We start from the raw sequence: 144,179 nt of genomic DNA on the forward strand, positions 1-144,179 counted from the left end.
ATTAATAGATGGTGGAAACTGCGTCTTTTTGATTACTGAATCTGTAAATGCCAGTGATAACAGTGACTGTCTACTGGCTAACGTGTTATCTGAACAGGGCCGAGTGGATAAATGAGGGGTATATGGGCTTGCTGTGAATCTGGAATCTTCTTGGATGACCGTTTTTGTAAATCTGTTACTATTACAGATCATCCTGTCTGCAGTGTTGGCTGTTGTAGCTACTACTTCTAGATGAAAATACTCTCCTGATGAACTCTATCTACTTTGGATAAATTATGTTCTGCCGTCTGATCTTCTGCGGTACCACAGCATTCTCTGATGGCCAAAATATATTCATCTGGGATTTTGTCATTGTTTTCATTTCAGCAGTCCTGGCAGTGGGTCTGTTTATACACTTTGGTCTGATAGATGTCCCAGTTATTATCCTTATCTACGTACTTCAGGACGACGCATAATTACAAGGCGCTGAGACCACTGGTAAAGTCACCAGATTATATGTCTATTGATACTTTAAAGTTTGGATTTTTCAGTTCTCAATCTATTTACAAAAAAGCTTTGCAGATCGGTAACATTATTACAGACACTAAATTGGACTGTTTATGTCTTATAGAAACTTGGCAGAAACCAGGCAATTATTTTCACTTAAACCAAGCACTCCCACTAGGGTTTGTCTAGATTTCTAAATCCCATTCCTTGGGGAGAGGAGGCAGCATTTTGATAATTTATTGGGAAAAACAATCACTGGTGCATCTTCCTGATTTTTCTTCTTTTGAACTGCTGGCTGGCAAAATCCATGGACCATCACCTACTATATTTGCTGTCTTATATAGATCTCCCAAGTTTTCAAGTACTTTTATTGCAGAAGTTTCAACTGCTTTAATGACTCCGTGTGCCATGTCTCCAAATGTCATCCGTATGGGTGATTTTGATATACACTTTGATAATTCAATTGATACACTTACAATGGATTTTAATGAAATACTTGACTATTTTAATATAACTCAGTATGTAAATTTTTCAACTCATAACAAAGGTCATATTTTAGATTTAGTCTGCTGCTCTGGTATTATATCCCGTAGTCTCCACTCTTATGAATTACCTATTTTGGATCATAAAATGATTATGTTTTATATTAGCCCTGCTCTTAGTAAATCAAAGGTTCAGGGTGTTATTATATTTCTTAATGTTAAGCATGTAGCTTCTGAGAATTATATTGGTTTACTTAATCTACAGCCTGTTTTTCCACTTATTGCCACTCCATCATAATTAATAGATCATTATAATGCTATTCTATCTTCTGCTTTCAATACGTTGGCTCCCTAAAAATCAAGGACTGTTTCATTTACTCATACTGCTTCCTGGTTTGCATCTGAATTATGTCAAGTCAAAACTATGGGCTGGTGGCTGGAGCATCTATTTAAGAAAACTGGTCACGTTATACATAGTAGAATGGACTTAGATAATATGTTACACTACAAAAATGTGCTTGCTACTGCAAAAATTGTATATTATTCTAAAATTATTAGTACAGGAGGGAATAATGCTAGAGCTCTTTTTTCTACAATGAATAGGCTAATTGCACCACCAGAAAATGTTGTTCACTATAATGTCATTGCTAAACATTTTTGTGACTTGGACTTTTTCATTTCTAAGATTTGGGAGATTCACTAGCAACTTGTGTCTCTTATCCTTGCAGAAAATGACATGCTTTCCACTATTATCCATATTCCCTTACCAAATACCTTATTTTTAGAATTCAGTCTACCAACTAAAAATTATACTTCTGAGCTTATAAAAACTACTTGTTAGCTGGATCCAGAATCTACTAGTCTTGTTAAGGTCAGCTTGCTATATATTTCTCCTTTAATTACCTCGATAATTAACTCTTCCCTTGCCACTGCCATTGTTCCTCTTTCATCAAAAATGGCTCCAATTACACCAATTTTAACATTTTTTTTAATTACCAACCTATTTCTAATCTTCCATTTATAACAAAAATTCTTGACAAGATAGTTGCTTCTCAATTTCAGTCTCATCTTTCAAAAGAATAATCTGTTTGAACATTTTTAATCTGGCTTTCATCTGACCTCCTCTATGTTACAGACATAGGACTCAATTCTTGTATTTTTGGATCTCAGTTGTGCATTTGATACTATATCCCATCAGATACTTTTGGAACGTTTAACTACTTTTAGGAGTTTGTGGCCTTTTATATGAGTGTTTTTTCTCTTATCGGAGAGTACAGTGGTTACACAGGGACTTCCACATGGCTCAGTGCTGGGGCCAATTCTTCTCCTTATTTATATTTTTCCAATACTGTATGTAATACAGTACATTTCAGCATCATGGTATTCAATTTTACTGTTATGCTGTTGATATGTAGCTTTATTTATCCATTGAATCTACCACTGTTCTTCCTTCTAATATTCTTGCTACTTGTCTCCAGGACATAACGTTATGGATGAGCATAATTTTCTTCAGTTAATTCAATTCAATTCAATTTTTTCTTGGCATGTATATAAGTACAAGTACCATGTACAATGAAATATTTAATAGCATGTGCCTCCACAGACAGGAAACAAACATCAGAGACAAAATAAATACAGAATAAATACAAAAAAGTGACATAAAATAAATATAGAAAATGACACCAAGTGCATGTGCAAGGTAACAGTAGTAGTAGCAGTGGAGGTGACAAGATTACTGATTGCTCATGAGTCTAATTGCAGTTGGATAACTGCATATGGAGGTGCATGTTTGGTGCATGTTTGGATGGACTTTAGATGCTTCCCAGATGGGAGGAGGTTGAAAGGTGGCAGTGCAAGATGACTGGAGTCCCACCTGACACAGTTTAACTTCATAAGACAGCATGTAGTGTGGATATGTTGAATCGCAGGGAGAAGAGTGCCTGTGATCTACTATGCTGTTTTCACTACATGCTGCAGAGCTCTGCGACATTCGGCCCTTCCTCAGTTTCCTGAAGAAGTAAAGGCGCTGGTGGGCTTACTTAACTACTGCTGCAGTGTGGTCATCAGTGAGGGTCTCCCCAAGGTATCTGAAGCTGCTAACCTGCTCCACAACCTCCACTCTGATTTAGATGGGATGATGCTCTCTCACCTGCTTGCTGAAATCAACGATCAGTTCCTTAGTTTTGCTATCATTGAAGATGAGGTTATTTTCTTCACACCATTCTGCCAGGAATTTGACCTCTTCTCTGTAAGCCGTGTCGTCGTCCTTGCTGATCAGACCAATTACGGTGGTGTCTTCAGTATACTTAAGGATGGAATTAGAGTTATACTTAGCCATGCAGTCATAAGTAAAGAGAGAGTAAAGCAGGGAACTCATCACACTGCCCTGCAGGGTGCCAGTGTTGATGGTGATGGTGGATGAGGTATTTCCATCAATACACACATGCTGAGGTCTGCCAGTGAGGAAGTGCAGGACCCAATTACACAGTTAAGAGCTGAGCCCCAGATCCAGAAGTTTACTAATGAGCTAGGATAGGTTGACGGTGTTAAATGCAAATTGGTAGTCCACAAACAGCAGCCTGGCATAATGGTTCTTGTTCTCTAGGTGTGACAGAGTAGTGTGAAGTGCTATGGAAATGGCATCCTCAGTGGACTGTTGCAATGGTAGTTAAACTGGAGTGGGTCATAAACTGTCAGAGATGATGTCTTTAAGCCTCTCAAAGCACTTCATTGCTATGGCAGTAAATGCTACTCAGCAGTAATCATTAAGGTAATCCACTTTATTTTTCTTTGGTACAGGAATGATGGCTGCCATCTTGAAGCAGGTGGGGACAGATGAAACTCTTACAGATGTGTTAAAGACAGCAGCTACTTGGATGCATTAAGTTTTTAAAATGTGACCTGAAACTCCATCTGGGACAGCTCACATCATCCTTAGAGATCCTCAAGCTGGAGTCCTGTGGTGCTGTGGGAAGTCACACAAGCCTGTCCGAGTTACTAAACTTGAAGTGGGCAAAAAACACCTTCAGCTTATCCGGGAGTAAAGCAGTGGTAGTTGCAGGCGTCTGTGTCCAGAGTTTGTAATCTGTAATTACTGGAGGGGCTGCTACATTTAATGAGCTTCTGCTGTGTTGTTTAAGTGAGAGTCCAGTTTGTTAGCATACTGGTGCTCTGCATTTTTAATGGCTTTCCGGAGATCATACCTGCTGTTTTTGTATGCCTGCATATCTTTGGAATGAAACGCACTGCTTTGCTCACAGATCCGCTGTCAGACTACAGCCCACACCCAGGACTCCTAGTTGGGAAATACACGTACAGACTTTGTGAGCTATCACACTCCCCATCTTGGGTTCCTCCCTACACCATGCCAGGACCTTTCATCATAATAATATCAGTCCAGTTTCATCAAGGAGAATCTACTTATATGCATTCAAAAAATAAACAATCAGACACCCCAGCTACCTCCCCGCAACTGATACTAGCAAAATCAAAAGGAACAGGGTTGAATTAAGGAAAAAAAACATGTTTACAAACAAGAAAATGTCTTTTTCTTTCCGTTCTTTTACTTTGTTCTTCCTCAAATGTCTGTACTTCTTATTTTTCAAAAGGGATTCATCCAGGGATGCTGTTGCACCTGTGGTGCATTTCCTTCAGCAGCTGCAAAAAACCTATTGCATGGCACCCATATAACAGTTTGTATGGGGAAAATCCTGTTGAAGACAGACAGAAACCACTGGTCCCACTCTTTTCCTATTTCACTCAAAAAAACCCTGAAACAGTCAATGTGAGTTATGTTCTTCAGGCCCGTTTGACTGTGAGTGACAGGGTGTAGTCTTAACACCCACTTGTCCCAAAATCTAAAACACTTGCTGAGATAACTGGGTGCTAAGCCAAAGTTTGCCATTCAACATAATTTCTTTAGGGACAAGTTTCTCAGCACCATGGCCTGCCCTAAGGTTTTGCAGAGGAACTGCCTCCAACCACCCTGTAGATAGATAGATAGATAGATAGATAGATAGATAGATAGATAGATAGATAGATAGATAGATAGATAGATAGATAGATAGATAGATAGATAGATAGATAGATAGATGTTGCTCAATATTAGGATATATTGTTGCCTAGAATCTTCAAAACTGTACCCACAATATCCACTTCCATTCTCTTAAATGGTTCTTGAACCACTGGTTTGGGACCCAAGGACATCCTATCCCCCTGTTTCACTGGTTCTTCCTTTTTGCATTTTGCACAATCCTTGACCCAATCAGCCCCATCCCTTGTCCACCCCGGCTAGTAAAGGTATTTGGCTAACCTAGCCATTGTCCTCATTTGTCCTGAATGACCTACCCCAGGGGTACAATGAATCATCTGAAGCACCCACTGTTGTAGACAGCTCGGCAGCACCAACCTCATCCCAGACTTGTACCGGTGGTATAACTTTTTGTTTACAACCGCAAAGTCCTCTCCTGACTTAGCCTGGGGCACTGAGAAGCTTTGTCAAAGCATGCACGGAGGCTCAAGTAACCATATTGAGCAGAAGCCACATCACACAGCAGGTCAGTCATTTTCTCTGTAAGGACAGAGAGAGTTATGCCAACACCCTCAACCAGGGGTGAGTTCCATAGCCTCTCCAGCCTCTTCTGTCTACAGGACTTAGGGAATGTGCCTTGACTCTCTTCCTTCCAGCAAAGAATGCATCATTACAACCCTCTCTCAGAGCTATGGTAGCTGCTAGTGTCTCTGCTCCTAGCTTTTTCTGCAGCCGCTGCTCCTCACTCAGTACTTCTAGCCCTAACAGTGCTGGAACTGGCATTCTGCCAACTACACCCACAGATCGTCCTCCACTGTCCTCCCATCTCTGCACTCATCCTGGCCCGAGGAATGGTGAACTCATTAACTTGGTTGCCCTGCACCTTCACACCTGACCTCAACTCAGCTAAATGAGAAACCTGGTTCCCCATCTGGCCACATGACATAGAACTCTCTGTCTTCCAGTGCTTTCTATGTTGCCTTCTGCCTGCTGCTTCACCCCTGCTACCTTGACCAGCCTACCTCTGGTGACTCTGTTCCAGGTAATAATTCAAACTCTAACCATGTCTTTGTCTCTTTTTGCCAATTGGGTCAAAACTTCTTTTTGTGGACTTCCCAGTTACAAACCCAGCACTCCCTCTTTTTCCTATACTCAAGGGACCTATCCACATGGTTAAAACCACAACCTATGTACACTGAAGAAGCACCTTCTTGCATACCTGTTGGTCTGGGTTCTTTACTGACTTTACTTTTTTCTTGTCTTTGCAGCTTCCTTCTCTGCTGGTCCTTCACGAACCACTCTATCAGGTCCGCTGCTTCCTGAGCTGATGCTGGCTGGCTGACATGCCTCCACGTATTACTACAGCTTGCTGTCAAAACTCTGCAAAAACTGATCTAAAATAACAAAGTCAGTAATTTGGTTTACTGTGTGCTTCTTTGGTTTCAACCATCTCTCACACAGGTCATCTAAGTGTGCCAAAAACTGTTCAGGAGACTGTTCATTGATCCTCCTGGCAGGTCAGAATTCCAGCCTGTTGTCTTTGGTGTCATCCTCTTCTTGCACCTGAACCATCTCTAGAACCACTCCCCAAGCTTGCAGGTTTAATAGGGGTTACTTTCCTCGGTTTATCTCTCCTTCCAGCTGGGTAAACTGATGCTGCAGACTCTTGAACTGATGCTCCATCTGCAATTGCTCAGCCTCTTGGCTGGCGACTCATTGCCTCAGCAGTCCCTCCAATGCATGTACCTCCCTTGTACAGCACCTGGATACACTCTATTCAGTTGGACTGGACCTCTCCACACAGGATACTCCCTACAAGACATGGTGTGTCCGTCAAAAAAAAAAGCCTTTATCTGTGCTCTGCTCAAAAACAAAACTTGTCTCTCAGCATCAACAGATCCCACCACTGTCACTCTTTGTGAGACAATGTGTAGTGGAAATTGGCACCAAAGTACACTTTCTGCTCTTGTAGTTCATGTACCAAGTGTATTGATGATTAGATCAGAGAAACACAGGCACAAAAGTATAAAAGTGAAGAAAAAGAAGTGCTGTTTATTAACAGGTGCTGCAAACAAAAATGGTGAAAAAACAAAAATCCAAATAAAAAAAATATTGCGGTGTCATTAACTAAAACCCTGGTCCTAATGACACACTCTTAACAAAAATTATGAAAAACAACAAAAAGCAAGCATTTACAAAAATACTGTCCTTTCATCTTATGCCACTCACAAATCAGGAAAAGAAAAAAAAATGTTTAAGCTCTGATTCAAAAATAAAAAGAAATATATCTTCTTCCTACTACCAACACACTACAAGGAAGAAAAACTTTAAACAAAAACAAATGTCCTTCCTTCACCTCTGTTGAACAATCAGGAAAAAGAAATCATACACTATTTTTCTGCCTCACTCTGCACCATTTATGTAGCGCGACCACAGTAAAACAACTCAGCACATCTGCATAAAAACAACATGGGTGAGCTTTCTTGAAGGCTTTTACTGGATGTTCCTCTTTGTAAACTGGAATATATACAAAAACATACAGGTACAAGTATTTGCAGGTGTACAACAATTATTTACAAAGCAATACATAGCAGACAGTATACATCTATACTAATAAAAGGCAAAGCCCTCACTCACTGACTGACTGACTGATTCACTCACTCACTTACTGACTCATCACTAATTCTCCAACTTCCCGTGAAGGTAGAAGGCTGAAATTTGGCAGGCTCATTCCTTACAACTTACTTACAACAGTTAGGCAGGTTTCATTTAGAAATTCTACACGTAACGGTCATAACTGGAACCTACTAATGTACATACAGTGGTGTGAAAAACTATTTGCCCCCTTCCTGATTTCTTATTCTTTTGCATGTTTGTGACACAAAATGTTTCTGATCATCAAACACATTTAACCATTAGTCAAATATAACACAAGTAAACACAAAATGCAGTTTTTAAATGATGGTTTTTATTATTTAGAGAGAAAAAAAATCCAAAACTACCTGGCCCTGTGTGAAAAAGTAATTGCCCCCTGAACCTAATAACTGGTTGGGCCACCCTTAGCAGCAATAACTGCAATCAAGCGTTTGCGATAACTTGCAGTGAGTCTTTCACAGCACTCTGGAGGAATTTTGGCCCGCTCATCTTTGCAGAATTGTTGTAATTCAGCTTTATTTGAGGGTTTTCTAGCATGAACCGCCTTTTTAAGGTCATGCCATAGCATCTCAATTGGATTCAGGTCAGGACTTTGACTAGGCCACTCCAAAGTCTTCATTTTGTTTTTCTTCAGCCATTCAGAGGTGGATTTGCTGGTGTGTTTTGGGTCATTGTCCTGTTGCAGCACCCAAGATCGCTTCAGCTTGAGTTGACAAACAGATGGCCGGACATTCTCCTTCAGGATTTTTTGGTAGACAGTAGAATTCATGGTTCCATATATCACAGCAAGTCTTCCAGTGAAACTCAGCGAAACTGCAAGAGAAACTTTTAAGTGCTGAGTTGTGGCTAACATTAAATAAAACCATGGACATCGCACGAGATGGCACAAGCAGAGCTGGAAACTTTCGATGCATGTACGCCGAGCGGCTCACGTGAACTGACGCAGTACACAGACAAAAAGCAACAGTTCCAAAGAATGCTGAACAAAAACCGAATTACACAATTGAGAAGGCAGCAAAAAAATATGAAGTGTATGACATATACAAGCATAATCATAAGTGCAGCTACTGCCTCTTCCATTGCGCCACGGCGTGTGGTTTGTCTATATATATATATAAAATATATATATATATATATATATATATATATATATATATATATATATATATATATATATACCCACACTTCTCAGCGGAGAAGTAGTATTTAAAGAAGTTATGAAAAAGAAAAGGGAACATTTTAAAAATAACGTAACATGATTGTCAATATACAGTAATTGTTTTGTGAGTGTTATGAGTGTTGCTGTCATCAAGGATTTGATTATCGTTATTTCTTTCAATCAGGTTCGTATTTGTAGGATGTGTTGTGTTCAAGTTACATTTCGTGTTTGTCAATCGTTGTAAAGATAACATGTTTCATTCATCGATTCGTTTCTTACTGCATCAATAAACAGCTCGTCTTCCTCTTTATCTGAGACGTGACACACTGCATGGACGGGTTTTTTTTTACACTGTCTTCCTTTAGCGGGACATTAACTTTTTCCACCCCACGTCTGTATTTAATGTTAGCTAAGACCCGGCACTTAAAAGTTTCTCTCGCAGTTTCTCTGAGTTTGTGCCAAACACCACCCTGACCATCTCATCTTCTTCTGCATAAGCACAGTAATTCACCCGTGAATATTTAGCGGCAGTGTTTCTATTGGATTGCCGCTGACGGACGGCCTTATATGGTCAGGCACTAAATTACGTGGGAGGTGTAACTCCGCCTCCCACGGCCATCGAGCAGAAGTCTATTATAGTATATGGACGAAAAAATAGGTTCCAGTTATGACTATTACGCATAGAATTTCGAAATGAAGCCTGCCCAACTTTTGTAAGTAAGCTGTAAGGAATGAGCCTGCCAAATTTCAGCCTTCTACCTACACGGGAAGTTGGAGAATTAGTGATGAGTAAGTGAGGGCTTTGCCTTTTATTAGTATAGATGTGTATATATATGTGTGTACATATGTATACTGTTTATATATAGATATGTATATATATATACGTATATGTGTGTGTGTATATGTGTATATATATATAAAATATGTGTGTGTGTATATGTATATATATATATAAAATATGTGTGTGTGTATGTAGATGTGTGTGTGTGTATGTATGTATGTATATACTGTATATATATGTGTGTGTATGTATGTATATATGTATGTATATGTACGCGTGTGTGTGTGTATATATATATATATATATGATAGCAACACTCATAACAGTGACAGAACAATTACATTCACAATCATGTTACGTTATTTTTAAATTGTTTCCTTTTCTTTTTCATAACTTCTTTAAGACACTACTTCTCCGCTGCAAAGTGCCGGTATTTTGCTAGTTAAACAATAAAGCTTTAAAAGACACTTACAAGGAAAATGATTTCCATGTTCATATCGTGACAAGAGATGCATGTAGACAGAGCTCTCCAACTAAAAAAAACCTAGTATGCTACATCATTCAAATTTTTGGCAAATTGAGAAAATGATGTCTCCCCTATAATTAATGATCTCTAGATTAAATTTTTCCTGAGCTTTGCATAGACAATATTGTTTTTTTCATGAATCAACTACACCTGCCATTTAAATGCACAGGGTTTAACTCATGCTCACCACTCCATCTTCACTAATTTTGATGTTCTAAAGGTTCGTCAGACAACCAGCCCAACCAAAAGATGACCTCTTATGTCCATTCTCAGATTTTGTAGGTCGAAGGGGGATTGTGGCACGCAATCCTCACTTACATCCTCTTGTTTGCCAATATGAGAGCAGGCAGTGATGCTGCTCACACTGTGCTGACCCCTCCTCCAGGAACTCTCCTATTTCTTGAGGCAATCGCTGGCGAGCGCTCCGTAAGGAGCTACCCCTCTCTTCCACACCCCTGCATCCCACTGCACTCTGTCGGGTAAATACTTGTCTCTTTCATTGTAAACGTTTGCTCAGGAATTTGCTAAACTTGCATGATCGGCTTCCTTTTAACAAGGCATTGCCATCTTTCCCTTTTCCAGCAGCAGCAAAGTGCAACAGGTGACAAATATCATCCAAACAGATGCCACCCAATTCCCACCCGCAACGCGACATAAATCAGGTTTGATACGACATACTTCCCCCTCCCTTAAGGTTAGTGTGCAAATGATCTCGATAGCTATTAAAAAAAAAAAACACAGATAAGGATTTAAATAGCTATACTGCTCTAGAGTCACAACCGTTGCTTTCACTTTCAGTGGCCCTCTGCACCACAACGATGTGTCAAATTTATAGTCTGTTAGTATAAAATCTGTGGAGGGTTTATAAAGTGAATTTTAAAGAATTCACCCTATGTTTATGTAAACTTCGGATTTATCTTATATTTTAAAGCACCCCAAGCATACAGCCTTATCAGCACATGGATGGCTGTTTCAAGCAAAGAGACTCACTAGCTCAGCACATGCAGATCAAACGATTGTCTTCAAATAAAAGCTACACCTGAGACAATCACCAAAGCAGTGCCTGCTCACCACACTGATTTCTATTGAAGGCATCTCTTATCAGCTGCTTACCCCTGTGGGAATATAGCATTCACGAACACTAGATGCCCATTAAACAACATACTGTACTTTGACCCAATCAAACAATATAAAATCAATATTATATACCAAGCTAAATTAATAAAATACATTAAAATCAATGGTAGCAAAAGTAGGTATTAAGTGAGTTTTAAAGAAGTCGCCCAAGTGCAGTGTGTTGCAAGTTCACACCTTACAAGAACTAGCTCAAAGTTCAGTTCACACAGATTAAAATGAATAAATTCACATTCATAGTTTACCCTTTCAATTTTTAACTAGTTCATGTTCAGTTTATTTCGTAGTTTTTAAGGAGTGAGAATAAATGACGCATGAGTTTACTTTTTTTCAGTTTTGCGTGCCTAACATTAGGCTATTACAGTGTTCTTACAATGTATATATTTTTATAATTGTGAAGACATTTCTATCTAAGTATACTTGAGTTATACCCAGCAAGAAACATATATAACCATATATGCTAATATTCCTCTGGTCAAAAAATAAATTAAATAGATGCTAATATACATATAAATTACCACTCTATTTCCAACCATGTGACACAAATGGTGACTGTGCAACCAGCGTGTAGGTGAACTAACCTATTACACTGCCGGTCAAAAATCACGTAACATATTGCATGTCCAATGGGGAAAAATATAAAGTGGCCTCGCAAAGTACAACGCTTTCCTAAAAACGAAAGCGGAGCTTCACTACGTACTCATGTCATCAAGGGTCTAATTTAAGCACAAGCAGGCAGACACAGACAGTGCCTATTCGATTTTACATTATTTTTTACGAATACAAATAAAAGTAAAAAAATTTGTACAAAATAACTATTTGTAAAAATCCACTATTTGTGCTTATTCGAATACCGTATACAGATTCGGCTCCACCCCTACATTACAGGGTAAGGCAGAACGTTTAATCTGGGCCTAAATCAGATCCAGAATGTCACATAACACTGAATGCTAGTCACGTTTAAGTTCTTCATTTACAAATATGTTACGTTAAGTTCACCGTTCTTTGAAAAATGAGCTTGTTCAATGAACGCACTCTTTTGAATTAGTTCATGCACAAAACTGCCAAAGTGTATGTAAACTTCTGACATCAACTGTATCTAACACCGATGCAAACAACTTAGCAAGCAGAAATTATAACATAGGTGAACCTAAATAACAAATATAGAATCTTCCATGATAATATACTCAAGTTATAGTGATAAGAGCACCTGGTGTGGGTGATTACCATATTCTCACAGGGGTTAGTGGTTGAACAAAGATGTTTTCGGTAGGAAGTAGCATGGTGAGTGAGCAATTGCTTTAGGGATTGGCACAGGTGTAGCTTTTGTTTGAAGACAACCATTTGGTCTGCTTGTGCTGAGCTAGTAAATCTGATTACTGAAAGCAGCTGTCCACATGCAGATAAGACTGTACAAATGAGTGCTGTAAAGCAGCTACTGTATATTAAAGGTCAGATAAATTTCCAAAATAATGCACAAGGCAAAAATATAAAAGTAAAATGTTTTTAATAATCAAGAAAAATAAAGGAAAAAGATCATTTTGAAAAAATACTGAAAAAAATACAATATATATAAAAAGAATTTCCAAAAAAAAGGATTTCAAAATAGAAAGTGAAAAAAGAGATCAGAAAAGTCACAACAAAACAATTAAAAACCTTAATGACAGCTTTCAAATTAACATGGGCCTCATGTATAACGCCGTGCGTATAATTTGCACTATAACATGGCGTAAGCTTACGCACAGAAAAATCCAGATGCAAGAATCTGTGCGTACTCCAACTTCCATGTTCTTCCGCTACATAAATCCTGGTCAGCGTGAAAAGTAACGCTCGTGCACGCGCTTTATGTAACGCCCCAACTCCTCCCAGAATTATGCCTCTTTGAATATGCAAATCAATATAAATCATACTTAAGCTCAGACTTCTGTGAAAACACAACGCGAAAAGGAAGAGGGAAAATGGAAGAATTTCAGCGAATACCAAGTGGAGGCAAAGGTGCCGTGAAAAGGCAAGACGTAGCCCACCATCTGAGTGTCATATGAAAGCTTATTAGGGTACTGAGAAAAAAAGGCACACATTGGGGAAAAAGCATGAAATGTCAACTTCAGTCTCCAAATTTCCACTTTAATCACATAGTTTATTTTGTCATTAAAATAGAACATCATAAACTTCATCTTAAAATCGTTTAATTAACCAGTTTCTCAAATTACATCGTAATTAAAGTATCACGTTAAATGCTTTGTTTTGTATGAGATCTTCTATGTGCTCTATGTGTGTGAATCACTACTTGCTTCTTAAACTGTCTCTCTTCCTCCGACTGGACACAGAATCCATTACATTTATGGTATTACAGCTCTCTGAATAACTAAAATACTGAGATGTATATGTGATATCATTTTCATGATGATAGTTAAAGCACGTTATTAAACATGGGTTTCATGGCGCAGTGATTGTGTGTGACTTTCGATGAAATTATTTATTGCAGCAGTACTCATGAGCGGCTCTATGTCCAATAGAGAAAGTCCAATGTCAATATGTTATCTTATGCATGGTGGATCGCCACACAATCAGCTCTGATTTTGTTAAGCCATCTGTAAGCTTAGAAGAATATAGATTATTTAAATTAAGTTAAAGTTTTATCTGTATAATAAACATATTTTGCTGAATTTCATCTTAAAAATGATATCGTCATCATATGTAAATACCTGCTTTATAAATTGGTGCAGGTTGTGTAATATTATAACTGTAGTGCAAGTTTACAGTGAAGTAACTGTAGTTATAAGTACAAACAGTTCTACAAGGAGCACTTGATTGAGTGCGTTTAAAGTTCTTGGGATGAAATTGTTTCTGAACCGTGAGGTCCGTACAGGAAAGGCTTTGAAAAGCTTTGCCGTGGCTAAGACAGTGTGTTCTTGAAGCTGTATACCGATAATTATCTTTCTGATCAGCTGCTTCTGTGATTCACACTCAGATACAGTGATATAAATACTCCGAGTGGTGCAGTGAGAGTAATATGGAAAAAGATGATCCGCTGTGGCGACCCCTAACGAGAGCAGCAGAAAGAAGAAGAAGGTGCAGTTAGAGTAACAACGCTAAAGCAGTTTTGGTATTTGGAATACTATGGCTATTCCCTGGACCATTATATTGTTACAAGTTCATTACAATCAGATGCATTACACTAATAAACAATATGCGGTTAGTTTCAGTGTATTTATAAAGCCGCGTCAGGAAAATAAGGAGTAACCACACAGGAACAGTAGCATTGCTTTGACGCTGTGTGCTGCCAGTTTGCAAAACCGAGCAGAGAACTTGCGTTCGACAAGGTATGAGGTACAGTGGAAAAGTGCGTGGCTTTACGCCAAGTGTAGGTTTTATACATCGCGATTTGAACGTGGAAAAGATCTTATGCAACATTTCTGTGTGTACGCACCGTTTATACATGAGGCCCCAGGTGCTTTTAGCAAAGGCTAAGAACAAAGTGAAAGTCAAAAAGCCAAACAAAGCAAAATAATAATAATAATAATAAATAATAATAATAAAAAAACAGCAAAATCTAAAAGTATCCAGAGACTGCAGGGGATGAGAAGAACTTCTCCAGAAGGTTAACACCAGTGTGTCTAGGCAGTGGCAACAGATGCTTAATATAACCCTTGGGTACTACAACAAAAAAAACTACATCAGAACACCCAAGGGCAATTAACTAATCAGAAATCTCACCCTAGAATACAACAAAAATCAACAAGGAGACTCAATTATATATAAATAGACATGCTCTTTCAGTACCCAATTAGAAACAGAGAAGTACAGGATAAGAAAGGTGAGAAAAGAAAGGCAGCTTTTTGTTGCTGTTCTGAATCAGTAAGAAAGGGCAAAATATGCAAACATTGTCCAAATAGTACAAAAGAAAATCAGAAAATTTAAACCCCGCACTTATGGCCAATTTGCTTCCTGGACAGTAGTAATAAAATAAATGAAGAGGTGGCGGTACACAAACATTGTGTTTGGATCACGTTTGAGGTACTTTGAAGGTAGAGGCAGAGAGTCCTAGCGCTACATGTTTTGTTTATCTGATGAAAAGACATAACGTTTAAAATTTGACATTGACAAATCGTAAAATATAATAATAATTAAAATAATTCTTTTAATTTATATAGCACTTTTCTCATTACTCAAAGCACTTTCCAACCTCTATGCGGGGAGGATCTGGGATGCAAACCCATAAACTCTTACTGTGTGGCAGCAGTTGTTATGCAGTCCCACAAAGTAATCAGTAGTTACTTTGATTGAGTTTTAAAGAAAATTCCAAACTTTTTGCATATTTTCATCAAATACAGTCTTCCTAATTCTTTCTTTGCTTTGACTATCAATGGCTGATTATCGTTCTAGTAACAGTCTTGAATTAACATATCTTGTGGGATGAAACTGTGTGAGTGCATGGCCAACAAATCGAATGAAGAGAAGTGTGGAGACAGTGCTTGCAAGTAAGGAGGGTCTCTTTGGAGTAACAATTAGATTAATTTGCGAAAGCCCACATTTGCACTCTCTTGATGAAACTGGAATACAACTATGACTCAGTACACAATTGATTATAGAATCATTTATTATGTAGTCAATACCATGACCAGCTGTCACGGCTGAAGTACCACCATCCCAAAAAAAGCCCTGGTTTGTGCAATGTTATAAATGGGGTATTGTTACTACTATCCATTTTATTGTGAGAAAACAACTAAATTTATAGTTAATCAGAAGTACTTCCTCAACTGATATTTTACCTTGTACACTACAAAAAATACATACACTGTGATACTCCATTGAAGATACTCTATAAATACAGGAAATCAGCGGTCTTCTTGTAAACTGAAGATGTAGAATTTCAACTATCAGTTTATTGAACCTATTTAATTTATATTAGAGTTGTGAGTTTCCGTATCAATCCTAGTAGTAGAGGTAAGAAGAAACTGAGGAAGTGATGCCAGACCCTCACTCAATCACACTATGAAAACACTTTTCAATGTAGCGTTTTATGACCTTAATTTGCATATTTATTTTATAATGTGTTTATTGACACATTATTCCTTCATTACTAATTCCACAGCCAGCTTGTGGTGTCTAAGATCTGAAAGCTGCCTATAAATACATAATTATGTAGGGGAAAAATGTCAAAATATCATATCTGAAAAAAACAAACATACGGTGTAAAAATGTGTTGTTCCTTATTATGCCGAAAAAAGATGAAAATACACTAATTACCAGTTTAACCTCTTTGCTTGATTCATTAAGTTATTTTTATGCAGCTATTTCCAAATTGTCAAAACTGTGACAAGTACAGTAAACATGTCTATCTCTCAACTTCTGAAAACACTTTTCCATTGGATTGAAAAATGGCAGTGTCTAATCCAGTAGCACTGGTCGTAGAGCAGGAATAAACCATGGATGGAGTGCTAGTCCATCAGTGGTTACACTCACACTTAGTTACTATTTAGGATTTCTCAACATACACATCTTTAGGATATGGAAGCAAAACACAGGTATCTAAAGACATTTCACACAGACACAGGGGGAATCTGTATCTGCAGCTTTCTTCTCACTGACACTTACCATCAAAAGTACATTCAGATAAGGTGCAAGTTTCACAGATCCTGCATTGGGCCTTTCTTTGGACTGAACTCTCTAGTTGAACCATATGGTCCAACTTGATGAATCACAGTGAAATGACTTTGGTAGTAGCTCAGATATGTCTCATTGTTGCACACTGGTCAGTAAACAAAAGCCATAACTCACCCATTGCTAACTTTGATGGAGAAAACTTTGCATCTTATCAACCAAGAGACTGGGCTTATGGACACTCAAAAAAACAATGGCCAACTGTCCACATCTTCCATTAACCCCAGTGTTAAGCACTAGTTAAACTACTCTCTACTCGCTACCTTCCTGGCTTTAACTTCTATAATACAGCAAGGTCTCTATAATCTTATGTGTGGCCATAACAAAAGCTGGAAAGACCCTACTATTCTAAATGATAACCCATGGTGAACCTTGCAAGCAGAAAATCTTCCAAACTATAGTTAGACATGAGTAGTGCATTTTGTCCAGCATTGCTAAATAACTGTGAGGTGCACAGGTAAGAGAAAAATCTATGTGAAAACAGTGAGTCTATCTTGCTGAAGAAATAAGTTGACTGATAACTGACTCCCCATTAGACATATTGCGTATGCTATTTTTTATTTGTGTGAAACATCAGCAACTGAAACTACAGTACATCCAGCAACTACAAGGTGCAACTAAAACCAACAGCGAAAGAGAAAAACATCTAGAGAAAGTGTGCTTAACCCTTATCTTATGTTTGGGTCTGTAGGACCAATTTTCAGGATTTACAAAATGAAAAATACAACCCCACTCTTGCTCATTGTACACACCGCTTCATATTTATATTACATCAAAAGTAAGTACTGTTTTGGCCTATGTGACCTAGGAGTAATTAAAATTGGGTAATTGCAGGTAAAAACAGATAAAACAGCAAAAATGAATGATCACTATATACCTTCCTTCTCTCTCTTTGTTTGTGTGAGTGTATGTTTTTCTAAAATCTAGCCACATTACCATAGCCTCTAACTTCTAACAGTTCTCATACTCTTGTGACGGACAGCCGGGTCCCATGCCCGGCCGGGACGCCTCTGATGCATACGTCCCGGGGGAGCCATCATGGACTTTGCAGTACCTCCCCCGGGGCGCTTGGGGGCAGTCTCCCTGGCAGTGGATTCCTCCTCAATCTCCCCCGTGGCTCCATGGGACATGGAGTCCACCACAGCAGCCCGGTTGGGAGATGGGGTGGCCGCTAGGGGGTGCTGCAGAGATCCAGCCACCACACTGGACGGTTTATCAGCCCCACCCGGAGGTGCAATTAAGACCAGCTGGTCAGGCACCTGGATCACTCCCGGGTGGGGCATAAAAGGGCCTGCCTCCCAGCAATCGAGGCCAGAATCGGGAGGAAGAGGACGAGGTTGCCTGGGAGGAGTGGTGGAGCAGGAAAGTGTTTGGTTTCTTTGTGTGTTTGTGTTTTGGACTGTGTTTGGGCTGTGTGGCACGGGGAAGACGTGTCACACAGCTGAAGAAAAATAAAGACCTTGAGTGTGAACACGTGCCTCTGCGTATTCTATGCAGGGGCCAGCGTTTACACTCTTTACCATTCTTGAGAACTTGTCTGCTAACATATTTTTGTGCTCTTTTCCCTTTCAACAGGTTCTCACATTCTCATCCAAGAATTGTGGGGCAGCACATCTTATAAATAGTTATGCATCACAGTGTATGTCCCCTCACTCCAGCTAGATGGCAAAAGGATTTTCTGTCCCGAGGGCTTTAAAAAAGGATTTTTGGGGAGAGAGAAGTTGCATTTCAATTTCAAGTTCAGAAGATGAATCTTGAGAATATGAAGATCCTGGTGGATCAAAACCTTTTGCAGGCATACTTTGGTATTCTTGTTCATGCTAGTTATAATCCATAGAATCTGCAGGATGCAGAAACCAGCAAAGACAATAATGTCTTGGAAAAACTTTCTTGTGTCATGGATGGACAGGGTCCTTGCCTGGTTGAGACACCTTTGCTGTGGAAGGACCAGGGGAGCCAGTGTGGACAGAACATTACCTCCCCCGAAACAATAGATGGCAGCCCCCCTAGGTGACAGCCATACCTCAGACTACCACAGGGCTTCATGGGAGATGGAGTCCGGCACAGCTCTGTTGGGATCCGGGGACGCCGCCAGGGGTGCTGCAGCTGTTATTGAGCCTGTGTGGGCAGTTCATCCGCCACACCCTGAACTGCTACCAGAAGTAGGGCAACGAGCATCTGAAACACTTCCGGGTGATTTATATAAAGGACCAGCAGACAGTTCTCAGGGAGCCAGAGTCGGCTGGAAGGTAGACAAAGCTTTCCAAGGAGGGGGAGTGGTGGATTAGTAAAGAGAGAGAAGAAAAGATTTATAAGTATTGTGCTTTTGTGCTTGTGGGACTGTGTTGGGCCTGTGGGAAATGGGGAAGTCGTTTCCCATGTGGTGAAGAAAATAAAATGTCTTTGTTTTTATTAGTGTGCCTCTAGCATCTGTCTGTGTCAGGCTGGGTGGCTGGCATGCCCCCTAGAGTTGTTACACTTGCTATTGTGAAGGTTATATGCTTCAATAACTGACACACCAGACTAGTTTGGTGGCTATGAGAAACACTGACTGCAAGTAGGACAGTGTGGGAAAAATAGGTGGAGCACCTTCCCTGGTTTGAAAACCCTAGGGCTTATGTTATACTTCTGGCATTGAGGGGCCATTTTCTATTCAGGTTATACATGCTATGTAAACCTGCAAAATAAGGCTTCAGGCTCTGGGTTGCCAGTGATGCTGCTTCATCAAATTCCCAGAAAATGCAGATCTACATGGGGAATGCAGATGGAGGAACACCTGAGGTAAATCAATGCATTTTAGCAAAGGACCACTTTATCTTTAATATGTTTAGGACTTATAGTGTTCACTCCGGAGTGTCGATCAGGACACTGGCAAACAATGCAGAGAATTCCACACAGCAGCTTAGATTGAAATTGAACTCATTTATTTGGAGATATACACATGTATTCGAATAGGTATAGGTGTATTTGTATGTGTGGTCTACAATAAAAAAGAATACATAAAACTTATTGATAAAGTACCCAAAGTCCACTAGATGGCAGTATTACTGAAATTAAGCACTAGCTTACCGGCAGTATAGAATCCAAATCAATAACGTAATCAGTACATGTAAACGACTAACACATAAAAACATAAAATACAAGTAAAATGCAAACGAACCCACCTCTGGTCATCAACGCACACTTATCTTAACTCGGTACACTGCTGATTCTTACTTATATCAAACAAATGCGGAATTGACTATTGCGGCACTCGTGCACCTTCTTCGCTTTTTTAACATCCCATAATAGACACTCTCGTGCATGCTGGGAGGTGCACTTTTAAATGTGATCCGTGTCTCTTTATAATTGATATCTCTCTAACATTGTCGCCCCCAAATATGCTATGCATATTTGCTATTTATTTCAAACAGAAAAAAAAATTTATATTAAACTTATGATTTATTAGTATCAGAGTCCTGATGTTGAATGTCCGAAAGGGGAATAAGACGAGCAACAGGCCTAGTATAGAGTCTATCCTTCACCTTCACCTCTACAGCTCTTACATGACCATCTGGGCTGGGGAAGGTTCTAACAATTCGGCCTATTAACCAAAGTGCTCGAGGAAGCTGAGGATCAACGAGCATGACCACCATTCCTTCTCGTAGGTTTTGAGGCTCCTTATGCCACTTCTGTCTGGCCTGTAAACTGGGTAGATAGTATTTGACAAAACTTGACCAGAATTGTTCAGTAAGCACTTGACTCTGTCTCCATCTCCGCCGGCCCATCAGCTCATTTACGGGATAGACAACCTGTGGTAGAGAACTATCAGGCCGCCCCATCAGCAGGAAATTAGGTGTAACTGGGTCCAAGTCGGTAATGTTTGATGACACATACCCCAGAGGCTTACTGTTCAAGATTCCCTCTATTTCGATGAGAACGGTTTTAAGTACTTCTTCAGACACCGACTGTGAACCTATTGTAGTGTAAAGGGCCTGCTTCACAGACCGAATTTCTCTCTCCCATGCACCACCAAAATGTGGTGCTCCTGGTGGGTTAAAGCAGAAATTGATTTTTTGCTTTGCAAGCAATTTCTGAAGCTCTGAACTAATGGTGGAAAATGTTTCTCTTAACTTCCTCTCTCCACCATGGAAATTTGTGCCTTGGTCAGACCTTGGTGTGCCCCTTCGAGCTATGAACCTTCGGAGTGCCGTTAGGAAGGAATCTGTGTCAATACTAGTAAGAACATCCAAATGCACACATCGGGTAGTGAGACACTTAAAGATAATGCCCCATCTCTTCTCACAACGCCTACCTATCTTAACCTGAAACGGTCCAAAGCAGTCCATGCCAGTGCTGAAAAAGGCAGGTTTTTGAAGCCTCAATCTTGCTAGGGGTAGGTCTGCCATCTTAGGGATAAGGGGCTTTGCCTTCTGTTTACGGCAATCGGTGCAAGTATATTGGAATTTGCAAACTGCTTCTCTGCCTCTTAGAATCCAGACATTTCTCCTTAATTCAGCAAACACTCTCTTGGGACCTGGATGATGAAGTTTGGTATCATATTCTTGAATAATTAATTTAGTTACTGGATGGTGAGGGTCTAAAACAATAGGATGAATTGATGACTGCTCATTCTCTTCAATATGGCGCAATCACCCTCCAACTCGGATAAGCTGACATGATGTGTCAAACTCTGGTGCTAAAGTAAGAAGTCGGCTGGTGGCAGGAACAGGCTTTCCATTCTTCAGCAACATATATTCCTCAGGAAAACTGTCTAACTGTGAATTTTGAAAGATAAGAAATTCTGACATTCGATAGTCTTCAGCGATAGGACTGGTTTGATCACCCCTTCTTTGAACTACAGCTTCTACTAGTTCCCTCCAAGTATGGTATTCCTTAGGGTTAGGAATTAGAGGAGACGTCACCGTACTACCACAGAAGACACTCTTCCGTTGCTCTGCTTCAATTTCTGGAACTGTAATATTCGGCCTTACTGGCCATTCTGACTCAGGTTCATAAAGGAATAATGGGCCTTGATTCCATCTGTGTGGTACAGACAATTCAGCTAGTGTTCGACCCCGTGTGATATCATCTGCTGGATTCCTGTTGGAGTCCACATACCTCCAAGAATGGCGATCTGTTAATTCTTGGATTTCGGCTATTCTGGTTCCCACAAATACTTTAAAGCGGCAGGATTTAGACTGAAGCCAGGATAACACAGTTGTGGAATCAGACCACAGAACCACTTGGTTTATTGTTAAAGTAAGCTCATTTTCTAAGAGTTTAGCTACCTGTGCTCCATTTAAGGCAGCACACAGCTCTAGTCTTGGTATGGTTTGTCGACACTTTGGTGCAACTCTGGCCATAATTAAGGTAAGATGAATATTACCATCTTTATCTTCGGTTCTTAGGTAAGAAACTGACCCATAAGCTTGTTCTGAGGCATCACAGAATATGTGAATCTGTCTGGTAATAGGGAATAAGTCCATATCAACAGGCGTATAACATCTTGGGATACTAATATTATTCAGAGCGTGAAGTTCTCCTTCCCATTCATTCCAGGCTCTTAATAGATCTTCAGGCAACATAGGGTCATCCCAATCTCTTTGTTTATCCCACAATTTCTGGACCAGGACTTTGGCACGTGTGGTGAATGGAAGAATATACCCCAAAGGATCATACTGACTGGCGAGTACTCTGTATATGTGGCGCATAGTAACCGTTGTCTTCTGCACTGGATGAGACTTGTACTTGAACGTGTCTGAGGAACAATGCCACTTCAAGCCTAAAGTGGATTCTGTGGAATCTGATCGATCCTGAGACAACCAGAGTTCTGTACTGATTGAACGAGCTTCTTGTGGCAGATGTTCTAGTATCTTGGGAAAATTGCTAGTCCATTGATGAAGATCAAATCCACCATTTGACAAAAGATCTCTTAGTTTGTCTATCAGTTGCTTTGCCCTATGGGTTGATCGTAGACTCTGCAAATAGTTGTCTACATAGAAGTTCCTTTCAACTAAGGATCGGATCTCATCCCCTGATTCAGTGTTGTCCATTACATGTCGTTGAAGAGCAAAAATGGCACAACAAGGACTACAGGTGGTGCCAAAGGGAAGTACTTGCCATTCATAGATAAGGGGGGAAATGCTACTTTCCAAATTACGCCATACAAAACGGAGAAGAGGTTTATCTGCAGGTAAAAGGCGGATTTGGTGAAACATTCCTTTAATGTCGCTACCTACTGCTACAGGATGTTCCCTAAAACGTAAGAGCACTCCTAATAGGGACGGACTGAGGGCTGGCCCAGGGAGCAAGTATTCATTCAGGCTATGTCCATGATATTTAAAGGAGCAATTGAATACAACCCGGTTCTTACCATTATGCTGAACCAGATGGTGAGGAATAAACCAAGATTCTTCAGAGGAGGTGATTGTTTCTGCTGGTAACTTAATAACATATCCAGCCTCCTCCAATTTTTTAATTTCTTCATTGTATGCAGCTGCCTTTGTAGAGTCCTTTGACAGACATCTTTCAATGCTTCTAAACTCGGCATAACAGCTTCTTGGTATGCTTGTAGACAAGGCATATCTTTCTTGCGTAACAGTGGTGTGGCATAGTGGTTTACACCATCTACCATTACCTTTATCGTTTTCAAATGCAGTAGATCTATGGCATCTTGATCTTGTTTAGACCTTGTTAGGAGTCTCTCATTTCTGTAAGGTATGATGTCTGTTTGCCAGAGTCTTTCAACATTTCTGAAAAGTTCAGACATTGAAGGGGTGAGGGTAATATGAAGGCATTGCTGTGGTTGCAGGTTCTCCTTAAGTAGTTGCGCTGGACCTTGTAATGTCCACCCAATCTGGTCTTAACTGCTGCAGGACCCCTGGTGGTCCAAGGGCACAGGTGCAATAGGGGTGATCAAGTGTGGATGATCAGCTCCAATCAACAAGAGAGGGAATGCTTTATGAACAGGTTGTAGTGGAAGACCCTTTAAGTGGTTGTATCGTTGCTGTAGGTCTGCTATTGGGTATGAGTGTTCTGCCAGACTCAGTTGATCAGCTGTAAAGGCTCTCGTGATAAGATAATTCTTGTTAGGTTGAAACTGAAGCTATTCTGAAGGATACTGAAGCACCATGCAGTGTCTTCACATCTTGTCTAATGGTCCTTAGTATTAGATCCTCTGGTTCTCCCTTCAGACCTAGTTTCTGGGTAGCATCAGATAACAGGATTGTTCTCTCTGATCCATCATCAAGAATAGCATAAGTGTCTAAAACTTCATCTTGGTGTTGTAGACGAACTTTGATTATTTTAAGGAGGACACGGCTGGAGCCTCGGGTTTATCTAGGTACAGAGTTTCACTTGTAGAACTCACTAAACAAATTTCTTCCTTTGGTGATCTATCATTTACTTCATGCAGGATTTGAAGATGCTTCCTGTTACAGAGATGACATGGTTTCTTCAGTGTGCACTGAGCAGCTTGATGGGCTCGTCCACACCTCCAGCATCTATTTTAGTTTTAATCCAGTTGATTATCTGCTCCTTATTAAGCTGTTGAAATTGAGAGCATTGACTCAGGTAATGCTCAGTGCTATCACAGTATGGGCAGAAAACTTTGCTCTTCTCAGGCTTCTTACTTGTAGAATGTGACACGGATGCTGATGATGTCAAAGTAGGTGACACTGAAGACTGCTCTGTGCCATGAAAGATAGTGGTCTGTCGGGTTTTAGCTCCTATATCTTTTCTGTTGTCTGGTCTGTGCATCGCTCGATCCTTGTGTCCTTTGCCTCTGGTTTGGCCTTCATAGTTTTGGCACCAAGATTCAAATTTAAGCCATTTTGCTAGATCCAGAAGGGTATAAATAGTGCCCGGTTGGTAGCACATTTGTCTTCTAAAGGATGATCACAGCTCCGAAGGTAATTTGGTTAGTAAACGAGCGACATGTGAGCCACAACGTAATTCGATATCACCTTCTGGACCTAAAGTTTGGAGTAGGCCCACTAAGGCTTGTATCTGAAGGGCAAACTTTTCAAATCCTGCTGCATCACCAGGTTGAATATCAGGCGAGTCCATAACTGTGGCTATTTTACTCAAAGCTAGGTGATGAGGTTGTCCAAATCTTTCTGTTAATGCTGCCATTGTGTCTGTATAGGGAGTAACCGAGTTCAGAAATGAGTCAGCTATTAGACGTGCCTCTTCTAGCTTCAGATGATCCAACACCTGATATTTAAAGAGCTTGGTGGCATCTTCTGGCAGTAGGTTCACCAGAGCTAATCTGAGACGGGCAAACTCACTGGGATTCCTATCACTGAAATGTGGAATTGTTGGTTTTGGACCTCTATACGTCATTTCTTGCTTAATAACCCTGTGCTGCTGTCCTGTTTGAGCAGAGTGCAACATGGAAGGATAAGAACAGTGCTATTCGTGTGGTATTGAATAGGTTTGAGTCAGTTCTAGTTGCTCTGACTTCCGAAGATCTTGATATTGTCTAATAGGAGTATGCAACAAATAACTTGGTTGTGGAACAATGGTTTACAGATCCATACATAGGAGAAGATTCTTCACATACGTATTGAATGCCTGGGGGTTCTGGAACCATAAGAGCTTGCTGCTCTCCTGATGGTCTATGATGAATGAAGTTTCGGCCCGTACTAGGTTCACTGTCATCAAGAGAGGTGCTTTCTTGTTTATCTGCCACTTGTCTATGCCACGGAGCGGGTAGTGGTGGAGTATTTATCAAAGTTAAAGGCAATCTTCTCTGCTGATCTAATACGAGTTCTGGGTGCAGGCACGGGGGGAACTTGATTTGGGTCAGTTGCCTGTGGGTTGAGGGCAGTTGTTGATTTATTTTTAACTGCTCTTGAATGCCTACTTGCATCTCCCATAAGCGCCTGATCTCCTCTCTCATGGACTGTGTAGTCTGTCTTAAATGTTGATTCTCATGTTCAAGGTCATAAATAACTAAGTTGTATCTCAGTGGTAAGAAATCAGCATCTTCATTTGAAGTAAAGGTGTTTTCACATCTTGTACATCCCACCGATCCACTGTAGTGTGCAATCTATTCTCTCCTCCATAGGAACTGTACTGACTGGTAGGAGATGAGGCTGCAAAGTGATTTGTTGACTTCATTGGGATGTAGTATTTATTGGTATACTCTTGATACCTTTCCTTATCAGGTGATGGGCGTGCTGTATGGGCCACAGATGGTAAAGGAACTTGACCAGAATACTGAACTTCAAATTCTTTAAGATAGGCTGGTGGACGGGTCAAGCGTCGAGGATGGTCACTGTAGGACTGATACTCTGACATCTTTCTTCCATTGTAAACACACTATCCCGCTCGAAGGACCAAATTTTGTAGCAAAGGACCACTTTATCTTTAGTATGTTCAGGACTTATAGTGTTCACTCCGGAGTGTCGATCAGGACACTGGCAAATGATGCAGAGAATTCCACACAGCTGCTTAGATTGAAATTGAGCTAATTCATTTGGAGATATACACCTGTATTCGAATGGGTATAGGTGTATTTGTATGTGTGGTCTACAATAAAAAAGAATACATAAAACTTATTGATAAAGTACCCAAAGTCCACTAGATGGCAGTATTACTGAAATTAAGCACTAGCTCACCGGCAGTATAGAATCCAAATCAATAACGTAATCAGTACATGTAAACGACTTTACATCTTAACATATAAAAACATAAAATACAAGTAAAATGCAAACGAACCCACCTCTGGTACACTGCTGATTCTTACTTATATCAAACAAATGCAGAATTGACTATTGCGGCACTCGTGCACCTTCTTCGCTTTTTTAACATCCCATAATAGACACTCTCATGCATGCTGGGAGGTGCACCTTTAAATGTGATCCGTGTCTCTTTATAATTGATATCTCTCTAACATGCATGCAGGTTACCATAGGCATAGTACAAGGACTATGTTGCCACAATGTGTGACTTTTTTACTTCACAGAAGCTGGGACAGAATCTCCTCAACAAGAAGCTAACAATGCTTGGGACTACAAGGAAAAAATAAGCTGAAGCTTCTACCTCACTTTTTGGCCATACAGAATAGGCCAGGAAATTCATCAATATTTGTCTATACAGCTGACACATTCTTGGTGTTCTTTGTGCCAAAGATAGACAAAAATATGATCTTGATTAGTACACTGCATAGGGATGTGAGAATCTGGGGCCAAGAACATCAAAGACCAGAAGTGATAATGAACTACAATGAAACAAAATGAGGAGTGGAGAATTTGGATAAGTGGGTGACTTACTACAGCTACTACTATGCTGGTCACTGCTGCTTTTTGTTTAACATATTGGGCATCTAGGAATACATTGCTTTTGTCATCTGAACTACCTTGAACCCAGCCTGGAACAGTGAGAGCGTCACAGGATACAGGCTTTATTTGAGAAGCTGGGCAAAACATTAGTAAGGTATTACATACAACTGAGACAGCATGTGCTAAAGAACCTAACATCTGCAGCCATTGAGAGGATAGCTTCAACAGGAATATGCTTGTGTCCCACCAGCCCAGTCCACAGAAGAACCAATGCCAGCAGCACAACTAAGTGTTCTTGTCTCTTTGTGTGTGTGTGTCATTGTCTTATCTTGGCCTGCTGTAACTACTGTATGAAGCTATGTATACTTGTAGTTACTGTATAGAGCTGTGTAGAAAATGAAAATGTTCTGATCTGAATGAAAAGAGAATAACATGGTTCCAACCAGAAAGTAAATGACAACTATGTTATTTACATTGCATGTTTTTGAAATAAAATAAACATGTGGACTTTTTTATATTAATTCTTATTTAATGGTTTGGTGACATTTCTAAATTCAAATATTGGATCTATCAGACTCTCAGTAATGCAAATTTAGCAAAAATGTGAACCTAAATTGAAAGTTAACATCCGTCCATTTGTGCCAGAAAAGAATTCTTTGAGGAATAAGAATAAAAGAGATAAGTGCACTTTATGCCGTGTTTCTGAGACTGGGATTTCCTTAACCTCATTTGTTAGGGTAAAGCCAGAAAATGTATCAACCTATGTATTTCTGGTTATTAATATTATTTTAACTCAAAGTAATAACCTATCATTTATGTTTCTCATCCTAAATTCAATAGGCAAAAAAGCTGCCCTCTCATTATTTCTGTCACACAGCAGTTTCAAACAGCATGCACACACATACACATATCCTCACAGAATAGCTATGTAAGTGAATATAGGTGAGCTGTGAAGAAAGTCAAAGCTAGTATCAAAGCACAGGCGCTGAGAAACTTATAATGATAAAAACTGATCCATCTTAATGGATGAAAGACCAGAACCCTGACAAGAACACGTAAAAGCTGGATCTGAATGAATAATAGCATCCTTGGGTATTTCTTATGATAAGGATTCATGAAACAAAATTCACAAGTTGTGTGTGTTCTTCTATAGGAGAGAAAACATTCAAAGCAAGTAAACGTACAATAAGTTTATGTTTAATGCTTTATGTTATTGTCCTTGTCTTTATATATAGTACTTGCATCAATCCACACTCCATTACTCTTCTGTTATGAAAAATCTGTATTAATTTGTTTACTGTAGCAAGCATGTTTGGGATAGTTATTGATAAACAGTCATATTAAGTCTGAACCACAAAGTGAAAGTGAGGATTAATTTGTGTAGAGTGTCACACACGTGCACTTGGGAGACAGTTTACGGGCTCAAATAGATGTAGTTACCCAAGGAACAGGGGGTTGGCACTGCCCTCTAGCTCTTATTTCCTTTCTCCTAGCAGAAGTGAAGAAACCACCCAATAACATCACTTCCGGTTCCAACCCTCAAGATAACGCCTTTTCCTACACGTCATTTCCTGCAGAACCACCTATATATACCACCCTTATTTTCTGTTGGGACAGTTCATTTTTGAACTCAATCTGTGTGTAACGGTATATGGGGAATTTCACCAAAACTTTGACAGCGTCCCTGTGTTTATTTTACAAGAGATAAACTGAAACGTATTTGTTCATAATTCTGGTATCCTGGTTTTATATTCTGCTTTGTGCATAAAACAGCTACCAGGCAATGTAATGTACTAGAAAGTAATCCTCAGAGTGAGCCAGAGACAGATCTGAAACTGGGGAGGACTAACAAGGGTCAGGTCCAACTACTCCAAGCCAAGTGCCTGTATATGGTTGCCATTTGGGACAGGTTGGATGAATGCCTATGTTAGATGTGTTCTATGCATGATGCTGCAATTCTAAAAACTTGTGGTAAATGGTGCTTATAAAAGACATATTCACCCTTGACAGTGTCCTCACAAAACAGACTAACTTTTATGCAACAGTGCTGCTATATATTGCAGTATTTTGTCCCATTTCTCAAATCAATGTTAGAAAAAGAAAAAGTAATTGTCTTCAAGTAAAGTTTCCAACTGAGTAGATGTAAGGCTGACAAAAAGCTCCACAGTTGTGTTCCATGGAAAAACACACTGACACCCTTCACCTGTTTGAAAAGTCACTAGGAAGCAGTAGATCCTATCCTGTAAGATGCCTCAGATATGCAATATTCAGGAATGCTCTAAGGAGAATTGATGGGTTTAGAGGAAGCTGGTACTTTCCCATTCCCTATGACTAGGGTTGTGGTAAGGGTAATTCATCCTCCACTCACTAAATTGAGGCCATGCAGAACTGGTGAGGAACTAGTCCAGTTTCTCCATACTGACAGTTATCAGCATTGGGTTCTTAGCTGGAATGGCTGACATCAAAGAGGACTGTAGAAGGCCTGTACTTTCCTACCTGGTTCTTTCAAGGATTACACAAGGATCTACGAGAGTGTGAACACCAAGGATGACTAGAGACAGGCTATTGCCTAATGTCCATGTATCCAAAGCAAACTGCCCCCAGGAATACAAGGACTTTAAATCTACCTCAGGTCATAGGTACAGTTGAGCCTGGAGTGAAGAGTATAAGATGAAGGCTCATTGGTGGGTGGAAGAGGGAGACAGAGAACTAAAGAGAGATGTGAAGTAGAGATGTGAAGGAGGTGCAATTGAAGGGTATTTGGGAAGCAGGTAAGTGGGAAAGCCACACCACCACTTAGATATGTATGAGCTTTTTGAGGAAGAACCAGAGGAGCAGCAGGCTTTCTTCCAGTTGGGCATTCATTTAAAATTTTTTGTACAATTTATTCCTTATTATGTATTTTACTTCATAAAATAAAGCACATCTTTTAGATAGACCCTATCATTTGGCATTTTTCCAGGGGTGAAAGTGTGTTGTGGGAGATAAATTCAAAACGTATGTAATGACATAGTTAATGTTTTTATTTATGATCACCTGAAATGTTTTGTGAAAGTGCTAAAAAATGGTACCACTCCACTGGAAAGAAATGCTTCATTGATACATTTACTTGGTGAATTTATCAACGTCTCTTGTTTGGTTGTATCAACCACAAATCATTTGACACAATGAAGGCAAGTCTAAATGATGTGTGCAATGCAAATTCAAAAATTTATGTACTTAGAGGAAAAGAAGAACAGAAACAAACACAACATGGAGATTATTGCACACAGCAAAGACAAACCAACAACACTGTGTATTAATATACCTGCATTAATCAATGAATTAACCTAATTAAAGTGTAATCTACTTTAGAACCACCCAACACTACATAATAAAACAACAGAAATGTTTCAAATAAAATCAAAGTAAGCTGAAGTGTTAGTTAATTATTTAATATCATGGCATTCTTCATAATAATTAAAGACAAACCACTTGAGACCATATGCTGTTGAGAAAACCAGCTGAGTTTTGGGAATTGATAGTAATGCATGGCTAGTCAAGCTAATGTGACAGATAAAAATTTAGTAGGCATCTCAAAAACAATGAACAATGGACTTGGGGCTAATTTCACAAAAGGATAAGGATGACTACTACATCATCAATGCACACAAAGAGTACTGCAAATATTTTAAGTAGGCATTTAAATACCCACATTACAGAATTAAATTCAAAATTATTTTATGGTAAATGATGAAGTTCAGTTGTTGAACTAAAGTATTACACTAGCTTCTTTTTAATAGTTTATATAATCGCAGCCCCAAGTAAGACCTGGTCAGGAACATCAAATATAACAATACTGCATATGCCAAAACCACAACAAATACTATATGTCACTTGTAGTATATTTTGGATTGTTATATGTATACATTTCTTGTTTTAAAACTGTGAACACAGATAACTTGTTCTTTGTTCAGTTTGCATATGTGTCTATTTGTGGCTTAGCTGTTACATAAAAAAACCCTGCAACTGGCAGTTATCCTATCATAAAAGCAGTCTGTTTCCACTAATCATTTGTCTTTTAGGTTGGCAACACAACTGAAGAAACACAGAACGTGCTGGCATTTACTCGTCTGATTTGGCTGGGACTGGCCTCTGTCACAATTTGGACTATTTTATTACAACAAGACTAGGAAATTTAGATTGTTTATAATGTAAAATGTTTTAGAACATATGCATGATAAAGACTAGGTCTGCCGTCACATAAACATGCCAGTATATCTGTGCATTCCAAAAAAAGATCAGCCTATATGAAAAATCTGTTATTTGTAAAAGATACATTTGCCTAAAGGTTAATGAAACAAAAGCTGATTTATTTATAGTCAACAAGAATACCTAGTACAGGAAAAGAAGGTAAAACATTTCTTGTATTCCTATTAAATTTATACTATGCTCTGTTACTTTAATGATTATTGTAAGCAAACATTTATAACCTACGTGACAGCAGGGGTCGCTGCAGACAACACGTCCAGACACCAGGTAAAAGTATAAGAAATAATTTTAATTTCTGCAATACTGTGCACAAAGCACCTCCACCTCCACAATACACAATAAATCACCAATAATCAATACAATTAATCCTCCTCTCCACCCAGCAGCCCTGTCACCCTTCCTCCCACCTCCGGCTCAGTCTGCTGGGTTTCCCACAGTCCTTTATATAGTTCGTGACCCGGAAGCGCATCTGTCCTTCAGTCCATGATTCCATAGCACTTCCGGGTCAGATGAAAACTTCTTCTTCTCTTTAGCCCGGAAGTACTTAATTTCTTCCATCCCCGTGACTAGGGAGTACTTCCAGGGTATAATAGAAACATTCGTGCCTCCCTGCAGCATTCCCTGGTGGCCCCCACGGTATCCAGCAGGGCTGTAAAGTTAAACTCCAATGTCCATGATGCCAGGCAGGAAATTGGGGCACCTCCATGTTGCAGGGAGCACTCCATCTAGTGGCCTGGGGGTGTTTGCCGGGATAAACTGCTGGCCATCTCTTACAGTCCCCCCCCCTCATTGAAGCACAGTGGGGCATAGCGTCCAACCCGCGAGGGTCGTCTTCCTCCAGGAGGAACCACTGGCTGTGGCTGGACCTTGACTCTGCCCTGAAAAATAACCATGGGAGAACTGAGGGGGAACATTATATAAATATCTCACTTTTTCCCCGGTTCTCCGTGGACAATTTCACCATATATGGCCCGGCCGACGGCATTCATAGCATAGCCGCCATCCTCCTGCTAGTTTTCCCTGTAAGACTGAAAACAGTTCAGAAACCCTTGCTCCTCCCCTTTATCCACCGCCACACATGAGCTCACAGCTCTACACTCTATTTTATCAGGAGACTTCCATTTCTCTTTTGGGATCTCCTTTTTAATCTGGGGTTTGTCCACAGTCTGAGTCTCTCTATGAGTAAAAGAGAGACCTTTGGCTGTTTGAACCCCTTTTGATTTACGAATGACCGGTGTCGATCTCTTTAGGATCACCTAGTTCTGGGTGGCAGCACTATCCCGCTGCTCTGGTTCATTCGCTCCTTTAATCAAGCACTCGGTCATCGTTCCAAACTCTTTTGTAGGGCTCGAGGTTACTTGGAACCCGCTCCTAATTAATTGCGGGCCCGTTTCACTCTGCGTCCCTGTTTTATTTACAGTACCGGTAACTCTTACCTGTACCACCGCATTAATCATTACAGGAGGCTCCCGACCAGATCACCGCAGGTACTCATCCACCTTTTTAAAAGGCGCTTCAGCCACTGCTCCCAATCCTTGACGACCTTCTTAATTGTCGTCACAATCTGCACGTCCATATTATTATTAGTTGAGTCGGCCGGAGGTGGGCTCAAGCCATCATCAGCCCTACCTCCCGGCCGTGAGCCAATGAGCATGCCCACTTCTGGCAAATGCTCAGTTGGGTTTCACAAAGGCAGCTGGGATTTGGAGTTTTCTTTGGTGGCCCGTGGTGCCGTCTTCAGCTGCCTGTGATTTGCCTGTTTCAATTTATCAGTGGACCAATCAGTCACTTCTCTGACCCCCTTACCTTTATGTAGGGTGAGCGATGCCTCACTCACCTCCCCCTTCCCCTTTGGAAAGTCCAAGTCCATTCTTTCTTGAGAAAAGAATAATGCAGCAGGACGCGGACCTTCTCCTTCCAAGAATCCCTCGGGTAGGGATGATCTCCTGCCTCCCGCAGAACCTCCAGATGATCTTCTATGAAGTATGAGCATGGGACAAAATGTGTTATTTTAAAAATGTTCTCAATCTCATCCCCGGCACATACCTCATTGTAGTCGATATCATCCAGAAGCTTCTCTCGATATGCGTGGCTGCTCCGAGTCTCATCCAGTACAGGCAACGTTGAGCGCTTGACCTCCACTTGTGCTGCCGCTCTGTTTTGTTTTCTTCTTCCGCATGATGGTCTGGTGAATGGGTATGGTGGTTTCCTGTGTGTTGTGATGTTGTCTTTGGGTTCTGTGCACAGAAATTTTTCTTTCAGGTTCTCTGCCAAACAGATGGCCAGAGAATCCTGCCGACTACACCACTGTGACAGCAGGGGTCGCTGTTGACCCATGAACCTGCAGATAACACATTAAGACAAAGGGTAAAAGTATAAGAAATAATTAAAATTTCTGCAATACTGTGCACAAAGCACCTCCACCTCCACAATACATAATAAATCACCAATAATCAGTATAATTAATCCTCCTCTCCACCTGGTGTCCCCCATAGTATTCAGCAGGGCTGTGAAGTTAAACTCCAATGTCCATGATGCCCTGCGGGAATTCGGGGCACATCCATCTTGCAGGGAGGACTTCATCTTGCGGCCTGGGGTTGTTGGCCGGAATAAACTGCCAGCCATCTGTCACACCTAATATAGTTAACAAAGGTACCTCTTTACTGCGCATATTAAATCAAGTCACATGATGCCCTTTAATTTTCATAATTTCATTTTCAAATGTAACCAAGTGCAGAATGGCACTGGAAAACGACAGACAACTCAAAAATCATTGTAATTTAAAATTTAAACAAGATATTCACACTATTGACTAAACTCGGTCTACCCAGTGCCAACAGGTGCCAACCGGGAAAACCCTAATTAACTCCAGATGCTTTTTGTTAGGGACAATTCATTTGAATCAGTGCTGTTTTCAGGTTGCACTGATCTTGCCTGAAGAAGGAGCCTGAGTTGCCTCGAAAAACTTGCATATTGTAATCTTTTTAGTTAGCCAATAAAAGGGGTCATTTTCTTGACTTGACATCACTCTGGAATTCAGAACTCAAGAGATAATAGCCACACTTGGTATAGATGGTAATCCATCTATGACTTCAGCTACCAGACTTGTTTTCAAAACTTATCCTGCACTGCACAAAATTTGCAGATAGGTCACATTGCTTTGTATCTTAACATAATGAAAAGAAGAGAATGAAAGGAAGTGGCATTTCAGCCACTATATCACTAAGTAAAATATTTTGGTATATATATGGTATATGTAAAACTGGATTGGCAAATATATATGCAAAGATGAATCTATTTTGTGACCAATGTAAGCACCATCACCTGTGACTGACACCCTTCTTTTTTCCTAACATCTTTAATTTTGATACTCCCCATCTCTCACAACAAGATTGCTATTTTCTAACTGTCAATTAGACCTTTGTATCTTTCCTGACTCAAAACATATTTTAACAAATTGAAAAGTACTCTTGCTTGCTCACTGTATCAAATACCTACTCTTAGACTTTTATTAAAATGGAAAAACAAAACAAGAAAAAAGAACAGGCACCGATTGGTTCTGTTGAGATATTTTACTGATCATATCAGCTACTTTCATTTTAACAGCAACCTGAAATGAGTCTTTTTGATTTTACAAGGCAGATATTTATAGTCATTAAGGGTCAACTTAGGACAGTTTTCAGTCTGGTGGCTCTGAAATCTTACTGTTCAGAAGTTACACTGCCTATAAAAAGTACTCAATGCCTTGGAAGTTTTTGCATTTTATTATTATACAGTACAACATTGAATCACAGTGGATTTATTTTGGCTTTCTTGACCCTGATCAACAGAAAAAGACTCTTTAATGTCAACGTGTATCATGGGATATGATAACATGGTGTGCAAGCACCACCCTGGTCTTTGGCAAATTCATGGTCTGTGTCATAAAACAAGGTCATTCCAGTGATTTTATTAGGGTTTTTCAGAAAAAAAAGAATGGAAGGATAATGGAGGGAAAACAAGCAAATGTATCTAAAGACAAAACAAAAAAATCAAATCAAATAACAGTACATATAAAAAAACAAATATATCTAGCAATTCAGAGCCACTTCACTTGATATGACTATGAAACCCATAAACATTTGCATAAACAATACTGTTGAATCGAACTACAAAAGAGCAAACTCATGAAACAGCTCAGAGTGTGCACTCTCATAAAGTGCCTCACAGGTGGGTTTAAACTGGGTTAATGTACTGTATACATACCTAAAGTATATAAGTATATAAGTTTACACAACATCAGTATAGAATTGTTTATCACATTATCTTCCCACTCTCTCGGACTGACCATGAGCAGAAATTTAGATAGGTAGTCTGCAATGATGTTGATTTTTTTATGCCAAATATTGCATGTATAAGGTTGAAATGCATTTCTTACCTTCATCATTTGAAGCCAGGTCAGGGCTCTGTGGTCTGTGTCCAAGTCAAATTCTCAGCTTTGGACATAATAGATATAGACAAACCAAAACCTGCTTTATCACTGAGCATTCCTCTTATGTGATGCAATACCTAATTTTATGTAGCAAGATACTTTAATTTAAATATAATAATGGATGTGCTAAAAATTTATTTCACTGATTGAGTACTGTTCTAATGTCCACAGCTGATGCATCCACCTGAACCGGAAAGTTTGCGAGCATGTGTTGGTAGCTCTCTTAAAAACTGTTAAGGGTGTTTTCACACTAGGCATGCTTGTTCCATACCATGCCTGATAACTATTGTCTTCCCTCCCTACTCCACTCGCTGGCCTTGACTCACCCTGTGATTTAATGTTCTTGGCCTGAATGTGCTTTTGTCATCACCATGCGACTTTTTGACTTTGAGGCCAAAACAAACACAGAGTGACAGCATGCATGTCAAAATGATTTTCCTTATTTTGTGTTTTTTTTGGAGTTATGTAGAATAGGATAATACTCTATCCTCTTACAGATTTGAGTGTGCAGCGCAGTATTTTGCTGTTAATCATGCTGCATGTACGAGAAAATTTATACAGAGACAAATGATACTAAGGGAGGAATTTGCTGCTTTTCTTGCCAACTACAATTCACATTCATCGGTAAGGTGAGAATAAAAACCTGTTTTAAGTAAACACTGCACTTGTGCAAAAGACTAAAGAGAGATCCCATTGCCGCCATGCTTGTTAACTGACTTTCGCATCATTGACGTCATGTCTGTGTTCCGTGCTCAGGCACGTTTAGCAATCTTATTGTTCCTGAATCCTACCAAAAACCTTCTAAGCTGGCCAGGACACAGTATGGTTGGCCCGGCACGGAGTGATCACACTAGTCAAACGAACTAGACTTTGTAGACAAGTGTGTTTGGGCCATGGAACAAATTGCTAGTATGAATTCGCCCTATGAGTAATGCAATAAAAACAAATCATGGTTTGAATCTCTTCTATCATGCAACTAGTCCCAAAAATGATCTTATATGATTTTTGCTCTGCAGTCTAGAACCATTCAGTATGTCCTTTACTTTAACTACCTGAAACCATACCTTCCATTTTTCCAGCTGATTATCCAGGTATTTGGCTTCTTCTTTAACCTTTTGGCTGTTAACTACTGTGATAGCATTACCACTTATCTCAGTCTCTCCCTATGTCTAAAACAAATTTTCGTGACATGTTCTTCAGTGATTGTTTAAACAGTTCCGTAACTTTATGGATAGTAAGAAATTTCATTTGTTAGTTTACATGTAAAATTAGATCTTTGATTAATTGTAATCTCTTCTGGGAATCACACTCTGGGTATAAATGAACCAAGGCAATTATAATGTTAGCTATCATATTAGACCATAGCATAGTCACATATGACTAATATATACTGATAACTCCCATTGCTATTTTTCAAAGATCTTACTATATCTATTGCAATGGTGTGGAATGGAGTTAATATAACTGGTAATAGATATAATGGAGCCTATTCAGACATTCATACTACGCTAATTTTTAACAAAATGAACAGGTACTATGGTATGTTTGAACAAAATGATACATAGGAGGACAGTAGAACTATGAACTACCACGTATATAGATCTTCTTTTTTTGCCTCAGATGACCTGCCCATTGAATTGTATGAGCAATATGAAGCCCCAATGGTCTAAAAATATTTGGCACAACTAAATGTCAACTCTCTTCCCTTTCAATATGCACACCCTTCTCAACAATGGAAATCCATTTTCAGTTTTTTTTCTCTTTTTCTTATTTTTTTATTCCTACTTTATCAAACAATTGCTTTAACACTAGAATTACCAGAGCCTACGAAAAAACTCGTAATTCCGTCCCACCTTAAACTGCTTCTTAAATCCCTTCACACCTCTCCGCCAGCGCCCTTTGTTTTCTAAATGTGCTGATAAAGAGAAGCTAGGAGCAGCCGGCTATTACATCCCCCCACCAATTTAGAACGTGCACAAACTTCTCTCAGCTCAGGCCTTGATTGAGTATCTGGGAGTGAAGTGGAGTTTTAGAGTGGAAATAATAGATCGTTGTTTGGAACACACGCATTTCATGTCTGTTCCGTTTCTACAGTAATCTGTGTCAACACATTGTTAAAACAGAAACGTTTTTTATATTCTAGTAGTAGATGACAAAATGTAGGCATAAACTATATAATGTATGAAGCCTGAAGTCCAAATAGCAAAGAAACATTTTCACAAGAATAACACAATTGCGCTTTTATTCAAAAATATAACTGCAGAAACAAAAAGCCGCCTTAACATGCGACATTGACACCAGATTACTGTATCTGCCGCTGTGGTTCAATAGACTCAGCCCTCGCTTGGGAAACAAGGGGTCTCGAGTTCGATCCTGCGCTCCTCCGTTTTGAGAAGTAAACTGCTCTTAGTCTTACTGTTTTAGAATAAAAGCATACATTTGATTTCAGTCTGTAACAGCCGGTGCAATTTATGATCCTTGTAAAGGTTAGCTTTTTTTTATTCACTTTTCATTCTCTCAGTCGCGTTCAGAATCAATCCATACAACCCCATCTGACACGGCTGTTTTCACTAAAGACGCGCTATAGCTCTGCAGTGTACCACGATGCATACTAACGCCAAACACCCCGCCTCCAGCCACAGACCCAACCCGGGTTCTGACACACAAACGCTGGCGAAGCTGCCTTCTTCGTATCTCACCGTCACTTGATTTTCTTTTTATTCAGTTTTATTGAGTGTTCCTGCCAGTCCCGCATGTTGCTGTATGCTGTTTCTTTTGTACTCCAGGACATGCAGAGGAAAGAATGGTAAAGACCAGTAACTTCGCCGCTATATGCAATCATCAGACACTCCCCATCTGCCCGTGTCGTTCAAACACAGGAACATATATTGGTGTAAAAGTATAACAAAAGTGCACTTTTATTCAAGTGCACTTTTTCCATCGCCTTTTCCTGTAAGAAGCAATGTACACACTTCTCTCTATGCTGTGGTTTCTATTACAGACCTGAAAGAAAGAGACAATATATGTGAAAAATATAATCGCACTAATGCAATATTATTTGAAAACGAACAGCGTCAGATCGGGTGTGAATTTATGCAGGAACTGGAAATTCTCTGATGTGGGACCTTCCCCCAGGGAAGAAAGTACAGTGTCAGGTGCTCATTCAGTGTAATAGAAAGCATAGCACAGAGAGGTGTGTACACAGCAACAAGTACACGTGTCGTAAATGTAGGAAGGACGGTCCTTGGGTGTGTGGGAACTGTTAATATTTGAATGTGATGATTTTATATAGCACGGAATGAAAATCTGCACTTCTTAGCATTGCACCATGCAAGCTGTCGTATCAATCGCCTACTGTAACTTGCTTTCTTTTTTCTTCGGTTATACAGGTAGTTTTGAATAAAAGTGCACTTGTTTTGTTTGCGAAATTAAGTGTCTGCGTGCAGTTTTCGTGGCATTACACGTGTATTTTTTGAGCATGCCCGTTTGAGCAGTATAAAAAGTTTTGAAAAGTATAACAAAACAACGGGCAGATGGGGAGTGTCTGATGATTACATATAGCGCCGAACTTACTGCTATTTACTATTCTCTCCTCTGCGTGCCCTGGAGTACAAAAGAAACAGAATACAGACGCGCTATAGCTCTGCGTTGTACCACGATGCATACTAACGCCCCCACCCCAACGGTACTGACACACAGACCTGGCGAAGCTGCTTCTTCGTATCTCACCGTCACTTGATTTTTTTTTTATTCAGTTTTATTGAGTGTTCCTGCCAGTCCCCGCATGTTGCTGTATGCTGGATATGTTCACATGTATTGTCTCTTTCTTTCAGGTGTGTAATAGAAACCACAGCATAGAGAGACATTGCTTCTTACAGGAAAAGGCGATGGAAAAAGTGCACTTGAGTTATACTTTTACACCAATATATGTACCTGTATTTGAACGACACGGGCAGATGGGGAGTGTCTGATGATTGCATATAGCGCCGAAGTTACTGGTCTTTACCATTCTTTCCTCTGCATGTCCTGGAGTACAAAAGAAACAGCATACAGCAACATGCGGGGACTGGCAGGAACACTCAATAAAACTGAATAAAAAGAAAATCAAGTGACGGTGAGATACGAAGAAGGCAGCTTCGCCAGCGTCTGTGTGTCTTTAGTGAAAACAGCCGTGTCAGATGGGGTTGTATGGATTGAATCTGAACGCGACTGAGAGAATGAAAAGTGAATAAAAAAAAAAAGCTAACCTTTACAAGGATCATAAATTGCACCGGCTGTTACAGACTGAAATCAAATGTATGCTTTTATTCTAAAACAGTAAGACTAAGAGCAGTTTACTTCTCAAAACGGAGGAGCGCAGGATCGAACTCGAGACCCCTTGTTTCTCAAGCGAGGGCTGAGTCTATTGAACCACGGCGGCAGATACAGTAATCTGGTGTCAATGTCACATGTTAAGGCGGCTTTTTGTTTCTGCAGTTATATTTTTGAATAAAATTCAATTGTGTTATTCTTGTGAAAATGTTTCTTTGCTATTTGGACTTCAGGCTTCATACATTATATAGTTTATGCCTACATTTTGTCATCTACTACTAGAATATAAAAAACGTTTCTGTTTTAACAATGTGTTGAAACAGATTACTGTAGAAACTGAACAGACATGAAATGCGTGTGTTCCAAATAACGATCTATTATTTCCACTCTAAAACTCCACTTCACTCCCAGATACTCAATCAAGGCCTGAGCTGAGAGAAGTTCGTGCACGTTCTAAATTGGTGGGGGGATGGAATAGCCGGCTGCTCCTAGCTTCTCTTTATCAGCACATTTAGAAAACAAAGGGCGCTGGCGGAGAGGTGTGAAGGGATTTAAGAAGCAGTTTAAGGTGGGACGGAATTACGAGTTTTTTCGTAGGCTCTGGTAATTCTAGTGTTAATGATGGATGTTGTTGTTTCAACAATGCAATATTTTCTGACACCTCTTATACAATACTGTTAAGTTGTACATTTCCTGTTTTAGGAATTAGAGTACTTATATTTTTTAAATACATCTCTGGCATCAAGGTTATTTTGGCTGTTTTAAGCCACTGACACACAAACTGTTTTTCAAATCATGTTGTGACTTTGTGATTTCAAACTATTGGACATGATTTTTGTACCTTTATTTAAGTACAATAGACATTTTCAACAAATTTTTTCATACAGCATGAGCCAAGTCTATTCCCAAAATTATTAATTACTAGCAAAATACCCGCACTTCGCAGCAGCGAAGTACTGCCTTAAAATTTTTATTAAGAAGAAAATTAAGCCTTTTTAAGCTGAGGGAAAATATACAAATAATTATTTGTTAAGGATCTCTTTGTATACCACATTGTGAGTTCAGCCCTCCGGTTGTAATATGACTAAGTTGTGCGCTGAGCTTACTCATGAGCATGCAATGTACAGTTGGCCATGTGAACAGTAATCTTGTTTCAAATCTCACAGCTTGGATTGCTGCTGTCATAATCGGTTTGAGTTTCATGGTTTGTTTCAATTACGACAGTATTTGTAGGACTTGTGTTGAAGAGACATTCGGCATCTGTCAAGCGTTGTAAGTATACAACCGGTTTCATTGATAAGTTCACATCCAGCTTTTGAGAGTTTAAACATTCATAAACATCAATGTGTCCACTACTGAAATCGTCACCTGTCAATCTAAGATGTTTAAGAGGCATTGGCGGTTGTCAAAAGGTGTAAAATATTTGGCCATTTCGGTACACTTGAAAGCGACAACCGAACAATTCAGCAGCAGCCATCAACTCACATGCAGATGCATAGGTGAAGGGCTTAATCATTTCACTCTTCTAGTGCTCCTGTGTAGTATAATTATCTCCTGTACCGTCATCAGTCCACACCTTGAACCTGTCCCAGTCATTCAATACATAAGACACAATGTTCCTCCGGATATCAAGAGTGAGCCTGATATGGCAATATGTAACAAAGAGAGTAGAAAAGGTAGGTGCCATCTCCGGGCATGGAAACCACTTGGTAAGTGACAGTTCTTTGATCGATGGTGATCACCTCGATAGACATGTTAATGGGTGTACGGTTGGAATGATAAAGGAAATGGGTACCTGAACAATGTAAAGTAAGTCTAAAATACCTACACAATAACTATAATAGTAATAAATGAACAATAAAACAGCGGAGAAGCCGTGGATTAAATAAAAAGGCTGTAGTTATCAGCAGGGAGACATGAATCCCGTGGCGAAGCAAGGAAGGGAATGTAGAGACTGGAGCGACGGACGGCCTTATATAGGCAGGCAGTAAATAACGTGGGAGGCGTTGGGATGGGGGACCCAACGCCGCCTCACACGGTGACCCAGCTGCAGGCTATGGACATATATATGTACGTAAGTAGGATTTAGTTAGCGTTGGGAACCTGCGTACCAAATTTCTTGAAGATGGGCCCATAAGTAACAAAGACCGTTGAAAAGTTCAATATGGCGGCCGACAGTGGCATCATACCACCGAAATAAGCACCAAATTTCAGCCTTCTACCTACACGGGAAGTTGGAGAATTAGTGACGTTGGAAAGTTCAATATGGCGGCTGACAGTGGCGTCATACCATCAAAATAAGTATGTACATCGGTTTTGGTTAGCGCAGGGAAGCCGCCTACCAAATTTCGTGAAGATGGGGCCATAAATAAGAAAGTTCAACATGGCGGACGTTGTCAACCATTATGACCGTTACGTGTACAATTTTGAAATGAAACCTGCCCAACTTTTGTAAGTAAGCTGTAAGGAATAAGCTTGCCAAATTTCAGCCTTCTACCTACACGGGAAGTTGGAGAATTAGTGATGAGTCAGTGAGTGAGTCAGTGAGTGAGTGAGTCAGTGAGGGCTTTGCCTTTTATTAGTATAGATCCATACTTCCGGTCACTCAAAATAGCTTCCACCCAATAATACCAGCTTCATATTCCAGCGATGACGTAACTTATGGCTCTCCAGAAATGACGTCACTTCCAGCTCCCCCTCATGACGTCACATCCGACTCCGCCATGATGACATCACTTCTGGTCCCCTCCATGATAACATCACTTCCAGCTCACCGATGATGACATCACTTTCCCGGCCGGCATAATAAAGTCACTTCCGGTCCTCAATGACAACGTCACTTCCATTCATCTGCTTGTGATGTCATTTCCTGTCAATGTCATTTCCTGCCACCATTTTGTTATAAAAACGCGATGCATTTAATTCTCAACTGTGAAATGTTCTTATTTTAGATCCTTTTGCCATTTTTCATTTCATTTTTGTCCTAGAACATTAAACAGGGTCATTCCCCAACTCTTTATGAAACTTTTTGAGTCTTTATTTCCACCACTATTTCCAGCTATGTTTATTTCCATTCATATATAGGATTACATTTCAGTTCAAAAATCAATTTACTTTCTGCTGTCAAAGTTGATTTTACTAATGCCACATTATTACAAGTATGCAGAAGAACAGTAACCATTAAATATTACTAAATAATGGGAAAAATGATCAATTTTATCTCCAAACCCTTCCTTCACAATATGATCTCCTTCGAAGCATAGCCCAGTGAGCTTAGACTTATGTGCTGAGCAATCAGCTGCTTTATGACCTTTTGTTAAATGGCCTTATCTACACTGTGAAGACAAATGGACACTTGGAAAGCACAAGTCTTGGGGGATCTGTCCAAGAAAATATCCAAATCACTGAATGTTCCTTGGAGTCCAGTTAAATCAATCATCAAGAAATGTAAAGTGTATGACGCAGCAGTAAATCTGCCAAGAGAAGTCTGTCCTCAAATACTGAGCAATCATGCAAGAAAAAGACTAGTGAAATAGGCCACTTTAAGACCTATGATAACTCTTAAGAAATTCGGGCTACAGTGCCTAAGATTCAGGAGACTGTGGATACAACTGTTGGCTGGATGATTCACCATTTGTAGGTTTATGGGAAACTGGCAAAGAGAAAGCCACTGTTAAAAAACACACATGGCATATTGGATTGAATTTGCCAGAGGGCACATGGAAGACTCTGAAGTCAGCTAGAAGAAGGATTTCTGGTTTGATGGCACCAAAATTGACATTTTTGGGAAAAAAAACTAAACACTGTGATAGTCATAAGTAAAAGAAATGCATATTATCAAGGAAACACACCATCCCCACCTTTGAAGCATGGTGATGAGAGTATCACGCTCTGGAGATGTTTCTTTGCAGCCAGACCTGAAAGACTTATGAGGGAGAAGGGTAAAATTAATGCAGTAAAATACAAGAAAATCCTGGAAGAAACCCTGATACAGTCTACAAGAAATGCATGCCTCAAGAAAAGATCTGCTTTCCTGCAAAACAACAACTCAAACCATAAAGTCAAAACTATAGGGTGGTCCAGAACTAATTATGCAATTTTCATTACGCTATAACTTATTAAGTTTATTACATAGAAAATCCCAGACCATTGAGAAGTGTGCAAAATGATGACATGAAGAATCGTCTTTACACCGAACTGGAATCACCCCCGCATAAATCAAAGTCATTCAGATGATCTGGATTGCATAATTAGATCTGGACAACCCTGTATGTGGGAATGGCTTAAAAACAACAACATTCATATCCTGGAGTGGCAGAGTCAGAGTCCAGATCTCAACCTAAGTATGTGGCTGGACTTGAAGAATATTGTTTAGTCATTCTCCCCATGCAACCTGACTGATGCTTGAGTAGTTTTACAAAGAAGAATGGGGAAAAATGGAAGTGTGCAGATGTGCAAATCTGATAGCCTGTGCATATAGTCTCAAGACTGTCATGGCTGCCAAAGACGCATCTACTAAAAACTGAATATTTGTGATTCCTTTAGATCACTTTGTTTTTAAATTGACATTTCTGTTTAAGACTTACACAGTATACAGTATCAAAAAAATCCACATCAAATCCACCGAGATCCAGTGTTTTATAATAGTACAATGTAAACATTTCCAAGGGGGTGAATACTTTTTATAACCACTGTAAGTCCAAATGTGTGCATCCTTTCTTCATATATAATGTGGAATTAAAGTGATTTTCCCACAATTCTAATACTTGAATGAAGTGACATAATTTGTATTTATTTATTCATATGCTATAAGACTGTTCATATTAATCCATTAAACAAGAAGACATACAATGAATGGAATGACTTTCAGAAAACTAAGAACTCAAATGTAAGAAAGATAATTCTTTAACAAAAATGCTTCATTAGAAATTTCACTGGCTGTTCCGTATCATTACACTCTTCATTTTTCTTCTGCTGCAGAAAATGTTATCTTTCAAAGGATGCAAATTTGATCATAATGAATGAAATGTCACTTTTCCTCCCTGTATACTTCATTTTTTCTTTCTAAGGAGCCATGCCAGCCATGAAGGTCTTAGTGGTGTTGTGAGGCTGGTAGGAACACCCAACTAAAGCAGAACCCAGACTGTGCTTTTTATATGTAGAGTGTGCACAACAAACTTAAAATAGGGGTTGAGCTTATACTACTTCACATCTACATGCAAAGCAGGTGTTTTTTATATTAAAAAATTGTATTTAAAAAATCAAATGAAATTTGTTCCCAACTACAATGTGCTTTACATTACCATTTAAGCACAATGATAACATTCTGTCTTTCTGACTGCTATAAAGTGTAGGGAAATCTCTGAAAAATGGGATTAAGTGAATTTAAACAATCTTTACCTAATGTAGAACCTCAAATCTAAAGTAATAAGATGCAGTGAATTTTTTCATGTATATGTATTTACAGTTTGAAATAATCAAAAAGGCAAATAAAATGTTAGGTTATATCATAAAAACTGTTAAATTAAACTCAAAGGATGTTTTACGCAGACTATATAGTGCACTATTAAGGATACGTCTGGAGTATTGTGTGCAGTTCATGCCTCAACAGTATAAGAAGGACATAGCAGTACTTGAAGCGGTACAAGGACAGCAACCAAGAGCATCCCAGGACTTAAAGATGTGTCCTACTGTGACAGACTCAGAGAATGAAACCTGTTTAATCTCGAGCAGAGGAGACTGCACGGGGACCTAATCCAGGTATTTAAAATCTTCAAAGACAACGATGAAGTAGATCCAGCAACATTCTTTTACCTTAAGAACATCAGAAATTAAGGGGAAGTGCATGACTGAGGAAGCACCTTCTTCACACAGAGTTGTGGGACTCTGGAACAAACTACCAGGAGATGTAGTTGAAACAATAATCTTTAAGAAAAATCTGGATGAGGTCTAGGAGCAGCTTAGCTATTAGCTAAACAAACAGTCTTGATGGACTGAATGGTCTCCTCTCATTTAGATAGATGGATAGATAGATAGATAGATAGATAGATAGATAGATAGATAGATAGATAGATAGATAGATAGATAGATAGATAGATAGATAGATAGATAGATAATTTATTAATCCCAAGGGGAAATTTACATAATCTAGCAGCAATATACCGATACAAAAAAAAATTTTAAAGAGTAATAAAAATGCATGTAAAAGCAGACAATAACTTTGAATAATTAGCATTTACTCCCCTGGGTGGAATTGAAGAGTCACATAGTGTGGGGGAGGAACAATCTCCTCAGTCTGTCAGTGGAGCAGGACAGTGACAGCAGTCTGTCGCTGAAGCTGCTCCTCTGCCTGGAGATGACACTGTTCAGTGGAAGCAGTGAATTCTCCATGATTGACAGGAGCCTACTCAGCGTCCTTCGCTCTGCCACGGATGTCAAACTGTCCAGCTCCATGCCTACAATAGAGCCTGCCTTCCTCACCAGTTTGTCCAGGTGTGAGGCATCCTTCTCATTTATGCTGTCTCCCCAGCACACCACCGCGTAGAAGAGGGCACTCACCACAACCATATGATAGAACATCTGCAGCATCTTATTGCAGATGTTGAAGGATGCCAGCCTTCTAAGGAAGTATAGTCGGCTCTGTCCTTTCTTACACAGAGCATCAGTATTGGCAGACCAGTTCAATTTGTCATCCAGCTGCACTCCCAGGTATTTATAGGTCTGTACCCTCTGTCTCCTCTGATGATCACGGGGTCCATGAGGGGCCTGGGCCTCCTAAAATCCACCACCAGTTCCTTGGTCTTGCTGGTGTTCAGGTGTAAATGGTTTGAGTCACACCATTTAACAAAGTCTTCGATTAGCTTCCTGTACTCCTCCTGCCCACTCCTGATGCAGCCCACAATAACAGTGTCGTCAGCGAACTTTTGCAAGTGGCAGGACTCCGAGTCGTATTGGAAGTCTGATGTATATAGGCTGAACAGGACCAGAAAGAGTACAGTCCCCTGTGGCGCTCCTGTGTTGCTGACCACAATGTCAGACCTGCAGTTCCCAAGACGCACATACAAAGGTCTGTCTGTAAAATAGTCCACGATCCATGCCACCAGGTATGAATCTACTCCCATTTCAGTCAGCTTGTCCCTACGGAGCAGAGGTTGGATGGTGTTGAAGGCGCTAGAGAAGTCCAAAAACATAATTCTTACAGCACCACTGCCTCTGTCCAGGTGGGAGAGGGATTGGTGTAGCATATAGATGATGGAATCCTCCGCTCCCACCTTCTCCTGGTATGCAAACTGCAGAGGGTCAAGGGCGTAGCGGACCTGTGGCCTCAGTTGGTGAAGCAGCAGCCGCTCCATGGTCTTCATCACATGTGACATCAGAGCAACATGGCGGAAGTCATTCTGCTCACTAGGACGTGATGTTTTCCAAAGCCTCGGGACTCTCCCCTGTTCCAGGCTCATGTTGAAGATGCGCTGTAGAGGACTCCCCAGTTCCTGCGCACAGGCCTTCAGCAGTCGTGGCAATACTCCATCTGGACCTGCTGCTTTGCTAGCATGAACTCTTCTCAGCTCTCTGCTCACCTGCGCTGCTGTAATTGTGTCTCTCCTATGCTTGTATCAGCAGAAGGGTGGTTGGAGGATGCAGTACTCTGAGGTGAGAGTGGGTTAGGGTGGACAAACCTGTTAAAGACGTTGTTCATTTGGTTTGCTCTTTCCACGTCTCTCGCGATGGTGGCACCCCGCTTCATCCCATCCCACACTTACTTCATGCTGTTATTCTGCAACTTCTGCTCCAGCTTTCTCCTGTACTGCTCCTTCGCCACCCTGAGCTGGACTCGGAGTTCCTTCAGCACACGCTTTAGTTCATGCTGATCACCGCCTTTAAAAGCACTTTTCTTCTGATTCAAAAGGCCCTTGATGTCACTTCTAATCCATGGCTTGTTGTTAGCATAGCAGCATACTGTTCTTACTGGAAATACAATGTCCATACAGAAGTTGATGTAATCAGTTGTGCAGTCAACAGCCTCTTCAATGTTCTCACTATGTGACCCCTGCAGTATATCCCAGTCTGTAGTTCCAAAGCTGTCTCTCAGAGCCTGCTCTGCCTCAGGGGACCACTTCCTAAATGAGCGTGTGGTTGTAGGTAGCACCCTCACTCTTGGTTTGTAGTGAGGCTGAAGCAGAACCAGGTTATGATCTGCTTTCCCAAGCGCAGGCAGCGGGGTGGTGCTGTATGCGTCTTTAACGTTTGCATACAGTAGGTCAATAGTCCTATTTCCCCGGGTGTTACAATCCACATACTGGTTGAAGGCAGGTAATGTTTTGTCCAGTGTTACATGGTTAAGGTCTCCAGAGATTAGCACAAGTGCCTCAGGGTGTTGCAATTGTAACTTAGCAACTGCGGAATAGATAACGTCACTCGCTATCTCCACATTTGCTCGAGGGGGGATGTAAACAATAACAACAATCATGTGTCCAAGCTCTCTGGGCAAGTAATAGGGACGCAGACTTACGGCCAACAGTTCCATGTCCCTGCAGCAAGTGGAGATTTTAACGTTTACATGTCCTGAGTTGCACCACTTTGTATTGACATAGAGAGCGAGTCCTCCTCCTTTCTTCTTCCCGCTGGTATTTGCGTCTCGGGTAGCTCCACGTTAGCATCTGGGATGGTAGTTGTTAGCCACGTTTCACTAAAACACAGCAAGCTGCATTCTCTGTAGGTTCTGACATTTTTCACCAGCACAGCCAATTTGTCGATCTTGTTTGGTAGAGAGTTCACATTTCCCAGGATCAGAGAAGGCACCGATGGTTTATAGCTCCATTTTCTCGCAAGCTGCTTGGCTTTTATCTTATCTTCTATCATAGCTCTGGCTCGGCTGCTCCGATATTGTCTTCTTACCTTGTCAGGTAAATAGGGAACAACACGCGCGTGGGCATTTCTTCTCAGTGCTTTAAGTTGACTACTTGAATAGGCGAATCTCAGAGTGTAAAAATCCATGTCAAGTAGTAAAAATAATAAAAAGTGTCCAGGGAGCGATTCCACATAAAAGAAAGTGGTAGAAGTGATCAGTGAAATAGAGAAAAATAGAGAAAAAAAGGTAAAAAGATGAAATTTTCATGAGCTCATGTAGTGCACCAGAGGTGAAAATGTTACAAGCACCCTTCTATCTCCATTACCAAGAACTTGTACAGGAGCATAATGGAGGGCCTTATAAAGTAAAAGAGCACAAGAAAACAACAACAAACACTAATTATAAAAGCAAACATTTTATAAAAAATAAAAGAAAACTAAAGTTTAATAAAGCATACCAATAAGACCACATTATAATACCAAAACAGGTAAACCAATAAACCTGAAACAAATAACAAAAAATAATAAAACACATTCTTCTCTGACGATTAACCTAAACTTTATATTCTTGTAATAGCTGTGCTAAGATCGAAATAGACCTCAGGATTAACATATGCAGTGCAACGTCTATTGAAATGAATTCAGTAATGCATGTAGTAATAAAAGGCATTGCATTTGTCACTCCAACACTCCAACAGTTGGAGTGACAAATAAAATGTACATGCGTCTGTTATATGCCATTTGGTGTGTGGTTCGTAAAAACATTGTTAATATTTGTGATGCGCCATCTATTCTAATGACATATGCAATGCATTGTGTTACTAAAATTACTGTAACCTCTATTGGAATGATAGAGACATAGCAGTCCAACTGACACACAGACACTTTAAGCTTTAAAAAACTATTTAGCCAATTTTTGAAACTTCCACATTCATCCCATTACTTAAAATCAGTTTATTAAAATATTATTTTTTGAATATCCACTCTGGTAAGTAAATGAAGCAAAATTTTGTAAATTCATTATAGGATTGTAGCATGTTTTATATGAAAATTAAAATATTTTGATCCTTGTACAGAGAAGATGATGTTCATTTAAAGATCATAGTGGTGTGTCTGTAAATGGGCTCCTGTAATAATTTTAAGAGCTCTGTTAAGAAGAGAGATAAATGGTGTTCGACAAAGAAGCGTATGAGATTAGATCATCACATTCAGAAGTAGATATTAAACATTAAACTGTTTTTATTGTTTATAGAAAATAGGCTTAATTCCTATATAGGAATTCTAACCTAATTGTTGTTTCACTCACATTAGTTTTGAATGATAGGATTTCCTCAATCCAGATCTTCAGGTATGTATAAATAAGAACAAAGAACAACATTAAGCTGTCTACCAGGTGTGGATTAATACCAGAGGTAGTAATCTCTGGGGAACCCTTTTGAAATTTAAAAAGCAGTAACCGCATACCATTTGTCTCATCACAATTCCTAATGTCTCCTTTGCATCAGATCTTATTGTTGTGGTGTCTCAGATATAGGAAATGCGTCAATTATCACTAATGTTTTGAGCCAAATGCCACTACAGTATATCAGAGATGAGCTGTTTAATTGTTATATTTAGCCTTGCTGAGAATCAGTGAGGTCTCCCATAAGTACCACTTTCAATGCCTCAAAGGATGTTATTAGCTATTTTAAGCAGTTTAAAGAGCTGTCAGGAGAGAGATGGCAGCTCACAATTAAACATTTTTTCAGAATGATGGTAAATGCACCCACTTTACTCAAACTATTGACACAAAAACATTACAACTTTCCAACGAAAAATAAAGTCATGACTGAAAGATGACAAATGTTTGTTCACATAAACTAGATCTTTATAAGGTTTATTTTTGGAAGCAAAATTCTGATATTAGAGCAAATCAATTTCAGCCCACATCTAGGTTTTAAGTCCAAAGTTTGCCAACAGTAGAATTATGTATTTTAACACAGAAATGTTTATTCTAATGTATCATTAAAACTTGCTCTAGATCATCTAAACGGCACACAACAAACATACGAAGCAGCACAAACAAACATAGCATGTATGCAAAGTCAAGACTACAGGTTTCAATATGTGATTACTATCAGAGTCATCTGAGATTTTCAGAAATACAAAATTAGAATGAAAATTATAGTTGATATTGTCCTGTTTCGTAAGGGCCATGAGAATATTATCTGAAGTAACTCCAATAGCCATCTTATTTTGTAGCACAATCTGTTGCTTTTCAAAGACTCTGGCCATTCCCAGGAAAATAAATGGTATTAATGGTTACAGTAGCTTCTGTGTCAAGTATGCAAAACAATTTTATCCAAATTTGAGTGCTGCTGTAAGGGAGTTTGTTTTCATTCCTCATCCCAAGGAAATTCATGTTAGGTTAATTGATGAACCAAACTGGGACTGTAAATGTCAAGGAATAGTCACTATAATTGGCAATAAACCCAGGATGCTTCCTCCCTTTCAACCAATGTATTTATATTACATATATAGTTTATTGAGTTTCATTGCATAAAAAATGTTATAAAGCACTGTGAAAAATAAGCTATTAAATCTAATTTCATTAAATTATAACTTTTTATGTCATTTTATGCCTTGCAGCTTGGTAAGATGTTCCATGGCCCAGCAACTCTACACTAAAAAGAGACATCTCCAATCTGCTATTAAAGATCCTCCATAACTATAAGACTTTGCTTGGTGGAACATGAAATTTTATTGGACAGTGCCCATATTAATGAAACATTTAAAAATTAGGAATTGCGCTAACAGTTTGAAAAGGATTTTAATTTGTCCTACCCCAGAGTAGGACATGAGAAATAATGAAGAAGCATTCTACACTTACTGCTAGCGAAGAGTAGGAGTTCACGTTTGAGAATGAATGATGTCATGATTTTTCAGCCCCCCCATCACATCCCTAACCCTAACCCTAATAATAATAATAGTGATATTCATAGAAGAAATAGAAGTGAAACATAATAAGGTACAATATTGCAGCTTGCTGCACGTAATGGTCACCACTTCACAACAACATAAAGAATAATACTGAAACTGGCACCGAGATGGAAAGACCGAGACACACGTTGAATGAGAATAAAGCTCCCAGTGCATAGTTCTTGTGCTGATGTTACTTCCAGTGGCAATTTGAAACACTCTTTTAAGCGATGCAATAGATAGGTGATTATTACACACTGCGCTTCAGCACTTACCAGACCCACTCTGTCAGATTGCGTTGTCTACCACTTCATGCCTGAGCCACTGTTGCTTGTAGGTGTTTTCACTTTTCAATGATAGCACTTAAAGCTGACCGCAGTAGATCTAGCAGAGCAGAAAATTCACATACTCACTTGTGGCAAAGATGGCATCCTATGACAGTGCCTTGTCACTGAGTTGTTGAGTACGACCATTTCTATTGCTAATGTTTGTCAATGGAAATTGCTTGGGTACATACCTGATTAAATCCACCTGTTAGCAATGGGGGCAAATTAAACTCCTGAACTAAATAATTTACAGCTGTGTCCGTTTGGCCATATAGTCTAGATATTTATTTTGTGTACATTGTTTATGGAGTTATTTGGCTAATGTTTTATCATCACTGGTGCTAAGCAGCCTAACACATTTTGAAACTTAAGTTCACTCACATGAGTTTAACTGGAGCTTCCTGTGCTAACCTCCAATGCCCACTGCCACCTCTCTAGGCTTCTTTCATGTGGCTCCAATGATATTTTTCTGGCATGTTCCCTATATGCACATTTATGCAACTGGATCTGTCTCCACCTCACACTGATCAATTGAAGTAAGAAGGGGCAATACTATCTACACTCACTTTACCCAGCTGTGTGATAATCCAAGCCTGGATCCTTCACAAGACCTGCTGGCAGCTACACATCCAGGCCACAGTCCTTAAGCAGAGGTGAGGGTCTCATAAGTTCTCCTCTTTTAAGTTCTTGAGTCTCTCTCTTGTTCACACTCACTCATGAACTCACACATGCACAACAAGAACAGCATGTATTTTATATAGCACATTTTCATACAAATTAAAATTATGTTGCTCAAAGTGTTTTACAAGAAAAAAAAAGAATAAAATACAAAAAATAAAATTAGGCAATATTAATTAACATAGAATAAGGTAAGGTCTGATGGCCAGGGCAGACAAAAAAAAAAAAACAAACAAAAAAAAACTCCAAAGGGGTGAAGAAAAAAAAAAACAAAATCTGCAGGGGTTCCAAGCCCCCACTAGGCATTCTACCTAACATAAATGATCTCAGTTAGACCTCATAATTTTCAGGCATCATGTGGAAGAATTAGACACTGAAGGTCATGTTGACCTCTAGCCTTTAATCCATCAGTATAGGGACTGCTTTGATCAGGTGGTGGTGGTGCAGATCGTCAACACAGATAACCGGAAAAAGAACAAGCAACACGTCTTCTGCAAGGCTTCTCAAGATGGCGCCACGCTTTCTGACAAAATGGAAAAACTTTTCTCTATTTTCAAAGAAGTAATTCACAGAGACCAGATAAAAATGCAGAACAATTCTTTAATTGTACGTAGATATACACAAATATCTCAGTCCATGGATTGAGCAATTAAAAAAACAATTCATCTGCCTTTATGCTGTTCTGTTACATTACATAATCTAATACATCATGTCATCTGACTCTTAAAATGGATAATATGCATAGCTTCATGTTCATAGACAGCTGCAATAAAGAAAAAATTTTAATACAGTATATAAAATTTTATTATATCACACTTGGTGGTTAATTTAGAACACAATCCAAATACTGAAGTTTTACTTATCTGCAACATCAAACTGAAAATATTATTTATTTATTTATTTTTTCCTTTTAGGCATGTTTGACCTCATGTTCAACAGGTTTCATTTTCCCATGAGTCTCAGTAATCATAATATTACCCTATGTATGCAGAATATAGAGAGCCTTGACATTGGGCTTATTTTTGAATGTAATCATAAGACTATAAAATATAATAAAGATTTGTATAGATCAAATGTGTGAATCTGAAGTTAACTAAAAGCCTCTTTATATTTCCTTTAATACTTCCTTCCAACCACATGTCCACACAGATGGTCATATGTTATTGCATATCTGCAGCAAGATATTAAAAATGTATTATGAAACAGTTCATATGCTTTTTATTTCAGTGTAAATATTACTATTATGTTAATTCTGAACCTAAATCCTTGGTGTATTGTTTTCATGTTCCTAAATTGCATAATAGAAATAGTGTAATGTTTTTGCATTTGCAGAATATTTGCAAATTAAATGATGACCACGACAAGTGTGAAATTTAAATTTGGAATGCTATATTATGTCCCCATCAAATAAGAGTTCAGATTATTAAAACCAACCTGGCATTAAATATTTGACAGAAGTCATTATGGCATTAATAAAAAATCTATTGTGCAATTTAATTGAAGCACCTCAAGAATAGTAATGAGGGAAATACTGCCACTTTCTGGCAATTGTAAGTAGCACAGTCCATTTTGGAAGCTTAAAAATTGCTGTTTATCAGTGAAGATTTTCTCTAAAAGAGGTCCAGTCTTTCAGGATAGTTTCTGAGCACTTTATAAATGTAAGTTGGGATGCACTTTATAAAGAGAAAATGCAAAGGCAGATTCTTGTGTGGGAAGACTAATCTTACACTCTTTGTGTTTCTGCTCCTTGGTGTCTTTGTAACTAGACATTTATTCAGGAGGCAAGCTCTGATTTATTTATGTGACTTTTCTGCCTCACTCCGCACTGTCCGTGCAACGCAGCCGCAGAGAGCTTAAATAACTTGGCACATCCACATAAAAAAACGACAAGGGATGAGCAAGCTTTCTTGGAGTCTTTTATTGGATGTACCTCGTTGTAAACTGAAACATATACAAAAGAAACATACAGGTATATACAGGTGTAGAACCAAAGACAATAAATAATGATTTACAAAGCAATACATAGCAGACAGTGTGCATTAAACAATAGCACTTTAAAAGACACTTACAAGGTAAGTGATTTCCACAGTTGGATCAAGACAAAGAGAAGCACATAGACAGAGATTCAAATTGCTGCGTACCACAACTAGCCAGACCTACTGGTTTATATACCTTAAAGATATGCTTTGTATGTGACCGAAACAAGAGATAAATGGGTGCCTACGTGAGACACATGGGGTGACATTTAGTTGAATTTGTAGTTGTTTTGTTATTTCTTATTTTGTTCTAATAAATATAAGCCATATCACCAGCTTGTGTCCAGATCTCTTATGCAGATGGTACAAAGCTAGTGCAGCTTCATGTAATATGACTCATTAATCAAATACCTCAAAAATAATGACACATGCTGACATCCTCCATTTTAAAGAACTTAAGTATTAATACATTTATATATTACTGTTTCTTTTATTGTCATTATTGGTAGGTATTTTCTGAGATACTCCTGCTGCTACTACTTATATCAGGCCAAGACATGCCATGGGTATAATGATCAATACAAGTGTATATGTTTAAGTGGATTGAGTTTGTGTTAAGGAATTTCCTCAGTATGTGAGATGTATTTAAAACTAGCCCACCCGCGGCGTAGCATTCGCCGCCTAATTATTTATTAATGTGTGAACACTTCCTGAAAGACACAGTTGCCCAAATGGGGAGGGTCTGAGGATACAACTGTCAGTGAATGAAAAGATTGGAACTCTGGAGAGAGCAACATACAATTGTCCGTGACTGAAAACAGGTTTTGGCAGATACAGGCATATCTTTTTGACAGTTTGGCCCTGTGCCTTATTAACACTAGAATTACCAGAGCCTACGAAAAAACTCGTAAATCCGTCCCACCTTAAATTCGCTTCTTAAAATCGTTCACAGCTCTCCTCCAGCGTCTTTTGTCATCTAAATGTGCTGATAAAAATCAGGCTGCAAGCAGTCGGCTATTCCATTCCCCCACTTAGAACGTGCACAAACTTCTCCCAGCTCATGCCTTGATTGATTTTTTGGAAGTGAAGTGGAGTTTTAGAGTGGAAATAATAGATTGTTATTTTGAACATAAACATTTCATGTCTGTTCCGTTTCTACAGTAATCTGTGTAAACACATTGTTAAAACAGAAACGTTTTTTATATTCTACTAGTAGATGACAAAATGTAGGCATAAACTATATAATGTATGAAGCATGAAGTATCAAAGAAATACTTTCACAAAAGATACAAATCTAACACAACAATTGCGCTTTTATTCAAAAATATAACTGCAGAAACAAAAAAGCCGCCTTAACATGCAACATTGACATATGACTGCCTCCGTGGCGCAATAGAATCAGCTGCCGACTGGGAATCAAAAGGTCGCGAATTTGATCCTGCAGCATGGTCTTACTATTTTAGAATAAAAACATACGTTTGATTTTAGTCTGTAACAGCCGGTGTAATTTATGATACTTGTAAAGGTTAGCTTTGTTTTTTTTTTTTAGGCAGTTTTATTATCTCAGCTGCGTTCATAAGCCCAAACACACCCCACCCCCGCATCTGACAATGATGTTTTCACATAGACGCGCTGTAACAGAGGTAAACTCAGCTCCCCTCTACATCGGAGCAAGAATGCACATACCATTGCTTGCATACTAAAGTGTCAGCAGTCACTTTTCGTGGCATTACACACATTGAGCATGCCCTCTGCACACTACTTGTGACTTTAGGCTTTAGGAAGTAAGTAAATAAATAAAGGTAAATCATGTCACAAAATGATTTCTTCAAAACGTTGAATGTTATTTATTTGGCACGGACATGTCTGCATGCACTTTTTTTGGCATTACACATGTATTTTTTGAGCATGTCCGTGCCAAATAAATAACATTCGACGTTTTGAAGAAATCATTTTAATTGTTGTGTTAGTTTTGTATCTTTTGTGAAAGTATTTCTTTGATACTTCAGGCTTCATACATTATATACTTTATGCCTACATTTTGTCATCTACTAGTAGAATATAAGAAACGTTTCTGTTTTAACAATGTGTTTACACAGATTACTGTAGAAACGGAACAGACATGAAATGCGTGTGTTCCAACCAACAATCTATTATTTCTACTCTAAAACTCCAGTTCACTCCCAGAAAATCAATCAAGGCATGAGCTGGGAGAAGTTTGTGCACGTTCTAAGTCGGTGGGGGGATGGAATAGCCGGCTGCTTGCAGCCTGATTTTTATCAGCACATTTAGATGACAAAAGACGCTGGTGGAGAGCTGTGAACAATTTTAAGAAGCGATTTAAGGTGGGACGGATTTACGAGTTTTTTCGTAGGCGCTGGTAATTCTAGTGTTAATTGTCATTGCAAATGCCAATCTAACAGGAAATTGTCTGCGTGTAAAAGTAAAAGGCAAATTTGACTCTGATGGGGTCAGGGAAATCCGGGGAATAAGGACAGTTTGTGAGGTAGCAGATGTGATAGTCTTACACTCCAGTACATTGCGGTGAATGCTGGTAACAGAAAGTCTAGTGCCATTACAGAGACCTTTTGCTGGCATGAGGTTCCTGAGAAGCATGATGACTGAACCAATTTTAATTTTGTGTGTTTAATTGTCCTTTGAGATATTTCTGGAGCATGAAGGTTTTTGAGCAAATGTTGCATTGAAATTCCGGTGTGAAATGTGTTTGTAAATGTTTTTTAGTAAGAGGATAGTGGGAAGGTGACGTTGCATCAGCGTGGCTGCAGACAGATGTTTGTGTTGAATGGATTTGCACATGGTTGAGGAGATCCATTTCAGCCATGAAGTCCTCGTTACAAAATGCGCAACTGAAGGTGTGAATGGAATGAGTTTGTAAGTGCTTCTTGAGAGCGCGAGTTGTTTTGAAGCACTGCTGGCAATGTTCACATTGCATCATTCATTCAGTGGAGTGTGTTTTTAAATGTGCGTTGAGATATCCCCGCAGTCAGAAGGTTTTGGAACAAATGGTGCATTGAAAGTCATGTGTGGACTGCGTTTGTTCAGTGAAGTGTGTGTTTAAATGTGCTTTGAGATATTTCTGGATTGTGAAGGTTTTGGAGCAAATGTTGCATTGAAATTCATGTGTGAAATGTGTTTGTAAATGTTTTTCAGTAAGAGGATAGTGGGAAGGTGACATCACATCAGTGTGGCAATCACGTGGTTGTGATCTCTGTGTGCACATACCGACATTGTCAATAGATGGCACCAGAAGGTTATCATGTATGTATTTGAGAGGCAAGAGAACTTCGTAATGCCCATAATCCAAATGACCGCTAAAGAGCAGGGATATGGAGAGACGTTGGCCCAGATTCTAAACTCAAGTTGAGGCATGACGACGTTCTCAGAAGTGAATGGAGATAGTAGCTGGAAGCATTTCGGACATCGCCACAATTTCTTCCTTGCCACCATAAACTCGTATTCATGTAGTCAGCATATTGTTGAGCAGACTGTGTGACTATGCTTCCGTGACTAAGAACAACGGACAGCACGTCGGTGAAGTTATCCCAATGTTGGCAAACAAAGGTTACAGCCATGTTGCGAAGTTCGAGAGCAACAGTTTCGTAGATGACATTTTTCCAGAAATATCCGACAGATAGAAACAAACAGTTACCTGATGCAGGAATTTGTATAACATTGAAAGAAGTGTTGTTTTCATGAAATACATTTGAGGCGGTGACCATGGCAGGCAAATGATCAGTCAACATGGCTCACAGCTGCATATGGACTGTAGCACAGACCAAAGCGAGTGTGGATGTGTTTGGTGACATGTTGGGGGCGGGCTCATGAGCAAGCAGAGCATATGCCTCGAGAGCGAGGTTGAAGCCGTGAGGAGGGTTAGAGTGGGCAGTCGGGGCTCTGTCGTACGTACCCCATGGTCGGGCAACTTGGTTGATTATATATATAGAAAAGCAGCCGGAACCGAAAAGAACAATGAAAAGTCAATGTGGCTCAGAGGTGCATGTGGACTGTAGCACAGATGAAACTAACTGAGGCTGTGTTTGGTGAGTTGTTGCGTGCGGTCACATGAGCAGGCAGTGCACATGCCTTGAGAGCGACGGTGGAAGCGGGAGGACGGTTACAGTTGGCGGGCGGGGCTCTGTCGTGTGTATCCCATGACGCAGAAGGAGGATTAGAGTTGGCGGGCGGGGCTCTGTCAAGCATATCCCATGGTCTTAAAGTTGGCGGGCGGGGCTCTGTTAGAGTTGGTATGCGGGGCTCTGTAAGTTGGCAGGCATGGCTCTCTGTCTTGCGTGCGTCTTGCGTGCCCTTAGTGAATCTACAGTTGGCGGGCGGGGCTCTGTCATGCGTATCCCATGACGCGGGAGGAGGGTTAGAGTTGGCAGGCGGGGCTCTGTCGAGCGTATCCCATGGTCTTAAAGTTGGCAGGCGGGGTTCTGTGAGTTGGCGGGCCTGGCCCTGTCGTGCATATCCCATGGTATCCCATGGTCTTACAGTTGGCGGACAGGGCCCGGTTAGAGTTGGCGGGCGGGGCTCAAACATATCTTCCTCTTCAAAGAGTGTGTGTCAGGAGCAGAGAATGTTAGAGAGAGAGAGAGAGAGAAAAGCAAGCAATCAAAAAATCAATACGTGCTTTTGGGCTTTTAAGTATGCCAAAGCACCGCGATAAAGCAGCATTTTTTAGAGGAGCATCCGTATCCTCTAGGCAAACAGCCTCTGTGCAAACAGCCCCTCTGCCCACACCCCCTCCGTCAGGCGCAAAGAGAGTGAGAGAGACAGAGAAAAGCAAACAATCAAGCACCGCACGGGAAGTATATCATATATCATTGAGGAGTTTTATTTAATACATAATACATGCTCTGATTGGGTAGCTTCTTAGCCATCCGCCAGTAGCGTCCCTTGTATGAAATCAACTGGGCAAACAAACTGAGGAAGCATGTACCATAAATTAAAAGACCCATTGTCCGCAGAAATCCGCAAACCAGTGAAAAATCCATAATATATATTTGGATATGCTTACATTTAAAATCTGTGATGGAGTGAAGCTGCGAAAGTCAAAGTGCGATATAGCGAGGGATCACTGTATATATTGTGGTCCCCGGCCGGGAGGGCTTGTGCCTCCTTCAGACCGCGAGGGGGCGTCCGTCCTGGTTATGTTGGGGGCCCAGGTGCCTGAGGAACCCTGGAGCCCAGCACTTTCGCCACACCAGGAAGTGCTGGGGGGAAGACGACAGGGACACCGGACGACTTCGGGCGCGAACGGCACTTCCGCCACACTGGGGTGTGGCTAAGACTGAGTGCCGGGAAGCAGCTGGAGCCCATCCGGGTTCCTATAAGAGGGGCCGCCTCCCTCCAGTCATGGGTGGATGTCGGGCGGTGGTGGACAGAGCTGAAGAGAGGACGGGAGGCACAAAGAAAAGGCACAGAGACTGTAAGGCCTGGACTGTGGGGAATCGGTGCAAGAGGCACTGGGGTTTTGTGCACGTGACTTTTGTTTGTATATATATTGTAAATAAACGGTGTGTTGGGTGAAAATATGATGTCCGTCTGTGCGTGTCCGGGCCAGCGTTCACAATATATAGATAGTAGTGTAATAGTAGTATAATAGTAACAATAGTAGTATAATGTAGTTAAATTTATATTGGTTTATATGTGATCTCTGTAGGCTAATGTGTAGAGTATGTTAGATGACACCAATGGAGGATACAACAATGGGCAATTCTCCACACGTGACCTATTTCTTTTGTCAGTTCTGTGAACTGTATTTTCTATTATTGTGGTGTGCAAGCACTTATAATAGTTTGTAGGTGCCTACTAAATTATGTTGTAGTGCAAGTTCTTAATGTGTAATGTTTCCTGAAGGATTGTGCCTGTGCATATCATCTCATGTGATCCATTGGATTGTTTCTTGTTCCATGTGGCGGTATCTAAAAATGTTACCTTCCTTAAGAATTAATTTTCTGTAGTTTCATGCGTTCATAACTTGATCTTGTATGGCTAGCATACCACAGTTTAGCCAGATATCTGACACAATCTTATCCACATAAGGCCGATTAAGTACATGAAGATGCCTGCCATACAGTGTTTTCTGGGTGCATGCTTGTGTTTTAAGCTGTGCGGTTGTTATGTCATTTGTGATGTGGTCTGTGATATGTATAGTCCGTTAAATGGTGTGTAGTGTGCGTCTACTTGAACTATTGCTTTATGTATTGTGAATGTTGTGAATTGATAGAAAAATTTTATTAGATTATTTATCTGTGTGTTGTATAAATAAATATCACTTACGAGACCCCTTCTTTCCTCAACATGTGGACGACTGAGCCATTTTATGGCTGCTTTGGGGTGCAGTTTTTTGTGCTTTCCTTTAGAGCCATTGTATGTCTGTTTAGAATCAATGTATAAATCCAAAATATGATTATTTTAATGTCATATATATTAATGGCTATAATTGTAAAAAATGTCTGTGTGTGTTTCTTGAGTATTTGTGATAGATGTGATGTATTTTCAGTTTCTTTGTGTTTTATAAGTTTGTCCTCTTGCTACTAAACGTATTTGTATAGCTCACCATCTACCAAGGCCTTGATTAGGTTGCAGTTTTTGACGACACGCCAACCTTTTCTAAGGATTTCCTTTTATACATTAACTGTTTTCCATTTGTCCAGTCCAAACTCCAAGTGTATGTCTTGTAATTATGTTGTCCATATAGATACAACTTTAGCTAAAGAGTTAATGTGTCAGAGAGAGGATGTGCAGCATTGTTCATAATGGCATTCAGTTTTATTTTAATTCTCTTCATTGCTACTTCCTCCAAGGGGTCCAGAGTGTGCCCCATAACTGAGGATGCCCTTTTTATTAGTGTGTTGATTCAGTGGGCCGTTCTTGAAGTGATGTTACCAGCTCAGCTCACCACAGAATAGAAAATCGCTCTGGCCATCACAGAGTTGTAGAAGGTGTGAAGGATGTTATTTCTCGCATTAAAGGAATGCAGTCTCCTAAGGAGCCGCCTCTGCCCTTTTTTATGTAGTTCCTCTATGTTCAAAGACCAGTCCATCCCATCATTAATATGAACTCCCAAGTACATGTAGGAGTGAACCACCTCTACTTCCACTCTCTGAACACAGACTAGACATAGAGGCGTTTGGTGTGGTGAAAGTCTATAACTAGTTCCTTTATTTGCAGACAATTCTTTTTGCACCAAGAAACAAAGGTCTCCATGACTTCTATTCTCTGTCTCATCCCCCTTATCAATACACCCTATAAGTGCAGAATACATGTGGTAGGGTGCATTGTTGTTATTGGTTTTTGAGTTTGTGTCCATGTTGTGTGCTGTTGAATTGGATTGGAAGTGGGAAGAGATCGAGGCAGAACCAGAGAAAGATAAGTTTGTCTCCCTGGAAGATGCTGTGTCTAATTTATATCGAGTCTGTGTGAATTTATGTGTTGTGAATAATAATAATGTTATTCTCCAGTGTGCCATTAGTGTTTGTATGCAGTGTATAAAGTGTATCTTGTATAAGTGTAATATTTGCACTAGTCATGTATACTGTTACTGTCAAATCCTTTTTCTGAAGTCTATGAATCTTATGTGCATTTTTGTATTCCTGCTGGAGTATCACAGAGTCAATTAAGAGATGCTCCTTGCTATCCATGTGTTTTGTCTTTTTTGGCAGTTTTTTGTTGTTCTGTAAGTATATCATTGTCTCTGAAGTGTGTGTATATTCTATACTAGCTGTACCCCATCACTCCGCCCACGTAGTAGTGAAACTTTAAAAATCATTAAATAAACAGGTATCGCTAGCTAAGCGGAGGCAAAGTGCGCTCCAAAACATGGCCAGAGGTAGACCGATTCGTATGGAGGCTGGCATGTGAGTGAGGAGGCTCCCCACTCCTGACATCATGTTCCCCCCTCTCCTCAGCCCGCAGCCTCTGATTAGCACTAACATATCACTCCTGCAAGCGAGCTATGATACTTAGCATGATGAGAGAAGTAGCAAAATCAATTGAAATGTTCAAGCAAATTCTAGAAAAAAAACTGATGTAAATCTGTTAAGTAGTTCTCTTGTTCGCTAGCTAAGCGGAGGTAAGGTATGCTATGAGGCTGGTGCGTGAGTGATGAGGGCCCAGCCCGGCTTCTCACTCCTGACATCATGCTTCCCCTTCCCCTTTTTCCTGATCTAAATCCGTTTAGTTCTCTCATGAAAGCGGACAGACATACAGACAGTCAGATGTTGGACTTTATATATAGCGTGAATTAGACGCTTTATAGCGCCCGACCCGGGACAGACTCACTTAGAGGCACGTGTGAAAAACACAAAGACTTTTATTTTTCTTCAGCTGGAGGGCACGTCTTCCCCGTGAACCCCCCCAGCCACAACACAGTCCAAATAAACACAACCATCACTCCCTTCTCGAACCACCACTCCTCCCTGGCAACCTTGTCCTCTTCCTACCGATTCTGGTTCCTGAGTGGTGGCTGCTGGCCCTTTTTATAGCCCACCCGGAAGTGCTCCAGGTGCTTGATCACCTGTTTCTGATTGCACTTCCGCGCGTGGTTGTAGAGTTGTTCAGGCCGGCTCAGGGACCCATGCAGCAACCCCTGGCGGCCAACCCAGATCCCAACAGGGCTGTGGAGAATTCCATCTCCCATGGAGCCCTGTGGGAAACTGAGGCACCATCGTCAGCCAGGGAGGCTGCCACCAAGCGTTCCAGGGGACTGTACTGAGACGCCCATGGTTGATCCCCCGGAACATAGGTAGAAGGGGTGTCCCGCCACCATAGAGAGATGATATATATGCAGTAAGTATATTGTAGAGCATAGGCAGACAGTTGATAGGTTTGTAGTTTTTGGGATCTGTAGTGTCTTTTGACTTGGGTGTCAGTATCTGATGCCTTCTTTTAAGAGCTGAGGTGTCTCTTGTGGGTTGTGTATAATGCATGTCAGTTTGTCTGCATGTTCTGAGTGCTGAATGGTGAACCTCTTATACCAGAAATTGTGAAGTCCATCCAAGCCCAGGGCCTTCTAGTGTGGTTTTCTTATTGTTTCTATGAGATCTGTTAAGGTGATTTGCTTGAAGTGCATTGGTGTTAAATTGTCAGTTTTTGCCTCTCATTCTTAATCCAAGCTGTTGTGCTATTATGCTGAACTGCATTAGCACAGAGGGAAGACCAGTATTGTGTGAGGTTTTCCTGTGTTGGAGTGCCATTAGTTTCTATTGTTGTGTTATTCAGTATGTGTCTATAAAATAGTTTTTCATTGTTTTGGAGCAGTGAGTGTTATTGTTTTCATACTATTATTATTATTATTAATTCCTGCTGTATTCAGAACCCTTTATTCACAAAAGAACCCTCTAACTAGAAACACTTTATATCAGCAATATTTAGGGAGCAAGGGAATAGATTTTCTAAAAGGAATTTAGTATACAAAGAATAAAAAAACATTAGAGTCCATCCTGCGTCAGCAAAACCAAATACAAAACAGATTACCCTGACCTTATCTTCAAATACTGTTTTGCATCCCTAGCCAACACGAAAATATGTTTGGTTTGATAAAGTATATTTTTGCATTCCAAATATAAAATTCAGGGATGGGTATTATGATAAATGTGGATAATCTGCTTTCCTCCCAGATCTGAACAATGTGTAGTTTAGATTAATGGTTGCCTCCAAATTGGCACCAGATCAGTGAGTGTATGTGTTGGCATGAGTACCTTGGGATGGACTGGCACCCAGGCCAGAGCTGTTTCTACTTCTATCCTGTTTTTTGGAATACTGGGTTTTGCTAATGGATAGACATTTAAAAATTGGCATAAATCCTGAGTATGAGGAATTCTATTGTTATTTATAATATTTTGTTTTTCGTGGCTTCATCTACAGACACAGTGATTTGAAGCTAAGAAATTTCAGAGGAGTCTCCTCCACTTGAAGGATGCCCCTCAATTCTGTAAGGGTTCACTGACCTTAACAGACTTTGCATTTATACAAAGCCAAAAAACATCCACACAAAAAATGCAATTCTTAATTTTGACAAATATAATAAAGAAACAAAACGACCTGAAATCTTCAGTTTTCCAAATACTAATACATATGGGACATACAAGGAATGGCCTGGCACACATATAAATTATTTTTGCACCTGCTCACCTCCAATTTGAAACATAAACTGCCATTTTTTTACCTTATTGTTGCTTGTAGTTAATGTTGTGAAAAATTGTTTAAAATATCTGGTTTGGTTTTTATTTTATTTTATTTTAAAATGTCATACTCTGCTTGCTGACTTACAAGAGGTCCTACCTAATTTTAAATTAAAGTTCCAAATTTGAGAAATCAACAGACATGGCAATTGAACACATTTCGCTTATTGGCACTATAGTACCTACTACTGCTTTAGGATTATAAGAAGTTTTTTCTTTTTGTTTGTTTGTAACTCAACTGATTGTATCTAATTTGATCTACCTATATCTTTAATGAACAAATCTCATTTCTCTCTTTAGCTTGGTACTACTGTGCAATTGCTCCAGATGCACCAGTTCAATCCCTAGTCCAGTCCCAGTCTATGAAATTTTTTCATTCATCCCGCGTTTATGTGTACATTTTCTCCTGGCTCTTCTGGTTAAGAAATAGAAAAAAATGGTACACATCATGGATGGACAGATGAGCAAATGCCATTTAAAGCATACCTAATATTTACAGTATATGTGTAATATACTATCTAACTGTCTGGGTAAAAACAAAAATGATGCCAACCAAACGAATGATTGGAATGAAATCGTCATTTGTGAGAAGTTCACCACTTTCGTTACTAATTTCACTTAGTACGTTTGATCAGAAGAAAATGTGAAGCTGGTTTTAAATTAAATGTTGTTGAAGTAGCGAAAGAAATTGGAAACTTGCTGCTCTAACAAAATTTGATGTGTCTGAGAAATCGGTGCAAGATTGGAGAAAGCAAGAAGATTCACATTTTTGAATGGGCATTTAAGTCGGAGTATGATTTTATGATCGATTTTTCGGGTTTCAAGACCCGACTTATACGTGAATATATACAGTAAGTGTAAATTTGAGAAAACAAAGAAAGTCAAAGTATGAAACCTACATTAATACCTTTATTTTAGAAACATACTGTATTTTAATCTACAATACTCTAGGCCTTCCTTTGCCAAGTAAGTCAAAGTTCTGACACTTCCTTATGTTTCATATGCATATTTCATAGATGCATTGATGAAACCACTTATTACTTTTTGGTGCTATAAACAATATGGTGGTACTGAACGAAATACAAAGCACAAAACAGTGATGTGAAAATATCACTAGACCAACCAAAAATTGTACTGCTACAGAAAATAAACTTGTATATTAAAAAAGCACTTCTACACGTACAAATGTTTTCCTTATTACCAGTAATGCTAGATGATGTTTGTGTGTCCAGTCCTCCTGAGCAATCTGATTGGACTGTTTGGCTTTGTGTGATTGGTCAGTTTGGGTTTGGTGGTGCAATGAAAGCAGAAGTGCGAGTGTGAGACACACAAGGAGGCATGGAGGAGCAAAGGGGTATGATGCATGTTGAGAGAGTCACATTCAAAGACAGCAAGAATAAAACCAGACAGGATCTGAGAAAGGTGGTTCAAAACTTATGATGGAGTATGAGAAGCAAGCTTTACGAGAACATGCTGAAGAAAGAGAGTGCGAGTTCAGATAGGTTGAGAAAAGTGCGAATACAGAGGAAGCGCAACACATAGCAAATATTTTTTATTTATAATATTACCTATTTTTAACAGGTACTGTGGCCTGTATAAAGATCAACTAACTTTTTATGTTATCATCCATAATTAAGTAATAATAACTGTAGTTTAATGAATATAACAATAATGAGTACAGAGAAGTAAAATGAAACTTAATATTGTGAAGACCAGGGGCACACCTGCCACCCCAACCCGACACAAACAGGCAATGACACCAATTCAGTCCAACACAAAGCCTTTTATTCAAGGAAAGACACTCTGACCCGGAACAGTCTCCAAGGACTGATACCAACAGTCCTAAACATAGTAAAACTCCGTCCCTTTCCTCCAGAGCCTTGCAGTCTCCTTCCTTCGCCACAGGCAAGCTTCATAAGAGTTGTCCTCCGACCCTGGGTCTCCTCTGTTAGGCAGCTGATTCCTTTTTAAGCAGCACCAGGACCATTTCAGGTGGTTTGTTAGGCAGGTATGGAATTGCTCCCAGGTGTGGCTGAAGCCCAAAGTAGGGCTCTGCAGCTCCCACAGTTTTAACAGCTCTAACCTTGCGTCATCCATGGATCCCAACAGGGCTGTGCCAGCAAACAGTAATTCCCTTTTGGGCACTGTTGCAACCTAGGTGGACTTCCAAGTAACAGTTCAGGGTAGATAGTGCCCTTTGGGTGTCCTCTCCCCCGACCTTCCATTTCAGAGGCATCCCGGCCAGGTAGTGGTGCCATCCAGCATCTGTTATAATATGTTTAATGAAAACGAACCAAAAAGCATTAATGGTAATCTGTGTGTACATCCACATACAACTAAAACTTGTGAATATTTTAGTTTTCCAACTTTATTTATTTACTATATGTGTAATTGTAGCTAAAGCTCTGAGTCATATTCCCCATGTTCATTCTTCCAGTTTCCTCACAAAGATATGCTTATTGAACTGACTGGCAGCTCTGCATTTTTTCAGTCAGTTCCGTTTACAAAGTGCCATTTGGGAAAAGAAAGATATGTTAAGATAAGCCCCTGTATGACTAGTAATTCTTGCTAATATATAATGTGTACACATGGCCACACACCTGAACCTGAAATATGGCTCTGTGAATGAGAGTGTGGAGCTGTGCCTCAATGTGCTATGTATTGCACAAGTGACACATCTAGGGTTCCAGTCTTGTGCCTATTGTTACCAGGTTCCAAAAATGCTAAGACATACTATGCATATTATTTCGTTAGTTACTGTAGCTATTGTTATTGTTATTTTTTTCTGATAAATGTATATAATGAGTTGGTCATTATAAGCCTCAAGAGTAGGTCCATCAGTTTTATTTTCAGTTTCCTGTACACAATAAAATTTTACTTGCTTTCCTGCTATTGAAGCTTTGTAAAACTTTAAGCAGCAACGTCCACATCCATGGCACATTATTGATAACCTCTGTATAGAGTACATTATCATGTACATTAATGTACATGATTTGAATCCAATTAAATCTATCCTATTACATTTCTTATCTTAGATAACACAATGCAGTGTGGGAAACAGAATATTTAATGTGGTCTTTAAGTTTATCAGCCTTTCATTTTTATCTTCTTCCCTTTATGTAACCCAGTGTTAGGAAAGTAAACACAATGAATATGTTTTATATTTACAGACTTTGCAGAACATCCTGTGTACAGGAGGTAAGATCATGTATAGTCACACTTCATTTTTGTGTTTAGAAACATAAAACTTAAAAAAGACTGAAAACATGAATGATTCTTCATTATACAACAAAGCTCTTATATAAGTATGTGTACAACTACATTTGCTGATTGTGATTTTATACAGTAATTTGAAAATTTGAAACAGCCGTAACAATAATAATATACGATTAGTAACTTTCATCTTGATTTGTAGCTAGATGCTTTGTTGAGATTTTATCACAGTGAAATTCTGATGATGTATTTATCAATTTTCTTTTCTCAGTGTCCTGCTGATGAATGAACTGTCATTGTACTACATTTTTTCCTTTTTTTGTGTTGAGATGTTTATTCAAAAAAGTTTAATCAAATAAACAAAGGAATAATATGAATACAATTAAAAGACTATGTCTCCCACTACCCTATGAGGAACAATAATAACAAGTGGAATGACATGTCCACATGACAAGTCTGTGAAAATCCAATGAATGAGTCCAGATTGTCTATAAAAAATATTGTTAAAGCACAGCACAGACCACTTTGTTATTTCTGATGACTACAGAACTGCAAAAAATATATTTTATTTATTTAATTTTTTGGATAATTGAAAATGGATTTAATCTAAAGCTGTATCAGTAACAGCAGATAATGATATGTAGTCTTCCCAAATGTCATTGGAGCAATAGACTGCCCTCATGTGTGAATAATGGCACCTCCAAGTTCGTATTTATAGCATCACTGTGCAGGTCAGTCTTTATAAAAGAAATTGATATGTGTGGTCAGTCATAATGTACAGTTAGACAGCTTCAGCTGGGGAAACTTCTGCAGGAGTGACATTGGGACATTGGTCTGCTATAGACTGACACAGCTTCTCTCACTTTCTTAACACTAGAATCCCTGAAGCCTTCGAAAAAACTTGTAATCCCGGCCCACCTTAAAGTCCCTCACACCTCTCCATCAGCATCTTTTGTGTTGTAAATGTTTCGATCAGCACAAGCAGCAAGCAGCCTTGACAGAGCTCAACTCAGGCAAACAGTTCTTCCAGCTCAAGCCAGGGCTCCTTATCTTCATGTGAGGTGCCTGGAGTTGTATAGGGTAAATAATACAGCATATTGTTATTTGGAACACATGCATTTCATGTGTGTTCCATGTCTACAAAGATCTGGGTAAGTGTAGGATGAAAGGAAATGCGAGGCAAGAAATCTTGAACACATACCTAAAGCAAAAACGTTTTCCATGTTATACTAATAATGACATGAAGTGTCATTGCGGACATGTTTATTTGATACTTGGACTAAAATCTTCACACATTATATCGAACAGCAGGCTGCATGATGCTTGTGCTGATTGACACATTTACAAAACAAAAGACGCTGATGGAGAGGTGCGGAAGGAGAGGAATTTAAGGTGGGCCAGGATTACGAGTTTTTTCATAGGCTTCAAGGATTCTAGTGTTAAAAGCATATGTATTTTTAATACACCATCTATTACTTCTTGATCATTTTATGAAAATATTGGCACTGTCTCTGTTACATGTTCTTCTATTTTACTAGAATTCATTAAAACTCTAAACTCGTCAAACTGTCCCATAATACACCATAAATTGCATCAGTTTCAGTTAAATTCACAGGTAGTCATAACACAGATATTGTCCTCTCCTCTGTGCTTTTTGAACCCTGAATGAGGTTATTGACAATCATTTCACAGAGCTGCTTAAAGTGCACATATAATTACTGATTGGCTAAGCCAGACTTGAGTTAATGTGAAACACTTTGCGCTCATGGAATCAACTGAGTCTCAATTATAAAACATGGCTTATTTAACCAAGGCTTACTCAACTAAGTCTTGATTTCATAAGCACAGTTTGTTGAATATGTTCTGGAAAAAAACTTTCCTCTGGCTTGAAATAAGGCAGTCACAGAGCCCAGATGAGAATGCAGAATGTTTCTTTATTTACACAGATCCTGCATAAATGTTTCAGTCCATGGAGTGAACACCATGTCATATAACTCTCATTATGCATAATATGCAGAACTTTATTATTTTATCCAATCAACTAGTGCTATCAGTATTTTCTGACTTCTTCTCGACTCTCCCATTCACCTGAATGCTGCCTCTTTGATAGCCGTGTAATGCAAACTTTTCTATTTATCTAAGTGCTGCTTCATAGGAGGGGTGTTTGGGCTTTCCCATTAGTTTATTCTCACTTTCTGGAGGGGTGTGTCTTATTCATTTACCTCATTCTAACCTTAGAAATTCAAGTAGCTTGTTTTTCTAAGGTGAGGCAGACCTTATGTGCTCAAGCTTTAAGTTATGTTTAGTTAATTCATGAGTTATTGTCAGTCCTTTTCCTTATGTTTTTCTTACAACTTCACTTAAGTACATACTTGTAATAATTTGTAAAAGATTATATATATTAACTGAAAATTCCATAAATATCACCTTGATCTTGGTGTCAAAAGATCTTGTGTTTTTTGTTTTCCTACTACAATGAAATGAATGCTAAAGTGAGGAGAGGACTGTCATCATACTGCCACTCACAAAATGAAATAATGAATGTAGACCAGAAAACAAAAACCTCTCATGACAGGTTTGCCTAATTTCCTTAGGCAGCCTGGCCCCAAGCTCAAATTGGAGGGTTAGGGCAAAGGCCCAAAAATGGGGAAAAGTCTGTAAAAAGCACCAAATGTCCAAAAGCAGACAGGAAAACCATTAAAACAATTCCTGATTAAATAAAAATCCCTTAATTATAAAAGATACACTAATAAGTAGATAATTAGTACTTTATTTCTCACAAAGGAGAAATTTAGCACATTGACAAGGATCCATAAAGATTACACAAAAGGAGAAAGGCAAGCACTAAAATAAAATCAAATGTTTGCCCAGACAAAGACTTTAAGTAAAGAAATCCAACTAATCAGAAATCAGAGTCAGTACCATAGGTCCAGAGAATGGGGAGTAAAAACCAGAGAAATCCAAATACAGGAACAATCACTATACAATATCTAAGCTGCCGGTGCAGTGGCAGCTCTTCTTTTTAAATAGTCCAGTGAACGGTTCCCCAGCTCCCACATTAGGCGGCCCCACCGCAAACGCTCAACACTCAGAAGAAAGGTAGTAAACATTAAAAACAAATTATATATATATATATATATATATATATATATATATATATTTTTTTTTTTTTTTTTTTTTTTGCATGCTATTGGTCATTATTTTTATTATTAGCTACCACATTGGTTACTATCTTATGTGATAGTCATCCATGCAGTTTGTGACATCTACTGTACATCAATATGTATAAAAGATGGTGGCATACTAGTGTCAGTCTCCAACCTTTTGCATTCTGTAAAAAGCCATCTTGTATTTATTTACTTATTTTTCTAATGTTTGAAAAAGATTAATTGGGTTGTAGCTTAGTTGTTTGTGTTTTTGACAGCTTTCTATTTCAATCCCTTGTCAACTTTTTACTATATTACAATATGCTTCCCCCATAATGCTGTTCATTTCCTTATCAATTAAATATACCTGGCATTTTGGCACACATTTCTCTATCTTTTGCACAGAATTGCCATGTTTCCTTCTAATGGTAGTCAATTAACTTGAATGGTGGCTGTGATCTTTGTAGTTTGATGGTATACAGTAATCCCTCGCTATATCGCGCTTCGACTTTCGCGGTTTCACTCTATCGCGGATTTTAAATGTAAGCACATCTAAATATATATCACAGATTTTTCGCTGGTTCACGGATTTCTGCAGACAGTGGGTCTTTTAATTTATGCTACACGCTTCCTCAGTTTGTTTGCCCTGTTGATTTCATACAAGGGACGCTACTGGCGGATGGCTAAGAAGCTACCCAATCAGAGCATGTATTACATATTAACTAAAACTCCTCAATGCTATAAAATATGCATCCCGCGCGGAGCTTGATTGTTTGCTTGTCTCTGCCTCTCTCTCACCCTCTCTGACATTCTCTGCGCCTGACGGAGGGGCTGTTTGCTTAAAAGATACTGATGCTCCTCTAAAAAAATGCCGCTTTATTGCGGTGCTCGGCATATTTAAAAGCACAAAAGCACACGTATTGATTTTTTGATTGTTGCTTTAATCTCGCTCTCTCTCTCTCTGACGTTCTCTGCGCCTGACGGAGGAGATGTGAGCAGAGGGGCTGTTTGCACAGAGGCTGTTTGCTTAGAAGATACTAACGCTCCTCTAAAATGCGCGCAAACTTAAAAGCACAAGTATTGATTTTTGATTGTTTGCTTTTCTTTCTGAGCTCTCTCTCTCTCTGAAATTCTCTGCTCCTGAAGAGAAGAAGATCTATTTGCATTCTTTTAATTGTGAGAAAGAACTGTCATCTCTGTCTTGTCATGGAGGACAGTTTAAACTTTTGACTAAAGGGTGTTATTTCATGTCTAGAGGGCTCTAATAATGTTAACAGTGTGGGAGAGTTTATAAGGGCTTAAAATATATAAAAATAACTACACAAACATATGGTTTCTACTTCGCGGATTTTCGTCTATCGCGGGGGGTTCTGGAACGCAACCCGCGATCGAGGAGGGATTACTGTATATGAACAACTATCAGCCAACTGACAGCTAATCCTTTCTGATTATTCTCCAGTCCCACCTAGCATGGTATGATTTACATCTTTTCACTTTTTTAGGCTGCCAGTGCCTCCCCATGAGAGACAATGGGGTTTATACTTGCAGACAGACAATTTATATAGCAGTGGCCATATTTTAGCCTTATAGTCATTACCAGTTATTTCTTCTGGCACTTTAAAGTACATCCATTTTTATTTATGTATTGTTGGTCTCCATCATCTAAGAAAACCTGCTGTACTTCTTCTTTCGGCTGCTCCCATTAGGGGTTGCCACAGCAGATCATCTTCTTCCATATCTTCCTTTCCTCTACATTTTGCTCTGCTACCCCCCATCACCTGTATGTCCTGTCTCACCACACCTATAAACCTTCTCTTAGGCCTTCCTCTTTTCCTCTTGACTGGCAGCTCTATCTTTAACATCCTTTTCCCAATATACCCAGGATCTCACTTCTGCAAATGTCCAAATCAAACACAATCTCACCTCTCTGACTTTGTCTTCAAACTGTCCAACTTAAGCTGACCCTCTAATGTACTAATTTCTAATCCTATCCATCCTTGTCACACCCAATACAGATGTTAGCATCTTTAACTCTGCTACCTCCAGCTCTGTCTCCTGTTTATTGGTCAGTGCCACCATCTCCAACCTATAAAACATAGCTGGCCTCGCTACCGTCCTGTAGACCTTCCCTTACTAATACCCATCTGTCACAAATTACTCCTGACTCTTCTCCACCCATTCCACCCTCCCTGCACTCTCTTTTTCACCTCTCTTCCACAATCCCTGTTACTTTGTACTGTTGATCCCAAGTATTTAAACTCATCCACCTTCACCAACTCTACTCCCTGCATCCTCACCATTCTACTACCTCCCTCATATTTACACATATGTATTCTGTCTTGTTTCTACTGACCTTCAAGTTCACTTGTACATATTTATCGTTTTGACATGTTATTGGCCCTGACAATGATTTCTGATTCAACCTTTTTATGTTATATTGTGGTTATGATCTGGGTTTGCATTTTGGTAAACAATTTAATTTTTGTTTTAGTACTTACTCTCATCAGATTTATTTATTTTAATTACAGTGGAACCTCAGTTACTGAACATAATTACTTTCTAAATGCCGTTCAGAAAATGAATTGTTTGAAAACTGAAACCATATTCCCCATAATAATTAATGTCAAATGGACTAATCTATTCCTGAACCCCAGATGATTGCTTATTTCAACCTTTATAACAGTAATTCATGCATAAAATCATATACAAAAACAATGAAAATGCATAAAATCTTACACAAAAAATCCCCACAATAACCAGATAAAATACAGATGAAAATTTTACTTTTTTTTGTAATCAATGCTTTATTGATATTAACAACAAAAAAAGAAAAGGGTTTTTGTAATCAAATTTTGAAGAAAAAAACAAACAAAAACAAACTCTCCCATCAGTGTCCACCTAAAACCCACGCCTCCTGTACAAAGGAGATTTGATGGTGTAAGTGGAAGGTGGTGATGAATGGGAAGGAGAGAGATATTATTATTCTGAAGGGGAGTCCCCTTCCATAAAAACATCAGGTAACTGTCCTTTTGTTTTTTTTTTTTCTTCTTATATAAAGAACAACAAAGCACAAAAAAATCAAGAAAAAGCACTGCAGGAGTTTGTACTGAGTGGAGACCACGGTGTAAGTGACGCTCTTCCACTGCACACTGCAAATTCAAGCAGGGGTCTGCACTTGGCTGGAGATAGCAGGGGAAGTGACGCTTTTCCATTACACATTGCAAATGTGAGCAGGGGTCTGTGCTGAGTGGAGAATGTGGGGTAAGTGAAGCTCTTCCACCACACATCTCAGCCTGCAGAGCACATGGTTTGTCTGTTTGGGGGCCGAGATTCTGTTTGGAAACTAGTGCATTTTTTGTTTCGAAAATATGTTTGGAAACTGATTTGTCTGAGACAAGAGTTGTTCGACAACCAAGGTTCTACTGTATTTGGTTATTTGAAATGGTTATAAAATTTTATTGTTGTTCTAACATACCATTTTGTGTTTTATTTTTTGTTTAGTCATCACCACTTTGTGACCATCTTTGTATGGCTTTGTTGACAATCCTGTGATATGGAGGACACCGCCAGTGTAATTTTCTATGCTGTGGTGTATTGGTCTGGTAACATCATTTCAAGAGAGACCCACTGAATTAACAAGCTAATGAAAAGGGCAGGGTCAGTAATAGAACACATTCTATACTCCTTGGACTAAGTAGCAAAGGAGAGAATTAAAATAAAACTGTCATTATGAACAATGCTGCACATCCTATCTCTGACACACTAACACTGAGGACTTTCAGCCAATGAATTATTCAGCAGAAATGTGTCAAGAAATGCTACGGGGGTTTCTTTACACCAACAGCAATATGCCTGCATAATGCCTCACTGTGACTGTGACTGCCATGTTTTCTTTTCTTTCTTTTTAAAGACCACAGTGTGTGTGTTTAAATATATTTATCTATTCATGTATTTATTTATTTAAAGAGCTTCTGTAAAAAGAAAAATGTCATCAGGCATATGTTGTCTGAATGTCTTTCCATCTACATGAAACAACTCAACCCACATTTTCCTGAAATGTGCCACACATTCTTTAAGGAAATTTGTTAAGAAAGTTCCATTTTTATTAAGATATCTTGAACAGTTGATGTGGAACAAAGTTTTAAAATTTTAAAATCTCCAATTAAAAAGAATTGGTGAGTTTGAAAAATTAAAATGGTGAAAAAATTTGTGTGATTTAAATTTTACCTTGAAGCAGGTCATTTTAACTTTTATATTTTGTATACTGTCCTTTTTTACTTGCCTGACAGCTGCTAGGATACACAGAACAAGTTAGCCAAAAATGTGGGCTGCTTGTACAGAAAAAAAAAGTAATCTACCCAAAAATAAATGGAAGAGGAACAAACTTTGTATGCACAGCTCAATAAGCATAGACTGAACTACCAGTATTTACATTGCAGTATAAACTCCCTCACAGCTGCATTGTCTTCATGATATTATTGTTAAGAACAGACATTATCAACCTACAGATACAATTTTTAAACTAATTACAACATAATTACACAGGAAATGTGCAGCACCCCTAAATGATATAAACATAGGATGGATTTAGGAAGGGAAGTTCCCTTTATATATATCTGCAGAACATCAGAGGCATTGGGGGTATAACAAGGACTGCACTGTGTTTAACAGTTTCTGCAGTGGACGAAGAGCTAAATAACAAAAACAGAGCAGAATTCCAGCTTAAAAAGTCACTTAGCAGTATAATGTTTGACAAAATGTTGGGGTTACAGATTAAAGACCAGCTTTTTCTTCTGTGTATTTTGAGTGTCAAATTAAAATGTTTAAGACTAAGGGGCTCTGCCCCCTGCCAGCTTCGCTCGCCAACCCCCGGGTGGGTGCTATGCACTAGCCACTTCACGGCTCTGCCGCTTACGTATGGGGAAGCAGATGTACAACTTAAACAAATTGTTATTTTCATGGGAATTGTTTCATATGCATAATAGAACTAACTATTTTACATTACAGCGAGTAGTTAACCATAGTATAAAATAGTAAAACGTAATAAATTGAAAGAAAATTATGTTGTGTTAGAGGTATTCATTGTGTTATATGCTTTTGTTCTGTTTGGCTTTGAAATTAACACACAAATACTTTTTAAACTTACACTTTTACTATAAAACTTCAGTAAAAACAATATTTTGAATTAACTTTTCGTCAATATCACATTGAATTTTGATTCCACGTTTGGACTTACATTGTGACAATGCAACATATAATTGCCCCTGAATATCGTTTCTTTCTCTCTAATAAATAAACCGACTTTTCCGAATGTTTGTCCCTGTGATTTGTTAATTGTCATAGCAAAAGCTATTCTAACGGGAAACTGTAAACGTTTTAACATGAATGGCATATCAAGATTTCCTTTGGTGTCTAATAGCCCATAACTCATACATAACTTACACAATAACATTACGATACATCCTTCTTTCAACAGTAATTCGGCCAGTGGAAGATCGGATGGTGTTAACGGTTGTAGATATTCTATTGGATATTGTAAGTTGATGTTTTCATCTTCCGCACCATTACCACCAACTGTTTCAGCATAGTCTATTGATCCTTGGTGGAAAAGCTAAGGTTCAGGATGGTGCAGAACTGAAATCATCATTTGAAAAATGGCAGGAAATGATGTCTGACAAGATCAAAACTCTTGAAAAGGTAGCACTAGATGAGAAACCATGGCAACTTACTGGAGAGGTTTTGGCACAGAAACGGCCTGAGAACAGCTTGCTTGAAGAAGATTTATCATTTGACCAAGCAGCTGAAATGGCTCCTGTTATAACAGAAGAGACCACTCTTCATCTTGAAGATATTATTAAGCAAAGAATTAAAGACCAGGTTTGGGATGATGTGGTGCGCAAAGAAAAGCCAAAGGAAGACACGTTTGAGTATAAGAAGAGGCTATCTTTGAATCATAAGAAGAGCAAGTTGAGTTTAGCAGAGGTGTACAAACAGGAATATCTAAAACAGAACCAGCAAAAAGCAGAGGAAGAAGAGAATCCAGCTCATACTGAAATCCAGAAGCTAATGGACTCTCTTTTTCTAAAACTTGATGCACTTTCTAACTTCCACTTCGTACCAAAACCAGCTGCACAAGAAATAAAAATTGTTTCCAATCTGCCATCAATTGCCAAGGAGGAGGTAGCACCAGTAAGCATCAACAATGCAACGCTGCTCACAACAGAAGAAATTAAAGAAAAGAACATAGCTGGAGATATCAAGGGTGAAACTGAAAAATCTGCCACAGACAAAAAGAGGGAGAGGCGAAAGAAAAAACTTCAGAAAAAGTTCAGGCTGCGGGAGAAAGCGAAACGGCTGAAACTTAAAGAGAAGAAAAATGAAGGAAAGAATGTAAAATATTCACAAAAAGAAGCTGACCAAAAGCTGAAGAAACTGGCTAAAGAAGGCACTGCCACTTTGCTTAAGGATGATGGAAAGGACAAAGCTTTGCGCTCTTCACAAGCATTCTTCTCTGTGCTGCAAGACCAGGTAAAAATGCAAATCAAAGGAGCCAAAAATGAAAAGAAGAAGAAAGAAGTGTCTGCTGTCAAATTAAAACTGTAATATAGGATATCTTACTTTTGTACAGAACGATATTTTGAACTTTTTATGTATGTGCCTTTGTACATCTTCACGTGTTAAATAAAATGTTTGTTTAAAAAAATGCCCAGGGGGCCTGGGCGGTCTCTTGGTCTGGAATCCCTACAGATTTTATTTTTTTTTTCTCCAGCCTCTTGAGTTTTTTTTTTTTGTTTTGTTTTTTCTGTCCATCCTGGCCATTGGACCTTACTTATTCTACGTTAATTAATGTTGACTTATTTTTATTTTTTATTGTGTCTTCTATTTTTCTATTCTTCATTTTGTAAAGCACTTTGAGCTACATTTTTTTTGTATGAAAATGTGCTATATAAATAAACGTTGTTGTTGTTGTTTCTTGATAAGTTTGTTCAGTCACTTGACTTCTTTTTGTGATCAGGTTACTTGCCCAGGAGACAGTACATCACACTTGGTAATATGGGCTGGTAGAACATTTCCAGCAGATTGCTGCACACATCAAACTGTTCATATAATACAAGTTGGCCTATAACTGAGTGGTATGGCATTATTCGTAAGATTGAGAAGGAGAGGATTGTATTTACTACAGCTGTTGGGTGGTTATTGGATTTTTTATCCTAATGGGATCTCTTTTATTATTGAAAACAAAAAAAACCTACAATTAGCCACAGACCTTTTATTAACACATTATTTAAATTGAAATCTTCTGTGTTTGAAAGTTATTGAGCCACCATAAGCCTGTTTGTGCTTTTTTTTAACTATATTATTAGCTACTATTTAAAAATAGATTTTTAATGTGGACTTTAAAAACAAGTAATTAAATTCCATTCTCACTGTTATTTTTGAATAAGACTTATTGTTACAAAAATATTTAGTAATCAAAAATGTGATAACTGACACTGAAGAAGTAACTAAGAAATGTAAAATGTACCAACTTCATATCAGTTTATGAAGTTCCCAAACGCACCTCAGTGTTTTCTAACTTGTAACTTATTGTTTTGCCTTAATGTCAGATCAATTGCCTTCTGTTTACCAAAGATGGGACTAAGTCCTACATATGCAAGTCCTAAATAAGGTTCAAGTCCTGACCTTCAAGATTCAAATTATGTCATCATGTTCTTAACCCACTTAATCCAGACCAGGGTCATGCTGGGTAGGTTGAAGCCTATCACAGCTATATTAGGACGCATCAAATGCTGGACAAGGCCCAGTCCATCGCGGGGTGAACACACAAACACACACATACGCACACCCCAAATACACACCAGCATTCACGTAATATGCATGTCTTTGGACAGCAGGAGAAAACCGGAGCGCCTGGAGGAAACCTATGCAGACACAGCAAGAACATATAAACTCAAATATTTCAAGTCGTGTTTTAAGATATAAATATTACATTTAAGCAAGTTGTGGATGTTTTTGATATTGCTTGCTGTTGTGCACCATTGAGTCTCTCATTCTATTTGAAACTGTTGTGTGTCTGTTCTCTACAAAAAGATTAAAATTAAACATTTTTCTCTGCCATCACTACAAATCTATATGGGGTAAGTAACATATAAAAATATTTTTGGGTGCAATATACCTTTAACAGTTATTTTTATCACAGAATAAATCATCTTTTTCCAAAACCCCTAAAGGGACACAAAGAACTGGAAATAAATGTTAAATGAATTAACAGAAAAATTAAAGATGTTCTTGAACCTAACTCAACAGCAATGGTTGCATGGCAGGAGCCAACCCCAAAAATAACCGTATTTTGTCATTTGAAGTGCTCACCTGTTGTGTTTATTTCCTAGTATATATACACAACTATGATCATGCAGTAATTTGTCTTGAAGTGTAATGAGAAATACCTTATAATAATCTTTATGGCAATGGTCACAGCCTAGAATTGTTAAGACCTTTAGACAGGGTTCTTCCCTTGTACTCTTCAAAATAATTATTACATATTTCAAATAATCGTGGGTGAGATGACTGAAGTCACTTTGTAAACAGTCCTATTATAAACAAAAAAATATATGTGGTGAAAATCCGTGGATCAGTCAAACGTAACAGATTTCTTTTCTTGTGGAGAGCACAATGCAACAGCTAGTCTTTCATGAAACTGATATTTAAACCAGAACTTTGGAAATAAACATTTTTCACCCTAAGCATTTCTATAGTTCTGTACAAAATTAATGTTCTGTTTTTCAAAAAGCATATGGTGATCACTAATTGGCATTTGCATACACATGTTGCATATCCACATGCATTGCCAGTTTGTCATTTTTTCTTTGACCTTTTCATGAAATAATCAGATCTGCAATTCTTCTATATATATATATAAATATTTTCTTTATCAACACAAGTTTAAAGCTTTCAGTCAGCTGGTGAATATGACTTATAAAATACCATCAATAGGAAAGTACCAATTATTGACTGGCTTGCTTCACTGAATCCTGTATAGGCATCACCCCTTATATTGTGAGTAAAACCACACACATTATTGGGATATGTGATGTGGCTATTTCAGATCTCCAAACTACATATAGGCACAATTATATCAGTGCTGTGCTGTTTACACATTTAAGTCAGTGAAACCGTGGGGATTAGTCATACTGGGACTGCTGATTGTGCAATGATTAAGAAAGGTAGCAAAAACAGGACAGCAAAGTTGATCCAGATGTTTCTGCTGCTGCTACAAGATTAACATATTGAATGAATAGGAAATAAAAAATAACACAATGAAAATATTATATAAAAGTATTATAACTAAATTTTATAGAAGCAAATTTTGGCATACTAATGCAACACTAAGAGTTCATTAATGGACAGGAAAATAGTGTACAGGTCTTGGATAATTTAAAATGTAGGATAGATGACTAGTGGAACCATAAGCAATTATTTTGGTGTAATATTTTTAAAGTGAGAGCAATCCTATATAAAGGCATGTTGTGGTTATGTGATGGTGCAGGTTGGCTCCACACTACTGGATCATTCCGGGAGCTTCTTAGACCTGCTACTGCCCATAACGTACCTGAGGAATGAGCTTAGCAGATGAGGACACTAACATAAAGCAAGGGGTAGGTGTGAAAATGATTCAGTGCTTTTATTAAAACAATCCATCAAAACAGCAGTGCAGCAGCAATCATCTGTAATAAATAAATAATCCATTAAAACAATGAACTGTGGAGGTTAAAACCAAGTCAAATAAATGTACCTTTAAAAATGGGGTAAAACAGAGGAAAGTATCCATCGTTTAAACATGCAGTCCCCGTTGTAATTCTTTAAAATCGACATCTCATCTGCTTATGCCTAGCCAACAGTTCCATCAATTAACCTCTGACTTCTCTTTCTTTCTTTCTTTCTTTCTTTCTTTCTTTCTCCCGAATTGTTTTCCTTTCTTCTCCATTCTGTACCGTGCAGGCTCCTTTATCCAATGTTGCTGCTGCCCTCTTCTGCACGTTTCCTTATTGACTGCGGAGTGAAACGCACTCAAGCACACGCACAACTGACTGGAACCTGTACCTTCTCGGGGCGTGATTATTTATGTAAAATTGTCCACCTATCGTTAAATTGTTTGGTATATATTGTTACTATACCATAAGTTATTAGTGCTGCTTCACTAGGTTTTTATTTCTGGTCCAGTTTATGTCACATTTGCATGTTCTCCTCATTTTCATTGTTTCTTTGTGCCAAAGGCTTTCCATCCAAATTTGGTTACTGCAGACATCCTAATGCTCATAAGGTGAAGAATGTGACAGGACTTCTGCTGCTTAATAATCTAAAAGAAAGGATGCTATAGATATTCCTGTATCATGACTATGTGGATGTTAATTAGGGCAGGGGATCTACTGAGACATTGGAGGTCCAGCTTACAGAAAAGAAGGTCAGGACATTAAAGGGCTGACAGATGCAATTTAAAGAAGAGACATCAAAGGAACATTCATTGGATACTACATATACATTTTATCCATTAATGGGGGAAGGAATAGGTGATATTGGAAAACAGTGAAAGCTGAACTTCTTCACCTATAGACTTTATCGATTGTATTTGCAATAATCCCGGATATGGCTGAATGAGTAAAGAATATGAATCGGCATACTTCAGTAAATTATGATTCAGAGTTTCAAATAGTTACTGTCAGTACTTTCAACCAGAACATAGTACATATTTGACTGAAATTGCAATATTTCAATTGTAATGTTTATATGAAAACTGAGCAGATGAGTTGTTAGAATATTGTATTCTGTTGATGTTCACGTTGCATTTACTTGGAATAATGAATAGTATATTTACAGTACATGGGTTTAAATGATATTTTTGTGTGTACCAAAAAAATTAGATCTGCATGATCCATTTAATTTGGAATTTAATATATGGGAAGAACACTTCTCAAAGCAAATCATCAATAAATAGAAAGAAAATATATCAGATAACCAATTGAACATTGTATATGATGACATATTCTGTTTTATTATGTATGGCTGATAAAAACAATTTTATTACCATTAGTTTATTCTGTGTCTTCCTTTTTCCACATTAGCACATAAATAATGCTCGACCTTGGGAGTGACAACAAATGGCCTTGTAAGAACAATTCAGCAACATCAGCTGTCATGCTGAGAGTCATTTAGAATCACTGGTGCAGTGACACAAACAGAATAAAAGAGAGCCCCCAAAACCCAAACCATTTTCCAATACATAATAATTGATACTTTTTTTTGCTTATTAATTAAACATTTCACAAAGAGGCTTTTATATGGGTAACAGTTATGTTTAGTTACTTGAAATGTTAGGGTTGGCATAGTAATAAACTGTCTTTGAATATGTGATGCTTAGCAAATGCTTTCCTAAATTTATCATGTTGCTCAGCTACGATTTGTGACATTTTAATACCACAGATATTGAATTTACATCATAAAATCTGTCAGTTTCTTCCTATTATGTAAATCAATAACCCATTTGAATTTATATTTCCATACATCTACTTTTACATCTACTTTACTGTCGCAGTGTGCAACTGAGACAGAAATATTGTGACTCAGTCAAGCATATTACATATATCACAGAATCAGTATATTTCCACTTGTTTCTTTGGGCAATGCAAAAACTGTCATTAAGTTTATGGAAACTTATTTTGGTATTCTTCAGTAAGACTAAGTATAACAATAGTGCAATTGAAAATGCCTTTAGGAAGAATGTAGCTCAATTTAGTACATATACTTTATGGTTTGTATACTGTATAATATGTTTAACTTTATATATAGTATAGTTTCCTTAAATATAATGCGTAGCATTAATCAATTGATTAAATACAGTACAATATTCACATTTTATGATGTCTGACAATTCCATGGACTTTGTTTCTTTTCCCACCTGGTTTGCACATTCTCTTGATGTCAGCATGAGTTTTATGAATCTAATTTCCCTCATTCTGGGTTTATATATTAATAGCTTATTCTAATTACACATTTTAAAATTATATTCTTAACTTTATACTGGGTATAATTAGACACTTTACTGTATGCCTAAGACATACCAACTACTTTTGTCAATTAAAACAATAAATCATATTTTCAAAACCTTAAAAATTACATCCAATTTCATTTAGTGATATGTCTATCACCCCCATTTATAATTGAAGGGTTTCATTACTCCTATACAAGACTATAAATCAGTCTCTCTTCAATTATCCATAAATAGTATTTTATTTTGTATACTCCTGGATAAGGTGTCACAAATCATAATTTTGTGATCTTATGACACTGTAAGATGCCTGTTCCTGGGTCACCTGCTATTCTCTTTTATGCAGTCTAACATCCTGAGTATGTGCATGCAAATGATCTCATTCAAAAAGTCACATTATGTTCATCAGCACAAGCCACTGCTTGTATTGACCAGTTTTATATTTTTGATTTAGTAACACTGTCTCTTTTACATGCATTATTAATTCATAAGCACCACATGAATGCATAACTATCAGACAGCATCATGAAAAAATAAAAACTAGAAGACCCTGAAATTAATGTTATCCTAACAGAGATATTATCAAAAGGTTATAAAGACAGAATTTTAAAAATCTAAACAAAAGTGTCCTTTGTAAGATAAACAAGCATGTTTCTTAATGAGGTGATTGTAACTTTATCTCTGCTGACCTTTATAATAGACCATATAAATTGTTCCAGTGGAAATGTTTTGATCAAAGGTTTCAAAGTCAATGTTTCATTGCTGTGTTTCCTTTGGTTATTTTTGATTATCAGTGGTAACCACTGAAATCATCTTTTTGTACATTGTATTTTTAATAAATAAAAAGTATATTGAAACCATGTGAAACATTCATGTTCATTCTTGACTAGAGAGTAAAATGTGGGATTTTAACATTCACTGCAAAAGGTTTGCTGCCAAAACTTTATGCCAAAACAGGGGCCCCACTGTTGTATTAGAAGAAAAACTTTCATTGAAAAAGAATAAATAAAAGTTATTTCCTGTTTTTCAGCAGAGGGGCATCTGCTGTTGTGAGAACCATAAAAAGTATATTCTTCCGCTACTATAATTGCATATCATTTTTCAGCTTTTGTCTCTTAAGCACAATATTTTTTACCGTCTTATATAGGATGCACGGCCTAGAAAAACACGCCTGTGCCTAACAACACATTTTATTGTGTTCACTTGACTCAGGAAGCATCTGAAATTTGAGGTTCTACTTGCATGTACTGCACTATAAAACATATAAGCAAAAATGAGTAAATTAGCTGTAGAAGAAATGACACAACAGAAACAGATTTTAATTTCTTTAATGACTCTTTAATGATCTGTAAGTACTCTGTTGATCTTGTCTTCATTACACAAAATCTGACTAAAACCATCCATAAAAAACACATTCCACTAAATTAAGCAAGACTCCTCATTGTTGCATTATATGGCAATCCATTCATCCATTTATTTTCAATTTAGGGTTGCCGTGACATGAGTCAAACTCAAAATCTGAATCTGAAATGTGGAATTATACATTGGACAGAGACATTAGAGTGCAAAAAGAGAGCTAACCACTTGAAAAGAGATCATGAGGATCATGGACACATATTGGTGTATGAGAGAGTGCAAATGTGATTGCACCCTATACAGTACGTGTGGGGGATAAGGTGAGGTGAGCTGCCACTTGCTGTGGTGTCTACATTCACATTTGTTACTTTGGTAGTTTTCTCCCTCACCCTTAACAGTTGGAAGTTTGCTTAGGCTATCTACGCTTAAGTGACTAAATATGTTAACAGTCATTTAAGGGCTGGACTGATCATTCTTTGTAGCGTCTCTGTCTCTCCCATCTATCTTGGGTCAAAGTCTATCTCAGCAGCATTGGGCACAAGTCAGGAAACACCATTGGATGGGGTTCCAGTCCATCATAGATCCCGCTCTCACATTTCACACACTGATACACACAGGGGTCTGTTTCAAATTGCTGTTCATTCTAACACACATTTCTAGGATGCAGGAGAAAACATGGAGAATCAGATCTATAAGACAGCAGCACAAATAGGCCGTTAAGTTTATTCCTGCTTCTACATAATTTACTAATAAACATCACTCCTTGGTTCTCATTAACACCTTTGACAGGCTCCTAATTTTAATATTTATTTTACTAGTATCCTTCAGTGAGCTTCTGCTTATATTATCACTTATTTTGTTGCAGCTTACAAATCATTAATTATTGCTTACAGTTTGTTCAATTAGGATTGATAATGGATGGATGGTAGCTACTGCATCCTGTACATGTGAACATAAATGTGTCTATCTATCAGACATGCAATTTTGAGGGCCATGAGGAGCTGTAGCTAATTTAAGCATCAAATTAGGAAAAATGCAAGTCAATCCTAAATGTAGATGACAGTAATTTGTAGATCAAAGGCCAGCAGAGTAAAACTTTAAGCTAGTAATAATAAGTAAATAGATAAATTAATAAATGAATACAGGTAAATTGAGTAAAACAAGGGAGAGAACCTGCTTCCTCAATTTAAATGCTTATTCTAAAATATTATTGATTAGATCCTGCCAAGTTTTGTAACAGTTTTGAACAGATCCTCTAAGTGCAAATTTGATTTTTTCCAATTTTAAATAGTATATAACAGCTACCCACTGACTAAGAATAGGTGAGTTAGGATTCTTCCAGTTGAGCAAGATATGTCTACGTGCCAATAGTGTAGTAAAGGCAATCACAGTTTGTTTGTCCTTCTCCACTTTAAGCCCATCTGGTAGTACACCAAACACAGCTGTTAATGGATTAGGAGCAATTGGGACACCAAGGCTGTCTGATAGGCATTTAAAGATTTTGGTCTAGAATGATCTTAATTTGGTGCAGGCCCAAAACATGTGGCCCAGTGAGGCTGGATCTTGATTGCAGCGTTCGCATGTTGGATCTTGCCCTGGAAACATTTTGGACAATTTTAAGCAAGATGGGTGTGCTCGATTTATAATTTTGACTTGAATTATTCTCTTCTTTGTGCATACAGAGCTTGAGTGAATTCTGTGCATAGCTACCTTCCACTCCTTTTCTGAGATGTTGAGTGAGAGATCCTTTTCCCATTGTCCTCTTGAATCTTTGAAAGGGAGGGACTATAAAATGGTTTTATATATTATGGAGATGCTGCCTGAGTCCTCAAGACCGATCAATATTTTGAGGTAGGTGGGAGGTGAGGAAAATTGGGCAGGTTCTGTTTAACAAAGTTTCTAATTTGAAGGTAGTGAAAGAAATGTGTTACTGGAAAGTTACATTTGGAGTGTAACTGTTCATAGGATGCAAAGGTGTTGTCTATGTACACATCTTTAAGTGATTTAATCCTGAATGTCCTCCAGATATTAAAAACTGCGTACGTTTGAGAGGGTGGAAAAAGGTGGTTGTCAAGTAGCGGTGCCACAGATTAAAGCTTCTCTATCTTAAAATACTTCCTAGGAAATGTTTTCTTACTCAAAGAATATTGCCATACCTGAGTGGCTTAGTTAATAACCTGGAGTGAGGAAAATCATTGCAGGTGGATAACATCTGGGTATAGAATTTGACTTCATGACAATATAAGTTAGTTGTGGTATCCACTGCACTACTGTGCTACCTAAAAATTAAAATAAAAAAGTGTATAGTTTTACTTTTAAAAAAATTGAAACTTAAGTGTACACTTTATGAGACAGACATAGCAGTTACAATGAGTGATATACAGAAGTGAGTAAGAAGGATGTTAGGTTAGTAGGATTGACAACTGCAATGCGGTGTTCACTGGATGTTCAAATTATTCTCTATACAGCCTCCAGTTAATCCAAAATGCTGCTGCAAGAATTATTGCAAGAACTAGAAAATACGAACACATAACTCCAGTTCTTAAATCCTTACACTGGCTCCCGGTTAAGTTTAGGGCAGATTTCAAAATCCTTCTTTTAACATATAAAGCCTTAAATGGCCAAGGTCCGACTTGCTTGTCTGAACTTATCATAACTTACAAACCAGAGCACACATTAAGATCTCAAGATTCCGGTCTTCTTATGATTCCAAGGATTAATAAAATAACAGTGAGAGGTTGAGCTTTTAGTTACAGGGCCCCTAAAGTGTGGGGTGGTCTGTCTGCTACTATGACATGCCCCTTCAGTCTCAGCTTTCAAATCCTGGCTGAAGACTTGCTACTTCAGTTTAGCATATCCTGACTAGAGCTGCTGATTAACTGTACAGAGTGTATCTCTGTTGTTGGTCATTAGCACTAAAACATAAGTAATATGAAAGTATAATTTGTTACTAATCCTCACCTATTCTGTTTCTCTTCTCGGTACTCAAATATGATACTTGGTGCCACTGTCTACCTGCCAAGTTGTTTTGCCTCCCTAAGGTTAAGTAATTTCTGACGAAGGATTGCAGGAATCATAGGGTAGAGGGGTCCTTTCATCGGATTGGCTGGTCCAGCGCTGTCTCAGCTGTGGAATGGCCAATAGGGTTAAGGCAACTTGATGGCTGAGGTCTCCAGGACTCTGAGCAAATCCAAATCGTATTATTTGATATCATCTACTGTTAAATTCTGTTCTGTACTTGCAATATTTTTATTTTACTATTGTATTGTATTGTGTTCTGTTCTGTGTATTGTATTGACCCCCTTCTTTTTTGACACCCACTGCATGCCCAACCTACCTGAAGAGGAGTCTCTATTTGAACTGCCTTTCCCAAGGTTTCTTCCATTTTTTTCCTACTAGGGTTTTTTTGGGGAGTTTTTCCCTGTCTTCTTACAGAGTCAAGGCTGGGGGGAGCTGTCAAAAGGCAGGACCTGTTAAAACCCACGGCGGCACTTCTTGTGTGATTTTGGGCTATACAAAAATAAATTGTATTGTATTATATAACACACTGTGTTGAGAACAGGTCAAGAGAGATTATACTAATCTCTACAATACACTGGTAATGTATCATCTGGAACATTGTGTAGAAAGAAAATAGTCTTAACCACTCAAACACTTAAATAAATGGAATTGGTAAATGATAAAGCAAGACAGCAGACGAGCATTTACTGATCTTGGGTGTGTTTCAAAAAGCTTAGTAATGCTAAGAACATCGTAAACTCCATTGTAGGATCGATAGTTAATTTACAAGTGTTTCTCATACTCCATCATAATTAAGGTAGAACATCAACCCCTTCATAATCTATCTGCTTACAAACCTAGTTGTTAATTACTATGTGCTTCTTAAATGGGCTTTCTCTGGGTTTTAGAGTACTAAGATTTATGTTAAGATTATATAATTTTCATGATAAAATGCATTAAATCATTTATTGTGTTACATTTCTTATATAAAAATTGTTAAGTTCATTTCAGTACATCATACTGTTAATAATTACAAATGTATAAGCTGATACTTCTATGTTCTTTAAATGTTTTGAAGTCTCAGTTCAAATGTTGCAGCTAGCTTTATTTTCATGGAGACATTTTATGTGTTGCAATTGGTTACGTGGAGAAATGTGAAGAAAGACAACGGAAGGACAGGAACCAGGGCTTGATGTATTTTGATGCATTTTTATTGAGACAGTACAGCTACAATAAAGAAAGCCAACCCAGAATAACATCCTTTGAATTCTACATTTGTGTCTTCAACCACCAGTTAATGAACCCAGAACTTTTTTTTTGTTCTTTATTTCACCTTATATAATTTCTTGTATAAGGAATTTGTTAGTTTTCACATACTCCTTGTGTTCAGAGTGCAGCATCAGCCATTGTACAGCATCGCTGGAGCAATTACAGGTTAAGGACCTTGCTCAAGGGCCTGGCAGAGTAGGATCCAATTTGGCAGTAATGGGTTTCAAACTGGTAACCTTCCAGATTCCAGCACAGATCCTTAGCCACCATAGCCTCAGAGCCACCAACTTACACATTATTGAATTTAAACCAGTAGGGTGTTGCTAATATCCATTCATACACCAGACCTCTTGAATCCTTCTTAGACATAGATTAAAGGTTTCTGCATTGAACGTACAACTAAATTCGCAATTAGGACTTTTTATATAATTGTACCAAAGTGAGCTGGGAGTACCGACATCTTAGCCAACTTCACAGTGCGTCAAAAAGGAAGAAACTGAGAATTTGCTGTTGGATGGCAACTGGTTGTTAACGGGTATCCTCTTTGTGCTTGCCTGCTGACATTCAAAAATAACCCTCAGGCAGCAGCCGAAGAACACAATACAACACCTCAGCAAACAAGCAGCATGGTGGAACACAAGGTATACCTATTATATGGAAAATGCTCTGCTGCTGTCTTAGTAAGTGATAATGTGGGCATTGCATTACATTAAACTCAAGTTATTCCATATGTGTTTGAGAAATAAGCACAACATGTATTTTCCAATGGAATGTGGGAATTTTTAATACATAAAGGTACAAATTTCCACCAAGCTATCCAGGGTGTACTTATGTGTCCAAAAGAGAGTGAAATAGGTTGTGATGTGCATGCTCATTGTTCATATTTTGTCATTTCCATCTATCCATTCATCCATTCCTTTTCTTATCCTGCTTTATCTTGAGCAAGGTCACAGGGAAGCTGGAGCCTATCACAACAAACATCAGATGCAAGGCAGGAACAACACCTGGACTGGGTGCCATTCCGTCAAAGGGTGCCCATACATACACTCTAACAAGCACATAAACACGTCAATGCCAGTTTTACATGCCAGTTTACTTAACCTTTATGTCTTTGGACTGGTGAAGCACTTGGTGGAAACTCTGCGCAGAGACCACCCCAGTCTCCTTGTATCATTTCACACACTGTTTTTCCTCACCATTGAAAAGGGTACTGAGTGCCTTAATAGGCATTAACACCCTACTGTTATCTAGAAGAAAAGTGTGATTATCTTTTATGTTGTATGCACTTTTTTGTGCTTGTTTCAGAAACAATCCACATTGTGTGATTACAGTATGTTATTAAATTAAAATTCTGTTTTTAATTTAGCTTTATAATGAAAGTACTACCAACCGACTGCTTTTCAATTGACTTGTGATGCTTCTTTATAGGCAAGTTCAGGGGGCGAGGTCAACTAAGTAGAACTTTATGCTCACTCATGAAGTGGCCGCTTAAGAAAGGCTTTGGGAAACGCATGAATAAGTAGCTCGTACATTATGTACGTGCATTGTAAAGTTGCTTGTTATTCACTACGATGCATTGTTTTCAGGAAATACACCCCAGCTACCTGCAGCGTTGTATCATAACACAATAGATAAGCCTATGTCTCTTCCTTCTTGATGCTCTGTACTCAAAAAAGACACATGGCAATTAAAAAAAAGCATTAACATTTTCTGATTAGCAATGTTACATTATATTCACTACCAGTTAAGGTACTCAGATCATTAAAGACATCCATCCATCCATTTTCTAACCTGCTGAATCCAAATACAGGGTCACGGGGGTCTGCTGAGGCCAATCCTAACCAACACAGAGCACAAGGCAGGAACCAATCCTGGGCAGGGTGCCAACCCACCGCAGGACACACACAAACACACCCACACACCAAGCACACACTAGGGCCAATTTAGAACCGCCAATCCCACATGTCTTTGGATTGTGGGAGGAAACCGGAGCGCCCAGAGGAAACCCACACAGACACGGGGAGAACATGCAAACTCCACGTAGGGAGGACCCAGGAAGCAAACCCGGGTCTCCTAAATGCGAGGCAGCAGCGCTACCACTGCGCCACCGTCCTGCTCTCATTAAAGACATGTGAGAAAAAAATCTAAATGCATATTAGGATACCATGACACATTGTTTTCATTTGATTTGATATTGAAGGCTTTTTTGCCTTTTTAAATCTAATTGCTTGGGAGCTCTGCTGGGTAAAATATTCTATAAAAAAAGAAAAGCCAGAAGTCACTGCTACAAATGACTCCTATAATTGATGTCTTTTTTTTGACAAGCTTGATGGATTCGACTTAAGTGTACTCTGCTAGTCCACTTCAACCAAAAAAGCCAGCACCTCTAATATAATTATAAAACTTTAAAACTGCCACACTTTGTTACTGTGAAAAATAGACTATAGTAACACATTACTTTGCACTGAATTATCCCCAAATCTGACCATTTTACACATTCACTGAGTTTTTTGTGGCCTTTTACCAAGGAAAATTATTTTCAGGTTCCTGATATCTGGTATGTACATTTTTCATCTTGCTCAATCTGAGCAATATTAGCCCAGCAAGACATATTGCCTCCAGTAGTGTAAAACTAGATCCTACACAATGTCTTTAGTGAAATATCTTCCCAGTCATAGAAAAGTCCCGACTTCTCAGTCAATTTTCAGATGTACAGTGCAGACTCAAACTGAGACTGAACATTCAAGTTCTTTATGACTGACATTTATTTCAGTCAATCACCTGGAACCTCAGCTCTGAAGAAGTCAATGAAGTAATTTTTCAAAGTGCAATAACTCTTCTCTTATCGAGTATGCTGGTCATTCTTTTTGTTTCTGACTGCTTTGCACACCGTTCTTCTCACTAAACTCAACCATCCATATTCGGAAACCCGATTATTCTACTACAGGAAATCATGGCCTATTTAGACTTAGACAAAAGGCTGAAATAACTTAATAGTACTGCAAAGCATTTAATGATATTTGTGATATGGTTTTTACTCATATAAAAGTTACTATCCTAATATTATTTTCTGATCTTAGAGAAATCATGTAAATAGAGCACCATATATTTTAAATGTTATTGTGTCTGTACTGTGTGCTAAACCATATAATTCTTTATGTAACATTTTTATTATATTTGAAAGTGGCCCTGCTTAGTTCTTGGTTTGTTCAAAAAAATCTTTCAACTTTAAATTTGAATTAACTTCTGCATTTCCTGCCAGTGTCAAACAGCATTTGTGTTGGCTAATTGTCATGTGAAAGCATTAAAGCAGCAAGAAAATTAGAAACCCAAAGAGGCACAGCAGCGAAAACCTGATAAAACTGAAGGGATGGATTTTTCCTTCCTATAAAGGTAAATTAAATATTTTACAGTTCAGTAAATTGATTTTCAGATACTAAAATGTGATAGTGTAATGAATACTAGATACCAGCTGAACCAGCTGGCAGTTCAGGGTCTCTTTAATCTCAGATATTGTTTTATAACCTAATTTCTCTTCTAGGGTAATTATTCTGAATCAATCACTGTCAGAATTAGAAACAATAATCAAATTGGAATAAATGGGTTGAGATAATAGCCCATTTTAATCCAGTTATTTAGTAGCTATGCTGCTCATTTTGACTCTATTTCCAGCTTTAGTATATGTTGTAGAGGCTTTAAATAATACACATTTTCCTTGTATAAGTAATTTTGCTCTTATTTAGCTCACATAAAATATTTCTGTTGACACAATGAAAACTTACTTATGTGCCACCTCTTGAAAAGATAAATCACTCCCCCAAAAAAACACAACACTAAAATTTGTTTGAAAAGTTAAACTGAAACATACACCATATTTTCCATAAAAATATATATTTTGGTAGCTTGTATTTTAAAAGACAACCAAATATTCTTAAATGTACTCCGAATCGCATTGCATAATGTAAAGTTTTATCATCAAAATCTCTTATGGCATTGTTTTGCTTCTTGACAAAACATAAATACTAATCTTGATGTCACTTAATTTACATAACATGTATCCTTAAGAGTGCTGTTGTGGTAATCTGGACAGACCTGGTCATCCAAAAATATGGGTATACTATCTTGAGTTATTTCTAGCTCACCCTATAGCTAAGAGTGAGTTTGTGCTTGAACCTCATTTTGACTGTGTGTACTTGGAATTTAATTCTTTTTAGTAACTACCTAGGTTTGATGATTTTAGTTTAGGATGACCAGTAAACTGACCGGTAAACTGAAAGATTTGTCCAAGGAGATAGCTCCTGTTTTAGTACCATGGTCTGGTTTAATACTGCCACCTTGTTCAATCTACTGATCACCTCGAGCCTCATTTATCAAACAGACCCCAATGTGCATGCACTTCTCTACTTTGGGCAGTTGACTTTACTTGGAGGAATAATCATCTTTGTTCTGAGTGAGGGGGCCATGTCCTTAGATCGGTTCATCGTCAAAAGCGCGATAGACATATGCGCCCCGAGAAAACCGCGACAGACAAATGAGCGCCGACAAACCCGCTAACTGGTTTTCGACAAATGCACACCGACAAAATCACGAGAGAGGCCAAGAGAGTGGGATGCCCTTGCTGCAATTCTTCCTACATATGCAGGGCGTGATCTTAAGGACTATCTGCGTGCCGTGCTGATGGCATGCCGCATCTCATAATATTGACTTTTAAAATAAACATTATTATGTATGCTTTAAACTAGTAATTCATATTTAATGAAACTTTTGCGATTTTGTCGCTGCGATTTTGACGGCGCGTTTTAATCGGCGCTATTTTGTCGGCGCGCATATGTCTATCACGCAAATGTCGGGTCACACCTTAGATCTGGGGATGTTAATTCTCAACCCAACGTGTCACACTATGCTGCAGATTGTTCCAGTGAACATGAGAGATCATATTCTAATGAGGCAAAGAGGACATGATCAACTGCAAAAAGGTAGAGATGCAAAACTAAATACTCTGCAAACAGTGAACCTTTCTATTCTGTCTATGAAAACCATAAGTAGGTTTGAAGACAAGGCACACCCTTGGCAAAGGTAAAGAACTTTATTAAGCATTATTTAATGAAACGCAATGTCTTATTAGGGATTGTTTTGATAACTAATGTTATTAATAATCTCACTCTTTTAAATGTCATGTGGTTAGGGGTTATGTAAACAGAATTGTGTACTAATTTTAGCATTACAGAATGTTTAAAAATGTTTTCCATTCAAATTGTAATTAGGATAAGAAAATTCATTCCATGAAGTGGTTTTCAGAAGAGGATTAGACCTTTTCTAAAGCAGGGAAGCCTGTACATGTTTTCTAATAGAGCCCTGCCCAGTAAATTAGGATGAAGCCATTAAGACATCGTGTGTCATCGTTTCATGTTGCAGTTACTTGGCTCAAGCTTCTATGACTGTAATATGACTAACATGCAAAAAGAAAGCAGCATTAATTATTTTAGGTTTGTAATAATTATTTTGTCTATATCTCTATATACTGTATATAAAGTCCCTCGTCTGTCTGTATGACTGTCCTCTTTTCACGAGAGAACTACTTAACAGATTTAGATTATGTTTTTTTCTAAAATTTGCTGGAACATTCTGGTTGACTTTGCAACCTCTCTCATCGCCCTAAGTATCACAGTTCATTTGCGGTACCGATTTATTTGCGCGAATCCGAGGGAGACGCAGTGGACCGAGGGGAATAGAGCGGGCCCTCCTCACTCATGAGCCAGCCTCACGGCGTATTTTACACCTGCTCAGCTAGCAAATGAGAGAACTACTTAATGGATTTAGATCGGGTTTTTTTCTAGAATTTGCTTGAACATTCCAGTTGATTTTGTGACTTCTTTCATCGCACTTAGAATCATAGTTCTCTTGCAGCAGCGATATATTTGCACTAATCCGAGACAGAGGCTGTGGACCGAGGGGAGACGTTAGAAGTGGGGAGTCGGTCTAACTCTATGTTTTGGAGTGTACCATGAATCCGCTTAGCTACCTTTTTGTTTATTAATTTTTTAAAGTTTGTTCTATTTCACTACTACTCGGGTGGAGTACAGTACAGTACTGTACAGCTAGTACAGTATATAAAACAGGGAAAGAACCTATATTTACTTGTACTTTTGATATGTAAGTACACTTAATACCAGATAGTTTAAAACTTCTACTTGAGTAGTTTTCTAATGGAGAATTTTTACTTTTAACTAAGTCACTTTCCAGAAAGGTATCTCTACTTTACTCAAGTATGGCTGTTGGGCATATAATACAACATCGAATATGCTGGGAGTTAGTCTTTCTGGTCCATTCAAAATGTGGCCTTGATGTCACAGAGCAGTTAAGGAAAGGATAAATCAAGTTTCCAGAACAACCAATCCTGTGCTTCCCTAGAAAAACTCTCCAGTAAGGAACAGAATCTTTGATAACATAACTTGGGACAAACTTGTGATAGATTAATTTTATCTTAGAAATGTAGACTAATGATTGTCAATGACTGCTGCTTTTGAGCTGATAATGGAGCGGGACGAGAGACTGGAGTTAATAGAAATTCAAGTGAAGATGCATTTTGCAAGTTTAAAATGGAAGGCTTTAAAAATGCTCTTACCTTTCTACCTTTCTAAGGAAATGTATGTTATATATGTTCTGGACAGACATTAACTGTATGTCTGCTACCTTCACTTCCATCTGCAGTGTTTGGCAGTCCTTAGTTGAGCAGGTAGTGCCCCAGGATGTTACACAGCCAGCGAATATGAACTCTGCTGTGCCCCTGTAGAAACTGGTGAGCACAAATGGCAACAACTTGAAATTTTCCAGACATATAAAGACATAATGATATTGGTGAGCCTTTCTGACTAGATGTGCTGTGCCCACACTTACTGTAGTTATGGTTTATTTTTGTGTCAGTACTTAACATTTGAATTTTAGACAATAAGACCTAAAAACAGATAACTGGATTACCCAGTTTAAAATAATAAAAATATTTTGCAAAGTGATTTACAAAGCATTAAAGGTATCTTTTAATCCATTTTTGGACTTGCTTGTTCCATTACATGGCTGTGAAGTACTGACACCTTTCTGGGCAGCAAAGGCTGCAAAGCAGAATGCCAAACATGTTTAATTCCAGCTCTGTGGATCTGTGAAGCAGCAGTGCTAACACCTTTTGATAATGGACAATGCCTACAATTTAAAAAAGAGCACCTGTGTTAAGTAGCTTAATATTTAATATTTTGATAAGTTTTGAAAATTGACATTGTCACAAACATGCTAATGACGCAACCAACAGGAATGACTGAGCACAAAAGAACAAAAAATAGGGGTTTGAAATGAAGTACTAATGCCTTTCTCCCTTCTTCAGTAGAAAAACAGAGGATTAAAGAACACTCCTTTTGGAGGTCTACTTGGGTAACGTTCATTCCTTTTCTCATAGAAAACTCCATTTACAGTCCCTTTCAACTGGTGTTGCTTCCATCCTAACCCGATGACTTCATTTCCATCTCCTAATTATGTTGTCATCTCCATCCCTCAACATCAATTTCATTCCCTTTTCCTCTGCTTAATTCATTTCTTGACATACATCCATAAAAATCTAGTGGAACCTTGTTTGTTTGTCAAATGTCGAATTATTACATTTTTGAAAAATTGTAACCATGGTATCAGTCTGATCAGATAACTTGGACTGACCTACATTATATGGGGAATTCCCCAAACCCTTTATCTTTTCTTTCTGTCTCTTTATTTTGTTACAACATTTAACAATTAATAGTTGCTTAAAGAAAGAAGAAGCTTTCTGAAAATAAGCCATTATAATTTCCTTCCCCCAAACATTAATGGAGCATCTAAATGCTAGTATTTGACACATTTTGTTAAGGTGCACACAATAAACAGTATTAAAATGGAAAATATTGCCACCTATGATATAATCCAGAGAAAGCAACTGTCACACACATGCGCATGGGAGGCAGCTAAAGGGCTTGAAGGAAGGTAATTCCACAACAGACCAGTAGGTGGAGAAATGCACTGATCCTTTCTTTCTTTCCACTGCAGACCCGTCATGGGAAATTCCACCTGGCCTCCATGATGTCACTTCCAGTCCAGACAACGCCACTTCCAGTCACGAGCCTGATGACATCACTTCCGGTCCAGAGGATGCCACTCCCAGTCACGAGTTCGATGATGCCACTTCCGGTCCAGAGGATGCCACTTCCGGTCATGAACCCAATGATGTTACTTCCAGACCAGAGGATACCACTTCCAGTCTTGAGCCTGATGACATCACTTCTGGTCCAGATGATGCCACTTCCGGTCGTAAGCCCAATAATGTTACTTCCCGTTCCAGTCATAATTACCTCACTTCATCTACCGCACTTTAAAAACCCTCCATCTTAACCTCACCCGGCAGTTCTGTTTTGGACTCCAATCTATACACAACTGTATAAAAAAATCAATCATTTTGCAGCCAGGATCAATTATACAGGTGGCTGTCCCAAATCTTCTTTTTGACTTTTTGTCTCATCTTTTGACATAACATATAAGACAAAACAAAAAATATCCAGCAGCAGCTATACAACAGTGAAAAAGAAATATGAAATGCTGCAAGACTAGATGCCACAGTGGTGCATGGAGGTGGAGAGGATACAACCGCCTTACAAACCCAGCACTCTGGGTTCTTGTTCATGACCATGCTGCATTTGAATGTTCTTCCCTTGCCTGTGTTAGTTCCACCGGTTACCCTGATGTCGTGCAGGTTACATCAGTTAGCAGGTGAATATTAATGTGTGTGTGAGCGGGCCCTGCGATAGACTGCTGTCCTGTCCTAGGCTGATTCCTTGCATTTGGCGCTTCTTGCACAGCCCTCAATCAGATTAAATGGTTTTGAAAAGGTTGTGTTGTATTATGCTATGCTGGAAGGCATAGTCCCTTTGCAATATTTTATAATTACAACTGGCAATAGCGTAGGTCCTGACAATATAAACCTTAATAATTAAATACCAGTTCCCTTTTTAAACAACATTTCTTCTTCCTTGGCAAAAATATGACACAAAAGATTTCATACATTGATTGAGTACACACTAGTGACATCTCATTAAAACTACACACACATAAATAAGGGTCATTGCTAAATATTCAGAAATATAAACTGATGATCTCTATTTATGCATTTATGACACAGAACAAATTAAACCTGTGAACATTGCTAATTTTTTTGTCCCGTATGCTTGCTGCACGTTCCCTGAACAGGGACAGTAGATCAATAATTTGGACAGTATCTTTGCAAGTCTTAAAATACCTATTAATCAGCATCTAGCAGAACCTAATTAATTAAAATGCATTGCAGGTAACGCATGAACTGTAAGCATCTTGCTTCACCTGACCCCTTTGATCAATATATCATAACAAATGAGAAAAAAGATCTAAAAACTCAATAGTCAACTTCTTTTCCAATTAATTACTAAGCTATGTCAATAAAGGCTTAACAAGAAGTAAATAAATGTTGTCTTCATAGAGTCTTAAAGGGCTACTTGCAAAGCAAATGGGTTTTAGTGTAAAATGCCATAAGAAGACAGAAAAGTTTGAAAAATAACCTCCCACAAAAACAGCGCAAATCAATTCAAAGATGTTCAAATTAATGTCATTGTTTAAATGATATAGACTGGTATTTTGGAACTGGTTGCTGTCTGCACAGTTTGAAATGTTGCCGTACTTGTTACATCTTATTTTTTGTAAAATGCTTTAAGCACGTTGTGAAATAACCTCATATAAAATGCTCCAGACAGATCTATTAAAACATTAGTTCCTAGTGAAATGAGCTTTTCAGTATGTTTTCCAAGAAATATAGCATATGCAGGAGGCATTATAGATATTTTAGATCTGAATTAGAGCACATCATTCCATTTAAAATTCACTTTGATTTAATTTAATAGTACTTTTTTTATTGGTCTCTGTTTATGTTAATTTACCGTATGTTTAGCCTGCTGCATTAAGAGCCAGAGAAGCTTCCAAAAAAAACTTCAGCTCTCTGTAGAACTGAACAAAGAGGCTCAGATTAGAAGTATGTTATTTGACGGTAATCGCTGCTTCTGAGTTTTAAAGGTAAAGAAGAAATGCATAATGTTAAGCACAAGTGTAGACAGTTACTACGACAGCACACTCAAACTGTCAAAAGGAATGTCACGGTGAAGTGGCAAAAAAAGGCATTATAATAAAAAAACAAATTGGAACAAGCAGAAACTAAAAAATGCTTGTCTTTTCCTTGTCCGTCATCTGCATTACAAACCGTTGGCGAAAAGCCAAACATGGAATCCACACCTCACATCTATAACAACTGTTAAACAATAAAGCAATTTCTAATTTGGAATTTCAAATGGTAGAGTTTGCAAAAAGAAAAAAAAAAAAACAGAATTTCATCATCATTACAAAGGTGTATAAAATGCATGCCAAACAGAATCCTATAATTGTTATAGCTGGGATGAGTGTTCACTTTCCAGAACTTGGACTTGCAGCAGCTATACAAAGAGGATGGATGGAGAAAAATGCTTATGAAAGCTTTAAGTCATGATAAATACATAGGCAAAATGGTAGGGTAGGACAAGCTCTATCAAAAAAAGTATATTATTAGAAACTTATGTGACGGGCAGCCCTCAACCATTACCCGGCCTGGACGCATGGGAGAGAGCAGCTCCAATGCACCACCTCCCATGGGACACTAGAGGGCAGCCCTCTTGGGTGGATGTGGCACTACGGATTCTGGCAGGGCATGATAGGACTTCCACCACACATGGTAGTGGTTCCAGCTAATCATGATGAGTTAGACTCGAAAGGAGGTGGGTGAGGTTTGCTGAAGAAGAGTGGCAGTGGAAGAACTGGAAAAAGAAACGGACTGGCAAAGAAAAGGGACTGTGCTTACTTGGCTGAGCTGTGCTGTGTGGAGCAGAGAAAACACTCCATAGCTGTAAGTAAAAAGTGTGTGATGGATTGGAACTTGTGTCTGCCTGTTGCTGTTGGGTTAGGGCGGCTGTACGCGCCCCGGTGGTCCACACTTAGAAAAAAGAAATTAATGGAGTGAAGATGGTAATATATAATGCAGTTAACATTACTAACTCATAGCTTCTCTGTATTAATTCTTCTTTGTTGGATTGCTCACATGACCCAAAACAATCTTTACATAATACGCTACCGTGGCTGTTCGTTTGTCTGTCCAGGATTTTAAATCACCTGTAGCTTGCAAACCTTTTGTCCTATTGACCTGAAATGTGGTACACATATACTACGTGACATCTACTATCTGCTTTTGCGGTGATGATTGACATCCAAGGTTAATCCTATTTTTATTTTTATGTTATTTTATTCTAGAATCAACTCTCTGCACCAGCCAGCAGCGCGACGCCATTCTCATCCCTACCACTTTCGCAATCACTTCCCCTACCTTTTCATATCTTAAATCATTCTTGAGGCAGATTGAAGACTTAAGTGCCAACTTAAGTGAAAAATTAAAGAAAACGTACTAAGTAATTTTAACACAAACAAAAGATGCCGACGAAAGAAGAGAAGAAGCAGGCCATTAGAGTGGAGAAACGAAGAGCTGCTCAACCTCTGAGCAAACAAATGCTAAAGATACAGAGAAAGAGTATGAAAACTATGAATGCTCAGGTCACGTGTATTCATTGCACATTATCGTGCAGTGTGCCGTTACTGGTACTTTATAATTCATTTTCAATTCTAAATTGACTTGTTATGAGTGAGTCTGGGTATTCATGGTGACTCTCCACTGAAACAGTCTATTATCCCTTCTAGGGCTTGTTCCTGACATGTAACCTTTGGTACGGAAAGAGGCTCTGGCTCTCCACAATCTTTGGCTTAAGTAAAAGGATAGATGGGTAAAGACAACACTGTGATACATTTTCAATTTCAAGATATTTATCATGTTTGCAGTGGATTTAGAAAGCATTCAGACCCCTTAATTTTCTGCGCACTTCATAGTGTTGTCAATTTAATTTTTTAAATGGATAAATGTGTCATTGTTGCCAATTAATCTACATAATGACAAAGTGAAAACATATTTTCAGAATGTTTTGCAAATTTATTAAAAATCAAAAACTGAAAAAATCTTATTCATATACATATTGAGACCCTTTGCTGTAGCAATCCAGGTGCCTTCTTTTTGCTTTAATTCTCCTTGAGATGTGTCTAGAACATGACTGGAGTTCACCTATTCTTTGATTCTTTTCAATCTGGTTTTCGGAGGCGACATTCTATAGAATTACTGCTGATGCAGGCAGGTGTTCTGTGCTTGTACTGTTAGATCTTACAGCAGCTTTTGATACGGTGGACCATCGGATCTTAATTAATAGATTAGAGCTGTTAGGTGTCTCTGGCCCTGCTTTGGACTGGTACTCCTCTTATTTGTGAAATAGGAGTTTCTCAGTTGGTGTGGCTGGATTTTCATCTGACTCTGCTCCTTTGACATGTGGAGTGCCACAGGGCTCAGTTCTTGGACATGTACTTTTCTCCTTATATATTCTTCCCCATCACAGATTCTTCACTCTTTTAAGGACATCTCGTATCATTTATATGCAGATGATATACAGCTTTATTTTTCATTTAAGCCTAACCAAATTAATACTTTGGTCACATTGGTTGATTGTCTCAGGTTAACAAATGGCTCTGTAGTAATTACCTGCAGTTGAATTCAGGAAAAACTGAGGTACTAATTGTTGCTCCTCCTGTTCTTCATTCTGAGATCAGTTTAAAATGATCTTCTGTCTCTCCTGTTATTAAGTCGAGTCTACGTAACCTTGGGGTTATTTTTGACCAGTCCCTGACACTTGATGAATATGTAAGGTCAGTCAGCCACTCTTTCTGTTTCTTTCATTTAAGAAATCTCTCAAAACTAAGAAATATTGGATATAAAAAGAGCTTCTTAAAGAGGCAGAGTCTCTCAGAAGTAAAGATGGGCAGAGGTTCACCAATCTGTAAAAACTGTGTCTACAAATTGTGGAACAATTTCATATAATGTTCCTCAATGTAAAATTGTGAAGACTTTGAATATCTCATCATCTAGAGTAAATAATATCATCAAAAAATTCAGAGAATCTTGGGATATCTCTGTGCGCAAAGGAAAGGGCCAAAAATCAATATCGGATGCCCGTGATCTTCGGGCCCTCAGGCTGCACTACATTAAAAACAGGCCTGATTCTGTCAAGGATATCACTGCATGGGCTCAGGAACACTTCCAAAAATCCTTGCCTATGAACACAGTTTGACATGTCATCCACAAATGCAGATTAATGTTCTCACATGCAAATAAGAAGCCATATGTGAACATGATCCAAAAATGCTGGTGTCTTCTCTGGGCCAAAGCTCATTTAAAACAGACTGAAACAATGTGGAAAAATCGTCTGTGGTTAGACGAATTGAAATTTTGAAATTAGTTTTGGAAAACATGGATGAAGACAAGGAACCGTCCAACTTGTTATCAGCGCTCAGTTCAAAAGCCAGCATCTCTGATGGTATGGGGGTGCATTAGTGCCTATGGAATTGACAGCTTGCACATCTGGAAAGGCACCATCAATGCTGAAAGATATATACAGGGTTTAGAGCAACATATGCTCCCATCCAGATGACGCCTTTTTGAGGGAAGGCCTTGCATATTTCAGCAAGACAATGCTAAACTCCATACTGCATCTATTACAACAGAATGGCTTCATAGTAGAAGAGCCCGGGTGCTGAACTTGCCTGCCTGCTGCCCAGACCTTTCACCAAGTGCGTATCATGAAATGAAAATGAACACTTGTAGTGACTTTGATCTCACCATTAGTCTAACAAAAAAACATGTCATGGGACAGAACATGGACCATTCAACCAATATCAAAATCTTCACCCATGAACTGGAGGTTGTCCATGACTTTGTGTACCTGGGCTCAACCAATGAGCACCCTCCTTTATGGTGAATCCTCAACATTTTTTGGCAGGACAAAGTCTGCAACAGTGTTGCCCAAGACAGGACCAGGATCGGTAGAACATTTATGCTCCTGAAGCAAAGATAGATGTGCTGGCTCGGACATGTCTCTTGGATCGGTGTAGACAGAATACCCGGGGACATATTGTATGGAGAACTGGTAAATGGGAAATGGCCTGCAGGCAGACCACAGTTGTGAGAAATACATAAACAAGGACACATGGAAAATGATGGCTTCCGAACGGCAACCCTAAAGGCAGGCGTGGCAAAAAGGCCTCTCCTATTTCGAAGAAGACAGAGGTGAAATATCTGAGAAGAAAGGCTAAACTCCTGACAGAAAAAAACAGCATCAGACTTTGTCTGCACTAAGTGCAGTAGAAAGTGCCATTCCTGCATAGGCCTGCTAAGTCATAACAGATGCTGCACTATAAGATGAACACAATACTCAACTCCATAGTCTCTCGAGACTGACAGATGTCTACCAAACATTGACACAAAGGTTAACACTGCCGCTTTATACAGTAGGTCCTGATTTTCTGCCTTGTCACTATCTGTGCGGAGTTTCTACATTTCATTTAATTTTACAATAACATACTTTTTAAAATGAGAAAATTCTATAATTTTCTATCATTTCATTTTTTTAAGACATTAAGAGATTTTGTGACAGAGTTCTGGCTTATGCTCCATGTCTTTACATATTGTAGTAAATAGATATCGATGATATTTGAGTCAGATATGTGCATTTGTTTGGATTTTATGCTTGGCATCTCAGAAAAGAGGTTAGTTTACCAAATACGTGTTCAGTGACTTTTGGTAATTAAAGCCATTTTCTCTACAGACTGTACAGTATATCTGGGATGCCCCAGTAGTGCAGTGGTCACAGCTGAAGAATCATGGGCTTGAATCCTAAAGCATCTTTACTGTCTGTGTGGTGTTTCTGCATGACTTTTTTCTTTAGGTATTCTGGTTTTCCTACCATATCATAGAGACAGGCATAATAGGGTAACTGGTGACTCTAAATTGTCATATAGTAAGTAATGAAGTTTTGGTTTCTATCTTTCAGCTTAGGCTACTCAGATAGCCTACAGCTTCTGTAAACCTGAAGTTTAATGACAGATGGATGGACTGATGTACATTATCACATTTTATTGTTACACACTTTTTGAAACTGATCAACAGAAAAAGACTCTTTAATGACAAAGAGAAAGCAGATCCATGCAGACTGATCTAAATTAATTACAAATATAAAACATATTCAGCCCATTTAATATGAAAAACTTAAATCATCACTGGTGTAGCCTACTGGACTTGGAATTCAATTAATTAGTTCAGAGCAGGACAAATGTCGGTAGTCAAGAAGTTTCAACTTATTTCAGTCTAAATGCACCTTATCTGGAAGCTCAAACTTGTGATGAGGTCAGTACTGAGGCCTGGGCTCCACAATGAAGACAAAAAAACAATCCAAGCAACTTAGAGAAAAGGTAGTTCAAAAGTCAGGGAATGGAGACAAGAAAATATCCAAATCCTTGAAGATCTCTTAGAGTCCACTTAAATCATTCATTACGAAATGGAAAGAGTATGGCACAGCTGTAAATCTGCTTAGAACAGACCTTTCACAAATACTGAGTGATTGTGAAAGAAGAAGAGTAGTGAGGAGGTCACCACCAGACATACTATAACTCTGAAGGAGTTACAAGCTACACTGGGTAAGACTGGACAGACTCTGCATACAATAACTGGTGCTTCCCTAGTTCCAGTTTTATGTGAGATTATCAAAGAGGACGCCACTCTTAAAAAAAGCATACATGACATCTAGAGTTTACAAGAAAGCACATGAGAAACTCTGAAGTCAGCAGGACGAAGGTTATGTGCTCTGATGAGACCAAAATTTAGCTTTTTGACTATTAGACTACACAATATGTTTGGCGTAAGCAACACACAGTTCACTTTGACATTAAAGAATCTTTTTCTGCTGATGTGTCAAAAAAATCCTAATCAGATCCATTGTGATTCAATGCTATAATAAAAATAAAATTAGGAAAACCTCCAAGGGGATACACAATATAGACACTGTAGCAACTGTATATGCATTTGTGCCATTTCAGAAAAGGTAAAACTCTGTATTGGCAGTATTTGTCAAAATGTAGGAGCCATGCTGGGTTGGATAAACTGTGAAAGCGACAAATAATAGGGGAACAGAATACTGAGAAATTGCGATGCATTGGAGCCTATAATAAGCTAATTGGCAAAGAGCACTTTATTTTGATTTGTCAATGGCTACATGTTTTGTTTACAGATACACAGTATCTATAGCTAGTTGAAGACAAAATTAATTAAAGCCTGCAGAAAGACATGTTATTATCCAACCCGGTTAATCCAGACCAGGATTGCAAGGGATGCTGGAGCCTAATGCAGGTAGCATAGGATCAAAGGCAGGAAGAAACCCCAGACAGGTCACCAGTCCATCCCAGGGCAGGAACAAACCACAGACAGGGCACCAGTCCATCACAGGGCAAAACACACACATCCACATGCACAAATACACCAAACACACACTAGGGACAATTTAGCCAGTCAGTCAGTTTCCCACCCTCTTAGTCCTGAACAGGTTTGCAAGGAATGCTAGAGCCCAACACCGGTAACAGAGGGCACAAGACAGGAAGAAACTCTGAACAGGGTGCCAGTCCATCACAGGACAAACACACACTCACACACCAAACACACACTAGGGCCAATTTATCATCTCCAGTTCACTTAAATAGTGGGAAGGAAGCTGGGGAGAACATGCAAATTTATTGCAGGGATGACCCAGGGCTGCACCTCCATGCCGCCCTTCTGCAGAATTTAAATTTTTATTTTAATTGTGCACAGTACCTTGACTCTCTGTGTCCCATATGTAGTTTGATCAGAAGATGTTTAGAAGATCACACTCACTGGATCTCTTCTCAGTTTTAAATGTACAATTCCCTTGACATGCTTCTTTCAAGAATTCGATTAAAGTTACTGTACAAGAGAGAGATTATTTTGTGCTAAGGTATTTCTGAACATATCAGCTTATTCTAATATCACTCCTCACATTTAATACAGTATAATCAGCAGAAATCAATAATAACCTTTTTTTTCAACCACTCATGAATGACTAAAACTCATCATTACTGCAACAAGCAAGTAACAATAGATCTTGGTAATGTTAGTTTTATATTTTTATTGCATTGTATTTGATTGGATGACTTAAAATTCTTTACATTATTGTATTAATCTCCAGAGGGAATTTGACAGATCGTGATTAAGGTACAAAAGAAAGGAGCAATCACAGCTAACAGGAATTTAGCAGTTGTTTCACAGTAAGCATCTCTTGACCTTACAACTCATTTACTCATCACAGTGACCTGGTAATCTCCAGGAGGAAATGATGTGGAACACAGAAGGATTGGGTCAGGACCCTGTTAGATGCTGAGTTAAAGAGCAGCAGCTTATTCAGACTCTGCATGAATTATGAAGAAACAAGAGAAAGCACACATTACATTATACCATAATGTAGAAAAAACATTAAATCAAATCTAAATATGTGGTTAGCCAAGACAATGTTTGTGGAAATGAAATACATTTTGTTCTTCATCATATGCGTAGAGCTTTTAGAAGTTTCTTTTAATGAAGTACTGCTACCTTTGAATGAATACCAGCAATGTAAACACAAAAATAACATTTTACCCTAAATTTAAGTAGGGTGCCTTCTCTTATAACTTGTCTCCCAGTTTAATCAAGGATCTGACTATTGATTTTTGTATACTTTTGATTTGTTTAAGTTGGCTACAATCACAGATACTGGTGACATTCCACAGTCTACATACAGCTATTCCTATGTCATGTCTTGTGTCTTAACTCACATTTAGTGAAAAGAACACCCTGTGCATATTAAATAGAAGCGACTGTCAGGAGCTAAATTATAAGCAAAAGTTTTCACTATTTTTTTTGTAGTTGATTGAATTCATATTCTAGGTTTTGAATTTAAGAATGCATCATTTAAACCCCATGTTTTCTTTTGTGTAGGGACAGTGCGCAGTTTGAGTTTGTGTCGTATCATTTCATGTTCCCTGCATGCTAAACTAGCAGTGTGACACTTTTTCCATCCAGTTTTCTTTCATTACCTTAATTTGCATATGTTTTATTGACAAATTATTTTTTACTTTATTAATTCCGCAGCAGACTCTGCTGTGCCTAAAATGTGAAAGCTGCTTATAAATACATAATAATTATGGAGAGGAAAAATGTCAAAATAATCTTAACCGAAAAAAATAAACACATAAGGAGGGAAAATGTGTTGTGTCTTATTATGCTGAAAGAAGATGAAAATACATTAATTACCAGTTTAACCTTTTTGCTTGGCTCTGAGTTATTTTCATTGGTAAAATGTTGAAGATTGTGAAAACTGTGAAAATACAGTAAATATATTTTTACCGTTACAAAAAGCCCATCATTCAACAACAACAGCAATTTATTTCTTGCTTTGCTCAAAATCGTACAAGCCTCAATGGGCTTTTTTTTTGACAGACCCCAGCCTTGACTCTTTAACAAGACAAGAAAAAAAATCCCCCGAAAAAAAATTGAAGTAAAAAGATGAAAGAAATCTTGGGAAAGGTATTTCAGAGAGAGAACACCTTCCAGGTAGGTTGAGAGTATAGTGAGTGTCAAAAAATCGGTAAATACAACACACAAAACAGAACTCAAGTAACCCACTGAGCTGAATGGCCAATCTATCACTGCCACTTCAGAAATGCAATACAGCAATACAAACTACTTGCACAATGCTCCTCACCATTCCAGTTTATAACCAGCTTATCCAGTTTTGCGTTAAATGAGGCTGATTCCTTATCTGGGCATAGTGGGTATAGGAGAGGAGCCAACCCTGGAAAAGGCAAGCCTCCATAACAAAGGAAGTTCCTATTTACACCCATGATGCCAACATAAAATTAAAAACTAAACAAACATACACATTTCTGGGATAAGGAAGGACAACAAGAGTATCTGGAGAGGTATGTGGAAACAACACACACACAGTGTGACTAGGCCAAGATTCGGACCCCATGCAATACATTTTACTGTATTTGCAAAATTGCACTATCATGACATGAGTGTAGTTTTAAGACACTGTTAGTGCAGTCATGGGACTGCAGTTTTAGGAAAGAAATGAAGGTTAGCGGTTAATGTGGTTATGGTTAATCATGTAGTAAACGGTATTCATATTCTTCATGGAAAACAATTTTAAGCTGTCACACGCATACGCTTGGGGAACAGCTTATGGGCTTATGTTAATGTAATACTCTGCTGAGACATGAGGGGGCACTATTTAATTACGATCTTTCTTCTCCTTCCCTTTCCCTTTCCTTTATAATAGGAAACACTGCCATCTTGGACAGTCCAACTGAACCTCAGTACGACTCAACCTTTTGTGGCATACAACGTGTTTGCTTTACACCTTTTGTGTATTGTTTAACATTTAGAGTTTGCCTATGGTGCCCCAGACCTCTTCCTTTGTTTCTTGTGTCTTTACAAAGCATAAAACATTCAGTTCAACGTGTACCTACATAACAGTGTAACTATTATATATTTTTTAAATTGTTCATGTTCCTATTGCCGTTTGATTGTTGCTTTTCCATCCAGGTGTATAAAAATGTTGTCCTGTGCAAAAAAACATCTGTCCTTAAACCGCACTGATGTCATATCTTAAATATCCACTTACACTGTGGCACTCCAGTTGTGCAGATAGACGCTTGTCCCTCTAGGAAATGCAGGGGCCATCATGTAGCATGAAGTTTCTCAAAGAAAATTAAATCATTCAAAAACTGTGAGATATGAAGAACAAATTCATGACCAAAAAAAGGTGGTAAAACTTGATCAGACTATATTTTAAAGCCATATTAAATGTTTTAGTTTATTAAACTTGCATTATATGATAATGTAGTAATAATATTGCCACACGTATATGTTATTCAACACTTGATCAGCTGCAAAATACTACACAGGGATTGAATCAACAAAGCTGGGGCATGGATAAACTAGGCTGTTCTGTCTTTAAATTAGAACATTGGCATTGTTTCACAACATCTGTTATCTGCTACAAAATATGCAGCAAATCTGTCCATAGATTTAAATTTGTTAAGAAAATGACGCATTAATGGGTAGCTTTAGACCAAGCGTACTTACATTCTTGCATGTTTTGTGTCAGCAAAAATTCAGGTTACTGATAACGCTTTTAGAAGGAATGTGGTACCCTGGCCAAGACAACTGAAATACAGCTGCCATCAACAATGAAATAGGGTTAGGGTTGTAAAAAACGTGTTGTTTTTTAGCAGGCTTCCCTTTGACTCCAAATGCTCTCAAACTATACTGCATTTTTGTTGAAGGCTTATAATCTGCTTTCAGATATAAAATGACCTGACATGTAGCTGAAATGCTACCGTCATGAGTTTATTTAAATGAAAATATTAACAGTCAACATTTGCACCTGTAACTTTTGCAGCTTTAAGTATTTGCACAATTTTATTTGCAACCTCTGTTTTTTTTACTTTCACAGTGGTAAACTTGCACATTTGTCGGCTTTGTAGTTATATACAGTAGAAAAAAAGATTGAGACGTGCAAGGTTGGGGAGCAGTAATAACTTTTTTTTTAAGAGAATGCAATTTGGACTTTGCACTGATCTATAAGGGAAGAATGTGCTCTAATACGGAATATGGACAACAGATTTAACCCTGATTGTGAAATGTCGAGGTTTCAAGGTTTGATTGACATTTTATGCCCGCAAAGCATAGTGCAAGTCCTTCAGGCTCTGAGCTCAGCCTTGCTAAGTCAGTAATGTAGCTTACTGAAAATTTGGTGTTTACGAATCTATTAGCTGCCTAAAGACATAGAGGCTACTGATCCCATCATTAATCGCAGCTGCAATGTTTAAAATTAATTTGCCTCTGCTTTGCTCATATACACAGAGAGCTTTAAGAATCTCAAAAGGTACACAAAGCAGACAATGCTGATTATTTCAAGTGGGTACGTCCTTCACAATCTCTAATGCCATCTGCCAGCTGAGAAGTACAGAGTGTCACCCTTGATGTTGAGACATCGCCAGGCTCGGTGTCTTCCATCTATTCAACTAAAGTTTTTCTTTTTTTTCTTTTTCACAGAAATCTAGAGAATGACTAGCAAAAAAAATGCTTTTGCATATTAACAAAATGTATTTTGTGTATAGAATTTTATGGGTTATTTTGTGGTTACTGTGTTATGAAAAGTGTATATTATTAAAAAAAAGTGTTTTATTATAAAGAAATCCATAATGAAAACTGTAGGTTGAGCAATCTCTAGCGAAATTTTACAGCTTTTGGTTGTCGTTGGAACCTAACCCCCTATTTTGCATAGGCTCAATGTATTAACATTCACGTCTTCAACTTTCCCATCATTTCATTAATCTTATAATCAATCAAATATTTAATGTAGCCTAATCAAACAATGAAAATTGTTACAATTCCTAGGAACACTAACATGGTTCTTGGGTGAGTTTTCCTCAATTACTATTGTAATTTCTTAATTTATATTCTGTATACCATGGTCCTATAGGAAGTGCTTAAACTCTTTGGATGGTTTGTTCCTTTGTATTAATAATATGCATGTTAATTATTCATATTTGTTTTTTGCATTGATTATACTTTTAATGTAAAGAACTGCCATTTTCAGGATCCAGATTATTGGACTTAACTAGTCTTGTAATACATCAGACTTCAAATAGTTCCCCAGCTGCGTTTACATCATGCATCAGAAGGTGTGACCTTATTCAGTGCAAGCAGGAGCACGTGGGTGGCCGGTTGCTTGTGCTATAACAAGCTTGAGCTGGCGTCAATCAACGCACATGTACTGTGCAAGGCATGTATAGGGTCCACGGAGAAAAGAAGAGCGTTCATGGCTCACCTTGCAGAAGAACTTTGTTGTCGCTTCAAACTGAGTCAGCGTCAGGCCCCTTCATTGTAATAGGGACCACAGCATAGAGAGAAGTGTGTACATTGCACACATTGTACACATGTTGTAAATGAAGGAAGAACTGTCCTTGGGTGTGTGGGAACTGTTAACGTGTGAATTTGATGATTGCATATAGCGCAGAACTGACCACTCTGTACTATTCTTTCCTCTGCATGCCCTGGAGTACAAAAGAAACAGCACCAAGCACCAAAATGTGGAGACTGGGCAAAATCGAAAAAAAAAAAAAAAACGCAGTCACTGATTACAACCACAAGATGGTATGCGAATGAATATGAATATATGAATAATGTTGCATCAGTGCCACAATGTTTTCCAAAATGTAGTATACAGGTCATAAAATGAATAATTCCAAATATATATACCTATGTTGCTGTTTTTTGTCAGTGCTGCTTTGACATCATGGACCATAAGGTGCATACTAATTCAGTGTAAGCAGGAACACTCAATAAAACTGAATTTAAAAAAATCAAGTGACAATGAGATAGGAATAAGGCAGAATCGCCAGTGTTTGTGTGTCAGGATTTATCCATCCAGATCAGAGGATTTCCAGTTCCATTGTCTCAAAAAACCAATCACATCTACAGTTATTCCCAGTTTCAAATAAAAACTAACAGCGTCAGATCCCTGGGGGGGGGCGGTAGTATGTATCGTGATTGTGACTGAAAGTGAATAAAAACCACTAACTTTTACAAGTACTTTAAATTTACTGTGGCTGTTACAGACACAAATCAAATGTATGTGTTTATTGTATAATATTAACACTAAGAGCAGCTAACTACACAAAATGGTAAATATACAAGGCAGTGAGGATTGAACCGGGGGACTCTTGATTATAAGTCATCCTTGTATCATCCTTGAACCTTTTGTGAAAGTGTTTATTTGATCTTTGGCATCACACCTTATATAGTTTATGTCTACATTTTGTCATTTATTACTAAAATATGAAAAACATTTCTGTTTTAACAATGTGTTTACACAGATTATTGCAGAAACGGAAAAGACATGAAATGCATGTGTTCCAAATAACAATCTATTATTTCCCCTCTAAAACTCCAGCACTTGACTCCCAGATAATCAAAGCTGGAACTTGGTGATCTTTGTGCCCATTCTGCGGCAGTGCGGGGATGAAATATTAGTCTGCTTGCTGCTAGTCTTGATTGGCACATTTACAAGACAAAAGATGCTGACAGAGAGGTGCGAAGGGATTTAAGGTGGGCTGGATTTACAAGTTTTTGGTAGGCTTTGATAATTCTACTGTTAAAGAAATAGTATAAAGTCTTAATATATGTCAGAAACCTGTTCAGGCACACCAGGAAACCAGATAAAGGTCAAGTGAACAACAAAAGGCTCCTGAAATATAAGAATTGGTTTAGGAAAATACAGAGACGGTCAAGTAAATAATATACCAGAAGAAAGGTTGATGTAATATACAAAATGTCCTGAAGGATGACTAAGAGATGACTAAGAAATCAGTAGAAGTTGTATAAATGAGAATGGACAGTTGTTACATGCACAGAAATTTCAAGGGTGGTGACGTAACTCAAATGTATTAGAAGAACCAGAATATAATATAATAAGAATTTTATTTTATATAAATAATTTGGGTGTAAACCAATGAATCAACCAGAGTAAAATGGATGCATCGATTGACATGTATGTAATTTCAACAGTTTATAAAATGAACCTCTATACTTTGTTTCTCTGACCATTCTGACCATGCTATAATGGACTGCTTCTGAAGAATGCTCCATCCAAGGCATTTTGCCGAGGAGTATTTAAAATGTACAATGAACAGCTTTTCTCCTGCCTGATTACTGAATTGTCCTCTTAGTAGATGTTTCTTTCTTTAATAAGATGTTAAATTTCGACCACTCTCCCTTGCCTATTACACAATGGAATAAACCTGAGAGAACATACAGTAATGTTTTTTGAAAACTTAAGGAAATGAATTAAGTGTATTTACTATGAAGGCCACTTTGGGCGCAAAGCAGAAAGCAACCTTGAACAGGCTGCCGTTCTATTCCAGGGTACTCCACACTCAGTTCTCACATGGCCAATTATGTTTACACATATGGAAGATTAAAGTCAAAGGACCTGGAGGAAAGCTCACAAAGAGAGAGATTGGAAGAACTGGAGAATGTGGAAACACCACACGGCATTTGACCTCCGGAGTCTGAAGCATTAGTGCCAACCATTATCCCACTATTCTACCACAAGCAATAAACACAATTTAATAAACAGTAAAATTAATTGATTTTTTAGGCAGGTGGAGGGGCATATATTTTATCAATAAAAGTTTAAAAATTTTTTTATAAGTAATGCACTTAGCCACCAAATGTAATTGACAAAAATGCTGATCTCATTGTTCTGTACAATAGTAGAAGGTGTAAGGTTAATAATGTTGGCTAAAGATATTCCTTATTGTCTGACATCGGTGTTGTCCAAACTGAAGCATGTTGATGGTATAGATGTCAGGACTGTGTTAATGATAAGAAACTAGTTTATAACCCTATGTTAAAAGAGACAGAAAAAACTGAGGGAGCTTATGGATTTAAACAAAATTGAACCTTTGATTACAGTTCATCAGGCTCTGACAATCACATTAAACAGAAATATTCAGTGCAGAAAATTCCAGATTCTAATATAAAATGTGTTATCAGCAATTTGCATGGTTGTTGTATTCACTTGCAGCCCTTATTTTGTTATGCTTGCTGGAAATTTGGTAGCAGTATGTGTCAAGGATTGAGTAGTGAAGTGCCTTTCACGCATATTGAATGAATATGGAAAAATGTTTCAACCTCTTTGACACAGTGACAGAGCTGCTCATCATTTTGGTCTGGAGGTAAGGTTAGAATTTGGACTAAAGCAATAAGAAGGGACGGGGATTAGATGTTTAGCTTTTCCAAGCAAAAGCAAATAAAAAAAGAAACAAAACAGATACACACGTGCTGTTGAGGAAGCACTGTGTGTTTACTACCATTCAGTACTGTATATCACATACAATGTTCACAGAGAGGGTGAGCCATCAAGCAATTATAGGCATTTTTTTATTTTTAAAAGAACTCACCATTTATCCTGTGTTAAAAATAGTAAGGTACTGAAATATGAAAGATCAAGATAGTCACAATTAAAGTTTTAAGAATTACATAAGTGGGGAAATGAGTGAAGATTTTAAGTTATGACAAATCACTGCAAAAATATACTCAAGAAAGAGCAGTGGAAAATTGTGAATTAACTTGAGGAGTATTTACAGAGGCAATTTGCTGATCATTACATAGGCAAGTGGTGATCACCTTGTTAATTCATCCAAATTGACCTAAACGGATACACAACTATAAACACACTGGGCACCTCTAATATTTTGCAGTAGACTTAGATGTAGACCATATTGTTTTAACTTAGCAAGTGACCGCACAGAAAGTGAACTCATTAGATGATTTAGTAATGTTTCTTGCCAAATCATGAAAAGTGTAAATAAACTGAGCCTGAACCTCAACTGTTTTCCTGGAAAAGCATATCTTTATGCCAATGCCTGTTCAATTTCAAATAACAGAAGACAAGCTGGTGCTAAAAGTGCAAAAACTTAAGTCTCTCATTAACAGGAAAAGCAACAAAAGTTGAAAGAATCACCTGAAAATGTTGAACATGTTGTGTCTTAATGAAGACATTTTTCTTGACTTGGACAAATTGAACTTTACAACTGTCATACTAGCTGTCAGTTTAGTTACTTGGGAGAGGAACCTTTCCTTCTTTTGTCAGTTTAAAAACTATTTTTTGAACAGCATTGACAATCGCAAACTGCCTCTTTTTTCAGTAAAAAGCACTAACAGTGTATTTTGACATATATAAATCTTTGGCAAACCACAGTACCTTAAAATTTCTTCTGACAAATGTTTAATGAATAATACCTTTCTTATTAAATTCTAATAACTTGTGAAGAAATTCAATCGAATTTGCCTAATCAATTTGTTTTTTAATAATGTTGTGTGAACTTATTTAAGGCAAAATAAATAATACTAGTGGACGGTGTAAGAATAGGAATGGAAAACGGTGACAAAGGAATTCAGTAATCAAGAAGAAAGAAATACTTCTTGAAAGATGTAGTTGTGAATAGGAGTTTTGCTGGAGACGACAGATAATGAGTCGAAAGATCTAATCTCAGAAAGAGCTTGAAGACATGGCCGAAATGAAAGGTTACGTGGTCAGGCTAGATATCGGGTGGTGACATGACCCCAATGGGGTCATGAGAGAGGAGTGGGGACACGGTAGTCCGAAGGAGGAATAGGACTCGAGAAAAGTGGCATGGGGGTGTATGGGAGGCCGCAGACAGTGTGGGGAAGGGTTTGGAAGAGGACGAGTTGGCATCGAGAAATGCCGTGTGGGCTGCGTGTGGGCGGGACCGTGTTTGAAGAGGAAGAAGGACGAACTAGTAGAGAAATATATATAAGAAATGAGCTTCTTAAATGAAAGGCTTTGATATAGCATCTTGCCAAATGAATAACCTAAGGTTTTGTTTTAATTCCTATACTTTTGCTGATCACACATAAAAATAGAAATCAGGACAAAAAATATAATTCCCTTCCATGAAGAATACTCAAAAAATACTCCAAATTATGCTCAAACTACACAACAGAACATTTTCTAGTCTTCCTCCTGCCACTTAATTTTTACTCTTTCTGTGATTTTTTAGTAATTTCTTCTTAGCATTCCTTTCTCGGCCCCTCTATTTTTTATCTTCACTTTTTGAGCAATCACCTTTATTGGTAACTAGCAAAATACCCACGCTTCGCAGTGGAGAAGTAGTGTGTTAAAAAAGTAATGAAAAAGAAAAGGAAACATTTTGAAAATGATGTAACATAATTGTCAATGTAATTGTTTTGTCACTGTTGTGAGTGATGAGTGTTGCTGTCATATATATATATATATATATATATATATATATATATATATATATATATATATATATATATATATATATATATATATATATAGTATATATAGATAGATAGATAGATAGATAGATAGATACTTTATTAATCCCAAGGGGAAATTCACATAATCCAGCAGCAGTATACTGATACAAAGAAACAATATTAAATTAAATAGTAATAAAAATGAAAAAAATTTAAAATAAAATTAATGTTAGCATTTACTCCCCCGGGTGGAACTGAAGAGTCGCATAGTGTGGGAGAGGAACGATCTCCTCAGTCTGTCAGTGGAGTAGGACAGTGACAAAAGTCTGTCACTGAAGCTACTCCTCTGCCTGGAGATGACACTGTTCAGTGGATGCAGTGGATTATTCATGATTGACAGCAGTTTGCTTAGTGCCCGTCGCTCTGCCACAGATGTTAAGCTGTCCAACTTTAATCCTACAATAGAGGCTGCCTCCTTAACAAGTTTGTCCAGGCGTGAGGCGTCTTTCATCTTTATGCTGCCACCCCAGCACACCACCGCGTAGAAGAGGGCACTCGCCACAACCGTCTGGTAGAACATCTGCAGCATCTTACTGCAGATGTAGAAGGATGCCAACCTTCTCAGAAAGTATAGTCTGCTCTGACCTTTCTTACATAGAGCATCAGTATTGGCAGTCCAGTCCAATTTGTCATCCAGCTGCACTCCCAGATATTTAAAGGTCTGCACCCTCTGCACACAGTCACCTCTGATGATCACAGGGTCCGTGAGGGGCCTGGGCCTCCTAAAATCCACAATCAGCTCCTTGGTCTTGCTGGTGTTAAGGTGTAAGTGGTTTGAGTCGCACCATTTAACAAAGTCTTTGATTAACTTTCTGTACTCCTCCTCCTGCCCACACCTGATGCAGCCCACAATAGCAGTGTCATCAGCAAACTTTTGCACGTGGCAGGGCTCCGAGTCATATTGGAAGTCTGATGTATATAGATTGAACAGGACCGGAGAAAGTACAGTCCCTGCGGCGCCCCTGTATTGCTGCACACAATGTCAGACCTGCAGTTCCCAAGACGCACATATTGAGGTCTGTCTGTAAGATAGTCCACAATCCATGCCACCAGGTGTGAGTCTACTCCCATCTCAGTCAGCTTGTCTCTAAGGAGGAGAGGTTGGATGGTGTTGAAGGCGCTAGAGAAGTCGAAAAACATAATTCTTACACCACCACTGCCTCTGTCCAGGTGGGAGAGGGATTTGTGAAGCATGTAGATGATGGCATCCTCTGCTCCCACCTTCTCCTGGTATGCGAACTGCAGAGGGTCGAGGGCGTGGCGGACCTGTGGCCTCAGGTGGTGAAGCAGCAGCCGCTCCATGGTCTTCATCAGATGTGACGTCAGAGCAACAGGCCAGAAGTCATTCAGCTCACTAGGACGTGATACCTTTGGGACAGGAGTGATACAAGATGTTTTCCAAAATTATTTTGTACATTAGGCTAAAACAGTGTGATCAGTGAACATTTTGTAATTAGATGTAATTAGAATTACTAACGGTCACGGAAGTCCAATGATCCCCAGTAAGAGCCACAAAGTCTGCTTTCTGTAATGCATCTAATTTTGCTTGCTTTTCAGTGTGCACAAAACCATGCTTTTATCAAGGCTTCGCTCGGGAAGTCGAAATGATCAGTCGTAGGAACGCGCTTTATTCCGGCTCTAACATTTTTGTAGCTGTGATGTGTGCATCAGTGTAATGGATGTACCAGGAAATCATGCATTGACAAAAGTTCCCGTTTGCTTGGAATTGAAAGTGTGATTAAATGCGTTATTTTTTTAACGCGTTATGGAGTACATGCATCGAAGCTTCTCAGCTGTGCTTGTGCTAATAAAGGGAAACATTTTAAAAATAACATACCATGATTCTGCGTTAACTGAATATTTTTTCATACGTCCCAAACCAAGGAGATGCGAAGGTAAAATGAATCGGGTAGCGCGCGTACATACTCAGTGCATCCCCTCTCGGGAATCGAACCTCGAATGTCCGCATTAGAGGCAAAGACTCTACAATTGCGCCACAGCATGTGGCTTGTCTATGCGAGAGTATGTACTGTAGATCGGGGTATATATATACATTTAAATATATACCCGCGTATCGCAGTGGAGAAGTAGAAGTTATGAAAAAGAAAAGGGAACATTTTAAAAATAACGTAACATGATTGTCAATATACAGTAATTGTTTTGTGAGTGTTATTGAATGTTGCTGTCATCAAGGATTTGATTATCATTATTTGTTTCAATCAGGGTCGTATTTGTACGATGTGTTGTGTTCAAGTTACATTCCGTGTTTGTCAATCGTTGTAAAGATAAGAGGTTTCATTCATCGATTAGTTTGTTACTGCATCAATAAACAGCTCGTCTTCCTCTTTATCTGAGATGTGACAAACTGCATGCACGGGTTTTTTTACACTGTCTTCCTTTAGCGGGACATTCACTTTTTCCACCGTGTGCTTTGTTTCCGCAGTAGCTGCACTTATGAATATGATTCTATGTATCAGACGCTTCATATTTTTTTGCTGCCTTCTCAATTGTGTAATTCGGTTTTGTTCAGCACTCTTTGGAACTGTTGCTTTTGTCTGTGCACGCGCCAGTTCACGTGAGCCGCTTGGTGTTCTTGCATCGAAGGTTCCCAGCTGTGCTGGTGCCATCTCGTGTAATGTCAGCTAAGACCCGGCACTTAAAAGTTTCTCTCGCAGTTTCAATGAGTTTGTGCCAAACACCACCCTGACCATCTCATCTTCCTCTGCATAAGCACAGTCCTTCACACGTGAATATTTACCGGCAGTGTTTGTATTGGATTGCCGCTGATGGACGGCCTTATATGGGCAGGCACTAAATTACAAACGCTAGTGGCAGCCTGTCTATGAACTTAATTTAATATAAACTTACGGTTCACGCCGTGCTTTGTTTCCGCAGTAGCTGTACTTATGAATATGCTTGTATGCATCATTTGCTTCATAATGTTTTTCTGCCTTCTCAATTGTGAAATGGCGCTTTGTGCTCATCGCTGTTTGGAGTTCTTCCTTGTTCTCTACGCACTTACGTAGGAGGCGTGATGATGTCACACGAAACTCCGCCCCACGCCATCTCAAAATCAACTCCATTACATTATATGTAGAAAAATAGGTTCCAGTTATGACCCTTACGCGTAGAATTTCGAAATGAAACCTGCCCAACTTTTGTAAGTAAGCTGTAAGGAATAAGCCTGCCAAATTTCAGCCTTCTACCTACACGGGAAGTTGGAGAATTAGTGATGAGTGAGTGAGTGAGTGAGTGAGTGAGTGAGTGAGTGAGGGCTTTGCCTTTTATTAGTATAGATCTCTATATATATATGTATATATATATATATATATATATATATATATACACACACACACACACACACACATATAAACATATATATACACATATATATACATATACAGTCAACCCTCGTTTATTGCGGTTAATCCGTTCCAGACTCTACCGCGATAAATGAATTTCCGCGAAGTAGGATTCTTTATTTGTAAATCGAATATTTTCGCAGTTAGAGCATAGAAAACCTGTTTACGACCTTCTAAATACAGTAATCCCTCCTTGATCGCGGGGGTTGCGTTCCAGACCCCCACCCGCGATAGGTGAAAATTCCAAAGTAGAAACCATATGTTTGTATGGTTATTTTTATATATTTTAAGCCCTTATAAACTCTCCCACACTGTTAACATTATTAGAGCCCTCTAGACATGAAATAACACCCTTTAGTCAAACGCTTAAACTGTGCTTCATTACAAGACAGAGATGGCAGTTCTTTCTCACAATTAAAAGAATGCAAACATATCTTATCTTCAAAGGAGCACCGTGAAGAGCAGATAATGTCAGAGAGAGCGCTCGCTAAGAAAAAGCAAACAATCAAAAACTCAATACGTGCTTTTAAGTATACAGAAGCACCGCGATAAAGCAGCATTTTGTAGAGGAGCGTCCTATCTTCTAGGCAAACAGCCACTGTGTAAACAGCCCCCTCTGCTCACACCCCCTCTGTCAGGCAGAGAGAGTGAGAGAGACAGAGAGAAGCCAACAAAACAAGCGCCACGCGAGAAGCATATCTTATAGCATTGAGGAGTTTTAGTTAATATGCAATACATGCTCTGATTGGGTAGCTTCTAAGCCATCCGCCAATAGCGTCCCTTGTATGAAATCAACTGGGCAATCAAACTGAGGAAGCATGTAACCTAAATTAAAAGACCCATTGTCCAGAAAGCGCGAACCAGCGAAAAATCCGTGATATATATTTAGATGTGCTTACATTTAAAATCCGCGATAGAGTGAAGCCCCAAAAAGCGAAGCGCGATATAGCAAGGGATTACTATATACACATATACAAATATATACATATATATACATATATACAGATATATATATATACACATATATATACACATACATATATATATACATATACATATTGTGGACTTGAACCCGGACACAGACAGACGCAAAGGCTCTAGCGTCGCGCTGATCCTCCGTATCACACGGCGTCTCTCCCGACGCGACCGCCTTCCCCTTCAGCTGCTCCAGCTGGACGACGAGAGCACTCAGCAGCTATAATAGAGGCGACTCTACGGGCCGAAGGGACTCTTCCGGCTCACGCAGAGCCGCCGGAGAAAACAGAGGGGCTTACCTGTCCATCAGCCACACACGTCGTCTGCCTCCTGTGGACCACTCCCTCTGGCCCAATCGGGTCTCCTCTCGGCACGAGACTGGCATTCCTTGGTCCCACCTCTGTACCGTCATTGACGAGCACACAAGACACACCAGCAAATCCCGTGCCTGTCAGCGGGCAGTACATTCGGCACACGGACATCTTGTCTCCCCTTCTCTGGGTGCGGCGGCGTGCCTCCTGGCAGCCTCGTAGCTGCTGCGGTTCTTCGAGCTGCAGCGGCTCTGATTTCGCAGCCTCCACTGCTGCCGCTGTCGCACTGCCGACAGCCCGTGGACCGGCGTGCTCCTGCATGGCACTCACCTCTCGGTTCCCGTCACTCCGAGGCCCCTGCCTCAGTGTGGCCTTCTCCGTCGCCACGCTGGCCTGGCTGTCCGTCCAGACAGCATGACTCTCGGAGCCCACTGCACTCTGGCGACGCCCGTTCTTCTTCCTCCAAACCCGGGGATGGCGGCGGTCTTTGGGGTAAACCGCTCCTGCGGGTTTGTGCACGGGCCGCTCCCACAGCGAGTGTGTGGAGTCCGCTGCTGCGCTGGGCCGTCCACAAAATAAGGGCTGGGCTTCCAAGCCCTTTTCCCGTGGCCCCCAATATAACCAGGGCGGGCGCCCCCTCACGCTCTGGAGGAGGTACAAGCCCATCTCCGGCCCTCCTGGGCGTCCCACAATATATATATATATACACATATATACACACACACACATATATACATATATACATATACATATCTACATATATACTGTATATACACATATATATATATACAAATCTACATATATATATCTACATATATATATATATTAGGAGTGGGACTCGATTAAAAAAATTTATCTAATTAATTAGAGGCTGTGTAATAATTAATCTTGATTAATCGTATGTAATCACACATGAAAATTTGCCCCAAATCGCAAATGTTTTTTTTAATTTAAAAGGGTTTTAGTGGGCGACAGAATCAAATAATAGACATGGACATGAATATTGTAAACTCAAGCTCTTTTAATTTCTGAGAAAAAAAATGCTTTTAAACTGCATTTCAATTCAAAACAGAAACAAAAATATCATCCCTGGCTAAAATTGGGCAGACTTAAAAATAAAGTGGTATTTTAAGTACTTTAAGTACATTTTCAGAATGGTATTGTCTTTAAATAATAACAAAAATTTCAACATAAAGTGCAGTTTTTCTTCTTAAAAAAATAAGGCAGAAACATAAAAGGTAATTTGACTAGCTTCACCTTTAAACTCTGAGTAACCTTAGCCAAAATTATTTTGTGCATTAGGCTAAAACAGTGTGATCATTGAACATTTTTTAATTACATGTAATTAGAATTACTAACGGTCACAGAAGTCCAATGATCCCCAGTAAGAGCCACAAAGTCCGCTTTCTGTAATGCATCTAATTTTGCTTGCTTTTCAGTGTGCACAAAACCACGCTTTTATCAAGGCTTCCGTCAGGTAGTCTTTTGAAATGAAATTTTCCTCCGATCAGTCGTAGGAACGTGCTTTATTCCGACTGTTACATTTTTGTGATGTGTACATCAATGTAATTGGTGTACCAGGAAATCATGCATTCACAAAAGTTCCCCTTTGCTTGGAATTGAAAGTGTGATTAAATGCGTTATTTTTTTTTTACGCGTTATGGAGTACATGCATCGAAGCTTCTCAGCTGTGCTTGTGCTAAGTAAAGGAAACAGTTTAAAAATAATGTAACGTGATTGTGAATGTAATAGTTTTGTGTCTGTTATGAGTGTTGCTGTCTTTAAGGATTTGATTATAATTTCTTTCAATCAGGTTCGTATTTGGACAGTTTGCACAAAACCACGCTTTTATCAAGGCTTCCGTCAGGTAGTCTTTTGAAATGAAATTTGCCTCCGATCAGTCTTAGGAACGCGCTTTGTATCCATTATTCATAAAGCTTCAATTGGTAATCTGTCTTTCTGCGTTAACCGCATATTTTTCATACGTCTCAAACCAAGGGGATGCGAGGGTAAAATGAATCGGGAAGCACGCGCGTACATACTCAGTGCACCCCCTGTCGGGAATTGAACCTCGGATGTCGGCACTAGAGGCGAAGTCTCTACCATTGCGCCACGGCGTGTGGTTTGTCTTTTTGAGAGTATGTAGATCGAGGTATATATATACATTTATATACATATATATATTTTAAAAATAAGGTAACATGATTGTCAATATACAGTAATTGTTTTGTGTTATGAGTGTTGTTGTCATCAAAGATTTGATGATTATTATTTCTTTCAATCAGGTTCGTATTTGGATGATGTGTTGTGTTCAAGTTACATTCCGTGTTTGTCAGTCGTTGTAAAGATAACAGGTTTCATTCATCGATTCGTTTCTTACTGCATCAATAAACAGCTCGTCTTCTTCTTTATCTGAGACGTGACACGCTGCATGCACAGGTTTTTTTTTACACTGTCTTCCTTTAGCGGGACATTGACTTTTTCCACAGTGTGCTTTGTTTCCGCAGAAGCTGCACTTATGAATATGCTTGTATGTATCACGCGCTTCATATTTTTTTGCTGCCTTCTAACTTGTGTAATTCAGTTTTTGTTCAGCACTCTTTGGAACTGTTGCTTTTTGTCTGTGCACTGCGTCATTTGATGTGAGCCGTTCGGAGTACATGCATCGAAGCTTCTCAGCTGTGCTTGTGCGATGTCCACGGCTGTATTTAATGTTAGCTAAGACCCGGCACTTAAAAGTTTTTCTTGCAGTTTCGCTGAGTTTGTGCCAAACACCACCCTGACCATCTCATCTTTCTCTGCATAAGCACAGTCCTTCACCCGTGAATATTTAGCGGCAGTGTTTCTATTGGATTGCCACTGGCGGACGGCCTTATATGGGCAGACATTAAATTACGTGGGAGGCGTAACGATCGCATCGAGCAGAAGTCTATTATAGTATATGGACGAAAAAATAGGTTCCAGTTATGACCATTTCAAAATGAAACCTGCCCAACTTTTGTAAGTAAGCTGTAAGGAATGAGCCTGCCAAATTTCAGCCTTCTACCTACACAGGAAGTTGGAGAATTATTGATGAGTCAGTGAGTCAGTCAGTGAGTGAATGAGTGAGTCAGTGAGGGCTTTGCCTTTTATTAGCATATATATATATATATATATATATATATATATATATATATATATATATATATATATATATACATACATACATACATATATTGTCACAGGTGGCTGGGGGGCAACCTGGCCGGGACACCCCGGAGGAGGGCTTATGCCTCCCACATACCACGTGGGGGTAACCGCCCTCGTGAATATGGGGACAATGGGTTCAGAGCTTTAAAGCTCAACCTTGTAGGGGCTTGTGGTCTCTGCCAGGGGGCGCCCCAATGCCTTGGGAGACCTGGACCTCAGCACTTCTGCCACACCCAGAAATGCCAGGGGGGATGAGGAGTGGGGACACCCAGAGTGCTTCTGGGTGCGCAGCCGGCACTTCCACCACACTGGGGAGTGCTGATGGAAGACTGTCCCTCCATATGACGACTTGAGTCGGGTGGAAGAAGGATGAGGTCATGGAGAAGTGGAGTTGAGGCGGCCTGAAGAGAAGTGAGGCATTTGATTGGTGGCCTTGACTTTGGGGATATTGGGGTGTGTTGCACTTTTGTACATATGGCGTGGAAGAATAAACGTGTGTTAGGTGGCTTGAACGTGTCCGCCTTTCTGTGTCTGGGCCAGCTACCACAATAGCATCACAGATGGGACGTTCAAGGCAGGGACACCAGATAAATAATTTTTAGGATGGCCCAGCACAGCAGGTGCGCCCACACACGTGCTGCGGGAGCGGCATGCGCACAGCCCTGGGAGAGAGAGCTGTCCCACAGACCGCCACCAGACCGCCTCACCTGGGGCCTCATGTATAACGCCGTGCGTAGAACTCGCACTATAACATGGCATAAGCACAAAAGCCGAAATGTCCTTACGCACAGAAAAATCCAGATGCGGGAATCTGTGCGTACTCCAACTTCCACGTTCTTCCGCTACATAAATCCCGATCAGCGAGAAAACTAACGCTCGTGCACGCGCATTTTGTAACGCCCCAAATCCTCCCAGAATTACACCTATTTGAATATGCAAATCAATATAAATCGCCCTTAAGCGCAGCCTTCTGTGAAAAGACAATGGGAAAAGCACGGGGAAAATATAAGAATTTCAGCGAATACCAAGTGGAGGTAAAGGAAAAACATACTATTTGTTCAAATAAACCGTGGTATAATCAACAAAATGAAGTTGATCGAGTGACATAGCGTGTTGGAGAAACTTGAAAGCTCACATTCACAAAATCGCACAGTGCCGGAAATAAAAAAGAAGTCACATATCAAAGTTGCCGTGAAAAGAAGAGTTGTAAGCCCACTGTCCACTGAGTGTCATATGGAAGCTTATTAGGGTACAGAGAAAAAAGGCACACGGTGGGGAAAAAGCACGAAATGTCAACTTTAATCTCGAATTTTCCACTTTAATCACGTAGTTTATTTTGTCATTTAGTAGAACATTATAAACTTCATCTTAAAATCGTTTAATTAACCAGTTTCTCAAATTACATCGTAATTAAAGTAGCACGTTAAATGCTTTGTTTTGTATTTGATCTTCTACTGTATGTGATCTATGTGTGTGAATCACTACTTGCTTCTTAAACTGGCTCTCTTCCTCCAACTGGACACAGAGTCCATTACATTTGTGATATTACAGCTCTCTGAATAACTAAAATACTGAGATGTATACGTGATGTCATTTTCATGATGATAGGAGCTAAAGCACATTATTAAACATGTGTTTCATGAGCCTCGTGCTCATGACAAGCATTTATCTTTTGTCGAAATTTGTCGCATGCTTTTAGCTGTGTTGTTATTTTCTTTCTGTTTTATATTCAATATATATTATGGCGCCCAAGAGTCCTTGCTTTTCTTTCCCCAAGTAACCGATCGCCACACAATCAGCTCTGTAATAGACGTTAAGCCATCTGTAAGCTTAGCTACGATTCTTCAAAACGCTTAAAGAACATTGAAATATCTTCGTAGTACATGTTTAATTATTCTATCCTTCACGACACTCCCAGTGAAGAATATAGATTATTTAAATGAAGTTAAAGTTTTATGTGTATAATTTAACAAACATATTTTGCTGCATTTCACCTTAAAATGATATCGTCATCATATGTAAATACGCTTTATAAAGTGGCCCAGGTTGTGAGATATTATAACTGTAGTGCAAGTTTACAGTGGGGTGATTGTACTTATAAGTACAAACAGTTCTACAAGGAGCAATTGATTGAGTGCATTTAAAGTTCTTGGGATTAAACTGTTTCTGAACCGCGAGGTCCGTACAGGAAAGGCTTTAAAACATTTTGCAGTGGCAGAGACAGCGTGTCCATGAAACTGTATACTGATAATTCTCTTTCCGATCAGCTGCTGCTGTGATTCACACTCAGATACAGTGATATAAATACTCCGAGTCGTGCAGTGAGAGTAATATGGAAAAAGATGATCCGCTGTGGCAACTCCTAACGGGAGGAGCTGAAAGAAGAAGAAGAAGAAGAAGTGAGAGTAACAACGCTAAAGCAGTTATGGTATTTGGAATACTATGGCTGTTCCCTGGACCATTATATTGTTACGACTTAATTACAATCAGATGCATTACACTAATAAACAATATGCGGTTAGTTTCTGTGTATTTATAAAGCCACGTCATGAAAATAATGAGTAATCACACAAGAACAGTAGCATTGCTTTGACGCTGGGTGCCGCCAGTTTGCAAAACCGAGTGGAGAACTTGCGTACGACAAGGCATGAGGTACCGTGGAAAAGTGCGTGGATTTACGCCAAGTGTAGGTTTTATACATCGCGATTTGAACGTGGAAAAGTTCTTACGCAACATTTCTGTGCGTACGCACCGTTTATACATGAGGCCCCTGGTGCGGAAAGTCAACTATGGGAGTTGCAGGAGTGCAGCGGGCTCCTGTTAGTGTAGTGCCGCTGAAGGCGCCTGGGACTGAGTTTCGTCTAGGAAGGCCATGCCGAGGCAGCTGCCTCAGACAGACGAGACCCGGGAGGTAAGTTCCCTGCTCGCCGGCAGACGGCCCTGGGGGGCCGTGCGTGTTTTATGTTTTGCAGGCAGGGACTGCCTGGGTCCACGTCGGTGGCAGACGCACGTTGATCTGCGGGACTTTGTAGACGCGGCAGTAGCAGCGAGAACTTCCAAGGAGGAGATGCTAAGCTCAAAAAGCCAGCTTGTCGCCATACCAGGAGAAGGAGAACCAAGATGGCCGCAGACCGGAAGTTCCTCCCTGAGGGAGGAATGAAGGAAGGAAAGAATAATTTTTATTAGAAATTATTATTATTTAGTATACTAGGTTATTTTCCTTTCTTTTAAATAAAAAAAATATTTTTGTGGAAGTGCAAGCATATCAAAGAGATAGTGAATCATCATTTGGCCTTTTGAGTTCATCATTATAATTGAATTTTAAATATAATTAATTTAAAATAACGTCATCATTCAGGAGAATGACTATATGATGCAGCTGCATTAATGCATTTCCTAGGAGAGCCAAAAAGCACCTTTTCATTATTTCTAGTTTAATATAATGCAGTTGGGCACAAAGGAATACTTTAATTGAGCTAGTCATCCAGAATATTTGTGATGATTCATAATAGAAATTAAATAAAAGCTAAGGTTTATACACACAAAATTTCATGATGCAATTTCTTCCACTGAACATTAATTTAATCACTTTTTTATTCTAAATACAATTTTAAAAGTCTAAATTGTATATGATACTTCTGCTTTATTATACATGGTATTTTTCTTTGTCATATATAGAGGACAATTGTTAACTGTGTTGCTTTGGTCAGGATCATTCTCATAAGTAAAAATTGCTGCGTGTGTGCATATAATGGTGACTGTATGGTGCATAGTAGGTGCCTAATGTTAGAATGCAGTTGATGTTCCATAATCTGTATATAAATAACACCATATGTGTGGCCTTATAGTAATTGGGCTCAAAAAAAACATTCAATGCACGCAATGTGCTATTTATTTGGTGTATAGGTGTAGTCTAGGTACTTATCAGTACATGCAAACCTTTCTTATCACTTTGTTAACTTTCACAAGAGTGAGTCTGATTATTATACTTTAACTGTTTCTGAGGTGGTTCTGAATGTATATGTATAATTTTATTTTCTCCAATGTGAATTTGCACATGGCCACACAGGTGAGTTTTCTCCTCTTAGTTGAGACCAGAAATTGACAGTCCTGGACCATGTCAAACATGTGTAGTAAATTTAGTTCACATTTGTAAAATGTAGAAACCAAAATCTTTATGAACCTAAATTTCAAGAATAAAACATTTGACTATAGTAAACACATTCAGTTCAAATACCCTGTACAATGAAATTCTTCTTTGGTATCCACACCAAATGCCAAAACAGATGTAAAAGATAAACGTAAATAATAAGTAGCAGATAGATAATAAGTAACAGAGGCAGTATAAACTATAAAAACAGAATAGAAATATAACGTGTAATGTGCAGGTAGGTGAGTGATGGACAAGTCCAACACAGTTGTGTGAGGTAGATACAGTAGAATGAGGTGAACCATGATTATAAACTCCGGTCAGTTATTTAGGAGTCTAATGGCCTTGGGGGAAAAAAGCACTTCTGTATTTAGCTGCTGCCTGCCCTTCCTTATTGCTTTGTCTGTAGCTCTGATGGTATTGAGTATTCAAGAGTTGTAGATCCAACTTTACTTTCTTTAAAGAGAGACTTGACCTGTAAAACAAACAGAGGATGACAGACAGTATATAGTCTTAAAAAGCTACAAAAAAAGCTCACATTGAGATCTGTTAAGATGCAATGATAAAATGCTGAAACTCTCTGCATATATATAGATCATGATTCTTCGCTGGGGGGAGTACTGCGAGATATGGCCGGCCATTCATTCCGGCCAATACCTCCAGGCTGCCAGATGGAGTCCTTCCTGCAGCATAGAGGTGCCCGGAATGCCAGCAGGGAATTATGGACAATGGAATGATAATGTACAGCCCTGCTGGATACCAAGGGGGACGCCAGGAGTCGCTGCAGGGTGGCCCAGGGATTTATATTTCCCGTATAGCCCAGAAGTATTTCCAAGTCACTGGGAACAGAAGAAATGATATACTTCTGGGCTGAAGAAAAACGAGAAGTTTTACCTGACCCAGAAGTGCTAGATAATCACATGGACTGAGGGCTCAGAAGCACTTCTGGGTCTAGGACTATAAAGGACTGTGGGAAAACCCAGACAATTGAGCTGAGTTGGGAGGCAGGGTGGCTAAGCGTCTGGGAGTTGAGGATTGGATTATTGTATTGTTTATTGGAGTATTGTGGAGAGGAGGTGCTTTGTGCACATTATTATTATAATAAATCAATTATTTGGACTTTTATCTGGTGTCTGAAGAGTGGTCTGAGGGTTCAAGGGGAATGGAGAGGCCCCTTGAGGGTTAAAATGATTAAATAACTGTCATGATTTGGGATTTTTACATTTTTTTTCATTTTTTTTTATGGATTTTCTCAATTTTGTTCTGCAATTTAACTGTGTTTGATGGCAACAAATTCAATTATTCTAGTGTTGTCCTGACTCACAACTGTTCTAAGGTACATATATTTTAATTATGTGTTGGTGAGCTGCCATCTTGAGTCATGAATAGTGCACTGTTGCTAACGATGCTGTTACTTTGTGACAACCAAGAATGATGTAACTGTTGCATCATTATAAAAGTCAGTGTTGCAAAGTTGTTCAAGGTTCTTAACAAATCAAAAAGATATTCACATTGGTATTACTGCATTTGAATTAAAGGGCTAATACTGTACATTTTTATGTGTTTCGTTGGATCAAATTTAGTGTTTGTAGTGTTTAGTATTTTAGGCTTCGTATTTTGGCATTGTTTTTCTTTAATAACGACCACCACTCAGTTTTGTCACTTTGATTTTATGAATCTTCCATCTCCCAATTCACTGTTATTATTTGTTTGTTGCCTATTCCATTCTTGGCAAAACACAATATTGAGTGTGCTGGGACATTTTGCTATCTATGTCCAACTGTTCGTGTACTATACATTAACAGTTCCGTTAGACTAAAATATGTTCATTTGAAAATAGATTATGATATACAATGTTTGCCAATGGCCCTTAGTGTCTGTCATGCTTTGCTTGCAGATATCTGTTGTGTCCAGAATTTTTAATTAACTCCTTTGCTGTCCAGTATTATTAAAATTAATATGTAAATGATTATAAAAATTGTTGCACAGTACATTGGTACACAGCTGTTGATGATAACACAATTCGGCATGCCACATTCTTTTGTATACCATAATTTACCAAAAGCCATACCACACTAATGCATCTATTACCCCTTTTATATCCTTTTTCTGTCACATGTTGCCACAGTGACACTACCTTACCATAGTTTATTCGAGGCTTGCAGGATCTGCTGAATCACCTTTCTCATATTATTGTCTGTACAATTCTTTATCCATTCCTATTTCAAAGGTCAGTAACAACATGTGCAGGGCCTGTGTTTGCAGTGTCTGCTTTTACAGAATCAGCTAATAAAGTACAGCTTATAAACAGTTTTAAGATTTATAATGATTCTGCACTAAAATGAATGTTAATTCTTTAATACTTCAGCAGTAGTCACAAACTGACAAAAAAATCTACAAGAAAGGGCCACAGAATAGAAAATAATTTTTTAGAGAAATGCCATAATGTTTAACTATTACCTGTTGTACTTTACTTCAGTAACTTCTCTAATTCAATTTTCAGATGGTCGTTTGTTAACCCTTTGTACTATACTTGGATTTTCAATATCTCACTTTGCAGGTTGACATAAACGTTTCACATTCACTTTTCTTCTCCTGAGGCCGCAGTCTCTTGCTTATCAGTTCTTTGTTTCTCTGCCTTTTCACATAAAATAAGAGGAATGGAACTCTGTCCAGCACGAGATGGTCCACGATCTAGTAATGAAGCTGATCTGTGAAATGGCCATTAATAAGGTGAGTTACGCACTGAATAGTTTAAACAGAACAACAGTGCTTAAAGCTGTCTTTGTACAACAAACTAATGAGACTTAACTTTTACACCAGCTACTTTCTACATTCCAGCACAGCACAAAATCACTTCATGTGAAAAATATTCACGTTGCTTACTGAACTGTACTCCTTTTAGTGCTGATTGCTTCATTCGTGCCTGAAGAATTCAGTGGGTGGGTTTACACAGATCACTGGTTGTATTACATTACAGTTGTTAAAAAACAGTTTGGAATTTTACCAATGTAAGGTGAAAATGAGAGACCCTTAAGGTAAGAGCACTAAAATGATTTGAAAGTGATATTGTATAATTTCAACTGACATCAGAAAAACATGAGATGAAAATATTGTGAGCAGCAAAGTCTTGTATCAACTTAGCACCAGGCACACACCCAATTTAATCGACCTGCATTCATATGGTAACCTGGTTTAAGATGATAATCATAGTCTTGGTAAATCTAAGAAACTGGTCTAAGAAGTGTGGCTGTATAAAGAGAAATCTGAAAATACACAACTCAGATTATTCATTTTTAAATTAACAAACCCCCTTACAGAATTGAAGCGTGAGCACCCACTTACCAACAGACACTTTGTGGCAACAATGCCTTATCAGACTCATCTTGAAGGAGCTGCTTAGCGCTGCAATGTATTTTCATCACCAACAAGGCAAAGAACAGTGTTCAAACACAACATTAGTTTGGTAATGGTCATGTGAAGATTCTAAGGCTGTTTTTTTCAAGCATTGAGTATCACTTCACTGGATGAAAGAGGTGTTAGAAAAGTACCTAATATATATTTTCTATATATTTGACCTAATTTCTTTACGCAGCATTAGCTCTGGAACTGGACTTATGATTACGAGAGTGTCCTCTCTGCTGCTGTCCTCCCAGTGAACTAATTAATTTAAGACATAAAGGAGACTCATTATTATCTATGAATGACAGATATAGCTGAATACCTTATCTCATCTCATTTTCTTATCCACTTTACATGGTGAGGGTCATTGCGGTGGCAGCAGGATGAGCAGGTCATCCAAGACTTCTCTGTCCCCAGCTACAGATTCCAGCTCTATGGCTGAATATCATCAGCATATTAGTGAAATTGACAAGTATTTTTTTAACTATGTCTCCTGGGGATAGCATATGCTGTAAAATGAAAACAGCAATGATCACAGTACTAAGGGTCACTGTATTTAACTACAGAAGATAATGATGTGGGCAGCATGGTGGTGTAGTGGGTAGCGCTGCTTCCTCACAGTAAGTAGTCCTGGGTTCGCTTCTTAGGTCCTCCCTGTGTGGGGTTTGCATGTTCTCCCTGTGTCCTCGTGGGTTTCCTCCGGGTGCTCCTGTTTCCTCCCACAGTCCAAAGACATGCAGGTTAGGTGCATTGGCGATTCTAAATTGTCCCTGGTTTGTGTGTGTGTGTGCCCTGTGGTGGGCTGGCACCCTGCCCTGGGTTTGTTTCCTGCCTTGTGCCCTGTGTTTGCTGGGATTGGCTCCAGCAGACCCCCGTGACCCTGTAGTTGGGATATAGCGGGTTGGATAATGGATGGATCGATGGAAGATAATGATGCAGGTCTATAATCACAATTCTGTATATAATAAATGAAATCACACAAGAGCAATGATTGGGTGCTCAGCACAATTTTAATTTCTTTGTAAAAGAATGGCGTGGTGAATAGTATCAAAAACTGAAATTACAGTGGATCCAGAAATTATTCACAGCGCATCACTTTTTCCACAATTTGTTATGTTACAGCCTTATTTCAAAATGGATTAAATTAATTATTTTCCTCAGAATTCTACACACAACACCCCATAATGACAATGTGAAAAAAGTTTACTTGAGGTTTTTGCAAATTTATTAAAAATGAAAAACTGAGAAATCACATGTACATAAGTATTCACAGCCTTTGCTCAATACTTTGTCGATGCACCTTTGGCAGCAATTACACCCTCAAGTCTTTTTGACTATGATGCCACAAGCTTGGCACACCTATCCTTGGCCAGTTTCGCCCATTCCTCTTTGCAACACCTCTCAAGCTCCTTCAGGTTGGATGGGAGGCGTCGGTGCACAGCCATTTTAAGGTCTCTCCAGAGATGTTCTGGCTGGGCCACTCAAGGACATTCACAGAGTTGTCCTGAAGCCACTCCTTTGATATCTTGGCTGTGTGCTTAGGGTTGTTGTCCTGCTGAAAGATGAACCGTCGCCCCAGTCTGATGACAAGAGCGCTCTGGAGCAGGTTTTCATCCAGGATGTCTCTGTACATTGCTGCAGTCATCTTTCCCTTTATCCTGACTAGTCTCCCAGTTCCTGCCGCTGAAAAACATCCCCACAGCATGATGCTGCCAGCACCATGCTCTACTGTAGGGATGGTATTGGCCTGGTGATGAGCGGTGCCTGGTTTCCTCCAAACATGACGTCTGGCATTCACACCAAAGAGTTCAATCTTTGTCTCATCAGACCAGAGAATTTTGTTTCTCATGGTCTGAGAGTCCTTCAGGTGCCTTTTGGCAAACTCAGGTGGGCTGCCATGTGCCTTTTACTAAGGAGTGGCTTCCGTCTGGCCACTCTACCATACAGGCCTGATTGGTGGATTGCTGCAGAGATGGTTGTCCTTCTGGAAGGTTCTCCTCTCTCCACTGAGGACCTCTGGAGCTCTGACAGAGTGACCATCGGGTTCTTGGTCACTTCCCTTACTAAGGCCCTTTTCCCTCGATCGCTCAGTTTAGATGGTCGGCCAGCTCGAGGAAGAGTCCTGGTGGTTTCGAACTTCTTCCACTTACGGATGATGGAGGCCACTGTGTTCATTGGGACCTTCAAAGCAGCAGAAATTTTTCTGTAACCTTCCCCAGATTTGTGCCTCGAGACAATCCTGTCTCGGAGGTCTACAGACAATTCCTTTGACTTCATGCTTGGTTTGTGCTCTGCATGAACTGTCAACTCCCGGGGGAGTAATTGCTAACATTTTTTTCATTTTTATTACTATTTAATTTAATATTGTTTCTTTGTATCAGTATACTGCTGCTGGATTATGTGAATTTCCCCTTGTGATTAATAAAGTATCTATCTATCTATCTATCTATCTATCTATCTATCTATCTATCTATCTATCTATCTATCTATCTATCTATCTATCTAACTGTGGAACCTTATATAGACAGGTGTGTGCCTTTCCAAATCATGTTCAATAAACTGAATTTACCGCAGGTGGACTCCAATTAAGCTGCAGAAACATCTCAAGGATGATCAGGGGAAACAGGATGCACCTGAGCTCAATTTTGAGCTCCATGGCAAAGGCTGTAAATACTTATGTACGTGTGCTTTCTCAATTTTTTTATTTTTAATAAATTTGCAAAAATCTCAAGTAAACTTTTTTCACGTTGTCATTATGGGGTGTTGTGTGTAGAATTCTGAGGAAAAAAATGAATTTAATCCATTTTGGAATAAGGCTGAAACATAACAAAATGTGGAAAAAGTGATGGACTGTGAATACTTTCCAGATGCACTGTAAATCTAACAGCATAATAACTGTAGTATGTCCTCCAAAAGTAGATATTTGAATGTTGTTTACAACCGAGTTAAGACTGTAGCGGGGCCACATAGTTAGTGTTTAAATGTCAGTTCTGAGTGCGTCTCGTTTCATTGTCCCGTTTGCTGTTTGTATGTGTATCAGTTAATGCCGTCCCCGTAAAGGAGGACGGATGATGGAAGGAGACCACAGCCGCAAACCTGGAAAACACCTGTTCTTAATTAATCAATCACAGCCGTCACAGACTATTTAAGAAGAGAGGAAAGAGGGAGGAGGAAAAAAAAAAAAAAGACCGTTTTGTTTCAAACACTTCAACTTGCTTGCTGTTTCTTCACATCACGCCTTTCACCAGTTTGCTTTTCATTTTCCGGACTGTCTTTCAACCTGCATCTGCTGAGACCCCGGGGTCGATTCACCATCCACCATACGCCGAGGAATCACGGTGAGGTTGCTCCAATCGCCGGGAAAATCAAACACCACAATTGCCGCTAGTTCAGTCATCCGTATTCAGGACATTTTTTATATTCGGACTCAAGTTCACAATCATTCTGTTTATCAGTCATTTTGTTGTTCGTGTTGTGTGTTGTATGTTACAGGAACAAGGGAGGGTTTTTGTATTTATATTTGGTGCTGTCTTGTTGTTGCTGGGGTGGAGGGATATTTATATTTATATCTGTTTTGTGGCATGTCTTGTTTCATTTAATACATTTAATCCGTTTAATTTTACATCCTGCTTTTGTGTACTTGCATTTATACCGTCGATTGTGGGGAAAAGTTTAATTGTGTAGAAGTACGGCTTGATAGTTAGATTTCTCAGTAAATTATCCAGGCCACAGGTCTTGGAGGTGTAGCTGCCGGCTGGGTAAAGGGGTCGGCCGTTACAAGACTATCTCTGAATTGTGACTGGTGCAACATTTTTTCAAATAAGCGGTAATGATTATGCTGACCATTAAGCTCTGGGGCTACACATTTTTAAGTACTTTTCACAGAAAAGTTACAAGTCACCTATTGTTATGACTAAGAGTTCCAAACATAATAAAAGCGTGTGAGACCTCCAAAATAGGTCATAAAAGCAGGCCAGGGCCTTTACTCCTCAGCCCAAAAGAGGCTCACTAATTTCGACAGTTTAACAGAGAAGCAAAAACACTCTTAAGAAGCAAAGAGTCCAGAAAAAGATCAGAATCCAAAGACAGGAATAAATAAATTCAATAACCAAGAAAACCAAGGGTAAAACAATTATTGCAGTACACAGCAATACTAAATCAATGATCCACCCCAGATTTCTCTTTCTTCCTCACTCAAAATATATAATTCTTTTATATTTTGTTCATTTTAAAATGAAGCAAGTTACTAACGCATGCATCTATGGTAGAGGATCTGATGTTAGTTCTAGATCTAATTATAACCTGTAAGGTCAAATGAAGTGATTTCAGGTAGTAACCAGTGAGGGACAAAATGTGAGGCTCCACCCTAATAGGGGGCAAACAAATATGACAGGCAAAAAGTCAGAAAGTTTACTTAACAACATTCTGGCACATATAGAGGTGCCCCCTGTAGCAAGGGTTCAAATGTCTCTTTTATGTCTGTTTTGTTCATTTTTTTATGTTAACATTGTTGATTATTTACTTTCTTAATGTCTATTTATCTTTTCCCATGTGCCATCTGTTTTGTGGGTGGTCCCAAAAGAGGTGGGGCCACCTGCCTGTCATTGCCAATGGACTGCCCTTAGCCCTATAAAGGTTGAGAAAAACCCACAGTCCCTTGTGATTCATTGAATACCCTCATGGTATCATTGAGTTTCTTTTATGGTTTTTATGTGCTTTGTGAATTACTGGATGTTTGACCCCTGTGCTCTACTTTTCAACTATTCTTTGGAATTGTCTACTGGGGGATTGTTTGTCTTGGACTAGCTTTTTTATTTCAGGTAATTCCTTTGGCCTTTTGTTCTCCTTGGAACTGATTTTATTAAAACAGCATTTTTGTTCACAATAAATCTTTTATTAATAAATAATTCAAAGGCTGTATTTCGTGACTCTCTGGGTTTTGACAGTTCCCCCTCTAGTGGATATTTTTGAGTCATTTGGGACTTTTTGTGTTGAGGAAGCCCAAGTCCATGGGTCTCATTAATGAAATTTTTGTAAATTAATGAACACATTTGCACGTAAAAAGTCATTTTACTAAAATCTCATAAAAACATTAACAAACCATAAGTAAAACATTGATTTTTTCTTAATACCCTGCATAGGTTAATAAATACCAATCAATCACAAATGATCAGCCGTGTGCACATTGTCAATTCATTGCCATAATTCACATCCATCAATGCCCCTAATCTTACCATGTAAGGATGTGCTGTGACACATGCCCAGGATCTGTCAAAATGTCAAAAGAAAAAAAGAATGGAAAAAGATCCACTGAAAATTGGGATTGTGATGGGGGGCAAACAGAACAAAAACATGGTTATCATGCCAAAATGATTCAACCGATGGTAATCAATTTACCATATTCTTTAGGTTTGGTCCTACTTACTGTGAATGCTACATTCCACATCAGTGATTCAATGAAAACAGTGGTGGAAGGGGTGGGTGTGGTGTGGCTATGTTTACCTTTTCAATTATTTTTCATAATAATTTTCAAGAATTTCATTGGGAGGGTTGTAATGGGAAAGCCAACACCAAAAAAACTATGCATTACTTCAAAATAGCTGAGTGGATGTTCATGAAATTTTTCATATATATTACATTTTGCCAAACTTAACATATAGAGTTATTGGAGTTTCTAAATTTTCACCCGGAACACGGGTTCAATAGAGGGAACAACACAAAAACCAGTAGTTTTGCACAGCTTACATGCCTTATCACTGATGAACAAGCCATTCAGTTAATTACTGTGAAATGAAACATCGATCTGCGAAACAGTAAAATGGAAAGTACAAGTATTGTTCAAAAAGTTACAGCAATCATGGAATCAAATCATACACAAAATAATAAATTCTCAATTTATTAGTGCAGAGAAATTGATAGTTATCAAAGATGTAGTGTAAATGACAGATGGGAACCAAGCATTTCATCTAGCAATGACGAAAAATGATCATTTGGAGAAACACATAAATATTTCAGGTCTTCATCCTAACTGGAGGGGATCTTATGTATTATCCCAAAATATGGCAGCAAAACTGCCTGGTTGACTGATTAGAGCACCATCCAGGCCGCAGTCATGTGATCTTAAATCACAGGCTGTTCTTTATCCCACCTGTTATTTTCCTGAAGCTGTTACCCATAATCCCTGTTGTGGGGCATCCAGTAAATTTAGTCTTGATACAAACCATAAATTAATTGATAACCAAAAAATAAGGTGTATAATTAGACCAAGGGATAAAACCAGACACTCCACCAGGGGCATCTGTAATAGAAATTTAATTCAAATTAAAACAAAAAATATATCAGCAGTTCAGAAAGAACCATGCAGTTTTAAATGCTGTTTATTGAACATTTGCTCTCTTGGCACTAAAGCTGTTTTGGTAAATGATATCATATTAAGTACAAAATCTGATCTGTGTCTTCTTACTGAAACCTGGCTTAGTAAATATGACACTGTTCCCCTAGCTGAGGCGTCACCAGATGGATACTCGTTCCTTCATAAGTCTAGAGATTCTGGTCGAGGAGGAGGCCTTGGAATAATTCATTGTAACAAAATGCAAATCACTCCTAAAAATTTAGGCAACTTTACATCCTTTGAGGCATTCATTTTAAATATTAAAACAGATTCCAACACAATTATAGTGCTAGTCTACAGACCACCAGGGCCATATTCATTGTTCATGACTGAATTTAGCAACCTTCTATCTGATTTGGCTATAAATTATGATCACATACAGTGGTGTGAAAAACTATTTGCCCCCTTCCTGATTTCTTCTTCTTTTGCATGTTTGTCACACAAAATGTTTCTGATCATCAAACACATTTAACCATTAGTCAAATATAACACAAGTAAACACAAAATGTAGTTTTTAAATGATGGTTTTTATTATTTAGGGAGATAAAAAAAACCCAAACCTACATGGCCCTATGTGAAAAAGTAATTGCCCCCTTGTTCAAAAATCACCTAACTGTGGTGTATCACACCTGAGTTCAATTTCCGTAGCCACCCCCAGGCCTGATTACTGCCACACCTGTTTCAATCAAGAAATCACTTAAATAGGAGCTGCCTGACACAGAGAAGTAGACCAAAAGCACCTCAAAAGCTAGACATCATGCCAAGATCCAAAGAAATTCAGGAACAAATGAGAACAGAAGTAATTGAGATCTATCAGTCTGGTAAAGGTTATAAAGCCATTTCTAAAGCTTTGGGACTCCAGCGAACCACAGTGAGAGCCATTATCTACAAATGGCAAAAACATGGAACAGTGGTGAACCTTCCCAGGAGTGGCCGGCAGACCAAAATTACCCCAAGAGCGCAGAGACGACTCATCCGAGAGGTCACAAAAGACCCCAGGACAACGTCTAAAGAACTGCAGGCCTCACTTGCCTCAATTAAGGTCAGGGTTCATGACTCCACCATAAGAAAGAGACTGGACAAAAACGGCCTGCATGGCAGATTTCCAAGACGCAAACCATTGTTAAGCAAAAAGAACATTAGGGCTCGTCTCAATTTTGCTAAGAAACATCTCAATGATTGCCAAGACTTTTGGGAAAATACCTTGTGGACCGATGAGACAAAAGTTGAACTTTTTGGAAGGCAAATGTCCCGTTACATCTGGCGTAAAAGGAACACAGCATTTCAGAAAAGAACATCATACCAACAGTAAAATATGGTGGTGGTAGTGTGATGGTCTGGGGTTGTTTTGCTGCTTCAGGACCTGGAAGGCTTGCTGTGATAGATGGAACCATGAATTCTACTGTCTACCAAAAATCCTGAAGGAGAATGTCCGGCCATCTGTTCGTCAACTCAAGCTGAAGCGATCTTGGGTGCTGCAACAGGACAATGACCCAAAACACACCAGCAAATCCACCTCTGAATGGCTGAAGAAAAACAAAATGAAGACTTTGGAGTGGCCTAGTCAAAGTCCTGACCTGAATCCAATTGAGATGCTATGGCATGACCTTAAAAAGGCGGTTCATGCTAGAAAACCCTCAAATAAAGCTGAATTACAACAATTCTGCAAAGATGAGTGGGCCAAAATTCCTCCAGAGCTGTAAAAGACTCATTGCAAGTTATCGCAAACGCGTGATTGCAGTTATTGCTGCTAAGGGTGGCCCAACCAGTTATTAGGTTCAGGGGGCAATTACTTTTCACACAGGGCCATGTAGGTTTGGATTTTTTCTCCCTAAATAATAAAAGCATCATTTAAAAACTGCATTTTGTGTTTACTTGTGTTATATTTGACTAATGGTTAAATGTGTTTGATGATCAGAAACATTTTGTGTGACAAACATGCAAAAGAATAAGAAATCAGGAAGGGGGCAAATAGTTTTTCACACCACTGTAGTTCTGATGGGGGATTTTAATGTACACATTGATGTGGAAACTGACACTTTTAGCAAATGTTTTACTTATTTGTTAAATTCAGTAGGATTTTGTCAGATTGTCAAAGGTCCAACTCATAATCATAACCACACATTAGATTTAATTATAACTTACAAGATTGAAATTCAAAATTTAAATATTACTCCATTAAATGTAGTTATTTCCGATCACTTCTTAATTACATTTGATTTAGTTCTGCCCATGCCAGCACTCAGATTAAAACAAAGACAGTGCGACATCTAGATTGTAATTCTGCTTCAAAATTTATAGATACCTTGAGTAAGTCGAGTGTAATTGTGGAAAACCATTTAGATCAGCTAATATCACATTATAATGTGACCTTGAGAGATGCTCTGGACACAGTGGCTCCCCTAAAAACAAAAGTGATCAAAGCACATAGAAACTCTCCCTGGTTTAATGAAAATACTCAGCTCTTAAATTAGAGTGTCGAAAACTGGAGCGCAGATGGAGAACAACAAAGCTACATGTCTTTCAAATTGCATGGACAGAGAGTGTAAATAAATATAAAAAAGCCCTCTTTAAAGCTCTCTCAGAATACTATTCTACATTAATAGATAGCAATAATAAAAATCCTAGGGTACTTTTAGAGCAGTGGCTAAATTAACAAATGGCAATTCAGATCAACAGTGCAAAATACCAACAGATATTAGCAGTACAGACTTTATGAACTTCTTCAATGAGAAAATTAAAAATATAAGATCCCAGATCTCAGCATCACAGTACAAACCAAATACTAGCTTAGCAGACCCTGCACATTGCATTCAGCACTTTAGTAATTTTAATCCTGTAACTCACCAGGAAGTCTTAACTTTAATTACTAAAATGAAGCCCACTACTTGTTCCCTAGATCCAGTGCCAACAAAACTAGTAAAAATGCAATGGATGTTCTTGCAGCACCTATTCTAACCGTTATCAATAGTTCATTACTGCATGGCACGTACCTGATGCACTAAAAGTGTCAGTCATTAAACCTTTACTTAAAAAGTCAGACCTAGACCCACACATACTAAATAACTATAGGCCTATTTCAAATTTACCATTTCTCTCTAAAATACTAGAAAAGTAGTCGCCAGTCAGCTTCAGTCACACCTTACGCATTACAATTTATTTGAGAAATTCCAGTCTGGCTTTCGCACTGGTCATAGTACAGAAACGGCACTAACACGGGTTGTAAATGACATTCTGATATCCTCTGATGAAGGAAATTCCACTGTAATTATGTTGTTGGACTTAAGTGCAGCATTTGACACCATTGACCATTCTATTTTACTGCACAGGCTAGAAAACGATGTTGGGCTTACAGGCCCGTGCTCGCTTGGTTCAGTTCTTATTTATCAAATCGATTCCAGTATGTACAGAAATGTGCAGACAGTACTCCATCATTATACACAGAAGTTCAATATGGTGTCCCGCAGGGCTCAGTACTGGGACCTTTACTGTTTTCACTTTACATGCTTCCACTGGGATCTCTCATTAGGAAACATAATGTTAATTTTCACTCGTATGCAGATGACACCCAGTTATACCTTTCATTTAAATCAAATGAAGTTTCTCCGATGTTGTCTTTAATTAGTTGTGTTAGTGAATTAAAGGAATGGATGAATGAGAACTACTTGTCTTTAAATACAGATAAAACAGAGATGTTAATTGTTGGAGGGAATGACGCTGATCACAGCAATATTTTGTCGTCATTTAACTCAGTTGGAATCCCAATTAATTTTACTGAATCAGCCCGCAATCTAGGAGTTATCTTTGACTCTAGCATGTCATTTAAAGCACATATTACAAAGTCGTCCAAAACATGTTTTTTCCATCTTAAAAATGTTAGGAAATTAAGGCGCTTTCTAAATAAACAGGATTGTGAGAAATTAATTCATGCATTTATCTCTAGTAGGATTGACTACTGCAATGCGGTGTTCACTGGCTGTTCAAACTGTTCTCTATACAGCCTCCAGTTAATCCAAAATGCGCTGCAAGAATTATTACAAGAACAAGAAAATATGAACACATAACTCCAGTTCTTAAATCTTTACACTGGCTCCCAGTTAAGTTTAGGGCAGATTTCAAAATCCTCCTTTTAACATATAAAGCATTAAATGGCCAAGGTCCGCTTACTTGTCTGAACTTATCATGACTTACAAACCTGAGCGCACATTAAGATCTCAAGATGCCGGTCTGCTTAGGATTCCAAGGATTAATAAAATAACAGTGGGAGGTCGAGCTTTTAGTTACAGGGCCCCTAAACTGTGGAATGGTCTTCCTGCTTCCATAAGAGATGCCCCTTCAGTCTCAGCCTTTAAATCCCGGCTGAAGACTCACTACTTCAGTTTAGCATATCCTGACTAGAGCTGCTGATTAACTGTACATACTGCATCTCTGTTGTTAGTCATTAGCACTATAACATAAGTAACATGATAATTATATTTGAATACTAACCCTCACCTATTCTGTTTCTTTTCTCGGTACCCAAATGTGGCAATTGGTGCCACGGCCCACCTGCCAAGTTGTTTGCCTGCCTATGGTAAAGTCATCCCTGATGGAGGATCACAGGAATCATGGGAAAGAGGGGTCCTTTCATCGGATCAACGTTTCAGCCGTGGCATGGCCAAATGGGGAGGCAGCTAGATGGATGAGGTCTCCAGGACTCTAAAATATCCAAACCTAATTATGTCATATCATCTACTGTTAAACCGTACTTCTAAAATTTTTATTATTATGCTGTATTAAGGAATTGTTCTGTTCTGTGTATTGTATTGTATTGACCCCCTACTTTTGACACCCACTGCACGCCCAACCTACCTGGAAAGGGGTCTCTCTTTGAACTGCCTTTCCCGAGGTTTCTTCCATTTTTTCCTACAAGGTTTTATTGGGAGTTTTCCTTGTCTTCTCAGAGAGTCAAGGCTGGGGGGCTGTCAAAAGGCAGGGCCTGTTAAAGCCCATTGCGGCACTTCCTGTGTGATTTTGGGCTATACAAAAATAAACTGTATTGTATTGTATTGTATTTTCTTTCTAATTATAATCAATTATACAAATATACCCAGGTTATGCCAGGTACTTCAGGCAGTATACTGTATATGTGTGTTATAGAATGTAGTGTTGCAGTTTACAAAGGGCACATGTTGATTGTGTTAATGTTTCTCATCTCCACAAGAGTATTTCCTCACATGCTATCCTGGTAGAAAATGGGTAAGTACCCTTTAAACATGTTGGAGCACCAAAAACATTGAGAGCTCTCTTTCTTTCAACTTTGGCTCCCCTCACACATTTGCTTCAAGCCAACCAACACCCACATCTGGTCAAAGCTACAATGACACAAAGAAGAGCAAATTGACAATGTGGAGAGAAACAGATCATCTGATGAACAAAGCAACTGCAGATGAAAACTATAATAATGAGATAGAGAGACCATGCAGCAAGTGATAAAACTAACACTTCCAGTGGCCCATTACAATCTACAGTGGTGAACGCAATACTAGCGCAACTCCCTTTTTAATGCTTAACACGTAAGGGAGCAACTCCACCAATTCACCCAGGTTCTAAAATCAAAAACTCAACCCTGATATTATAACATGGAATTTGAGTACATTGTGCCTGCATTATGATGGCAGAATAGGGAGTTTGGATGAGCTGTGCTCGAGGGGTGGCCCATTAATGAACTAGCCACCCTAATTCAAACGTCTTCCTCCACTACTGCAGCCTATGACTGGCCCACATTTTATATTAGCTGAATGACCTTGTCATGCTTATTTTTAGGGCTTCTCTCACCACTTCCTGCTACTTGCTCCACCACACTGCATTCAGGTTGCAGATGCTTACATCAATGGCACACACTTTGCTTTTGCGGATCTTCTGTCAGTGTCTGACCTAGCTCTATGACGTTTTTCTTGTACCTCAGTTACTTTGGGGTGTTCAGGAAGTATAAGGTATTGCACTTCTGACTCTGCTTTTAGCACAGAAGCCCTTTTGTTCTTTCACTAGTGTGCAGTTGCAGTTCCTTTCCTTGCTCCTCAGAATATTTCTGAACCACATTCATTTTCAAATTGTAAATCCAGTAGAGTTTCAAGTTGTTCCCCTGTAGCTCCAGCACAAGAGCCTAATTTGCAATGGTATTGACTCCCACCACATAATTTCTTCAGCC

The 144,179-nt window shown here is 38.8% G+C and overlaps 1 protein-coding gene across 1 annotated transcript; it reads left to right on the top strand.

Annotated features, from left to right (window-relative positions):
* The first annotated feature begins 36,642 nt into the window (after window positions 1-36,642).
* On the top strand, window positions 36,643-78,264 carry LOC120515496 (U3 small nucleolar ribonucleoprotein protein MPP10-like). The gene is made up of 3 exons (XM_039736557.1): window positions 36,643-36,732; window positions 36,924-36,998; window positions 77,154-78,264. Exons 1-3 carry the CDS (start codon window positions 36,643-36,645, stop codon window positions 78,171-78,173), a joined length of 1,185 nt encoding a protein of 394 aa, XP_039592491.1. The 3' UTR covers window positions 78,174-78,264.
* The last annotated feature ends 65,915 nt before the right edge of the window (window positions 78,265-144,179 follow it).

Source organism: Polypterus senegalus, chromosome 15 (genome assembly GCF_016835505.1).
Source record: "Polypterus senegalus isolate Bchr_013 chromosome 15, ASM1683550v1, whole genome shotgun sequence".
NCBI classification, from domain to species: Eukaryota; Metazoa; Chordata; class Cladistia; order Polypteriformes; family Polypteridae; genus Polypterus; species Polypterus senegalus.

Bases quoted from the DNA above. Each gene is read 5' to 3' on its own strand.
- LOC120515496 (XM_039736557.1), top strand. From the start codon at position 36,643: ATGTCTGTGTTCCGTGCTCAGGCACGTTTAGCAATCTTATTGTTCCTG. The intron at 36,733-36,923 runs GTTGGCCCGGCA...TTTGCTCTGCAG, and splicing joins GCTGGCCAGGACACAGTATG to TCTAGAACCATTCAGTATGT. The intron at 36,999-77,153 runs GTATTTGGCTTC...CAACTGTTTCAG, and splicing joins TTTTCCAGCTGATTATCCAG to CATAGTCTATTGATCCTTGG.